Source organism: Rana temporaria, chromosome 5 (assembly GCF_905171775.1).
Source record: "Rana temporaria chromosome 5, aRanTem1.1, whole genome shotgun sequence".
Lineage (NCBI taxonomy): Eukaryota > Metazoa > Chordata > Amphibia > Anura > Ranidae > Rana > Rana temporaria.
Window position 1 is genome coordinate 228104415 of NC_053493.1, and position 144179 is coordinate 228248593.

Sequence of the window (144179 nt, forward strand, 5' to 3'; positions counted from 1 at the left end):
CCAAAAAACGAACCCTACAAGACAAAGGCCTAATGAGCTAGTATGCAGAGCATACTAGCTCATTAAGAATTACTTACCCGAGATCGAAGCCCCCACAGTGGTCTTCTTTCCCCTCCTTTATCGCCGCGATCACTCCTTGTGTGACTTGTGGGTATTGCGGCTCCAGGGCTGTGATTGGCCCTAGCCGTGATGAAGTCATGCGTGTGGGAGTCACCAGTCACGACACGATCGCCTTCAAAAATGGCACGAGTCAGGCACCGTTGTCTACGTATTTTCTGCAAATATCTCCTAAACCGTGTAGGTTTAGGAGATATTTCTTGCACCTACAGATAAGCCTTTTAATCTAGGCGTAATTGTAGGTAAAAGTAGTCTGTAGGGTTTACCACAACAGTAATCATACATATAGATCTATGTATTGTAATAACTATTATGTATTGATCTTTTATCCATCTATCAACAAATATTTTACAGTGAGTGAGTGAGTGACTTATATAGCGCAAACAAATGCGAACTTAATCACCTCAAGGCGCTTGACATCCAGAGTCGTACCGGTCCTTCAGAAGAGGTGGGTCTTTAGTTTTTTCCTAAAGGCCCGATGGTTTTCCTCCAAGCGGATGGTAGTGGGTAGAGCATTCCAGAGCCGAGGTCCTTGGACCGAAAATCTGCGTTCTCCCTTCGATTTGTAGCGGGATTTAGGAATTTGGAGAAGGTTTTGGTTGGTTGACCGGAGCATGCGCTTGGTGACGTAGGGTTTTATTTTCTCGCTTAAGTATTGGGGAGCGTTCCCCTGTATACATTTGTGGGTGAGGCAGAGTGTCTTGAATGTCACCCTGTCCTGTACGGGCAGCCAGTGGAGGGACCTCAAGACCGGGGAGACTGATTCCCACGGCTTTTTCCCCGTTACCAGTCTGGCTGCCGTGTTCTGGACGACTTGTAGACGTGACATCTGGTATTTCGGTAGTCCTAAATAGAGGGAATTTGCGTAGTCGAGTCGTGAGTTGATGATAGTTCCAACCACTACAGCTCTGTCCTCTTCCGGGATGAAGGGGACGAGTCTACGTAGCATGCGGAGCAGATGATGAGAACCGCTGACAACTGATCCTATTTGTGCATCCATCGTCATGTCTGAGTCAAAGATGACTCCGAGACTTTTGACTTTGTTGCTTGGCGCGATGGTTTGTCCGAGGATGGTGGGTGGTGTCCATGTGGTCCTAGAAATGGATTTCCTATTTGCGTGAAGGGTGCGTAGTTCTGTTTTGGATCCGTTGAGTTTGAGGGAGCTTTCAGTCATCCAATTGTCGATCAGTGTGAGGCATTTTTCAAGTTCATGAAATTGTTCTTTTTTGTTGGTGATTCGAAGGTAAAGCTGCGTGTCGTCAGCATAGGAGTGGTAGCGCAGGTCCTGTTTGCTGATGATTTTGAGGAGCGGACGCATGTAGATGTTGAAGAGTACGGGTGAGAGGGGCGATCCTTGCGGGACTCCGCATGTAACGGTCCGTGTTTCTGATGTAAAACCTCCAAGTTTCACGGTCTGAGTGCGATTTCCTAGGAAAGATGCAAACCACGGTAGGGCCGCGTCAGAGACTCCTGCTACTTCTTTGAGTCGTGTGAGCAATATGTTGTGGTCTACCGTGTCGAAGGCTGCGCTAAGGTCCAGCAGCACTAGGAGACAGGATTCTCCATCATCTGCTGCTTCGAGGGCATCATCCCATATCTTGAGAAGAGTCATTTCTGTGCCGTGGCCTGGGCGAAAACCTGATTGTAGAGGATCTAGGAGTTTGTGATCATCCAGGTGTGGCTGAAGCTGTTGTATTACTGCTTTCTCCATGATCTTGGAGATCGTGTTGAGGCTTGTTACTGGTCTGCGCTGGTTTGGGTCTTTCGGGTCGAGGTTGGGTTTCTTTATGCCTTGCTTGAGGTTGTTCGGGACTATCCCTTCCCTAAATGATTGGTTTATGATGTGCGTTATGGTGGGTGCCAAGATGTCCGTGCATTCTTTCAAAAGTTTTGTAGGAATGATGTCATTCGGTGATGTGTTGTCTCTGAGGCTTATGTTTTTTGTGGTGTCGATTGTAATTGGGACCAGCTCAAAAATCGTCGATCGTGGATTATTTATGTTGATTTCTTCTTCTTGCTGTATCTGAATGTGGTTGGTGTGTTTTTTCTGTTGAACTGTTGCCCGAATCGTTTCGATTTTGTCGATGAAAAAGTCAGATAGCTCATTGCAGAATTCCTGTGTTTCACTTGCAGGGGGCTCCAAGCAGGAGGGGTTCATAGTCTTAGCGACTAGTTTAAAAAGTTCCCGTGGACGGTTCAGGGCTTTGGAGATGGTGTGTGCGAAATGGTCTTTTTTAGCTTTAAAAATCGCTTTGTGGTAGTTCTTGGTGAGGGTTTTGTACTTTGTGAGGTTTTCTTTTGATGGGTTCCTCCTCCAGGCTCCTTCAGCTCTTCTGCGATCCTGTTTCAGTAGAGTGAGAGTGTCATTGAACCAGCCCGAGTTATTTTTCCGGCTGAGAGCTCTGCGTTTCGGAGCGACTGTGTCTGCTGTTTGTAGTAACGCTTTGTTTAAAGCGTTGAGTGTTTGTTCCGTTGAGTGGTTCAGATTTGGTACTTCTATTTTTGTCGCTAAGGTGGTTTTGAAGAGCTCAGAGTGTAGTTTCTTCTGCGATCTTGCCCAGTGTATAGTTGTAGGGGGTTTGGGTTTTTGAAAGATGGTATCGGTGGTTAATATGAATTTAATGGCGTGGTGGTCCGTCCAAGGTAAAGGTCTGTTGTCCAATTTTCTGATAATCACGTTTTGTTTGAAGATGAGGTCCAAAGTGTGACCTGACGTATGTGTTGAAGTCTTTATCAGTTGCTGCAGACCGCGTTCTTCGAGTTGGTCGATGCAGGCGGTAGCGATGGGATCCTGAGTTGAGTTAGCCCAGAGGTTGAAGTCCCCAAGTAGCAGCAGGTTTTTGGTTTTCAAGGTGTATGTCAAGAAGAATTCGGTGAAGGGAGTGAGGAGATGCGTCTTTGGTCCAGGCGGTCTGTAGCATAGTAGTATGTGGACGGTTTCCTCGGGTGTTGTTTGAAGTTGCAGGGTGAGTGCTTCCATAAAGGGCAGTGAGTTCTGTAGAGTAGCTTTGGTGAGAGCGAGGTGGGATTTGTAGATCACTGCAAGGCCTCCTCCTCTTTGTCCTGTTCTATGCTCGGTTAGGATGCGATAATTTTCGGGTACCAATTCTGCCAGCAACATCTCAGGTACTGAAGAAGAGGAGACGGATGCAGAGGATGAACATCAGGAGCCTGAGGGGGATATGGGAGTAGCAGAGACCCAGGCAAGCCCTGATGCTAACCGTTCTACAGCCACACAAAACACACCACGTGTGCCCGTAAGTATCCTATATCCAATGACTCCTGTTGAAATCTTGACTAAATAAAATGTACTAATAAATGTTCCACCCCTCAGATACGTTCTGTGCCTGCATCCAAAGGCAAACGGCACAGCAAGAAGAAAACAGATATGGATGGAGCCATGATTGCATTCATGGAGGAGATGAAGGGAATGCGTAGGGCTGAGACTGACAGAAAGGATCCTTTTTTAGATCCTAACAACGAGGATGCAACTTTTCTGCGCAGTAACTACTACTACCTCCAAAAAATACCCGATTCAAGAAAAATGGAGGTGCATCTTGCAATTGGGAGCTTTACTGGGGAGTGTGTTATTGCTGCTCTGGCTGGTGAACCCATGCCAGTATTTAGTAGCCCTCTCCAACGCCCATACCAACCGGAGCAAGCTCCCCAACCACCACATGTTCATCCACAGTACCACCAAGCCTTTATCCCCCATCACCACCGTGCCCCAGCCACCACTACCCAAAATTTAGTACCCCCACTGCAAGAACCCACCCATGACTCCTCCACTTCCCAGGCCACTTCATCCCAATCTTATAATCCCTATCCCTATTCCACTTCCCCAGACCTTTTCATCAGCAACTTCAGTAATCACACTTTTAAGTTGTCCCTTTTGAATCCCCAGTTTCAGTTGCCCTTTTTTAAAATTTTATAAATTTCCCATTTCTCCTCTGGTTTTTTGATGTTTATCCTCCATTTTTTACTCTATTTTGTGTTCTGTATGTTGCGGTCACCTTAATGACATACAAATAAAGGATATTGACTGCCTGAAAAAGTATTTTTTATAGTGTCTATATAAACCAAATGCAACTGATACAAAAGAATGTGATTGTCATAGGGTCAGTGATGATGACACTAGGAGAATGAAAACTCTCAGCTTTAAACATACACTGATATAAGTCACCAGACTGCTATACTGACGAGATAATGTAGTATTTTTTTAAAGTGTTACATTATCATTTTCAGTGGGACAACAAAGATCATGCAGGTTAGCATCAAGGGGTCAAACATGGTTTATAGCAAGGTGCACATAATAAAGTGCCTCGTGAGTGTTTTTATACATGCTGATACTGCCACGGAACCTCTCCACCTGGGGACATAAAAAAATTGGCAAAATGATCACGCATGGTAATGGCAGAATTTTTGGGTCGCAGTCCGGAAAAGCGTACAGAAGGTAAGTCGATCTCGTCCTCTTCCTCAACAGTAATTCCTTCTTTCTCACGGATTATATTATGGAGGACACAGCATGCTTGTATTGCTAGTTGGGCATTCTCCAGGCTCAGTTGTATTGTTGTGTGAAATATGCGCCACTTGCTGGTCAAAATGCCAAAGGTGCATTCAATAAGGTGCCTTGCACTACTCAACCTATAATTACATTTTTTTGGGGGGGTAGTTAGATTGTGCCTGGCATAAGGCCTTAAAAGATGCTGGGAAAGTGCAAATGCCTCATCAGCTACAAGCACATGTGGCATATCTGGCCCTACAGTTCCTGGAAGAGGTTTGTCTGATGGCAAATGAAAGTGGCCCTCAAGTAGTCTTCTCCCCATTTGGGATGCTGAAAAGCCTCTTGCGTCTGCATTTGATTCATACGCCCCAATATCTACAGCTACAAACTTGTAATTACTGTCACAGATTGCCATTAGCACAAGGGAGAAGTATTTTTTGTAATTGTAAAATTGAGAGCCAGATCCAGGTGGCATCTGAATTTGGATGTGTTTCCCATCCAGGCCTCCAACACAATTAGGAAATTGAGTTTTCTTCCAGAAAGCTTTTGCAATTTCCTGCCACATGCATGTATCAGGAACAGGCATTGCAGTAGACCAAAGCTCCTCCCATATAGCTTGACAGGTGTCATGCACAATTCCTGAAATTGTTGAGGTTCCCAACAAAAAATAATGGCTTAGGGACTTATAGGATACTCCAGATACCAGAAACCTAGAAAGAGTAAAAGAAATTATGAAAGGAATCCAACATTACACTGGACATAATCAAGCAGAAAGGCTGGCTGGCTGGCTTACCTGAGGGTAAGGAGAAGTCGCTCCTCTGGAGGCACAGAACGTCTCATATCTGTGTTCATCCTGTCTAAACGGGGATGCAACTTTTCCAACAAAAATTGAAAAGAAACGTTGCAGATCTGCGTAGTGTAGAGCAAAAAACCCGTCAGTTGGCCTCTTGAGCAGCATGGGATGTGTCCAGTACCTGCGTCTCCTCGCAGACATCTTCCTGGTCCTGCTTTTTTGTCTCCTCAAATAGTATAGCATGACAAATGATGTCACATGCTCAAAATATCTCCCCAAATCCATTATAATAAGCACTACACTGCAGCAAGGTATCAGGAAACACAAAGCATGCTGTAACCACAAAGCAAGATAGGAAGCTCAATGCACGCTGGGGAAAACAAAGAATCATGGGAAATTTCTTGAAAAGCTGATTAAATAAAGTTCTAACAAAAAAAAGAAAAAAAAAACGGATGAAAAACGGACGAAAAACGGATGTAAACGGACGAAAAACTGATAAAAAACTGATGAAAAAAGGATGGAAAAAGGATGAACTGACGATAAAAAACTGATCTAAAAAACGGTCCGCATGTGTGAAAGGATCCTTAAGTATTTTTGAAATTCCCTTTAAGAACTAAAACATTCATGTCTTCAATTTTGTGGACTGGTTGTGAGAAGTAATGTCCCATAGGTGTACAGAAATCATCTTCCTTAAATTCCTTAATGGTGTGTCTGTGTATATTTATTCTTCTTCTTTGTAATTTCTAATTTTACCAATCCAACTAAATATGGACTATTCAAACACACATGTCAATTTTCTAGACACCACAGTAAACATCAGGGCCCGGATTCAGATAGAATGGCGTAACTATATGCGGGCGTAGTGTATCTCATATACGCTATGCCACCGTAAATTTGAGAGGCGAGTACTGTATTCAGAAAGAACTTGCGCCAGAAATTACGGTGGCGTAGCGTATATGGGCCGGCGTAAGCCCACCTAATTCAAAGTAGGCTGGTAGGGGGCGTGTTGTATGGTAATGAATCGTGACCCCGCGTAAATGACGGACCTAACGAACGGCGCATGCGTGTGCATGCTCAGTATCACGTCAAATTTTCTCCCTAACTTACGCCAGCTTAATGTTTAGTCGACGGGAATGTAACCTACACCCATCCCCATTCACGGACGACTTACGCAAACGACGTAAAATACGACGCTGTTCCGACGTTTCCGACGTCCATACCTAACATGACTTACCCATGCTTTATGAGGGGTAAAGTTATGCCGGTCGGACGCCTTGCGTAAACAGTGTATTTTAATACGCCGGGCGCAAGTACATTCGTGAATCGGCGTATCTAGCCCATTTGCATATTCAATGCGGAAATCAACGGAAGCGCCACCTAGCGGCCAGCGTAAATATGCACCTAAGATACGACAGCGTAAGAGACTTACGTCAGTCGTATCTTAGACAAATCCGTATCTTAGACGCCTCACATTCAGACTTACGACGGCGTATCTGGAGATACGCCTTTTGTAAGTTCTTTGTGAATCTGGGCCCAGAAATGACAAGCTACACACCTCTATTTACAAGAAACACACTGATAGATGCAACTCTCCACAGTTCCAGGTTCCACCCTCAACACACCAAACAGGCCATCATAAACAGCCAGGCCATCAGATACCTCCAAATATGCTCAAACCCAGAAGACAGAGATTAACATCTAAGAATACTAGCAGACTCCTATAAGAAAGCTTACATGATCAAAACCATCGACACAAGCATAAACATGGCTCTGAAAACCCTAAGAGAAAATCTCCTCTAATAAAAAGAGAAAAAACAAATAAGGGATAAGAAAGAAAATCAAAGATTTGCAACCCAACATAACAGAGGGTGAAATGCTGAAAGATACAGCCTATTCCAACAACTTCCAGTGCCAATGCTGGCTTTTAGGCAGCCATCCAGTTTCAGGCATAAAATAATTGTATTCTGATTATGAAGTCACATATGAAGGAACCAACCAATGCAACAAAAAACACTGCAAACTGTGCAGCCAAATCAATCCATTAAAACGTGCCATATACACAAAATGGGCAGTCAAAGTATTACAGGATCCTGTAACTCCAGTAAAAGTGTGTACCTCATGCAATGCAAACAATGTAACAAAGTATCTTATGCTGAAGTAACAGGACATAAATGACATAAAAATAATGAATTTGCAGAGACATACCATTAAGGAACATAAGGAAAATTGTTTCTGCACACCTGTAGAACATAATTTCTTAATAACAGACCACACTATGCAAGACATTAATGTTTTGGATCTTAACGGGAATGTCACAACTACTCAGCAAAGGAAAACTTTTGAGCTAAGAGGGGTAGATTCAGAGAGAAGATACAACGGCGTATCTCCAGATACACCGTCGTATCTCTGAGTCCGGCCGGTCCTATCTATGCGCCTGATTCATAGAATCAATTACGCATATATTTCCCTAAGATCCGAGCGGCGTAATTGTTTTACACCATCGTATCTTAGGCTGCATATTTACGCTGGCCGCTAGGTGGCGCTTCCATAGATTTACGCGAGGAATATGCAAATGAGCTAGATACGCCGATTCAGAAACGTACGTCCGGCCGGCGCATTTTTTTACGTCGTTTACGTTAGGCTTTTTTCAGCGTATAGTTACCCCTGCTATATGAGGCGTATCCTATGTTAAGTATGGCCGTTGTTCCCGCGTCGAGTTTTGAAAATTTTACGTTGTTTGCGTAAGTCGTTCGCGAATAGGGCTGGACGTAATTTACGTTCACGTCAAAAGCAATGACGTATTGCGGCGGAATTTCGAGCATGCGCACTGGGATTTTTTCACGAACGGCGCATGCGCCGTTTGTAAAAAACGTCATACGCGGGGTCACAGTTAATATACATAAAACACGCCCCCATCATCCACATTTGAATTAGGCGGGCTTACGCCGACACAGATACGTTACGCTGTACACTTTCTGCACTGTATATAAATATATATATATATATATATACATACATACACACTACTAGAATGCCTGCACTGTATATATATTTTATAACACAGCCCCTTTACATTACAGTGCCTGCTTTACAACACAGTCCCCCTTTGCATCCAAGTTTACATCACATCCCTCTTTTACATCATAGTGCTTCCTTTACTCAAATGTCCTATGTCCCCCTTCACATCACAGCACCCCACCTTTACATTAGAGACCCCCACCCTTTACATAAGCCCCCCTTTCTTGCATCCCAGACCAGTCCCCTTCACAACCCCCTTTCCTAGGATCCTAGTCCTCTTTACGTCCCCCTTTACATGCACCTCAGGCCCCCACCCCTTACTTGCACTACAGTCTCCTTCCCAACCCACCTTCCTTTCACCACAGTCCACTTCACAGCCCCCCTTCCTTGGACCCTAGTACCCTTTACTATTATCTCAGTCCCCTTCACAGCCTCCCCCTTCCTTGTATCCAAGTCCCCTTCACAGCGTTCCTTCCTTTTTTTAAGGATGCCGCACCCTCTGCCTTCCACCTGCTATGGATGAATGCTGTGGCAGTGGGAGAAGGAAGCTGCAGATGTGAGAGGATACCCAGCCTACTAAGTTGCGGAGCTGCGGTCTGGGTAAGATTGCCCTGCGGGCCATTTTCAGACCGCAGTCTGCCATTTAGTGATGCCTTTTATACAGGATGAACATTTTTCCCCTTAATTTCTTCATCACAAGGGAGAATACATTCAGTTCTGTTTCCTCATACCTCAGGTCCTCCATGTTTCCTATCTGTATGCACTTTTAATATCAAATGTTGTGCAAGAAAAAAATATTGCTTGAAAATCATTAGATGATTGCAGTGGCTATAATCAATCAGTAAAAGAGCTTTAAAAAACATCGTAGATCTCCGTAGATGCAGACCCAGTGGACCAATTTATCCTAAACATTCAGAACACACACACATACCAATGTAAAAATTGTTTTATTTATTTATTACAGGCACTGTATATATTTCTGTCAATTTAAAGTAGTTGTAAACCCTCATGTTTTTTCACCTTAATGCATCCTCCACCCCGGAGACACACTCTTCCCCTCTGTCCTTTGTTTCAGCTCTTGATTGGATAGATTGATAGCTGCGCAGCCATTGGCCCCCGCTGCTGTCAATCAAATCCATTGATGTAGGCACCGGGGGGCGGGACCAAGTCCATGGATGCAAATGCTGACTCGGGAGCGCACCCGCAGGAGCGATTCTCCTACGGGGTTATCCAATGCGGGGAGGAGCTACCAGCGCTACAGGGGGACCCCAGAAGTCAAGGATCAGGGCCACTCTGTGCAAAACAATCTGTACAGTAGAGGTAAGTATGATATGTTTGTTATTTTAAAAAAAAAACACAAAAAAAACAAAGCCTTAGGCCCCGTACACACGGACGGACAATCCGCTGAAAACGGTCTGCCGGACCGTTTTCAGCGGACATGTCTGCCCGGAGATTTCTGTCTGATGGTTGTACACACCATCAGACAGAAATCCGCGCATAAACAATACGCGGGGCGTGGCCGCGCCGTCGCCGCGACGATGACGCGGCGACATGGGCGGCCTTGAAGTTCAAAGCTTCCACGCATGCGTCGAATCAGTACGAGGCATGCGAGGGATGGCGGTCGGTCGGACGTGTCCGTTGAGTCTGTACAGATGACCGAACACGTCTGACGGACAGGTTTCCAGCGGATCGATTTCTTAGCATGCTAAGAAATTTTGATCCGCTGGAAACTGTCCGATCCGCCGGACAATTGTCCGCTCGGGCCTACACACGACCGGATCTGTCCGCTGAAACTGGTCAGTCGGACCAGTTTCAGCGGATAGATCCGGTCGTGTGTACGGGGCCTAACTAATCACTTTAAGCAGCATCTTACATATTGTACATTCACATTAGTCTTTGTCCTCAAGTAGTTTACCATCTAAGGTCCCTAACTCACACTCATACATACACATACTAGGGCCATTTAAGACAGGAGCCATTTAGCCTAACAGCATGTCTTTGGAGTATGGAAGGAAACCAAATATTTAATGTTTACATAATTTTATGCACTTCCACACAGTTTAAATACAGCATATCTAGCACACAAAGATTTGCCACTCTAAAAAAGTTGTACTTAAACTGTACAATAATTAACCAAATTGAAATGAATATTGCATTGGGAGAAACCAGTCAGGCATGGGAAGAATACTTTGTTTGGCTGTTCATCTAACTCTAACACAACCAAAGAAACACGAGAACGTTGATACCTGATATATATATTATATTTTATCTGGAATATTGCAGTTTAAGTGGGAATCAGTATCTGCAGTGGCTTTCCTTGGAGCATTATACTTGTGTCCCTGAATGGCGAATAAGCACTCATTGATGAATCAATACACTTTAATAACATTGTGTCCCTATTACTACAGTATGGACAAGAGACACAAACATTAAGCATTAAATAATTGTTCTTCACATCACTAACAGCATTTTTGTTGGATGGATACTGAGCAACTATATTGTTTTGCTTTGAAAAACCTGAGTGATACCATGTCATACTGTTTGTAACAGTATATATATATATATATATATATATATATATATATATATATATATATATATATATATATATATATATATATATATATATATATATATATTTATGAACTGCTGTATTATACACAGTAACTATTATGCTTTTATATTATGCACAATTGTATAGAAATGCAGCCCAATAGAGATTGTAATGTATTTGCTAATGCAGATATGTGAAAAGAGCATGGAGAGGGAATTGGACTACCTTCCTACTCTAGAACTTTGTAAGAAAAACAAATGGTGAAAAGATTATCCCCATTGGAGGTCACTACTTGCATCATACCAGGCCAAACAAATACAGTATAAGACATTTCTAGCATAGTAAAGCTCAATTGTTCCACTTTAGGGAAGGCTCAGCCTTTAGTTACAGCATAGGTGCATACAATCTAAGGGACAGAAGAACAGGAATATACATTTATGTGTTATTTGTATTGACACACTACACTTACCCTCAGTTGTTTCTGGTTATATTGCCTAAAGTTCTTCCTTAACCACTTATGGACTTGGGCTTTGTATATAACAGCCACTTGTCTCCCCTTTTGTTTTGTGAAGATGTACCAATATGTCCTCCATGAACTGCACTCCTATTCATGTGTGTCTGCAAACAGTGTGATGATCACACTGTGATTTTACAAAGCAGATCACAGGCAAAAATAATAGAGCCAATCAGAAAGGCTCTGTGTTAGATGATCTGTGTGACCAATAGCAGTGCATCACACATGTAAACAATGGCTGCAGTTTGCAGCCATTTCCCCTTGCTCTCACACACTGTGGGAGGAAAGACAGAATTTTACACAGTGATTGCCAGCCTCACTAGTACAGTGTTATACTACCAGTGAGAGCAAATAACAGTGCCTGTATCACCAGTCAGCACTAGTACAATGTAATCTAATACAAAAGAGAGCTTGGATCATCAGCAAACGCCAGTACAATGTCCTACACAAGTGTAAACCAGTGCTAATGTCCTGATCACCAACCAGCATCAGTATAGCGTACAATACCAGTGTCAGCAGAAACAGTGTCCTGATTGCAAGCACACACTATTAAAAGCCAGTGTAAGGAGGTGTTAAACTTATGATCACCAGCCAGCACAAGTGCAGTTATCTAATACCAGTGTTGGAAAAACGAGTGTTGTGATCACCAACCAGCACCAGTACAATGTTCTAATAACCAGTACAATGTTTGAATACTAGTGTGAGGCACAACCAGTGTCCTAATCTGAAGTACAGTATTCTAATACCAGTGATGTTCAAAACCAGTTTCCGTAAGCCACAATGTCCTGATTACCAGCCAGCTCACGTATTGTGTTCTAATACTAGTGTCATCCACAACCAGTGTGCTAACAACCAGCCAGGACTAGGGATGAGCTTCGTATTCGAGTCAAACTCATGTTTGACTCGAACATTGTATGCTCGATCATTCGTCGAATTACGAATGTTTTGGGCCGTTCGCGCCAAGTTCGAGTTACGTTTCTCAGCCCATAATTCACTGTGGCATCGCAGTGCATTGCTGGCTGATGATTGGCCAAGCATGCACTATGACCCGCATGCTTTACCAATCACAGCTTGAAAAACATGGAGAGCCATAATTAGCTCTTCCTAATTTACTGGCAGGCAGGTGATTGTGCTAGCTGCAGTATTCTCATGTGGTGTATTGCCTGTGTCCTCTGCAGTGTGCACCATAAAGCTAGGTGGTGTGTGTACTGCCTTTGTCCTCTGTAGTTTGCACCTAAAGCTGCTTGGTGTGTACTGCCCGTGTCCTCTGCAGTTTGCACCTAAAGCTACGTAGTGTGTGTACTGCCTTTGTCCTCTGTAGTTTGCACCTAAAGCTACGTAGTGTGTGTACTGCCCGTGTCCTCTGCAGTTTGCACCTAAAGCTACGTAGTGTGTGTACTGCCTTTGTCCTCTGCAGTTTGCACCTAAAGCTACGTAGTGTGTGTACTGCCTTTGTCCTCTGCAGTTTGCACCTAAAGCTTCTTGGTGTGTACTGCCCATGTCCTCTGCAGATTGCACCTACAGCTACATAGTGTGTACTGCCCGTGTCCTCTGCAGTGTGCACCTAAATCTACATGGTGTGTGTACTGTCTGTGTCTGTGCTATTTTTCTCAATGATTTTCATCTATATTGCAGGGACCAGACATTACTTTAAAGCCGCAAGCAGTTTTAAATTACTTTTTTCTTATAGTAATCTAATTTTGTGCGGGGACAGTTCTAAACACGTACCACTACTATAGACACCCAGCAGGTACGATATTTAACCACTTCCCGCCCGGCCTATGGCCGATTTACGTCCGGGAAGTGGTTATGAAATCCTGACAGGACGTTCTAGAACGTCCTGCAGGATTTCATGCCGCGCGCGCCCGTGGGGGCGCGCATCGCGGCGATCGGTGATGCGGGGTGTCAGTCTGACACCCTGCATCTCCGATCTCGGTAAAGAGCCTCCGGCGGAGACTCTTTACCACGTGATCAGCCGTGTCCAACCACGGCTGATCACGATGTAAACAGGAAGAGCCGTCGATGGCTCTTCCTCACTCGCGTCTGACAGACGCGAGTAGAGGATAGCCGATCGGCGGCTCTCCTGACAGGGGGGGTTAGCGCTGATTGTTTATCAGCGCAGCCCCCCCTCGGATCGCCACACTGGACCACCAGGGATGCCCACCCTGGAGCACCAGGGTGGGCAAAAAAAAAAAAAATGACAAAAAAAAAAAAAAAAGTCAAAAAAAAAAAAAAAAAAAAAAGCATAAAAAAAAAAGATGCCAGTCAGTGCCCACAAATGGGCACTGACTGGCAACCTGGCAAAAATCAGTGCTGCCACCCCAGTGTCCATCAGCGCCACCTCAGTGTCCATCAGCGCCACCCCAGTGTCCATCAGTGCCACCCCAGTGTCCATCAGTGCCACCCCACAGTGCCCATCCATGCCCAGTGCCCACCTATCAGTGCCCATCTGTGCCACCCATAAGTATCCATCAGTGCCGCCCATGAGTGCCCATCTGTGCCGCCTATGAGTGCCCAGTGCCGCCCATGAGTGCCCATCAGTGCCGCCTATGTGTGCCCATCAGTGCCGCCTATGTGTGCCCATCAGTGCCGCCTATGTGTGCCCATCAGTGCCGCCTATGTGTGCCCATCAGTGTCGCATACCAGCGCCGCCAATCAGTGCCACCTCATCTGTGCCCGTCAGTACTACCTCATCGATGTCCATCAGTGCCATCTCATCGGTGCCCATTAGTGCCGCCATATCAGTGCCCGTAATTGAAAGAGAAAACTTATTTACAAAAAAATTAACAGAAAAAAATAAAAACGTAATTTTTTTTCAAAATTTTCAGCCTTTTTTTAGTTGTTGCGCAAAAAAAAAAAATCGCAGAGGTGATCGAATACCACCAAAAGAAAGCTCTATTTGTGGGGAAAAAAGGACGCCAATTTTGTTTGGGTACAGTGTAGCATGACCGCGCAATTGCCATTCAAAGTGCGACAGTGCTGAAAGCTGAAAATTGGCTTGGGCAGGAAGCTGCGTAAGTACCTGGTATGGAAGTGGTTAAAAGGATTTTTTTTTTTTTTTTTTAATAAGCATCATTAAAATCACTGCTCCAGAAAAAACAATCGTTTTAAAAACTTTTTTTTCCATTGATACATGTTCCCTGGGGCAAGACCCGGGTTCTCAAAGACGTTTTACGACAATAACTTGCATATTAGGCTTTAAAATTAGCACTTTTGAATTCGAGCGTTCGAGTTCCATAGACGTCAATGAGGTTCTAAATGTTTGCGCGAACGATTGGTCCGGGGGGTGTTCGGCTTATCCCTAGCCAGGACCTTCACAGTGCTCTAAATACACTTTTTGCTTCTTGTTCCATTGGTGTCTTTAAATCCTTTTTTTTTCATAGTCAAAATAATGAATTTGTACATGGACAAGTATTGAAGGTTTTTGCGGGGGATTTATGTGCTTGTTCTATTTCAGGTATTTCTTTTAATACAGTTCTTTCACTATTTGTCTGCCCTTTACATTTCTGTGTCCCTTTAGCCACCAAATGACCTCCCAGATAGCAGTCTGTAAAATCTTCAGGGAGTCATTGTGAGAGAAAAGGGTATGCAATTCTGAATCCCTTCTCTCGACTACCTTAGGATCATGATGTAAAATAGGGTAATTGAGTCTCCAAGAAAGATTTATAGGTGGCTGTGCAGAGATATTTACTTTTACTACTACCAGTGCATGATCTGATAATATGATAGATTTAATTGATGCTGTTATAAAATAATCAAAAAATGGGTGTTCTAACAGTACATAGTCTATTCTCAAGTAAGACTTGTGGACTGATGAAACATACTGTAAGTACTGTATAATCCTTACTCCTCAGGTGTTCAATCCTCAATAAAAAAAAATGCAGGTGCCTCTGAGTTAGACTGTAAAGTGTGTAGTAATAAAAACACATACTGTAGTAGCGTACATCTAGGTAAACAAGGAAGGGTACATCTGTGGGTAAACGCTCTGTGGCAAAAAGAAAAGAAAGGAGGGCGCACCAACCTTGTGCATTACCACTTAAAATTTATTAAAAACAGAATAAAAAGCAATAGTCCTACTCACAAGACAATCAAGAGTAAGCGCTTTTCAGACAGCTGGACTGGACCTCGCGGCACCTGCCAGTGGAACATCTGACATCTGAACGGCTGACGCGTTTCTGGGGCGTACCCCTTCTTCAAAGCCTAGATAGTCAGTGATACCTCTCTCCTACTGTGTGTCCTCCTTTTATTTAGGTGCATGTGTGTATGTATGGGCGTCCCCCAACGCTACTGGCCAATGGCTGCAAGCCCCACCCCTATCACGGGGCACCACCTAGCACGGTTGCCACCCCAGACTAGCAGCCACAAGTAGGAAAGACAGATAATGCCAGGGCAATCTACGCACCTCTGTAAAATCCCCAGTCTCCCTGTCAGTGCATGGCAAGTGGCAGGAGTCACTGAACCAGCCAATACATTAAAGGGTGATCACAGTCCCAAAAGACAAGCGCCACCCAGGTGGCCAAGGAAAATTGATAGGGTCCCTACCTGCTCCCCTCCTGTGTTGAGGGACAGGAATCGTCTTAGGATCACTCCACTAAACGCTCTGTGGGGCATCCATCACACAGTGGTCAGTAGAAGGTACGCATGTATATTTGTTTAATCCTCAATGCATCTACTAGTTGATAGTGATGAAGGACATTTATAATTGAAAACAGATGTTTGTGTGGAGTTCATGATGCATATGATTATGTATCTAATTGCGATTTAAAATACCAATTAAAATCCCCTGCAATAATAATTTTGTTTAATATTCTCTTTAGATATCCAATTGGGCATTTAAAAGGACAACGGATATTGGCAAGCATGCATTTATCTTTGAACATTGACCCTTTCAAAAATGTAAAGCCCAGCAGCCAGAAGAAGAAAGCTGCCAATAGCCAATGCCTTCCCACCCATCCACTTTGTTCCTAAGAAGTTTATTAGGAAAAAGCTGAGAGGCATAACTGTGTGTAAACCTGTACTAGGCATCTGCCTAATGCTCTGCATACCCCCCTCAGCAGCATCCTTACATATCACAACTTCCTCCTGATCCAGACTCTGTGTTGATAGGAGAGAGCAGGACGAGGGAAACCCCCAGGCAGGGTACAATGGGAATGCAATTGGAGTCCCTTATGCCGCGTACACACGATCGGTCAAACCAATGAGAACGGTCTGATGGACCGTTTTCATCGGACCAAACCGATCGTGTGTGGGCCCCATTGGTTATTTATCCATAGGTTAAAAAAAAAGCAATCTTGTTTGTAGGCACTTCCATCGGTTAAAAATCCATGCATGCTCAGAATCAAGTCGAAGCATGCTTGGAAGCATTGAACTTTGATTTTTTTAAGCACGTCGTTGCGTTTTACATCACCGCGTTCTGACACGATCGTTTTTTTAACCGATGGTGTGTAGGCACGACTGACCATCAGTCAGCTTCATCGGTTAACCGATGAAAACGGACCATCAGATGGACCGTTTGTGTGTACAGGGCTTTAATGGTCACTGATCAGGCTGCATTGGTGGGCACTAGTGAGGCTACAATAATGGGCATAGATTGGGCTGCATCAGTGGGCACTGGTGAGGCTGTGCTGATGGGCACTGGTGAGGCTGCGCTGATGGGCACTGGTGAGACTGCATTAATGAGCACTGATGAAGCTGCATTGATGGGCACTGATGAGGCTGCACTTGGTACCCACTTTTAATATAGAGAAATGAAGGGGTGTGGTTTACAGATGACATGACGGGTCTTAAACAGGAAGTGGTGGGTCATATATAAACTAGGGGGTGCATGAGTTTAGTTATGCCCAGGGCAGCACAAAAATGAAATACACCACTCATGAGGCCATAGGGAAAGCCCCAGCAATACTGCATATTTGAAAATCACATCAGCTCTAACAGAGGCTTAAACACCATTCTCCTTGCCAATGTCTCTGTAGGAAGATCTGTTTAATGCTGAAGTGTACTTTCTTCAAATCAGTTGTGGGAGCATTTCTCAGCTTATCAGTTATCAGGGCCTTCTCTTCAAAGTAGTAAAACTGCACTATCCTATGGCTTTTCGAAGATGAATTACAAGACCTTGATACTCTATGGTCTATTCTTAAAGGCTCTGTAACAGGTCTCCATCATATGGGGTTAAATATGCCTCTTAAAGTGCTGGGAGTTCTTCCTTACAGATTTCCTTTGAGATCCCAACGTCTCATTGCATTGATTACTGTTCTCCTGACCTTCCACCTTGTACAATATTGTTCTATGTGTTTGATGCAAAGTTCTTACCTGCTCCTGCACACCAGCTGGTGACAGCTCTGCTTCCTGGATTCCACTATAAGACCCAGCCAATCCAGACCTTTATCCTAGGCTTCACCCATTGAATCCCTGGATCATTCCAGGGCTGTCACTGACGTTTCTCCTGGTGAATCCCTTGAGTAACCCGAGGCCACTGGGACTGATGGAGCTGCTGGGGAGCTTGTGTACCAGAGACAATGTTTGCTCACAGCACTCCTGCCCAAAGTATTCTGCCAGGAGGTTTTCATACACACCTCCTCTGGAGCTGCATCTGGGGCCAGAAACATTTTACTTGGTTTGGTGCTCATGGCTTTTGCCCCACATGGTTTACCCACCCAGTTATTCATCACCAACAAGGTGGAGTGTGAGTGGGGAGCAAGCAGGGTCTTAACCAGAATGCACTCAGGAAAGGAAAAAATCCAGAATCCACTGCACTTCTTCAACCTTTATTGAATATTCTACTAAAATATCACAGACAGTTTGGGCTACAGGTGAAAGATAATGTGTTTTACGCTACAGTTAACACTCAGGCCTTGTACAGACAAGCGAACATGTCCGATGAAAACGGTCCGCGGACCGTTTTCATCGGACATGTCCGCTTAGAGATTTTGGTCTGATGGTTGTACACACCATCAAACCAAAATCCCTGCGGACAGACAGCGCGGTGACGTGGCGGTGATGTTGACTCCGCCACGTCCGCAAACCCGGAAGTTCAATGCTTTCACGCATGCGTCAAATCACTTCGACGCCATGTGCGGGTTCTCGAGCCAGTGGACATGTCCGATGATTCGTACTGACCATCGGACATGTCAGACGGACAGGCTTCCAGCGGACAAGTTTCTTAGCATGCTAAGAAACTTTTGTCCGCTGGAAACCTGTCCGCTAGGCCGGAAAATTGTCCAGGCGGCCCGACACATGACAGAACATGTCCGCGGAAACTGGTCAGCGGACCAGTTTCAGCTGACATGTTCGGTCGTGTGTAAGAGGCCTCACTCTTAACCTCCTATACCCAGGTCAAATACAAACCATATATACTCTGTTTAACAATTAAACTTATTTCACCTGATGCGAGGGCTCCTCCCATCCCTCACAGGAGAGGGGTGTATAAAGATCTTAATTAAAAGGACCAAACAGTTTTGCAACCACATACACTTTACAATTGCATCTTCCTGTGTCGATTTAAAAACCTCCTATGCATCTACCCCATAAATCCACATAAAAACTACAATTATGTGTGCATGCATGGTGTAACCCATAAGTTGCACCTGCTATTTTTTGGGGTAGATAAATGGAGGTTAGTACACACCTTATTTAAGCAGTCACCAGAGATCCACACTCAGCAGCCTACTTATTTATATACAACTCAAAAAATAGAATAAACACCAAAATATATAAAAACATAATGTTTTAAAAACAGATACTCATCCTTCCTGCCATCTGTTCATAATCAATCATGGACCTTGGGATCTCCTGTACAGTCCACTAGGATGATGTCACTGTCTGCCCTTATAAGAACCTAATTTATTATATCTCCAATACAAAAAAGTGTTAAGATATGCTATTGGAAAAAGTTGCTGACATCTGGCCCAATACTCGCTCCGTCTGTCAGAGCTGGCCAGCTCCAACACACAGAGCGACCAACAGGGCCAATTCCCCAGCAGCAACAAGCTATACTTGCATCAATACAAAAATACTGGCCAGATATACATGCATAAGGATAAACAGCTAATCCTCAGCACAATGTCTGCTGCCAGCCAGGACCCACCACACAAACCTTACAGAAATATCATCATGAATAAAAAAAGAGCAACTGGACAGCTTCTGAAGGGGAAGCCGATGGCAAAGAGTGCAATTTTCAATCCTCCCAGCAGAGCCACCTGGCTACAACACACGGACAGATGCATATGCACGATCACACATCAGCCAATAGCATAAACATGATAAAACATTTCAGCATACACTTCTTCTAATGTGCTACTGCCAGGCGATTAACACTACAGACCAGATATAGTGTAGGAAGGTCAACGGGCAAAGAGTGATTCAATAGGAGACAGAACTCCGGAGATAGGGGAGGGTGGGAGGGCGGGTTCAAGGGTTGGGGGTGGCTTGAGGGTTTGTTCGGCTAGGGGACACTAATGTATTTATTTATGTACTTAAGAATTTTTTTTCCTTTATCCCCTTTTGTATATTTATTGACATATATTCGGGGGGAAAAGAGAAGAGAAAAAAAAAAAGAAAAAAAAGAAAAGAAGAAAGGGGGAAAAAGAAAAAGAAAAAAGAAAGAAATTTCCAACCATGATGCGAACAAAGGAGACTGCAAATTGAACGCTAAAGTGATTGAGTATCCTGATAGTTCTCTGAGGCGAAAAAAAAAAAAAAAAAAAGAAAAAAAAAAAAAAAAAAAAAAAAAACACTACAGACCACATTAGCTCCCTAATATCTATAGTATTTGTACCCAAAATATCACTGTCACCAGTGGAATGCCACCCACTCACACAACAAACCACATTAAAGGAAGACCACCACAATATAAATAACCAGAAACAAAGATGACAAAACAAAAAACAAAACAAACAAAACCAAAACAAATTAAACCACGCACATACCAGACAAAAGAGGACAAATTAACAAAAACAAAACCAAACAAAGCCTGCACACAAAACAACACAAAACCAATAACAAGGGGAGTGAGAGAGGAAGAGGAGGGGAGAGGAAAAAAGGGGGGGGATAAACCAACACCTCATCTCAACAAATGACAATCAGTCAAACTAATCCCGGGGGGGGGGGGGGTTGCATAATATTTTTTTAAAAACTGTGTTGTTGTGAGAAACAGTTATACAGTATGCCTAGTTACTTGAGGGGGGACTTTTTGTGTTGAGAATGAATAGGAAATTCTCTCGATCTCTGCCTAGCTCTATGGATGCTCTTTTAAAACATTTATGACTGTAACCGCTTCTAAGCAATCTTTCCCATAATTCATTGGACCACACACAGAAGTCCTTTCTCCTTAGCCGTAGGTATTGGCTGTATGGAATGCTGTTAATTTTTGGTCTCGGATGCGTGCTAGAAGCGCGCAGAATGGTGTTAGTTGATGATGGTTTCTTATAAAGATCTGAGACCAGATGCCCATTTCCATCTACCATAATCTGGACATCTAAAAAGGTAACCTTTGTCTGACTAATATTCATAGTGAACTACCTTCAAACTTTCAAGGTGCGAACCTTTATCCATCTGATTTTCTAACTAGCTATAACATGTTTGGAAGCGTTAAAATGCTAGTACAGTACAAACACCCCCACATGCCCCTTTTGTGTAAGGTAGGTAGATGGTAAGAGGTATGGTGAGTCTTTTGAAGATTTACATTTTTGCCACAAGTTTTTGGAAAGAAAAAATAAAACTTAAATGTACTTTTTTGTGTTTGAGTTGTCATTTTAATGAAATATGTTTCACACAAAACATGATGGGCAATTACATCACAAAATATATTCTGCTACTCCTTCCGCATATATGGGTAACATATGCGTGAGACTTTTTTGCAAAATAGCCACATAGGCAGACCCAAAATCCAAGGATCACCTTTATGCCGCGTACACACGGTCGTTTTTCGGCATGAAAAAAAAACAACGTTTTTCAGCATGTCCAAAAAACAACGTTTTTCCATCATTAAAATCGATATTGCCCACACACCATTGTTTTTGAAAAATGATGAACAAAGCGTGGTGACATACAACACGTACGACGGCACTCTGAAGGGGAAGTTCTATTCGCCTTTGGGGTGCTTTTAGCTGATTCCTTGTTAGTAAAAGACGATTCGTGCTTTTTTTGTCTGTTACAGCGTGATGAATGTGCTTACTCCAATATGAATGGTAGTTTTACCAGAACGAGTGCTCACTGCTCCCATCTCATAACTCGCTTCTGGGCATGCGTGGGTTTAAAACATGGGTCTTCAAACTATGGCCCTCCAGTTGTTCAGGAACTACAATTCCCATCATGCCTAGTCATGTCTGTGAATGTCAGGGTTTTACAAAGCCTCATGGGATGTGTAGTTCAGCAACAGCTGGAGGGCCATAGTTTGAGGATCCCTGGTTTAAAACGTTGTTTTAGCCCACACACGATCCTTTTAAAAAACAACGTTAAAAAACGTTAAAAAATGCAGCATGCTCGAATTTTTTTTTTGTCGTTTTTCAGAAGCCGAAAAATGATGTGAAGCCCACACACGATCATTTTAAATGACGTTTTTAAAAACGTTGTTTTTTTCATGCCGAAAAACGACCGTGTGTACGCGGCATTAGGCTTTCAAGTGGCATAAATTACACATATGATTTACTGCATGCCTATCACATTTTCAGAGGCCCTAAAGGGCATTGGCAGTAAAAAAAAAAAGGAATTTTAAAAAGCAGCCTAAAATATTCTTTGTTCATATTCCCAGAACTTTTGACACCACCAAATAAATTTCTTGTTACGTTTTAAAGTTATAAAAAAAATATGTTTGGTGCCATCACCAGGGAGATTCACTCTATATTTTTTGTCCAGGGAACCATTGTTACCATGACATAAAGTGAAAGGGAATGCAAAGCTTTAGAGCTGTTACAAGAACAAGAGGTGAGAGTAAATATTCCAGTAAGGATACATGCACCAATGATACATGTCTCAAGGGGGATTTTGAGATTTTTGTGTGTTTCTGGAAAATAAAGTAAAATGGAATTTCCCCAATGGGACACAGACAGAAATCAACTGATGGATTGCTTTGTTTGTTGGAACATGCCTTGCATACACATGGTCACACAAACTGCCTAGAATGTGGTGACGTAAAAGACTATGACGAGCTGAGAAAATGAAGTTTTATGCTTCTGAGCATGTGTCGATTTGTTTCCAAGCATGCATCGGGAATTTTCTGCGTCAGAATTTGTACACACAATAGGAAATTCCAATTGGATTTTTTTCCTGATGGGAAAATAGAGAACCTGCTCTCTATCTTTTTCCAGCAGTTTTTCCCTTGGAAAAAGTCTGGTGGAGCATACACATGGTCGGGATCGCCGTCCAAAAGTTCTCATCTGACTTTTTCCAACAGGAAAACCGATCGTGTGTATGGGGCATAAGAATACATATAAGATTGCACATATGCTTCAAATATCTAAACACAATAACCAAGGGTATTGTAATTAATTTCATAATCTAGAGAGAAAAACATGGTTTATTTGTAACTAGAGTTTTTGGCCCAGAATCACATACCTCGGCGCATCTTTATGCGGGCGTAACGTATCGAATATACGCTACGCCGACGCTGCGCAGAGCCGCGAGCACAGTATTCACAAAGGAAATGCTCCCAACTAAGGATGAGCCGAACACCCCCCTGTTCGGCTCGCATCAGAACTTGTGAACTTTAGAACCCCGTTAAAGTCTATGGGACTCGAACATTTGAAATATAAAGTGTTAATTTTAAAGGCTAATATGCAAGTTATTGTCCTAAAAAGTGTTTGGGGACCTGGGTCCTGTCCCAGGGGACATGTATCAATGCAAAAAAAGTTTTAAAAAACGGGCGTTTTTTCAGGAGCAGTGAATTTAATAATGCTAAAAGTGAAACAATAAAAGTGTAATATTACTTTAAATTTCGTACCTACTGTAGTGGGGTTGTAAAGTCAGCATGTGAAAAAGCGCATGTTTCCCGTACATAGAACTGTCCCTGCACAAAGTGTTATTTCTGAAAGAAAAAAAGGCATTTAAAACCAGCTTTGTGGCTCTAATGAATTGTCGGCTCTGGCAATTTAGAGATGATTCATTCATAAAAAATATTCAAAAAAAGCGTGGGGTCCCCCCAAATTCCATTAAGAGGCCCTTCAGGTCTGATATGGATATTAAGGGGAACCCTGCCATCAATTAAAAAAAAAATGACGTGGGGTTCCCTTCAGGTCTGGTGTGCATTTTAGGGGGAACTCCACCCCAAATTTAAAAAAAAAATGGCGTGGAGTTTCCCCAAAAATCCACACCAGACCCTTATCTGAGCATGTTAACCTGGTTGTCCGCAGAAAACAGGGGGGGACAGAGTGCGCCCCCCCCTCTCCTGAACCGCACCAGGCCACATGCCCTCAACATGGGGAGGATGTCCCCATGTTGATGGGGACAATGGCCTCATCCCCACAACCCTTGCCTGGTGGTTGTGGGGGTCTGCGGGCGGGGGGCTTATCAGAATCTGGAAGACCCCTTGAACAAAGGGGACCCCCAGATCCTGCCCCCCCCCAAGTGAATTGGTAATGGGGTACACTGTACCTCTACCATTTCACAAAGGAAGTGTAAATAGTTAAAAAAAACACACAGACACTGTAGAAAAAATCCTTTATTAATAAAAAAAAAAGTAAAAATCCAGCAGTGATAATTCACTCTCGATGCGGCTCCTGCTCCAACGTTGTCTTCTATCCAGTGACGGATGATCTCTCCAGCGACGGGTGATCAGCAGTCTGGTCCAGCGATGAGAAGATCCATCCGTCCAGAGCGCAGCAGGCGAGCTCCTCTCTCCGCTGGACACAGCCCAGCGGAATGACGTGCTGGAGCTTTGACATTTCTTATATAGGAGAAGCGGCCACCCATCACGTGACCCCGCCCCCTCTGACGCACCCTCGTACGTCATTGGGAAAGCCCGGTATTTCCTGGTCTTTCCCAGTGACGTACCAGATGTTCGAGTCGAACGTGAGTTCGACTCGAACACGAAGCTCATCCCTACTCCCAACGTTGCACCGGCATAACGTAAATTCGTAGACATAAGCCGGCCTAATTCAAAGTAGGTGGAAGTGGGCGTGATCCATTTAAATGAACCGTGACCCCATGCAAATGATGGGCCGAGCGAACGGCGCATGCGCCATCCCGTGGACGCTTCCCAATGCGCATGCTCAGAATCACGTCGGAACGAACGCCTAAGATACATCGAATCACTGCCTACGACGTGAACGTAACCTACGCCCAGCCCTATTCACGTACTAAAAAATGGAAAGGATGAAGACTGGACAGCCGCACTCAAAAATCACTTAAAAAAGAGATGTCTTTTATTTTTCAACTGTACATACAGTCGCTGCAAACCAACAACATACAGTATGGCCGACGCGTTTCGCACTGGCAGTCAGTGCTTATTCACGTACTACTACTACATAAACAACGTAAAATATGACAGCTGTTCCCTGGTCCATACCTTAACCTCCTTGACGGTATCCCCGAGCGTGACTCGGGGTGGTTTTTCCATGCTATTATCGGTATCCCCGAGTCACGCTCGGGGTAGATGTGCAGAGCGTGCAGTGGCGCTGCTTACCTTCTCTCTGAATCCACAGGCTTGGTTTACTTACCTTGTCCCTGGATCCAGCGATGCATCCCCGCTGTGTGAGCGAGCGGGTTCTCGCTCGATTCACAGTTACGACGCACGGGGGCGGAGAACGGCGCCAAATTCAAAAACGTAAACAAACACATTACATACAGTATACTGTAATCTTATAGATTACAGTACTGTATGTAAAAAAATACACACCCCCCTTGTCCCTAGTGGTCTGCCCAGTGCCCTACATGTTGTTTTATATAATAAAAACTGTTCTTTCTGCCTGCAAACTGTAGATTGTCCATAGCAACCAAAAGTGGCCCTTTATGTCAAGAAATGGTTTTAGAGCAGCTAGAAAACAGTGATAATAAATTATAATCACTTGCAGAATTGAGCGATAGCGATTTGTGGGGAAATTCGTCATAAAAAAATAAAAGTAATGACAGCGACAATTCTGCAACTGAGCAAATTTCAGTGATTTTGAGTTGATTACATTATTGAATAATTTTTATTATAATTACCGTATTTATCGGCGTATAACACACGCAGGCGTATAACACGCACCCTAACTTTAAGAGGGAAGTTTCAGGAAAAAAACTTTTCACAGCCCCCTGCGTATAACACGCAGGCACAGTTTACCCTCTATTTTCAGGGTAAAAAAGTGAGTGTTATACACCAATAAATACAGTATATTATTATTTGTTATAATTATTTATAATTATTTATTATATTATAATTTATATATATTTTTTTTAATTCATACCCGGGATGCCTACTAGACTCTTGTTTGGTCAGATTTAAATGAGTTATTCCTAAGAATTTCAGGCCTACAGTATAAAACGCTAAATTTCCTTGCAAATAATTGTACCACTTTTGGTACGTAATTCCAGACAGAATCATACCGCCAGGGAGGTTAACATGACTTTCACCTGCTTTTTGAGGCTTAACTTTACGCCGGACGTACGACTTACGTAAACCGTGTATATTAATGCACCGGGCGCAAGTACGTTCGTAAATTGGTATATGTTACTCATTTGCATATTCAAAACGTAAATCAATGGGAGCGCCCCTTGCGGCCAGCGTAAATATGCACCCACTATACAACGGCGTAGAAAACTTACGTCGGTCGGATGAAGCCTATTTACAGGTGTAGCTTGATTTCAAAGTCAGGCGCATAGATACGATGGCGCACATTGACACTTACGCGGCATATCTTGAGATACGCCAGCGTAAGTGCTTCGTGAATCCGGGCATTTGTGTTTTTTCTTGCTTTCCTTGCTTTATGTCCAGCAAGATATTTGTTTAACACTGATTTAAATAAATATAAGAATATCTTGAAGTATATTTTACTAGGTAGGATTAGGATATAATCAACAACTAACAACACTGTATTAATATTATTATGAAACTAGATCAAATTTGTAGAGAAAAGAATGATTCCCCTGATAATTTTTCTTTTAGAGATTACATTGTCCTTATTTTTGTATATCACATTTACTACAGATCCCCTGCTGTTTAAATTTCAGTAGTTTCTAATATTTGCTCCCAAGGCATGGTGACTTTGATCTAATCATATAGTATCAGTAGTTCATTATGCACTGTGGGACATCAAGTAAATACTATGCATGTTTGTGCCTCAAGCTAATGGGAAATAAAATCTAAGCAGGATAGTGGGTGGACTGTTTCATGCATAATGGAAAATATTTTAACCTGGTTGTGCTAAGATTTTAATACTGTTGGCTGTGATGATCCCTTTCTGTTCTAAAAACATTTATTCTGGTATTTAAACCAACAATTTTTTGTAATTTTGATTAGTATTTTAAAATATCATTTTTTTGACAATTCTTTTTCATTTAGAAAGTAGTATTCATGGTAATAATGTTAATATTAATCTTTCTTGTTATGTATTTTGTTAGTTCAGTTTGATTTTTCTATTGAAACAGGGCTTTCTAGGAAAATAAGTTTGTATGTCAGCAAAAACAACACATAACATTTTTGCCTTGTGTGGTTTTATCTTATTTGCTTACCTTCCTTTTAAATATCGAATTAGTTGCCTCGTGTTGCCTCGAGTCAACTCTATTACTTCATATTATACTATAAAAGATTAAACTTTTGAGGCTCTGTTGGTGATAAAAGTCCCCTATAGTATAAATTCCTGCAGTAGACCAGTGCTGGATAGGTAGATCAGAGGAGAGTATCTGTAAAGAGAGGAGTGGGAGAAGCCGCAGGGCAACATTGTGTATCCCTTGAGAGGTTTGTAGTAAGGCTTTCCAGACAGAGGTCGTGGCATTGATAGTGGGTAAGGATAGAATGCGGTGGATGATAGTTCATCTATATAGCAGCCAATAACAAGTGTGGTACACAGGAGATTGTTGTTGACTCAATTTCGAGTCATAAGTCAGTGGGGTGTTGAGACCACCACTGTTTTGCTTGGACTAGTAGTACTGCTTTGTAATACCTCTTAATATTGGGTTTTCCCAATCCAGTGAAAGCCGTAGGTGTGCTTAAAAGTGAAGCTTTTAGCCGAGGCCTGTGGGCTGCCCAGATGAAGGAATTGAGAATTTGTTGAATTTTGCCAAGGTCAGCTGGTAGTAGAGGTAGTGGAAGAGTCCTGAAGAAGTAGAGGACATGCGGGAGGAAAAACATCTTAGCCAAGGCTATACATCCGGCCCAGGATGTTTTAATTGACATCATAGATGAGTTTATGGTTCAAGGTTTCTGGAGCAAAGAGGAACGGTTCATACGGAGAATCATGGTAGAGGGAGACACAAGTTGATTGCCCAAGTATGTCATGGTAGATGCGGGAGCCCAGGAGAAAGGGAAGATCTTGGAAATGTCCAGTTTGATTGAGGATTAGAGTTGAGCGGACACCTGGATGTTCGGGTTCGGACCCGAACCCGGACTTTGAAAAAAAAGTTTGGGTTCGTTACCGAACCCGAACCCGGACTTTAACCCGAACCCGAACCCCATTGAAGTCAATGGGGACCCAGACTTTTGACTACAAAAATGTCTCTAAAAAACTAAGGGAAAGGGCTGGAGGGCTGCAAATGGCAGCAAAATGTCGGGAATAGCATGGCAAGTACTCTGGAAATAAATGTGGATAGGGAAATAACTTAAAATAACATAAAAAAAATATATATATAATGATTTTTGACCTTTGAGGACGAGGTCCATACAGTTTTGTTCAAAATTATTGAACCCCCAATGCTGTAAAGGGTTTTAGGGAATTTAGTGTACATTTGTAATTGTATTCAGAATGAAATCCTACAAGGACTTCATAAAGAACCATATGCAACTAATATGACATCAATTGGTTTTGTAATACAGTAAATATTTCAGGAAACTCTCCCTGACTATGTACTTGACAGAAACACAGTATATCACAGGTGCACAGGTGGTGTGGCAGGTATACTGCTGTTGAAATATTCAGAGTCACCTATAGATTACAAACTGCCACTATAGGAAAAATATTTCAGGAAACTCTCCCTGACTATGTACTTGACAGAAACACAGTATATCACAGGTTCACAGGTGGTGTGGCAGGTGTACTGCTGTTGAAATACCTATAGATTACAAACTGCCACTATAGCTGAACAAAATTCCTAAACTATATGAAGCACAGCAGATGTCACAGGAATAGAGTGCTTGTTGATATTTCTGGAGCAACATACACCTAAAACTCTCCCTAAGCAGATTCAGCAGCCTTTCCCTCACATAAGTAAAGCAGTGACAACGAGCCAGATGCCATAAGTTGATTCAGATTTCAAAGAAAAAAAGTGTGCTTCTTGATATTTCTGGAGCAGTATAACAGCATAGACCTAACACTTTCCCTGAGCAGATTCAGCAACCTTTCCCTCACATAAGTGAAATACAGTGAAAACGAGCCAGATACACCTCAGGCCCCATACTCACGAGCAAACATGTCTGCTGAAACTGGCCCGCAGGCCAGTTTCAGCAGACATGTTTGGTCGTGTGTGGGCGCGAGCGGGCCGAATTCCAGCAAACATTTGCCCGCCGGGCCTTTTCCCAGCAGACAAATATTCCTGGACTTGTTTTAAAACAGCCCGCTGGAATTCAGCCCGCTCGGACATGTACGGTCGTCAGTACAGACCTACCGTACATGTCCAGGCGCCCGCCGTCCCTCGCATGCGTCGAATGACTTCGACGCATGCGTGGAAGCATTTTAAAGGCGGGCCGCGCACGTCGCCGCGTCATTGTCGCGGCGACACCGCGTCATCGACGCGGCGACACCGCGGACACGCCCCGCGTATTGTTTACGCGCGGACTTCTGTACGATGGTGTGTACAACCATCGTACAGAAGCCCTCTGGCAGACATGTATGGTGAAAACGGTCCGACGGACCGCTTTCACCATACATGTTTGTCCGTGTGTACCCGGCCTAAGACTTTCCCTAAGCAGCAGATTCCAGCAGCCCTTCCCTATCTAGAGTGAAGCAGAGTGACGATCTGTGCTGTGTGCCTCTATCTAATATAGAGGCACGTCACATGATGGGTCACATGCTGCACTGGCCAATCACAGCCATGCCATAAGTAGGCATGGCTGTGATCAGTTCCCAGTCACAGTAGTAACACGAATGGCGATTGGCTGCCGTGCAGCGCGCCAAAACATACCCGAACTCCGAACCCAAACTTTTTCCAACTATTCAGGTTCAGGTCCGGGTTCGGGAAAAACCCAAAGTCCGTACCGAACCCGAACTTTACAGTTCGGGTTCGCTCAACCCTATTGAGGATGAGAGTGAGATGCCAATTATGGAAGATTTTGAGTGATTCAGTTTATACATAGAGACCGTGTTGAAGTCAGCAAGTATATGGCATAAAGAGTGTAGTGAGTGAAGCGAATCAGTAATTGCGATGATGATGTCATCTGCGTAGAGACCTATTTTATGGGTGGTGTCCCCAACTAATATCCCAGAAATTAGAGGGTGAGATCTAATTGCTTGGGCTAGGGGTTCAATTACTAAAGCAAAAATTAGTGGTGAGAGGAGGCATCCCTGTCGGGTACCACTGGTGATCGGGAAGGTGTTGGAGAAGATGCCTGATGTCCATACTTTAGCACTTGGGGTAGAATATAGACCAAGTATAGCCTGTAGAAATGTACCTTCTATGCCAAACTTCCTCAGGACAACCTCTAAGTATCCCAATGGACCCTATCAAACACCTTCTCTGCGTCAAGGGAGATCAGCAGAGAAGGCGTTTGGTGGTGCTCTGCCCAGTGGATCAGGTCCACAAAGCGGTGAGTTCCATCTGAGGCCTAGCACTTGGGGATGATTCCCACCTGATCTGGGTGAATGAAGTGGGGCATGTGTTGGGCAATGCGGGTGGCTAGTTTGGCGTACAGCTTAAGGTCCATGTTAAGGAGGGAGATGGGTCTGTAATTGGCCGGATCATGAGGGGATTTACTGGGTTTGTGAATAGTGGTTATGACAGCTTCTAGGGATTCAGATGGAATGTCTCCAGTGGCTAACAATCTAGCTCCTAGTAGGTTTTGTAGCAATCATTATTAAAGTCCTCTGGTCCTGGGGCCTTATGTAAAGGAAGGTCTTTAATAGCAGTGCGGACTTCTTGTGTTGAGAAGGGCTGTGCAAGTGCCACTACTTGTGCAGGGGTCAAAGAGTGGAGATTTATGGGGGAAAGAACATTTTGGATCGAAGTGTGGTCCAGTTTGGGTTCAGTAGGGGACATGCAGAGATTATACAGTTTAGCGTAGAAGGAGCGGAAGCAGTTCAATCGCCACAATTCATGTGATGTGTTGGAGGGAGATAAGCTGAGGATGATAGAGGTAGAGGAGTGGTCAGACCACAAGATAACCCCAATGGAGGAAACAGATATGGACTGTAGTAATGTTTTGGAGGTCAGGATTCTGGAGTAGGTCCTCTGGGAATTCAAATAGAAAGTGAAATTCTTCTCTGTGCCATGTTGACATCTCCAAGGATCATAGAAATCCTCTAAAAGCATGAGAGAACAAAGGGCAGTGGATTTTCTCCTTTTTGGGGTGGAAGAGTCTAGTGAGTAGTCAATTGCTTCAATAAAATCACTGCAGATAATGAGTTGGTCTCTGGGATAGTATTGAATTTTTTGCATGACGGTTTTGTAGTAATATTGTTGATGTGTATTAGGGGCGTAAATATTAACAATTGTATATATTAAATTAATTAACAACCTTCCATCAGATTATTGTTCTACATGTGAAACGGTTAAGGATACAGTAAAGCAGACATCGATCATAACCCCTCTCACTTTTTTATCAGTTTGAGAGTGGAAGATGTGTGGAAATAGCTTGTGGGAGCCCCGTGGTGGGCGGACCAAGGAAAAATTCATTTCCTGGATACATAGGGCTAGATTCAGCATTGATTTACGCCTGTGTATCTATAGATACGCTGCGTAAATTCAAAGCTGCGCCAGCGTATCTTCTTTCTGTATTCAGAAAGCAAGATACGCCGACATTAGCCTAAGATCCGACTGGCGTAAGTCTCTTACACCATCGTATCTTAGGGTGCATATTTACGCTGGCCCCTAGGTGGCGTTTCCTTAGTTTTCCGCGTAGAATATGCAAATGACCTAGATACGCCGACTCACAAATTTACGTACGCCCGGCGCTATTTTTTTACGTCGTTTACGTTAGGCTTTTTTGGCGTAAGGTTGCTCCTGCTATTATGAGGCGTACGCAATGTTAAGTATGGACGTCGTTCCCGCGTTGAATTTTGATTTTTTTACGTCGTTTGCGTAAGTCGTTCGCGAATAGGGCTGGGCGTAATTTACGTTCACGTCGAAACCAATGACGTCCTTGCGGCGTACTTTGGAGCAATGCACACTGGGAAATTCCACGGACGGTGCATGCGCCGTTCTGGAAAAACGTCAATCACGTCGGGTCACCATCCATTTACATAAAACACGCCCCCCTCATACTCATTTGAATTAGGCGCGCTTACGCCGGCCCCATTTACGCTACGCCGCCTCAACTTACGGAGCAAGTGCTTTGTGAATACTGCACTTGCCCATGTAAGTTGCGGCGGCGTAGCGTAAATAACATACGCTACGCCCGCACAAACTTACGGCGGGCTACTTGAATCTAGCCCATAGTATATTGGTGCATTGTGTAATCGTTACCCTCCATAGTATGGAGCATTTGAATGGTCTATTCAAGCCTTTGACATTAAGAGAGGTGATTTTGAGCTACATGAGTACATCTATGGGTAATGCCAAAGTGGCACAGAAAAGTGGGAGGTCCGATTAGTCGCTAAGGTTGTAACATATGAGTCTTAAGGACCAAAATTGTCACGGTCCCTACCGTGCCAAGCAGATGGCTAGGCGTGGTCGCGCCCCAAGTGGCTCTAGGTGGTATTGAACCCGAGACCTCTCTGTTGCTGCTTCAGTTCTTTGCCTCTGAGCCACTCCTCAGTTTGGTATTCTGCCTGCTTTCCATCTAAGCCTGGTTCTGAATGATGTGCTGATCACCCTTATCTGGATATCCTTGTAATCTGCACCTGTCTCTCCTGGTTCAGCTGAGGCAGGTTACCCAATCAACTAGGGTATAAAACACTGCCTCACTCTGAGGGATTTGTCAGTTCATTGTTCTGTCCTGTCCTTGCCAAAGGTTCCTGTGTGCCTGTATTCCTGTGTTTTGTTTCAGCTACAAGACTGACTCCGGCTTCTGACCCTGGCTATGTTTATCGTTTATTCTGAATTCTGGAATCCATGACCACGGCTTAACTTTGACTATCCTTTGGAAAATCCCTGTCAAGCCCCCGTGCACAGACTCACAGCCCAGGTAGCTTTTTACTTTGTTACCGTGGGCTGTGTGTATTTGCAAGGGTGAGCATACAACTCTGCATTATGGACTCCAACCAAGGTAAGCCCTTACAAAAATACAGAATAGATAAAGCAAATTACGTCTACAAGGTATCTTTGTGCGTTGTAGAGGCTATGTAGGCTTAATTAACAGTACAGTTTCAAATCAATAACAGTTTACTAACAGTCACCTGAGAACAGTATACTAACAGTAACCTGAGAAATGCTGTGTGCTTTGTACACAAAAGCAGAGGGAAACCAACATGGAAGCAGCTCCTCCACGAGTTTATGCGTATAGCTTCCAGCTAGGTGTAGAGATGGCAATGGACATTATCTCAGAGCAGAAACAAGTCCATGGATTAGGACTTATTACATGAATTCCACATGTTTGAAAGCCTGGCAGACAACTTGTTTGTAGGAATCTTTGGTGGAGGGTCAGGCAGTATGCCCCAGTTATGCAGTTGTTTGATCCCATCTTTAGGGGTTAAGATAGAAATTTGGTGACGTTGTGATCCCATGCTCCAGAAGGATCGCAGTACCTTTGCGGGCATGTGATGTGGCTCCAGAAATATAATTATAAAGTGAGATTTTGGAGAACGGTTCCGGAACAGCATGCATAGGTCATGTGGTTCTTATGATATTCTCTTTAGTGTGGAAAAATGGATTCTAGCCAGGATATCTCTGGGCAGGGATTCAGGCAGATGCAGTGGTTTATGAATCCTGTGGGCCCGATCAATCAGTAGGTCTTGTGCAGTGAGTGTCGGTACAATTTTGCGGAATAGCTAGTGCAGATAAGGTACAATCTCCACAGAAGTTATTGCCTCAGGGACCCCCTAATTTTGATGTTGTTCTGCCTGGAGCAGTCCTCCAGGTCGGCCACCTTTAGGCACAGTTGTTGTATGGCCTCAGAGCGTTCATCCTGAATGCCCACAATAGTATTATGAGCTGTGGTGGCAGCTGATTAATGTTGCTTAATGTTAACAGTATGCTCCTCTAGATAATCAACCCTGTCATGCAAGTGGTTAATGGAGGCTTTGAATTCTTTCTGCATATCAACCTGAAGTGAGAGTAACATTGCTTTTAAGGAATGCTCAGATTCAGGGTTGTCTGTGGTTGTAAATGTTGCCAGAGGCTGGGTAGAAGCAGCTTCAGCTATGGGACTACAAGGCTCAGCACCATGCTGTCTCTTTACAGGGGGGGCTTTGTGGAAGAGTGTGCAGGTGTCATGACAGACCTCTTACCTCTATCAGAGTGATGGACTCCATGCTGCAATGGAGTCCATCAGGAAAGGAAATGTATGGTAAGTATATGATAGGAAATTATCCATTTTCCTGACAGACCCAATAGCAGAATACATATGTGAAATAACTAGCCATACACACCATGGGTGGGAAATGCTGAACAATGCTTTAAATTGTATGATCAACAGACAGGACTTTAAAACCAAAATTGACAGAGGATAAAGAAGCAGGCGCTACATAATAATGAGCCATTGAGGACCAAAAGAGATCGGGAACCACAAATGCCGCAAAGCCGCCCAACATGTAGAGGCCTCCAGAGGAGCCAAGCTTTTAGCTCTCTCCTATTGGATGGCCTAGACAATTCATGCCATTATCATCCTAGATGAGGCAAATTTCCCTTTGTCTTGTCTGGCAAAAAGTATGAACAGGTGATCTGAATGGAAGCCTAAAGGAAGCTGTAACTTGTAGATACAGTATAACTTCAGTCTCTGAGAAATTCCTAGAACCTTTGCCTTCTTAAAATTGAACCAAAGAAAGGCATGTCTGAGAGCCAATCTCAGGATCCCCACAATTCTACTAGACAGGCACTTTAACCAATGAAGCCACAGTGTGACCTCTCTCACTTCTAAAGGATGCATGTTAGTACTCTCAGGCACGGCTATGTAAGACTGATGCTACCTTGGGATTTGAGTTTTTGCATAAGTAACAGCACCACTCAATCTGGGAATAGTGTTAAGAAAGGTTCTTTATGACTGATGGCTTTGATTTCAAGGGCTCTTTATGCTGACGCGATGGCCACAAGAAAGGCAAACTTGATAGAGAGGTCTTTAATGGAGACAGACATAAGACACTCCGCTTCAGTTCCTGAGAGGGAATCAAGGACAACAGGCATATCCCATTTAAAAAAAAAAACGTAGCTTTCTCTGAGGTCCTAGCCTAGTTGCTTCATTAATGAATTATCGGACAAGGGGATGCCTAGCCCAGGATACACCTCTGAAGGCCGATAAGGCTGACACGTACTCTGAGGGAACTAACTATTTGAGCCAGATCTAAATTTGATTGGAGGAAGCCCAGAATATCTTAAACTTATGGATCTTTACATGACCGTCAGCAGCAGAAAATAAACTTTGATCAGATTCTCCCATAAACTTTGTGCTCACTTTCCTAGTGTTTATGAGAGCTGAGATGACCCTGGAGGAGCAGCCGTGGGCCTCCTACCTCCCCTTCTCAAAAACAAGACCGCCAAATGTAACGGTGCTGGACATGAATGTAGAATTGCACCCTGGGACAGAAGGTCCCGGTAGCTGAGCTGTACTAGCAATGAGAACCATGGACTATTTGGCCAATATAGCATCACTGCCACTACCCCCACATCTTCTTTTGATGAGTCTTTGCAGAAACCTGAGGATGACTGTAACTGGAGGAAATGCACAGGCCACACTGAATTTCCAATGATCTGTCAGGGCATCTGTCCCAAAGGCCTGGAGATACCAGTTCCAGGAATAATACTTCTCAAACTTGTTTTTGCACAAGGAGGCAAACAGATCAACTTCTGAACTGACTTACAGGGACAGAATCTACCCGGAAACCTCCACCTACAGAGAAAATTCATTGTTGTGCAATTGGACTCTGCAAAGAAAACCCACTAGAATATTTTGGACTCGGACAAAAGCTGCTGAGATGTAAGCTAGATTCATCTGTGTCCAAGACATATTTGGCCTCATTACCTGTAATAGAGAAATGATGTGAGTCCCCCTTGTCTCTTTATGTAGGAGATTGCCGGAGTGTTGTCAAGCCTAATGCCGCGTACACACGATCATTTTTCGGGTTGTAAATAGCAACATTTTTGAAAAATGTCATTTAAAACGATCGTGTATGGGCTTCAGAGCATTTTTCGGGTTCTGAAAAACGGGCAATTTTTTTTTCGAACATGCTCTATTTTTTAACGACATTTTAAACAATGTTGTTTTTCGGGTTGTAAAAATGATCGTGTGTGGGTTCTAACGACGTGAAAAATCCGCGCATGCTCAGAAGCAAGTTATGAGACGGCAGCGCTCGTTCTGGTAAAACTAACGCTCGTAATGGAGTAAGCACATTCATCACGCTGTAACAGACAGAAAAGCACGAATCGTCTTTTACTAACACGGAATCAGCTAAAGCAGCCCAAAGGGTGGCGCCATCCGCATGGAAATTCCCCTTTATAGTGCCGTTGTACGTCACCGCGCTTTACTAGAGCATTTTTTTTAATAATCGTGTGTAGGCAACGCCATTTTAATGATGAAGTTGAAAAAAACTTTGTTTTTTCTAGAGGCTGAAAAAACATTGTTTTTTACAACCCAAAAAAATGATCGTGTGTACGCGCCATGAGAGCACTGATGCTCTTTTCGTCAAATAATGACAGGCCTGTAGGGTGCAGAAGGCTCCAGAAAGTGAAGCTCCATTTGTGAAAGTGAAAGCCCCACCTGCCTTGAGCTTTCTTTGACAGTCAGTAAGCCCCCAGCCCATATTGCTGGCATCAGACGTGTTTGTGATCCAGGAAATGGGGGCAATGGAATGACAATTGAGTATGTTTTTACATTGTAGCAACCAGCCGCTTTCTCATGAGATTAATGACCTAAATTATGCTTTCTGGGCCTTTCCGCTCGGGTCCTAGAGGAAGATGGCCAAACGCACCAAGAAGGTCAGGATTATTGGTAAATATGGGACCTGTTATGGTGCTTCCCTAAGGAAGATGGTCAAGAAAATTGAAATCAGCCAAGTACACCTGCCCCTTCTGTGGCAAGACCAAAATGAAGAGGAAGGCTGTAGGAATCTGGCGCTGCGGTTCTTGCATGTAAATTGTAGCCGGAGGAGCCTGGACCTACAACACCACCTCGGTCATCACAGTGAAATCCGCCATCAGAAAACTGAAGGAATTGATAGACCAATAGATCATCCATCCTACTGAAGTTATGCTCCTTGTCTGTTTTTCTGGACTGTTCTTTAATAAAGGATGTCTTGTAAAATGGAAAAAAAATTATGCTTCCTGGATCCCACTGCTGGATAAACCCCTTCTGGAAGAGCCACTTCCACCAGAGCAACTACTTGGCTATCGAAGCTGTAGACACCATAGTGCTTATCATTTTAGACACCAAGAGGCTCGTAGGTAGAAAAAAGACAGACAGTCTAGGTATAAACACATACTCCACAATGGATAATATCTAAAGAGTAGCTGCTAGCACACAATTGCTAGACAACAACATAACATTATACATACACTCTAAGTGCAATTCTAAAACATAACCAGAAAAAAAGGGGCAGAAACTGTCCCAAGGTGGGACTTTAGAGGTACCTATGGACAAGAGTTAAACTATGATTTCTTTGTATTAATAATTCATGAGGCAATAGAACAAAAAAGAGAAAAGAGAAAAATGCATATCATATAATGGACAAGAGTACATGGTGCAGAAAAGTGAATTTCTGCACCATGTGAACAACAGTGAGCCACTGTGTGTCAAAGCGGTTCGCTGTTTTGCTTCATCAGGACCCATTCAGGGGTTGTTGGAAAGAATGGGTCTCACTATCTAGAATAAAACACATAAATAAAACTTTGTATAATGATCACACATATAAAAACATATAAAGCATAAACAATGAAACAGCAACATGTCCAGATAACATGCATAGCATAAATGTAACTACCTTGTCAGTAAACTTCACCAAGGAGTCCACCAAGCTTCAAACGACACCATATATAGTGTTCAAATCTATGAACCAAAGGTAAGCTGGAATAATTTACATACCAACATTGCCATCATGTATTTAGTCTAATGATATTGTAAATGGCAGATTGAAAACCACAGAGGTATACTCACCAGCCAAGAGCATCACTTCAAACATATATTAGTACTCTAGCATTACTCCAAAGTGGATAAGGAGAAGGCCAAAAACATACAGAAAGACAAGAAGAAGGAGGGGGGAGGTGATATGACACAAACCTAGCAGGCTACAATTCAACAATAGCGTTGGTGTAAATATAATGTATATATTTATTGGGTCAGAGGACCATATTTTTATAAGCAATAAGACAACCCGACCTGCAATTAATAGGTATTTACAGAGAAACAAACTCATTAAGACCATCATTACAGGCAGTAGCTGTACTACTCCTGAAAGGGATTAGTCACAGGATTTCTGGTAAGCCTTCATTCTTACTGGTGTTGGGTCACTGATGTCTGAATCTCCCTCCTTTCTCACCTGTGGATCTCCTAATTGGACTTTTAGTGCTTGCATTTTTCATCATCTGAATTGGAAGGGGTTAATTACTCCCTGCTCTTTTCTGTGGACTCTATTTGTTTTGCACCTCATATGCTGAATTGGTCACTTCAACTTACACTGTTTTATTATCATATTATCTGTTGAGATATATACAGGTATTTTGACACATATCGCTCAGTACTACATTGTTGGCACAGTGTTACAATAACCTATGCATTTATAGATTTTGCGCACTCATATATTGAATTAAGTTTCAAATGATTTTTTTGGAAGTCTCGTGGAGGGAGGAGTCTAGCAATGGCGCTGGACGGGAGTATGCTGTGAGTTCTTGGCCCCCAACCTCCTAGACCTAGACCATGACCATGACCGAGCTCCCGTGAACCCGTCCCCGTGAACCCCAGCCCCCGCCTGTATGAGTTCGTTTTTACCTTCTTTTTTTTTCGTCCCGTCCCGTTGTTCTGTGTTGGCGCATCCCTGTGCACGTCCCTGTGCTCACACATGGAGGCAGCGGTGTAGCAGCGGCGTAGCTCCGGAGGAGAGAGAGACCCGTGGCCGGCTTCTGCAGCTTCTGCGACTGGAGTAGAGTGATCGGCAGGGGAAAGCTGGTGGCGGAGAGCCGCGGTCGTGACGGAGGATCGCCGGGGGTCGCCGAGGACAGCCGAGACCTGTACCTAGGAGCCCGAGGTCTCTGACGGAGAGCCATCGAAAGTGGCCGGAGACAGCCGAAAACAGCCGAAGTCAGCCGAACAGCAATACAAGGGGGGTAAGAGGAGAGAGAGAGTGGAGGACGGAGGAGCGGGCTGGAATCGTGCCTGTCAGCTTTAAAAAAAAAAAAAAAAAAAGGATTGTAATGTTATTATTGTAATATTAAAGCACCTCCAGTCCGTGCCTTTATCCCCCTGAAATTGAGGAGCCTATTTAAAAGCCTATTTAAAAGCCTATTTGAAAAAAACTTAAATCTAAACTGGCTGAGTATACCCAAGAGCAGCTACTGGAAAGCTGTGTCTGCTGTGAAGCCACCGGAGATAGCCGAATCTAAAGCTCCCTGAAAAGTTTTACATATAAAAGCAGCCCCTATCATTACTCCCCTCGGGCCTGGGGAGTATATATATGTTATCTATGTTATACGCTACAGTGTATCACAGTTTAGTACAGTCTAAATACATAGTACTATATGGTATCCTGGAAGATCCTTGAAGATAACATTATAGTGTTTTTTTTCCTCCCCCTTTTTTTTTTTTTCTTTTCTCCTGCCTTGGTCAGGTTTTTTTTTTTTTTTGCTACAGAATGAATTGACCTAATCGAATTGAGTTGAATGACTGCAACTACTGATTCAATCATATTCTATAAATGACCATAGATGCTGCTAGAGGAGATCGGGGGTAAATAAATACAGAGACTGGAGATGGATGTGCAAATAAGTAGTTTATAAGCAACTTGTTTCTTTCCCCCTGTGTCGCAGGTGGGGGTTCCCCTTTTTTTTTTTTGTGTGTGTTTCTCTCCTTCCTTCTCTCATTACTGCCGAACGAAAATTTATGAAAATCGGAGGTGAGCCACGAAACGGTAAACGGCATATTTCCATTACACTCTGAAGCAGAATATCAGCGAACCAGGTAAGGGGTGAAGGGAAAAGGGAGAAAGTGGTGAGTCCCTCCCCCAGTAACCTGGCCCAGAATCCTTTTTTTTGAATCTTCAGAGCGGTATTAGTGCTGTGAGTAATTTAAGATATAGAGACTGTGTGAATATTGCGATTTGAAACCTGAAGCGTTCTGAAACTCAAGTGAGTGAGTGCTGAGTATTTGAGCGGTACTGTGCGGCACTGAGAATCTATTGTGGCCCTTAAAAAAATCAGAGCAAAGGAGAACTGTTCTATAATAAGGAAGATCAGCAGTAAAGAGGACCAGGGATATATAGCTCCCTTCCTTTTTCCTCCCTTTTTTTTTTTTTTGGGGGGGATGATAGGCAGTATTCGGGGACATACTGGGAGAGGAGGAGCGGTAGCAAAGTCACCCTGTTCAAGTCTGAGTCCTGGACCTATGACCAAATATGTAACATTAGGAGTAAGTGGAAATAACCAGGCCATAGGAAAGCAGAACACTAAGGGGTGGCAAATCGAAGTAAAAGAGAAGAAAGCCCAAAATAAAAAAGTCTTGGAAATAAGCACACATACAGATCCGCACGATGAAATAGAGGTCAAAATGGAAGAGGAGACAGGGAAAGAAGGGGAGGAGGAACGGCATAGAAAAGAACAGCTTCTGACAAAATGTCATATGGAAAACATGTTTGCAACTTTGGAGAGGTTCCTAAAGAGCCTAGAATCTTCCTTGAAAAAAGAAATAGCCATAATCCATAATGATGTGGGACATCTACTTACTAGAGTGGAAAAGGTGGAAAATAAAGTGGACTCTCATACAACTATAATAAAAAAGCTAAAAGGAGAAATAAGATCTTTAAGAACAGATCAGCGGGAACAGGCTTATAAGATGGAAGAACAGGAAAATAAAAACAAGAGAAGGAACCTGCGAAAAAGAGGACTCCCAGAAAATCCCCAGAAGGAAGATTTGATAGAAATAATGGGGGAAATATTTAATCCATTACTGGGAAGCCAAGAAGTAAATACTGTAAAGATTGAAGGAGTCTATAGAATAAGGAGACCTACTGGCATCCCAGCAGAAAGTCCAAGAGATATAATTGTAAGATTCGAGAAATTGGAGGAAAAAAATCAAGTATGGACAAATATGAGGGGAAAGCCCCCGATAAAATATGGGGAAAAACCACTACAAATTTTTCCGGACCTATCACAAGATACATTAAGAAGAAGATGGATGTTAAAACCCCTATTAAAAACGTTACAAGAGCATGAGATTCAATATAATTGGGGGTTTCCTGCATGCCTGATTGGCAAGAAAAATGGACATACAGTAAGACTCAGGTTCGTGGAGGAAACACAAGTCTTTTGTGAAAAACTGGGAATCCCAGTCCCAGAGGTTTTTAAAGGAAGAATTATTAGACAAGAAGAGCAAACACAAGAAGAGGAAGAATGGCACCTGATACCCAGTAGAACGACATGAGGAAGAAACAGAGATAGAAGAGATGGGGGAGGAGAGAGAAGGAAAGGGAGAGAAAAGAGAAAGGGAAAAGGGAGGGAAGAAAAAGAAGAAAAAGGAAAGAACTAGTGCAAATGATAGCAAATGGTGGGTCTATGGGGTTTTTTTTTTTTTTTTTTGCTTGAGCGGATTATTGAGGTGAGACGGGAGGCCGAGGGAGGAGTAAGAAAGTCAACGTAAAGAAAAGAAAAAGGAGGAGGGGGGGCCCGTGCTCTCAGAAGAGCTCCTGAGCTAGCTCCCCATCTATAAAGGGGGCAGGCAACAGTGCCAGACAGTACACCACCTCGGAGTAAGATAGCAGGAGGGCCAGGAATGGCCATAGACACCTGCTTACAGACCAGGGGTCTAAAACATCTGGAACATCTGAAGGGGGAGAGGGAGGGGGGGATAGATGGGAAGGGGGAGATTGGGGGAGGGAATGAATGGTTTGTCCAGGGAAGAAGAAAGGGAAAATATTTTTTACTTAAATGGCTGTCTACAGAGATGAGGGGAGGGAGAGACCCCTGGTGCATAACGGGGCCCGGGATCTCTCCATCCCTGTTTAAAGAAAGGAAAGGAAGAAGGAAAGAAAAAAAAGAGAAACGTAATGAAACTGACACAAATTTATAACGTATAATGTTAGAGGGTTAAACTCGCCACAGAAGCGACATATGGTGCTACGGGAAATAGAAAGAATGGACGCAGAAATAATATTTCTACAAGAAACCCATCTGGCATTGGATGCGAATATTAAACTATACTTCAAGAAGATTCCCATATGGTACTATGGAGATTCCCCTACAAAAAGGGCGAAAGGGGTGGCGATTGGGAAACATATATTCCCACCGAGAGGTAAGTAAGGGTGTGCTCTTACCAGATCCACGATCATAAAAAGCGTGTCGATCCACTCAGGTCATGGAGGTCCACTCCATGACCTGAGTGGATCGACACGCTTTTTATGATCGTGGATCTGGTAAGAGCACACCCTTACTTACCTCTCGGTGGGAATATATGTTTCTTCTGACCAGAGACCAGAGGCTGTTCAATATTTGGATAATTTTATTACTCTGCAACTGTTTTTTGCCCATCTATTTGGACATTCATATGTTTTGGGGTTCTGCTGTTGATTTCCCCTCTCATTTTGGACTGCCTAACAATTGATTAGTATGCAATTCTAATGGACTAACAAAGTTTTCTAAGCGTTTGGTCCCAAATAGCAGATTGTTGTATTTACTCCGAAAAGTTTTTTCCATAACTGTTTGGGCATCATCCTTTTTTTTTGCTATTTTTTGCACTAGCACTTTATTTATTTATTCATTTATGCATTTATTTATTTATATTATTTTCGCATTAAGTTGCGACTCCTAGCGCAACTCATCTTTTTTCTCTTTCCTAATCCAAGAGTGACCTTGCCAAATGTAGCTAAAGAAATAAAATACGGAGAACGTTCGAACTTTAAAATAAATCCTATAAAAACAGAAATTTTAAATATAGGGGTGGAGAAGAAAGAAGAACTTTTGGCTACAAAAGCAGTTCCCATTTACATGGGTAAGAGAAGAGTTGACCTACTTGGGGATAAAATTGACATCTACGGTAGCGGGCCTATATATGGCTAACTATGTTCCCCTCCTAAATGAAATAAAAAAACAGATCTAAAAAAGAATATAACAAGACCACTTTCATTGTTAGGAAGGATTAATGCTTTTAAGATGGTCACCCTCCCGAAAATAACATACAAATTCCAGATGCTACCAATAGAAATTCCGCTGAGTTTTTTTGAGATCCTTAAATCAATGGCCCAGATTCAAGAAGCACTTGCGCCCGCGCAACCATAGGTTGCGCGGCGCAAGTGCTTACTTGCTCCGGTGTAACGAGTGCTCCTGATTCAGGAACCTCGTTACACCGACTGCAGCCTAGGATCTGACAGACATAAGCCTCCTTATGCCTTCACATCCCAGGCTGCATTCTTGCGTTGGCCGGTAGGGGGCGCGGCCATTGTGATCGGCGTATAGTATGCAAATTGCATACTACCACCGATTCACAAAAGTTGCGCGGGCCCTGCGCACGCAAGGTACGGAGTTTCCGTACGGCGACTTTAGCGCAAGGTTGCTCCTGCTATAGCAGGGGCAACCTATGCTAAAGTATAGCTGCGCTTCCCGCTCGTGAAATTTAAATTTCACGTCGTTTACGTAAGTGATTTGTGAATGGTGCTGGACGCATTCACGTTCACTTAGAAGCAAATGACATCCTTGCGACGTCATTTGCCGCAATGCACGTCGGGAAAGTTTCCCGACGGAGCATGCGCTGTTCGCTCGGCGCGGGAGTGCGCCTAATTTAAATGATTCCCGCCCCCGGCGGGATCATTTACATTAGGCAGCCTTACGCCCGGCTGTTTAGCATATCGCCCGCGCAATTTACGGAGCTACTGCTCCGTGAATCGCTGGGCAAATCGAAATATTTGCGTGGGCGCAGAGAAAAATCTTTGCTCTTTGCCCACGCAAATATTGCTCCAATCTACCTGAATCTGGGCCAATGTTGATAAAATATATATGGAAAAACAAAAAGCCGAGAGTAAATTTTGCCACAATAACAAGAGAAAAAAAACACGGAGGATTAGCAGCACCGGACATAAATAGATATTATAAAGCCACGATCATCGCACGTATGGTAGAATGGGGGAATAAAGATAAAGAAAAAGAAAAAAAATGGATTTGAATGGAAAATAGTATAAGTAAAACAACACTGCACAAAAATCTATGGATATCACGAAAATATAGAGTGTTGGATGAAGATACACATGGAATAACAAAAAATGTTTTTAAAGTCTGGGACTTAATTTATAGACAGAATAAATGGATTTATAATTCACCTTTAATTTCACTTACGGAAACTAATTTTTTTATCCCTGGGAAAGGGACTCGGCTGGGAACTAAAATGGGAGCAGCACAAATAAAGGACATCATGGAGCAAGGGAAAATAAAAACATCCCGAGAGATAAAGGAAAAGAATTTATGGGACATTAGCGAATGGGAATAAATACAATTAAAGCATCTGGTAAAGTCAATACCCTCGCCCATAAGAGAAGAAAAAAAATTAACAGCCTTGGAAAAACTATGCTGTATAAAAACCCCATTAAGGCATGTTATATCAAAAGTCTATCAAATCTTGACAGAACTAGATTCACAAGGAAATCCATATTTTATAGGAAAATTAGAAAAATAAATAAACAGGAAGTTTGAAGACCAACAAGTAGAAAGAATAATAGCATCCGTACATAAAACCGCAACTGACATAACTACAATCAAAATGAATTATAAATGTATCGCGAGATGGCACAGGACACCTGAAGTTATGCATAAATTCAGTAAAGATAAAACGCCATTGTGTTGGAGAGAATGTGGACAGATAGGAACAACTACACACATATGGTGGGACTGTCCAATGATAAAGGAATATTGGCAGGAAATTCTGGTGTATATTGAAGCCATAACTGGGGAAAAAGGTACCTAATACCATACAAGCTTGCCTGTTCCATGAATCAAATTGTAGTTATAAGAAAACGTTAATTCCAGCACCGATAAATGCCGCAAAGGGACTGATACCAAGAAACTGGTTAAGTATTAGAAAACCTCACATAAAAGAATGGTTCGAAAGGGTGGAAAATTATAATAATTTGGAACATCTATGTAGCTGTGATGAGGGCCAATTTAATACATATAGAAAGAGATGGAAGCCGTGGAGAGACTTTAAATCAACGGAGCAATATCTGGAGAAAATTATGATAGACAGCAGCTAAAGAAGTAGATAAAAAAAAAAAAAAGACAAACCATTTGGGGTGGGGGTGGAAGAGGGTGGGTAAGGTTTATACTAACTGAATGAAAAGAGATTAGGAAAAATAATTAATAATAACGAAAAAGTAAAAATATATAAAATAACGTTTGAAATACCACAAATGATGCAAAACCAAAAGTGGAGACGGAATTATGAATAAAATCATGAGCAAAGTCTCTTGCTGTGGTTAAGTCTGAGGTGAAAAAAAAAGTTTCAAATGATTTTTTATCACTTATAGTTTAACACTGTTTATACTTGTTGCTTTATACATTGATTTATAAGGTATATGTTGTTGTCCAGTGCTACACTGTTTTTGCACATAGAAGATCTCGACAACCATGGCAGATGCCATAATATACATATAAGAGGGGTCCCAGAACCTATGGATCTGAATCCTCTAGAAAACACCGCCTCAGCCATATTTAATGATTTACGTGACAGACCACCAGCTTCTCCCATAAAATATGAGAGAATCCACAGAGCTCTCAGGCCAAGAGGACAAGATAATGAACCTCCCAGGGATATCATATGTAGTTTGGTCAACTTCCCTCTGAAAGAAGCCATACTGAAAAAAGCCAGGGAAAAAAAAAGATGTGATTTTCAACGGTAATGAAATTAAACTGTTCCAGGACCTTTCTAATATAACTTTGCAGCAAAGCAGGGCCATTCATCCATTACTTGATGTATTGCATGCCAGAGGAATTCCATATGGATGGAAGTTCAGATTTTGTCTATCAGCAACATGGAGAGGCCACACTGCACTCCTTCGCATGCCAGATGACCTTCATGCGTTCTGCGAGTCACTACACATTCCTATCATTGAGGTCCCTGAGTGGTACAATAACTTTTTACTTAACCACTTAAGGACCATTGCATGTACACATACATCAGCCGAATGGCACGTACAGGTATATTCACGTACCTGTACATGCCTGCCTTCCCGCAGATGGGGGGTCCGATCAGACCCCCCATGGCACAAGCGGCAGTCCGTTTAGCTGGGGGAGAGATCCGGGATGAGGGGGCAGCCATTGGTTTCTGGTCACCCCTTTGCGATCACTCCCAGCGAATCCGATGCTTCCCCTGCCTGTGTAATGTAAACACAGGCAGGAGGAAGTGATGTCACTCTCCACGAAGCAGTCTTTTTGACGGGAGCTCGTGGAGAGAAGACGTATGAAAGTGAGTTGCACAACACTACACTGACACCAGGACACATAGGCACACTTTCATCCCCCAGTCACCCCCAGTCACAGTGTCACCGTTTGCAGTGGTCATTTTTTTTTACTGATCACTGCAATTGGTGTCATTTGTGTCAGTGATATTAGTGTTGATCGCCCCCCTGGTAACCCTTTCATCCCCTATCGCCAATGTCACTAAGCAATTGTTTTTCTGATTGCTGTAGTGGTGCCGCAAGGTAGCCAGTTATTTTTTTAGGTTCGCCATCAGGTTTTTATAGCGTTGGGTACCGCCATATATTTTCTAATAAAGGTTTTAACCCCCTGATTGCCCCTAGAGTTTACCCTTTCACCAGTGATCACCGTATAAGTGTCACTGGTGACACTGGTTAGCCAGTTAGTTATTTAGGTTCCCCGTCAGGTTTTTATATAGCGCCAGGTACCCCCATATATTACCTAATAAAGGTTTTAACCCCCTGATTGCCCCTAGTTAACCCTTTCACCAGTGATCACAGTATAAGTATTACGGGTGATGCTGGTTAGTTACTTTGCTGTTTATAGCATCAGGGCACCCTCCGTATATAACCCAATAAAGGTTTAAACCCCTGATCGCCCGGCGGGTGATATCAATTAGGTTTTAGCATCAGATAGGGTCTGTGTCGCCCCAGGCAGCGTCAGGTTAGTTCCAGTAACTCTAACACCCACACGCAAAGCATACACCTCCCTTAGTGGTATAGTATCTGAACAGATCAATATCTGATCTGATCAGATCTATACTAGTGTACCCAGCAGTTTAGGGTTCCCAAAAACGCAGTGTTAGTGGGATCAGCCCAGATACCTGCTAGCGCCTGCGTTTTGCCCCTCAGCCCAGCCCACCCAAGTGCAGTATCGATCGATCACTGTCACTTACAAAACACAACACACATAACTGCTGTGTTCGCAGAGACAGGCCTGATCCCTGCGATCACTAACAGGTTTTTTGGTAGTGTTTTATACATTTTCTGACCGCCAGGTGTTGTTTTTTACCTTTAAATTCTTACTAGAGTACTACTAAATTTAGAGCCTCAAAATGGCAAATCAAAGGTACAGTACCTGTCTGCGAGAATGTGTTTCCAGCACGACGGCATCGCGCTGATTCTCGGCGACAGGGTGCCGACATCTCGCACTCGCTCGAATAGGAAAAGCACATTCCAGCTAGCGTGACATAGAAGCGATGGGGATCCGACTTGGATTCCTGCCAATTCTAGATGTGGCATTTGGTATGAATCATGAGTGGGAACTCCACACCAAATTTTAAATAAAAAAACGGCATGGGTTCCCCCCAGTAGCATACCAGGCCCTTAGGTCTGGTATGGATTGTAAGGAGAACCCCTACGCTGAAAAAACGGCAGACCCGTATCTGAGCACGCCGCCCGACCGGTCAGGAAAAAGAGTGGAGACAAGCAAGCGCCCTCCCCCTCCTGAGCCATACCAGGCCAGCATGCCCTCAACATGGGGGGGTGGGTGCTTTGGGGCAGGGGGGCACCCTGCGACCCCCCACCCCAAAGCACCCTGTACCCATGTTTGATAAGGACAGGGCCTCTTCCCGCCAACCCTGTTGGGGTCTGCAGGCGGGGGGCTTATCGAAATCTGGGAGCCCCCTTTAATAAGGGGGCCCCCAGGTACCGGTCCCCCACCCTAGGTGAATGAGTATGGGGGTACCCCTACCCATTCACCTGGAGGAAAAGTGTCAATAAAATAAACACACAACACAGTTTTTTTAAAATCATTTATTAGTCAGCTCCGGGGGTCTTCTCCTCTCTCCAGGGGTCTTCTTTCATGTTATCCGCTCTCCGGTGTAGTCTCGGCGCACCCCGGTTCTTCTCCCGCTCGCTCTGCAGTGACTTCTTTGGGTCTGGCCGCTGTTATCTTCTTTGAAGCTTTTTTACTAGCGGCAGCCAGCCTGGTCTTCTTTGTCACCTTCTTCTTTTCTTCCGATGTTGACTCGACGCTCCCTCCGGCTGTAATACCAGGTGTGCGGTGCGCAACAATTTATATAGGCCTCTTATGACGTCACAGTCCCAGCATGCTCCAGGACCTACGGACAGATTTTTAGACAAAGCCAAACTCCCTTTAGCCACTCCTTCTCAACTTCAGACACTAAATGGTCCGCCATCAACCATACTGTCCTTGGCAAGGCCCCAGGCCCCGACGGCATCTTGGGAGAATTCTATAGGACCCTTCATAAGACCCTCAAACCCGTCCTCCTTGACGTTTATAACCAAGCCATTGTAAAACTGATTTTGAAGAAAGGGAAGAACCCACTAGACCCTGGTTCTTATAGACCCATTTCTCTCTTGAACTTGGATGTTAAAATTCTATCAAAAATAATTGCCACCATACTTGCCAATATCATTGCCTCCTTAAAACACCCAGCGCAGTCAGGTTTCTTATCTTAGACATGACCACCATTAAACATCTCTTTGACTTCAGATTATGCTCCGGTCTGCGTATAAACTATAATAAAAGCAAAATTCTTCTACTAGGTTCCACCCCAAACCCTTCCTGGGCTGCAATCTCACCATTTACCATAGCTAAATCTCATATTACCTACCTAGGTGTCAAGATTGGTAAACTTCCTTCCTCTTTATACACTTTAAACTACCCTCCTCTGATAAACAAAATCATACAGGAACTCCAGAACTGAATGGATCTGCCTCTCTCGTTACTGGGAAGATGCCACCTCTTCAAAATGGTAAGCTTTGCATGGCTTCTCTATCCGCTCCAAACAATCCCTTTACTCCTAAAACACAGAGACATTCAGTTACTGAACAAAGTCACGTCCAAATTTATCTGGAGGCAAAAGAAGCTTTGCATAGCCATAACTAAACTGCATCTTCCCAGGGGCGAGGGTGGCACTGGCTTACCTAATATTAGGATATATAATCTAGCTTGTTTGTTGAGGATAGGTCTTGACTGGATACAACAATCTTCTAGATATTCAAATTTTCTTCTTGAATCGGCAATGGCTCATCCCTATTCTTTAATGGCACTATTGCATGCTCCATGGAAATCCATACGCCCAGACTTACAACATAATCAACTCCTTCGGGACACCGTTATAGCATGGAGAGAAACAAGGAAATGCAAGAAACTCTCTCCCTTCCTATCCAGACACACACCAAGGCAATCCCAGTTTTTATTTGGTATAAATAAAGGTTTACAAAATTAAATAAAATACAAAAAACAGAGTATACTCTATGAAAAAATAAAAAAAACATAGTTAGTATCCATACAGTACTTTATAGGTGTGGCAAGTAATAATAACATATAACCAATAGAAGCCTGCAAGTGTAATTGATATCCTTGGTTAAGGTAGCTTTTGAACATAATTGCCCTATTTACCCCTATGGGGTCTAACTGTGAATAGGGCGTATATGGAAGAGATAACTTACCAGAGGTCTTGATCTTTGTGAGACCACTTGATGAAAAGTCATTACACTTCTTCTCAAAAACTTACCACAAAAGTACAGGAACCCTTTTCTAGGGTAAGTGTCATTTTTGCTCCTTCATTTTACAAGGTCCATATCTAATTATTTTCAAAAGACCTTTCTTTAACCACTTAAGGACTGGAAGGATTTGCCCCCTTAACCAAGCTATGTTTTGCAATACGACACTGAGTGCGGAGATGTACCAAAACAAAATTTACGGCCAATACGTATTTTTCTACATATTTTTGGCAAAAAAAAAGATGAGACCAACATGTAACTTGTTTTTAATAATCTTAATTTTATAAATTTTTCATTTTAAATCACATACATTAAATAAATTCAACAGAGAGAAATGGATATTTAATACAATTAACACACTATAGTAAATAAAAAAAAATCTTATCCCCATCTCCATGTTAAATTATCCTATTAAAGTCCAATAATTTGACAATTTCTATCATTTAATACATTTTTAAGATTATGCTTTAATTTCAGGGGAGTGCACTTTAAAGGGATTCATTCTCTCAGTCTTCATATACAACCACAAAACATATAACTATAACCCCCTATGTATCAATAGCTGTATCTATATTTTTCAGTGGTGTAGTTATCACACATTATTATTTAAATCCTAAAATGAATATCAATAACTATGTGGAAGAAGGTGCTCTGGTCAGATGAGACAAACATTTAACTTATTGGCCTAAAATCAAAACGCTATATATGGTGGAAAACTAACACTGCACATCACCCTGTACACACCATCTCCACTGTGAAACATGGTGGTGGCAGCATTATGTTGTGGGGATGCTTGTCATCAGCAGGGACAGAGAATCTGGTCAGAGTGGATGGGAAGATGGATGGAGCCAAATATAGGGCAATCTTAGAAGAAAATCTGTTAGAGTCTGCAAAAGATTTGAGACTGGGGCAGAGGTTCACTTTCCAGCAGGACAACTACCCTAAACATACAACCAGAGCTACAGTGGAATGGTTTGGTTCAAAGCATATTCATGTGTTATAATTGCCCATTCAATGTCCAGACCTAAATCCACTTGAGGATCTGTGGCAAGACTTGAAAGTTGCTATTCACAGATGCTCTCCATCCAATCTGACAGAGCTTGAGCTGTCTTGCAAAGAAAAATGGGCAAAAATGTCACTCTCTAGACGTGCAAAAATTGCAGCAAAGGGTGATTCTACCAAGTATTGACTGAATACAAATGCAAAACGCTACACTTTTCACATATTTTTTTGTAAAAAAAAATATGAAAAACATCTATCATTGTCCTTCTACTATTACAATTATGTACCACTTTGTGTTGGTCTATGACAAAAAATCTCAAAAATAAATTTACCTTTTTAGTTGCAACATGACAAAATGTGGAAAATGTTAAGGGAGATATATACACGTTTTCAAGGCACTGAAATTAGAGTTTGAACATGAGCATGACCCATACCCAGCCTTTTCACAATTCAGTGAATAGTCAAACAAACTAGCACAATTTAGCCAGTTCTTCCTTCTGAACACCCAGCTGTCAGTGGCAGTATCCCTACCATCTCTAAATGGCAGATTCCCACCAGTTTCTGTTTCAAATTGTAATCAAGTCAGCAGGGTGCCTGGGTAGAAAAGGGAAAGCCTGGAATTTAAAAAAAAAATCTTAACAAAAGATTTTGTGTTTTTTTTTTTTCAAATCCGTTTATCATGTTTTTTTTCTGGAAAAATTGAAAAAAAATGGTATTCTATATAACTAATATAACACATGGACCTTAAAGTGGAGTTCCACCCACTTTTTTAACTCCTCGGCATCCCAAGCTGCTCTGGGGGGCTTAAAATGAATTGGCATATATTTTTTTTTATTTAGAAATGTCCATATCCTCCTTTCGGCTGCAGCCGAGCACCTTATCTCCTGTCTGAAATGTCTCCTGGGAGATGTTTGTCATCAATTCCAGGAGACAATAGGCGTCCCTGAACGCAGAGAGAGGAGCTGAGAGATTTCAGCATAATGTCAGGGGTGGGTGGGACCTGGGGTGGGCGGGACCCAGAAGCTATCAAACGCCAGCCAATGGGATGGGATCTGGGCAGACCACTATGTGTATGTGGCCCCGCCCACTTTCTTATCAGTACAATTATTGGCTGGTGTTTTATAGCTGCAGGGTCCCGCCCATCACATCTGACAGCTGGTCTCTGCGTTCAGTTACATATAGTGCAACTAAAACTGACAAATCGTCTCAGTGTGAAACTGCTAGTGCCATCTGCCAGTGCCAACCAGTGCCACCTGCCAGTGCCAACCAGTGCCACCTGCCATTCATTGCAATGTGCTGGGGGCAATGTAATGTGCTGTGCTTGGGCCAAAGCGGTGTGCTGTGCTGGGGGCGATTTAATGCAATGCGCTGGGGTGATGCGATGGGGGTAATGTGATGTGCTGGGGATGATGTGATTCGATGCAATGTGCTGGGGGGGATGCGCTGTGTTGGGGTGATGCTATGTGCTGGGGGCGATGCGATGCGCTGTGCTGGGAGGATGTGAATCAATGAGATGTGCCGGGGACGATGCGATTCAATATGCTGGGGGTTATGCGATGTGCTGGGGGTGATGCGATGTGCTGGGGGTGATGCAATGTGCTAGGGGTGATGCGATGCAATGTGCTTGGGGACGATACAATTCGATGTGCTGGGGGTGATGCAATGTGCTGGAGGCAATGCGATTCGATGTGCTGGGGGCAATGCAATGTGCTTGGCCGATGCGATTCAATGTGCTGGGGATGATGCCATGTGATGTGCTGGGAGAGATGTGATACTGTGTGCTGGGGGTGATGAGATTTGATGTGCTGGGGGTGATTCAATGTGCTTGAGGCCATTTGATTGCTGGGGATGATGTGATGCAATGTGCTGGGGGTGATGCGATGCAATGTGCTGGGGGCGACGCATTTCGATGTGCTCGGGTGGATGCGATGTGCTGTGCTGGGGGCATATTTTCAATTAAAAAGTATAATTTTGTCCGGAACACCGCTATAATGAAAGATTTCTGAGACTTTTGTAAAGTCTTAAATTGCTGCAAGGATTCCAGTAGATGATGATTTCTGTCCTCTCAGACTTTAATTGACAAGTAAGAGGGTAAATTTGGCTGACAAGTTAGTTTATCTTTAAACCCTTTAAATTATTCCTATTAATGTTTTCCACCATCACAGCATTATGTTTACCTATAATCTGCTCATTGTTTTTTCCTTTCCTCCTCTTAGTAAAACATTACTAAAAGATTCTGCCTCCCTCACTGACACAAGAAACATGCATTTACTGTAAGTAGAGCAGACCTAATGGTGCCAACATTGACTTGTTAACCATTTGCAAATGTATTTTTTTTAACACACTTAATTTTAGGGTAGTAATAAACAAGTTTCTACAAAAGGAAACCAGCAAACTTTATGATGCTTTTTTTTTTTTTTTTAAATTTACTTTTATTGAAGTTTTGACAATATGACAAAGCATGAATGAGAGACTAACAATACAGGTGTACAGTGCTAATATATGGTGATCAGTTTTCTATGTTAAGCCAATAATCATCTACAGTATCAGTCAGAAAAAAAAGCAATAAATCCACAAGAGTAATACCGTGTACACACGATCATTTTTCAGATGAAAAAAGTCTGGACTTTTTTCATCTGAAAAACTGATCGTGTATCGGCCCCATCAGACTTTTTTCCATTGGTGTAAAAAAATAGAACTGTTTTAATTTTTTCCGATGGGGGGAAAAAAAAACTGATAGGAAATTCCGATCGTCTGTGTGGAACTCTGTGTGGAGAAAAATTCACGCATGCTCAGAATCAAGTCGACGCATGCTCGGAAGTATTGAATTTTTTTTTCGGTTCGTCGTAGTGTTTTACGTCACTGCGTTTTGGATGGTCAGAATTTAGTCTGATAGGGCCAGATTCACAGGGCAAGTACGCCGGTGTATCTACTGATACACCGGCGTACTTTCAAACTTGCCGCGTCGTATCTTTAGTTTGAATCCTCAAACCAAGATAAAACGGCTTCTGGCTTTGATCCGACAGGCGTACGGCTTCGTACGCCTTCGGATCGTAGGTGCAATACTTTGGCGCCCGATTGGGTGGAGTTTGCGTAGTTTTCCGCATCGGGTATGCTAATTAGCTTTTTCCGTCGATCCACGAAGGTACGCGCGGCCGTCGCATTCTCTTACGTCGTCGCTAGTCGGCTTTTCCCGGCGTATAGTTAAAGCTACTATTTTGTGGCGTATAGATAGACTTGCCATGTTAAAGTATGACCATCGTTCCCGCGTCAAATTTATTTATTTATTTATTTTTTGCGTAAGTCGTCCGTGAATAGGAAAGGACGGAACTCACGTCTAAGTTCAAAAAATGACGTTGGTGCAACGTCATTCCGTGCAAAGCACGGCGGGAAACTTCAAAACGAAGCATGCGCAGTTCATTCGGCGTGGGGACGCGCTTCATTTAAATGAATCACGCCCCCTACCCGCCCAATTTGAAATACGTGCCGAGAGATACACTACGCCGCCGTAACTTACGGTGCAAAATCTTCCTGGATTCGACTTAGAGCCAGGTAAGATACGGCGGCGTATCGTATCTCTGATACGCTGCACCTGGGCAATTCTATGTGAATCTGGCCCATAGTGTGTAGGCAAGACTGATGAAAGTCAGCTTCATCGGAATTCCGATGGAAAATTCCATCGTATTTTTCCCATCGGAAATCCGATAGTGTGTACACGGCATGAGAGGTTAGTTAGCTAGTTTGATTGTATGTAGAGTTGTGGCATAAGTGCAGAAAAAATTGTCATAGCATGGGGAATATTGTAAGAAATAAACATATTTTAACCCCAGTGAACAACTGGAGTATAGCCAAAAATTATATCATAAGTATGGGAATACATTAATGAGTATAAAACTAGGAACTGAAGATGAATATTAAAGAAAAAACAGCGTGGGGTCCCTTTGGATCTGGTATGGATTTTGATTTGAACCCCACAACTATTTTTTTTTTAAACGGTGTGCGGTCCCCTCCAAAATCCATACCAGACCCTTATCCAAGCATGCAACCTGGCAGGTCAGGAAAAGGGTGATAAGTGAGGGCCCCTCTACTCCTGAACCATATCAAGCCACATAACCTCATCCTGGGGGGGATGCTTTGAGGGAGGGGGTCAACCATGGCCGGTGGGTGGAAGGGTCTGCAGACAGGGGACTTATCAGAATCTGGAAACCCCCTTTAACAAGGGGGCCCCCAGATCCCGGCCCATTGTACCCCTACTCATTCACCAAAAAAACAGAAACAGCTTTTAACAATCCCTTTAAAAAAATAAAAAAAAAATAAAACAAAATGCCCTGAAGTAAATCCATCATCCATCATGAGGCCCAGTGACCTGAACAAATCTCCATCGTCTGACAGTTCTTTGGAAACTGAAGGACGGGCCACTCTGTGATGTCAATGACCCCTTGTGACCTCCTACCACTTTGTGACATCATTGACCCAGCATGCCCTGGCCAATGATGTCACAAGGGGAGAGGTCACCGGATGATGTCATGGGTGACCACCACCCCTCAGATAGCGAGAGCTTTCACAAGAGTGGACCTTCTTTTTTTTTTTTTTTTCAGGTGAGCAGGGGCGAATTGAAAATGGATCTACACTGGGGGACTTTTTTCATTTTTGTTTTTTAACCCCTTCGTGACTAAGGGTAAAAAAAATTAAATGCCTAAGCACAATTTTACAACTTTGACATAGTTACATAGTAGGTGAGGTTGAAAAAATGACACAAGTCCATCAAGTCCAATCTGTGTGTGTGTGTGATTATATGTCAGTATTACATGGTATATCCCTGTATGCTGTGGTCGCTCAGGTGCTTATCTGATGCTCCCAGAGGAAACCACCACCTGTGAAAGGGAAATCCACATCCTTGCTGCTCTTATAGTAGTTTAAGGTTAAACCTCTGTTCTTCTAATTTTAGTGAATGGCCACGTGTCTTATTAAACTCCCTTCCACAGAAATGTTTTAACTCTATTGTGGGGTCACCAGTATGGTATTTGTAAAGATAAATCATATTCCCTCTCAAGCGTCTCTTCTCCAGAGAGAATAAGTTCAGTAATTGCAACCTTTCTTCATAGCTAATATCCTCCAGTCCCGTTATTAGCTTTGTTGCCCTTTTCTGTAATCGCTCCATTTCCAGTACATCTTTCCTGAGGACTGGTGCCCAGAACTGGACAGCATACTCCAGGTGAGGCCTGACCAGAGTCTTGTAGAGTGGGAGAATTATCGCTTTATCTCTTGAGTTAATCCCCTTATTAATGCATGCCAATATTCTGTTTGCTTGCTTGGCATTGCATGCCATTGCTGAGACTATCATCTACAAGGACCCCATGTCCTATTCCATCCTTTATTCCCCCAGAGGTTCTCCCCCCAGCAAATAGATTGCATTCATATTTTTTCCACCCAAATGCATTATTTAAAATTTTTCCACATTAAACCTCATTTATCATGTAGTTGCCCACCCCATTACATTGTTCAGATTTTTTTGCAAGAAGTAATTGCCCTGCTTAGCTTAGTATCGTCCACAAATACAGAATTTGTAGCCAGTTTTCAATCCATGTACTTACTCTATGGTCCATGCCAATGGACCTTACTTTGTACAGTAAATGTGTATGGGGAACTGTGTCGAATGCTTTTGCAAAATCCAGATACACCACATCCATGGGCCTTCCTTTATCTAGATGGCAGCTCACCTCCTCATAGAAGGTTAATAGATTGGTTTGGCAATAATGATTCTTCATGAATCCATGCTGATTGATGATAATTATACAGTTTTCACTACTAACATCTTGTATATGTTCCTTATCATCCCCTCCAAGAGCTTGCATACTATTGATGTTAAGCTAACTGGTCTGTAATTCCATAGGTATGTTTTTTTGCCCTTTTTTAAACATTGGTGTCACATTGGCTTTTCTCCGATAAGCTTGTACCATTCTAGTCAGTAGACTGTCAGTAAAAATTAGGAACAATGGGCCAGATACACATATACTTGCGGCGGAGTAACGTATCGTCTATACGTTACACCGCCGCAAGTTTTCAGTGCAAGTGCCTTATTCGCCAAGCACTTGCGTGTAAACTTACGGCGGTGTAACGTAAAGGCGTCTGGCGCAAGCCCGCCTAATTCAAATGGGGCGTGTACCATTTAAATTAGGCGCGCTCCCGCGCCGGACATACTGTGCATGCTCCGTTTTGAAATTCCCGCCGTGCTTTGCGCGAAGTTTTTTTGAACGGCGACGTGCGTTACGGCGTTTTGTATTCCCGGACGTCTTACGCCAAAAAATAAAAAATCGAAATTCGATGCGGGAACGACGGCCATACTTTAACATGGCTCATCTAAAGTTAAGCCATGTTAAAGCAGGCTTAAGTTTGCGACGGGAAAAAATTACTAGCAACGACGTAACGAACGCGAAAACCGTCGTGGATAGCCGTAAAAGCTCATTTGCATACCCGACGGTGGAAAACGACGCAAACTCCACCCAGCGGCTGCCGAAGTATTGCATCCTAAGATCCGATGGTGTAAGTCAATTACACCTGTCGGATCCTAGGGCTATCTATGCGTAACTGATTCTATGAATCAGTCGCATAGATACTCCCAGAGATACGACGGCGTATCAGGAGATACGCCGTTGTATCTCTTCTGTGAATCTGGCCCAATGGTCTTGCAATTACTTGACTAAGTTCCCTAAGTTCGGGTGCAAGCCATCCGGTCCTGGTGACTTATTAATGTGAAGTTTTCCAAGTCTATTTATAATTCTGTCCTCTGTTAGCCATGGGGATGCTTCCTGTGATGTGTCATGAGGATAAACACTGCAATTTTGGTTACTGAAGGCCCCTGATTCCCTTGTGAAGACTGAGGAGAAGAATACATTCAATACCTTCGCCATTTCCCCATCCTTTGTAACCAGACTTCATTCCTCATTCTTTATGGGGCAAATATGGTCTGTTCTCCCTTTTTTACTGTTTATATACTTAAATAATTTCTTGGGATTTGTTTTGCTCTCCTCCACTATGTGTTTTTCATGTTTTATCTTAGCCACCCTAATTGCACCCTTACATTTATTGCTGCATCTTTTATAAAGTCTGAATGCTGATGATGATCCCTAAGCCATGTATTTTTTGAAGGCCTTCTCCTTTGCTTTTATATCCATTTTTACATTGGAGTAAAAATATTGATCGCTGTGTAAATGTGAATGGTCCCAAAATAGCATCAAAAGTGTCCGATATGTCCGCCAAAATGTTAATGTCATGATAAAAATCGCTGATCGCCGCCATTACTAGTAAAAAAAAATATTAATAAAAATGCCATAAAACTATCCCCTATTTTGTAGATGCTATAACTTTTGCGCAAACCAATCAATAGTAGCTTATTGCAATTTTGTTTACCAAAAATATGTAGAAGAATACATATCGGCCTAAACTGAGGGAAAAAAATTGTTTTTATATATTTTTGGGGGATATTTATTATAGCAAAAAGTAAAAATGCTGCATTTTTTTCAAAATTGTCGCTCTGTTTATAGCGCAAAAAAACACAGAGGTGATGAAATACCACCAAAAGAAAGCTCTATTTGTGGGAAAAAAGGATGTATTTTTTTTGGGGAGCCACGATGCGCAATTGTCAGTTAAAGCGACTCAGTGCTGAATCGCAAAAAGTAGCCCGGTCAAATAGTCCGGGGCTGAAGTGGTTGAATGTAGATGTATATTTATTGGTACTACCATATCTTTCCACTAAATAACAACCCAAATTAAATTCTCCTGCTCCTGACAGTCACAGAAATACCACATATGTGTATGTTAGCTGCTGTACAGTATGTATCCATAGTACAGCCCAATAACAATAGTGGGCATTTTGCTTTTTTTTATCCTACCCAAAAGACCCTGATTAACTGACACTGATACTAATTTAAAAAAAATCTGTCCAAAAAAAATGCTGACCCTGACCTTAATCTTTGACCCTGATCTTGACCCAAACACTAACCCTGGCACTGACCTAGATCAAGCCTTGATCTAGCCATTTTTTTTTTTGTATTTTTTTTTATTTATTTATTTTTACACACATTTTTTTTCTCTGCAAGGTGAAAAAAAATATATACAATTTATCTCTCTCCTCCATTTACAGCTTGTTTCTTTTGTTCCCTACAAGGACTTATACAGCAGGGGAAGTAGAGAGTGTGTAGTGCAGGGATTTGCAATTAGAGGACCAGCTGTTGCAAAAATACAAGTCTCATCATGCCTCTGCCTCTAGGTATCATGCTTGTGGCTGTCAGAGTCTTGCTTCATAGGACTTGTAGTTCTGCAACAGCTAGAGGTCCGCTAATTGCATATCCCTGGTGTAGTGGAATGTTGGCTAGTGAGGTGTCTCAATGGCAGGGTTTATAGAAATTAGTCTGTAAGCCATGTATGGGGTGTTGTGCTAGAGGTCCTTTTTGCCAATGCATGTTCGGTTCTCTGTATTTCTTTATTTTTCTCCTTCTCTCACTTCACGAAAAGGATGAAATGTTAAAGGAAATAACCTACAAAATGCATAACAATTTAACACTCATAAAAAAAAACATATCAACATACAGTACATCAATGTGAGTTAAAATGCGCATAAAAATTAAAGGCAATGCACATCCATTTCCAAATGCATCTATATGCATTTTAATGCATGCTTATGTGTACACATGCCCTAAAGAAAGATCCTGTGACTTTTATTTCAAGTATTTCATGTATTACTTAATTTTGTAGCAAATGTCTACTTAAACAATCTCTTCTTTTTTAATAACACTTTTTTACACACCAAAAAAATACACCCCATGTAACATAGTTAATCTACTGTATATATCTTATTTGATTGACATAGTGGATTAATTAATTTTAAAAAATCATAAAAATAAAATACTGTAGGAAAAAATGATATATCCATAGATATCAATTAGAATTTTTCCTTCATTGTTCTAAAAAAGTGAAACAATTGGTTGCCTATGACAATAACGTTTGCTCTCATGGTCTTTTCCTCAATTTTAAAGCAACAGTCCTATATCGCATTACTGCTTTCGTTTTCCTTATAATTTTATTTGAGAATGACCCTTAACATTTTGTGGTAAAGTATTCTACTAGAACTAATTGCATCATTGGGCTCACAAATTGGAAGATTTGAATGAGTTAAGAATCATTGATCTACTAAATAGTTCTGGGAAATCTTATAAAACTGTATAAGAAATTTGCTAGTCTCCAAGGAGTTGAAACAGACTGCGTGTGGGAAACAATAGCTATAAATAAACAATTACTAGTGGATTAGACAGCAACAGGAATAATGTTCCCTTAACATTGTATCCAATTACCTACAATGAAACAGTTGTATTCCTAGAACTCAGTCTGTATTTTGCCCTTACTAACATTCTGAACAAAATCATTTATTATATACCATTATCACCCATTGCAAAAGGCATGTCAAATTCAAAATTTCACTATAAATATACTGTAGCTACTATAATTCAAGAAAATGTCAAATAGCTCACTAACTAGCATCTTAATTGTTTTTCCACATTTATAGCTATTGAGAGGTGGAGTTTAATTATTGTCAATGTGACCTGAGGGGTTTGAATCAAAAGAAAAAGCTTGTAAACAACAATCTTTAATTGTTGTGATAATCAATATATTTAAATGGGTTAAATGGCACACCACAGAAAATAACATACAATTCAGATATGTTGATTTACTGTACCTAGCTGTACTTACTAAACTTTACTGTTTTATTTTAGCACACAATTATGTGTAGAGGAAACAAATTAATTTCCTTTGCACATTACTAAATAATTAAAGTGAATATGGCTTGTGATCAGAGGTCATAGATGCCTAGATGCCTAGATGTCTAAGCCAAATTTAGCAGCACCTATTTTTTAAATGACATATACTGTATGGCTTTAACTCTACTTTAGTGCAAAACTGTAATAAAAAAAATGCTCATATATGTTATTACCAGATTGCAAAATGGACAATAAGCCGAGTAATTATAACTGACATTGTGGTCACATGATCAGAAACCACAGTGACTGGCTCTAGATCATTAGTGGGGGCCAGAACTGCCAGTAGTAATAGTGCCAGCAGTTTGCTGTCAAAGTTGAAACGGTTTCATTTATAAGAACTAGAGAGTGAAAAAACTGTTGCAGCTCTGCATGGAAACCAGCTTCCAGGTTATATTGTCAAAGCTTATTTGTTTTAATATTTTTATTAAAGCGGGAGTTCACCCATTTATTAAAAAAACTTTTTTTTTCCCTTTTTTCCCCCTTAGATTCCTGCTCGTTTGGTCTAGGGGAATCGGCTATTTGTTTTAAAATATGAGCAGTACTTACCGTTTTCGAGATGCATCTTCTTCCGTCGCTTCCGGGTATGGGTCTTCGGGAGCGGGCGTTCCTTCTTGATTGACAGTCTTCCGAGAGGCTTCCGACGGTCGCATCCATCGCGTCACTCGTAGCCGAAAGAAGCCGAACGTCGGTGCGGCTCTATACTGCGCCTGCGCACCGACGTTCGGCTTCTTTCGGAAAATCGTGACGCGATGGATGCGACCTTCGGAAGCCTCTCGGAAGACTGTCAATCAAGAAGGAACGCCCATTCCCGCAGCCCATACCCGGAAGCGACGGAGAGGATGCATCTCGTAAATGGGTAAGTACTGCTCATATTTTAAAACAAGTAGCCGATTCCCCTAGACAAAACGAGCAAGAATCTAAGGCTAAAAAGTGCCCTCTAAGGGTGAACCCCCGCTTTAAGTTTTTGCAAGCAAACATACATAGGCACATCGTTGAATCGTATAGTAAGATATACTAAAATAATTCACTATCCTCGTATATGTCACAAACATGTTGTGAACCGCCAACAACAATTATAACAGTTTTAAACATTAAACATGTTGTTCGTAGAATTGGGATGTTGTCTGACAGCCCCAGACACCCCTTATGGGATCAATCTGAGTCCGGGGGAGTGAGACAGCACCATCTGTCTCTTACATAATGGTGGAGGGGGGAAAAAAGAAGGGTGGGGTAGGCAGGAAGGGGAAGAACACAAAGTAGAGTACATCAGGTAAATCAAACATTCACAAAGGTGTCATACCAATTGTTCCAGGAAAGCCAACGAGCAAGAATTTTGGAACGTGTGATTGGCTCATTCACCATTAAGGTCTCGTAAGAGTAATGTGTCTGTACTAAGACGGTTATGTCACTAATAGTTGGGATGGTGTCGGATTTCCATAGTCTGGCAATCAGTAGTCTAGTTTCCAATAGCACATGAGTAGTTGTTATTCTAAAGAGTTTATTCAGGTGTGGACAGGTCCATAAAATGTGGAGTAGTGTGCCATTGTGCCCACAGTGTCTCCAACAAGAAGGGGTGGATATGAGTTGGAAAGCAGCTAGTTTCTGAGGTGTTAAATACCACCTCAGGGTTAATTTTTGTGTCAATTCCCAGAGTGACGCACATTTTGTGGACTTATATATAGCATTAAAGGCACTCTGCCATTGTTGAACTGTAAAATGTTTTTGCAAATCTTCCTCCCATTTCTCGAAGGGTAGGGACTTGGTAAATACTCTTTTCGTGAAAGGTTGCATATATTAGGGAAACACCCTTGTACTTTCGGGTAATTTTTTGGCCCCTGTTCAACAGGGGCATGTAATTACAATTATTTGATTTATTATTTCACAGCAGGGCCCATTCCTGTGCCCACCAAGAGTAACTGTGAGGACTTACAGTGTTGTGGCACCAGCGCTAGCACCAAAGGCCCAATTTTTCTACCACTGTTCAACAATGGCATGCAATTACAATTATTGATATAATAGTTCACACAGCAGGGCGTTCCAGCGCCCACCAAGACTAACTGTGAGGGCTTACAGTGTTGTGGCAACACCTAGGGCCCAATTTTCTGCAGAGTATATACGGCAGGCCCCTACTTTCAAACATCCAACTTACAAACAAATCCTACTTGCAAACGGAAGGAGACAACAGGAATTGAGAGGAAATCTACCCCTAGGAAGGGAAATTCTCTTCTGTAAGAGGTGTCTCCTGTCCACTGATGCTTTATCACCAATCCTTGTTTCACTAAAAAAAACTAATTTTCAAATTGCAATCTTCTGAACAGATGCACACAGACAGCAAAACAAATGTTACAGGGGTGATAACCCTTCTCTATGCCTGGAGCTACACTTTAAAAAAGTACCAGTTCAAAATTACAAACAGATTCTTCTTAACAACAAACCTACAGTCCCTGTCTTGTTTGCACCGCCTGTATACTGCTGTTCAAAGTATATAGGGCCAAAGGGGCTGGTAATGACCCATGCTATTTTTCTCAATGATTTTCATCCATATTGCAGGGACCAGACATTACATTAAAGCCGCAGGCAGTTTTTTTTTCTTACTGTAATCTCATTTTGTGCAGGGACAGTTCTAAACACGTGCCACTTCACAAGCATACTATAGATACCCAGCAGGTACGATATTTAAAGGCATTTTTCATTTTTTTTTCACTTTAAGCATCATTAAAATCCCTGCTCCAGAAAAAACGACAGTTTTTAAAACTTTTTTCCAATGATACATGTTCCCTGGTGCAAGACCCGGGTTCTTAAACCCGTTTTACGACAATAACTTGCATAGGCTTTAAAATGAGCACTTTTGAATTCAAACGTTCGAGTCCCATAGACTTCAATGGGGTTCTAAAAGTTTGCGCGAACGTTCAGTCCGCTCGAAGGTTCTGGAGCAAAACGAACGGGGGGGGGTGTTTGGCATATCCCTACTCTTTAATAAGGACGTTTTTCAGGCAGAGCACAATGTCTCGAGGCGGTTTATTAGGAGGGTGCTTTGGGCGCAAACCATGGTGAATGTGGTCACAGGTAAATGCATCCACATCATGATCTGGCAGCAGGGATTGGAACAGCTTGCAGATGGCAGGAATCAGATCCGTGTTGGATTCAGGGATCCCCCTCACCCTGCGGTTGTTCCTATGATTACGGTTGTCGAGGTCCTCGAGTTGTGATTGGATCTGTGTGACAGTGGCAGCCAGAGTGGCATATTCTCTGGAGAGATCATTGTGGGCAATGCTGAGTTCGTCATGTTTGGTTTCCAAATGATCTGTGCGTGCCCCCAAAGCTGCGATCTCCTCAGAGTCAGAGTGTTAGTGCTCTTATGTAGCTCTGTTTGAAATTTGGCAGCTATCTTGCTATAGATTGATACTAAGCTTTTATCCAAGTCCTCCTTTGTCAGAGGGGTAGAGTACTCACTGTTCTGAGGAGGATCGGGATCAGCCTGTGTGCACTGTGAGGAGGGAGAGGCAAGGCTGCCGGCGCCATTTTGAGACATGCAAAATTTCTCCTGTAAATACAGCAGGTAGTTAGTTAACGACCTCTGTGCAGTCCCCTTTGTTTTCCTTTTCTTTGGCCGCATGCACAGCTTGGTCCTGGGGGTGTTAGGGATGAGCAGGGTTAGTTTGGCCGTGATCCGGCCCCAGGAAGCAGGCTAAACGGATGGAGTAGTACAGAGTAGTGTTGCGCACGAATATTCGCATTGCGAATATTCGACTCGAATATAGCATATTCGAGAAATCGCGCTATATTTCGAATTTCGCAGTGAATATTCGCAATTCCGAATATTCGCATTTTTTCAATTTGATTTTTAAAACAGATCACATCCTATCGACGTCTAAAAGCATTGCTGGTATGATTAGAGACCCTGGGCCGAGTAGCTAAGCTGAGGCGATCCTTTTATGTTGCCAAATTGAAAAAAAAAAAATTGCGATTTTTCGCTATTGCGAATGCGAAAATGATTGCGAATTTTCGATAACTGTGGTACTGTAGGAGAACTCTGATTGTCTCTGATGCAAAAGGGGGGGGCTTTGTGTATGTGTATGTTATGAATATTTGTATGTTTGATATTATTATTTTTTGTAAGAAGGAAAAAATTGCGCATACCTTAAAAAAGGGGAGAATACAGCAGCAACTCAAAAATGTTATACAACATAAATTAATACAAGACAGAAAATGGAGTCGCTCTACAAGAATAAAAAATATGTCTAGTGACAAGACATGTGGGCAAATTATAAAATAAGCAAGCGCAAATAACTTGTGAAATACACAGTGAAACAAATATATAAAGAAATATAGTCCCAATAATAGAAAAATAATCTTTCATAAAAATGTCTTTGATATGTGAAGTGAAAAAAAGTCCAAAGCATGCAGCATGAACGTGTTCAATCTTCAAGGTGTTTGATTGACAAACGGCTGTGACAGATGGATAGAGTAAAGAATCACCACCAATGCAAAACACTTTTTATTTTCTATTGTAAAATATCACGAATATTCTGAGCCAATCAGAGTGCTCCTTCCGCATTTGCCGAATATTCGCAATTATTTTGTATTGTAAAATATCAAGAATATTCTGAGCCAATCAGAGTGCTCCTTCTGCATTTGCCGAATATTCGCAATTATTTTGTATTGTAAAATATCAAGAATATTCTGAACCAATCAGAGTGCTCCTTCCGCATTTGCCGAATATTCGCAATTATTTTGTATTGTAAAATATCACGAATATTCTGAGCCAATCAGAGTGCTCCTACAGCATTTGTCGAAATTGCGCAATAAATATCGCATTCGCATGTTGCGATATTTCGATAAAATATCACGAATATTCTGAGCCAATCAGAGCGCTCCTCCAGCATTTCTCGAAATTGCGCAATAAATATCGCATTCGCATGTTGCGATATTTCGATAAAATATCACAAATATTCTGAGCCAATCAGAGCGCTCCTCCAGCATTTCTCGAAATTGCGCAATAAATATCGCATTCGCATGTTGCGATATTTCGATAAAATATCACGAATATTCTGAGCCAATCAGAGTGCTCCTACCGCAGTTATCAAAAAATCGCAATTATTTTCGCATTCGCAATAGCGAAAAATCGCAATCATTTACTTTCGATAAAATATCACGAATATTCGAATTTAGCGAATATATCTCGAATATTCGAATATATATTCGAGATATATCGCGAAATCGAATATGGCATATTCTGCTCAACACTAGTACAGAGCTACTCAGACATGCAGCCGATCCCGTGGAAGCCGCGCATGCGCCCCCCCCCCCCAAACACTTTTTGTTTAAATCATTTTTATTGAAAAGTTTTCCAAATACAAAATAAAGATATAAAGCGCAAATAGCACCATAACTATAAAAGATATAGAAGGGGACACAGCCCAATATAACAATTACAAATAACACAGAGATACAATACATGCATCAATAAAACCAGTCATCTCACTACTAAAGGGTGGAGTAGTGCATCCCAGTAAAAAGAAAATGTTAACTATGGGAAAAGAGAAAGGAGGGAAAGGGAGTGGGAAGGGAAGGATAAGGGATGGATAATAGTGAGAAGTCAGATTATCACTTCAAAATAGATAAAATGCATTCATAACATTACCTCTATCAAAAACTAAACAAATACGTGAAGACGTTCTGATATCAAGTTGAGGAAAACCACTCTGACCAGGGACTCCATTGTCTATCAAACTGAGCTCTCCTGCCCTCCCTGCTTGCCAGAAAAGCTTCCAAGGCGTGATTAGTGTGTGTTATCTCAAGCACTTCTGAGACGCTTGGGACCTTGTTAGATTTCCACCCTCTAGCGATTAGCAATCTGGCAGCCAGCAAAATATGGGTAACTATGATACGTAGGCCAGGGGGAAATCCTTCAATCCCTAGGTTTAACCACTTCCCGACCGCCTCATGTAGATATATACGTCTGCAGAATGGCACGGACAGGCACATCAACGTACCTGTACGTGCCTGCCTAGACGTGGGTCGGGGGTCCGATCGGGACCCCCCCCGCTACACGCGGCGGTCGGGTTCCCTCGGGGAGCGATCCGGGAAGATGGCGCGGCTATTTGTTTCTAGCCGCTCCGTCGCGATCGCTCCCCGGAGCTGAAGAACGGGGAGAGCCGTATGTAAACACGGCTTCCCCGTGCTTCACTATGGCGCTGCATCGATCGAGTGATCCCCTTTATAGGGGAGACTCGATCGATGACGTCATTCCTACAGCCACACCCCCCTACAGTTGTAAACACACACTAAGTGTACACTAAATCCTACAGCACCACCTGTGGTTAACTCCCAAACTGCAACTGTCATTTTCACAATAAAGAATGCAATTTAAATGCATTTTTTGCTGTGAAAATGACAATGGTCCCAACAATTTGTCAAAATTGTCCGAAGTGTCCGCCATAATGTCGCAGTCACGAAAAAAATCGCTGATCGCCGCCATTAGTAGTAAAAAAAATAAAAATAAAAAAAATGCAATAAAACTATCCCCTATTTTGTAAACGCTATAAATTTTGCGCAAACCAATCGATAAACGCTTATTGCGATTTTTTTTACCAAAAATAGGTAGAAGAATACGTATCGGCCTAAACTGAGGAAAAAAAAAATTATATATGTTTTTGGGGGATATTTATTATAGCAAAAAGTAAAAAATATTGCATTTTTTTCAAAATTGTTGCTCTATTTTTGTTTATAGCGCAAAAAATAAAAACCGCAGAGGTGATCAAATACCACCAAAAGAAAGCTCTATTTGTGGGGAAAAAAGGATGCCAATTTTGTTTGGGAGCCACGTTGCACGACCGTGCAATTGTCTGTTAAAGCGACGCAGTCCCGAACTGTAAAAACACCTTGGGTCTTTAGGCTGCATATTGGTCCGGGGCTTAAGTGGTTAATAACGCTAGTTCAGGGGTGAGTGGCGTCAGAATTCCCATAATACGTGATATGCAGGTAAACACACTTCTCCAGAAGCTTGTAAGGTGTTTACACAGCCAGAAGATATGGTAAATATTACCCACAGAACCACATTCTCTTTGACATAGCGGTGAAACGGAGGGGGAGAATTGTCGACACTCACACTCAGATGTAGAGTCTCAGAGTGTGGTTTAAAGCTTTGAGGTGGCTACTTTTCAGAGGGATAGGTAATGTTCGAAAAATATACAAAATCTGGGGAAGTAAGAGCATTTTGAAAGAGGCCAAGCAAACCGACAGGTCAATTTGACTCTAGACTAATTCTGTCTGTCTATCAAGGGAATATAGTTAGCATTCGCAAGTTTCGAGGGATCTGCCATTATTTGAAGTCCTAAATATGGAATACTAGATATAGCCCAAGAATAAGGGAAGGAAGTTTGTAAGTGGGATTGTAGGCGAGGGGGGACATTCAAACCCAATATAAGAGATTTTGTGAAATTAATTTTATAATAGGAAATTCTACTGAATTCCGTAAGGATATTATGGGCCTGGAGAAGAGAGTTTTGTGGGGAGGTCAGGAAAAGGATGATGTCATCCGCAAATAGGCTAATGTTGTGTGATCTGCCCAACAGGGTGAAACCAGGCGTACCTGTGTGAGCTCTAATCTTTTCCGCCAGGGGTTCTATAAGCAAATTGAAAATAGAGGGTGATAAAGGACACCCCTGTCTAGTGCCATTGGATATGTTAAAAGACCGGGAGAGCATGTTGGAGGAGTAAACCTGGGCACAGGGGGAGGAGTACAATGCTAATATGGCCGACACAATACTACCAGTAAACCCAAATTTCACAAGGACCCGAGACATATAGCCCCAATGTACCCTGTCAAACGCCTTCTCTGCATCCAAAGAGAGGAGCAGAGAAGGCGTCCGACAGGATCTAGCACAATGCAAGACATCAACAACCCTCCTAGTAGCATCGGACGACTGCCTACCTGAAGTGAAGCCTGTTTGGTCTGGGTTGTTAAAATTAGGCAAAATAGGGAGTAACCTATGAGCTAAAATCTTGGCATACAGTTTAACGTCTGAATTCAATAATGAAATGGGCCTAAGGTTGGCTGGGGTGGTAGGTTCCTTACCCGGTTTTGGGAATAGTAGCGATAAAAGCTTTCAACATTTCATCGGGGAAAGAGACAGAGTATTGCTTCAGAGAAAACTTTGCCTAATTCGGGGGAGAGAATAGAGTGGAACGTTTTATAACTATTCGGGAGTCCATCTGGACCGGGTGACTTCCCAATTGGAAGAGTTTTGATCGCTCTCAGGATCTGAGGCTCCGTAATGGGGGAGTTGAGGGATTCCAGCTGTGACTGGGACAAAGCAGGGAGTGTGAGATCTGCTAAAATAGACTGGATAGCAACATCATCTGGTTGGGGGGTAGAAGAATCCTCCCGTAAATTATATAGGGAGGTATAATAATCAGCAAAGGAATTAGCAATATATTGGGGGTTAAAGATCTTTCCACTACCCGAAGCGTGAAGAAGAAAGGGGATGGAGGTCTTAACTCTGCGGTCCCTTAGTCTTTGAGCTAAGAATTTGCCCGCACAATTTCCAGAGGAATAGTGCGTCAGTTTGAGAGATTGGACATGCTTATCGTATTGTTCCAGTAGCAATAGCCTGAGATCCGAGTGCAACTTTGAAAGTTTGTTAGCTATTGGAAGCGTTTTTGTTCTGCGTTTTCTAATGATTTAATCTCAGCAAGAATAGAGTCAAGTTTCTGTGTTCTCTGCCTCTTTGTCCGTGCAGACAGTTGAAGTAAAATACCCCTTACATAGGCCTTATGAGCGCACCAGACAGTGAATGGGTTAGAAACAGAGTCTATGGGGCTGATTTACCAAGCCTTTGCTCCATGACTCATGGAGTAAAAGCAGCAGTAGCAGCCGTTTTGACATTTACTAAAGAAATACGCTGCTAGTGCAGTGTATTTCCTTAGTTACTAAAGTGCTCAGTGCGCCCCCACCCCAAAGCACTCTTGTTGTCCCCATGTGGATAGGGACAAGAGCCTCTTCCCGACAACCCTTGCCATTGTTTGTCGGGGTATGCGGGTGGGGGCTAATCGAAATCTGCTAGCCCCCTTTAATAAGGGGGCCCCCAGATGCCGGCCCCCCACCCTATGTGAATGAGTATGGGGTACATTGTACCCCTACCCATTCACCTGGGGGAAAAGTGTAAAGTAAAAAAACACACCACACAGAATAAAATAATTTATTAGTCAGCTCCGGGGCCCCCCTTTCTTCTTTAGCTCTTTCAGAAGGGGGGTTTCTTCTCTCCCGATTTTCCGCCGGGACCCTGGGCTTCAGCGATTTCTGCCGGGGGAGGGCGCCATCCCACCCCGGTCTTATCCGGTGCCTTCCGCCGGGGCCCCCCCAACCCATTTGAGCTCTTTTTCATTAGGGGGGTGGCATCCGGACTTTGGCGACTTCTGCCGGGGGATGGCGCCTATCCCCCGGTCTTTCCGGTGCCTTCCGCCAGGGCTCTGGTCTTGTTTGTCTTCTGCCGGGGGTGCGCCAACTCCCCGGTCTTTTCTCTGCTGTCTTGGCGTTCCCTCTTCTGCCTGTCTCCTCCGGGGGACAGGGCTTTCTTTCCGCTGTCTTCTCTGTTCCCTCTTCTGCCTGGCTCCCCCGCGGAGCCCAGGGCTTTCTTTCCGCTTCCTTCTTTTCTGTTCCCTCTTCTGCCTGTCTCCTCCGGGAGCTCAGGGCTTGTCTCTGCTGTCTTCTCCCTTCTCTTCCATTCGATGTTGACACAACGAGGTCCCGCGCTGACATGCCGTGTGAGCGGTGGGCATTGACTTATATAGGGCAATGCCACCATGTGACCTCAACCAATGTGACATCACATTCCCTGGGCATGATGGGAATGTGATGTCACATGGGTTGAGGTCACATGGTGGCATTGCCCTATATAAGTCAATGCCCACTGCTCAGACGGCATTCCAGCGCGAGACCTCGTTGTGTCAACATCGAATGGAAGAGAAGGGAGAAGACAGCAGAGACAAGCCCTGAGCTCCTGGAGGAGCCAGGCAGAAGCGGAAGGCACCGCAGAAGCCTGGAGGGTGGCGCCCTCCGGCGGAAGACAGCAGAGACAAGCCCTGGGCTCCCGGAGGAGCCAGGCAGAAGCGGAAGGCACCGCAGAAGCCCGGAGGGTGGCGCCCTCCGGCGGAACACAGCGGAGACAACCCCTGGCCCCCGCGGAGGAGCCAGGCAGAAAATACCATCGAGAGGCACCCCCCGGCAGAAACCGACGAAGCCCGGGACCCTCCCCCATAAGCAAGGAGCTTCATGGTGAAGGGGGTCCCGGCAGAAGACCGGGGGGGGTAGGTGCACCCCCCCCCGGCAGAAACCGACGAAGCCCGGGACCCTCCCCCATAAGCAAGGAGCTTCATGGTGAAGGGGGTCCCGGCTGAAGATGGCGCAGAAGACCGGGGGGGTAGGTGCTCCCCCCGGCAGAAGGCCGGGGCCCAATGGGGTGGTGGTGGGGGGCCCCGGCAGAAGACCCCCCCAGCTGACTAATAAATTAATTTATAAATGTGTGTGGTGTCTTATTTGTTTTAAATTTTTTCCCCCAGGTGAATGGGTAGGGGTACAATGTACCCCATACTCATTCACATAGGGTGGGTGGGCCGGAAGCTGGGGGCCACCCTATTAAAGGGGGCTCTCAGATTCTGATAAGCCCCCCGCCCGCATACCCCGACAACCAACGGCCAGGGTTGTCGGGAAGAGGCTCTTGTCCCTATCGACATGGGGACAGGGTGCTTTGGGGTGGGGGGGCAGTGCCCCCCTCCCCCAAAGCAAACACTCCCCCATGTCGAGGGCATGCGGTCTGGTATGGCTCAGGAGGGGGGGGGGGGCGCTCACTCGTCTCCACCCCCATTCCTGTCCGGCCAGACTGCGTGCTTGGGATAAGGGCTTGGTCTGGATCTGGGGGGAACCCCGCGCTGGTTTTCGGCGCAGGTTTAACCCCTCATGTTACAGACCAAGCCTAAGAGCCTGGTATGCACCTGGAGGGGAACCCACGTTATTTGTTTTTCTGGTCTGGAGGTTTTTTATTTTAGAGACTACGACATTATATACAGAAAGACAATACATAGGTTATACTTTACCAAACAATAAACAGTACTTACAACTTAAACTTAATACATCAAAACAGGCTTACAACAAAATTATTACTTTAGTATATTAAATTTATTCAGCATTTACCTCCATGTTGGGGTCTTCATCTGAAGGACCCACAACCGCTGTGTCCAGCACTAAAAATTTATTGTGCAAGGACACAGGGTTAGAAGGAGGGGGACCAGGTCCCAGACCAGCACAGGCATCAGGAACCTGCTTGGTCTTACTGCCTTTGCCCCTCCCTTTAACAGCCTCCCATTCATTGTCTCTACTTTTTTTATCTGGTTTTATGACAGACTTTTCTCTCACCCTCTTTTCCCCACGAGGACCAAGGGCATCAGAGAGGTCAGAAGACTCAGAATCTGCATAGAGATCCGAGTCTGAATCTGAAATGGGACAAGCACCCAGAGATACCCCTTCATCCATACCATCCATACAGAATTCCTCATCCAGATAGAACTCTTCATCCCCACATTGTGAGGAGGCAAGGGATGGGGCAGAGGATGGGGCAGGGGATGGGGTCCAGGTAGGAATGGGCCGCGAACCACCATCTAATGGGTGGAGCACCACCACAGGTACACGTACCATTTTTGGTTTCTTTACTTGCCCACTTAGGTCCATACCACCCTGAATTTGTTTAACAGGCTCAACAGAACTTATAACTTGGGGTGCAGGTACCTTGAATACCTCCTGAGGTACCTCTGTGACAGGCTGTTTCTCCCTTGGCACCCCAGGACCTAGTGCCTCTAACCCCAAGGGAGGATTTTTGTTTATTTCTCTACTCAACCTAGAAGCAGAACTCCTGGGGTCCCTGGTTCCTGAAGCCAGCCCACAACTTGTGGATGGTCCCGGGACCCCAGAACCAACCACAAACCCCTGGTGTTGAGCACTTTGGCCAGCAGCCGGCAGCAGTGGGACTGTCACCCCCACCGAGGGCACTGGGCCCACAGGAGAAGTGACCCCCTCCTCAGGTGCCCTAAAAGCTGCAGGGCAACGGCTGAAGGGGTGCCCCATGACCCCGCACAGATTACATTGAATCCGGGTGCACCCCTCCGCCCTATGCCCAACCTCATTACATTTAGAGCAACGTGTGGCAGTACACTCCGCACTAAAGTGCAAAGGGCTACCACATTTGAAGCACAGCTTTGGTTGCCCCAAATAAAAAGCCACCAGTCTATCCCGCCCAATGTATCCGGAGGCTGGAACATGGGTAACAGTTGAACCTACCTTCCTGAGTTTGACAGGGACAAACCATGCCCCCGTCCAGATCCCCTTGGAATCCAACTCCTTTTTTGGGGGGGCCATGACCTGCCCATACCTCCCCAACCATGTTGTTATATCCTCCGCTGGCACAGACTCATTGCGGACCATAACCGTTATTTTCTTAACGTCATCCTGACGGGACAAGGGGGTTGCCTTAAAAGGCTTCCAGGCCGGACGATTTTTCACTACCTCCAACTTAGAGAGGAAGCTCTCCATCAGGGTGGCAGTTGAAAAACTTATGTCATACTCCGGGGAGCCCGCGGGGTGAATAATGGCAAAAATGTCTGCCACCCCGAAACCCAGGGCCAGCACCATATCCACCACCGCACCCCTCCCCGGAGCACGATCCTGGACACATAGACCACCCTGCCAGCGCAGCTGCACCACATTGCGGCGTTTTCTCTCTACAGCCGCAGCGCGAGTGGCAGCTGGCACCGTGCCCGTAAAGGCCATGGTACCATGCTGGGCATAAAACCGCCTAAGCTGCACTCTGTCACCAGCGACATCTGCAAAAGACATGCCTGTTTTCAAGGCAGACACAACTTGGGCCTCTTGAGACCCACTAATCTGGGGGGGAGGGGAGGTAGGGGAAGCAAAGGGGACAGGGGGGGCAGGGAGGGCAGCAGGAACGGGAGAGACAACTGGGGGCACAACAGGGAGTATAACAGGTGGGGTACCTTCATTCATCAAAACATTATTTACACTATTTACATCACCACCTGATACATTATTGTCCATACCCTGGTCACCCCCGGGAGCAGCAGGCATATCAGGTGCACCAGAGCCAGGAGTACCCCCGGCCACCAAAGGCGCCCCCGCACTGCCCACTGAACCCCCCTGGGATTGATCCAGTCCATTTTGTTGGTTAACCCCGGAGGGGACCGCTGCAACATGAGATGTCAAACTGTCCATGGAAACACCACCAACACCCTGGTCCACTTTAGGCGGCTCACCCTCCAGCTGTCTGATGTAATTGACGGCAAGACTTGAGCCTGGTGATACACCCTGCTCATACTCACCCCACTCACCAAGCTGGGGGTTAATCGCCACAGCTGAACATGTCAAAGCTGGGGACTCATGGGGTGGGGACACACAGGGGGACACACAGGGGGGGGACACAGGGGGCAACTTCACTGGGGGGACAGCACCTGGCTGTGTAAGTTCCATTTCTGGGGATCTTGCTGTCACCGCAGCCACTACACCAGACAGTTCATGTGGAACCTCCACAACTGCAACCACCGCCGGATCGGGTCTCTCACCTCCCGCTGTGACCTCCATCGCGGCTCCCTCATCCTCCATCACGGCACCTCCGTCCATCACACACGCTGCAGACACTTCCTGGTTGGGAATACTCGCGGCACTCGTGGGACTCCCGCGAACGGGAACAGCGCCACCTAGTGGCTGAGACATGACGGAGGTCCCGGCCTGGGAGCCCCGTCTGACGGTCTGGCTGCCGTTGTCATGGGCAACCATGATCCGCCTGTTAAACTCAACCATCTCAGGAGTTGCAACACCAGCAGACTTGCCAAGTCCATTCAGTAAGGTGGTGTACTCAACAGTAATACCCCTTAGGATTTGGATACTTGACCGAAATCCTTTCCTCCGGTTTTTGTTGACTGAGTCTCTGGTGCTCCTCAGCCGGGCCAGGTCAGCATGCACTGCCTCCAGATAAATCACCACCTTCTCCATTAAGCCATACACAGCCTGGATCCTAAGATCCCTTTCATTTGCATCTTCCCCCGACATGTTTGCAAGCCAACAAAATTTCTCTTGGGTCTGCAGGTACATTACTTCAATCTTGCTCGGCTTTAGGTCATCCAACAACACTGAAATCTTGTGCGGGCCTCCAGGCCCACTCTCCACCGGCAAAGACTTAACCACGGCCTGGGGATAAGAGCCATCCCCTGGGCTTGAAGCCTCCATTGCTTCCTGGATCTCGTGGGTAGGTATCACATGGGTAGGTACAGAGCATGATGGGACTGTGAGGCCTATATAGGTCCGATGCAAGCCGCGCACCCGTCATTTCAGCGAGAAGAGCCGGCGTGTCAACATCGGGAGAAGAGAAGAAGATGACGTCACAGCCCGGAAGAAGAAGAATACGTCACAGCACGGAAGAAGAAGATAGACGTTCAGCGCTGAAGGAGAAGGCACCGGACAGCTGTAGGAAGAACCGGGGTGCGCCGAGTCAACAGCGGAGAGCAGCGAACATAGCAGAAGACCCCCGGAGAGTGAAGAAGACCCCCCGGATAGCTGAAGAAGACCCCCCCGTATAGCGGAAGAAGAAGCACACCACCCCCCGCCGAAGACGTCGGAGGAAACCCGCCGAGGAGTGGGCGCTTTTATAAAAGCGACCCCCCCGGCGGTGGAAGAGAACCGGACGGCGGCGAAGAGTGGCCCCCACCCGAAGACATCAAAGAAGAAGCCCCCCCCTGGTAAAAAGAGCTAAAGAAGACAGGGGGCGGCCTCCGGAGCAGACTAATAAATTATTTTAAAAACTCTTGTGTTGTGTTTATTGGCTTTAACATTTTTCCTCCAGGTGAATGAGTAGGGGTACGATGTACCCCATGTCCATTCACTTAGGGTGGGGGGCCGGTATCTGGGGGCCCCCTTATTAAAGGGGGCTCCCAGATTCCGATAAGCCTCCCGCCCGCATACCCCGACAACCAACGGCCAGGGTTGTCGGGAAGGGGCCCTGTCCTCATCAACATGGGGACAGGGTGCTCTGGGGTGGGGGGGGCCCCGCAGTGCGCCCCCCTGCCCCAGAGCACCCAACCCCCCCATGTTGAGGGCATGCAGCCTGGTACGGCTCAGGAGGGGGGGGGCGCTCACTCGTCCCCACTCCTTTCCTGGCCGGCCGGGTAGCGTGCTTTGGATACGGGTCTGGTATGGATTGTAGGGGGACCCCCTACGCCGTTTTTTCGGCGTAGGGGGGCTCTCCTTACAACCCATAACAGGCCTAAGGGCCCGGTATGCTCCTGAGGGGGAAACCATGCCGAATTTTTATTTAAAATCCGGCGGGGACTTCCCCCTCAGGATTCATAACAAACGCCGCACACGTGTAGAATTGGCGGGAATCCAAGCCGGATCTCCCGTCGCTTCTATGACGGCTGGCTCCCGCGATGGGGCTCGTAGGTGGTCAATCTCGCCGAGAAAGGGAGCGAGATTGACATAATATTGTGTGCACCTACTGTATGTTTGATTCATATAACCAAAATACACTAATCCAAAGTAAAGACATTTGTTTTTACTCTGTCAGTATCAACAGCAAAGCAGCTTTTAGTATTATCACATTATAAAGAAGAAGAGAATGTGCGCTGCTTTTCTTGATTTCAGAACTTGCCGCATCACAAATGTGCTCTTTCAAATACGAACTCTAGTAGAACGCTTCCGGCTGGTCTTTGCTTCTGAGCATGCGCATTTGTACTTTGTACAAAAGTCAGATTGCTTGCTGTGCACACGGTCGGACTAGGCACCATCGGACTCTTGTTGACGTAAAGTTTGTCCGTTTGCAGACCAAACTTTTTGTCCGATGAAACCCGAAAAAGTTTGTCAGATGGAGTGTACACACGATCGGACTAATTTGAAAACTTGCTGTTTTTGAAGTTTGTTGGCAAAAAGTCTGATCGTGTGTATGGGCATTAAGAAATAAGGGATAAATTGGATCCATAAATAGTGTACCAATTAGAATTGTTTTGGGCCTCGTGATGAATTCAAAAGATGCAAGAAAGCTATGAACCTAGGTCCAATGTCAAATCTCTGGAGAACAGTTCAGAGCTAGTCCCACTCAACAGAATTCAAAGCTTTGGCTATATCTAATGATGCCAGGAACCTTGTGCTCACATAGTCATGTTTCATCTGAAGTTGTAAATAAGTCTAGTATTAAACATAATACTTTTTCCTGGGACAAAGCTTGTTTTCATGGGTATGAATAACCTTGGAGATTACACTATTTAAGTGAAGGAAAACAATTTAAGTACTACATACCATTACTGCCATTGGAACAAAACAAAATACAAACAAGTAAAAAGAAAATACCTTCTTATCATAACAAAGATTGAACATTCTTATATTTAATAAAAAGTATGCAGTATTCCATTGCAATAGAACTCATTTAATCTCTTCCATGAGTGAGGAACAGTGCTCAATTAAATTATATGTATTGTCAAACCAAGTGCATCAGGCTGTCCCTTCCTTTGGCTGTGTTTGTGATGCATGTCCATTTTTACCAATAAAGACAACTTTTGAAGTTCCTTTGGAGTGTGGCTGTCCATCCCTTTTGAAATTCTACATTTGCCTTGTGCATTGCCAGCACCTTGGTTTTCTGAGAAGTTCCTAAATTGCTTACAAGACCCACCTGCAGCAGTGATTCCTTTCCTCTGCATGGCCTATGAAGGTTTTTTTTTTGTTTGCCAATACACACTGTATAACAATCTGTATACTTTCTCAGCAAATGTCCAAAAACAAAACAACCGATTCAAATGTCTAACTTAGTAACTGGCAATAACAGTTCATGAGGATAAACAAGTAGAAATTGTGCCTTTATACTCCACACCTAATAAGTATTTTTGAAAAAAAGGATCTTCTATTTCTTGGTTTATTGTGATGCTTCAGTGTTGTGCCGCTTGGGCATAGAAAATTACCTTCTATCTTTCTATACCTTTTGGGAAACAAACATATCTACAAATAGTCTCTCATTTTAAATAACATAAAAATATCTTTCACTGATAAAGTGAACAGCTGTATTAGTTGGGGGAAGTGCAGTATGAATGATGTCATTCCCCCTTCTTATATCATAAAAAGCTCTGACAACATTAACCTCTTAAGGACCCCTTCACGCCGATATAAGTCGGCAGAAGGGCGCAGCTGGGCACAGGCACATACCTGTACGTCGCCTTTAAGAGCCATGGGTCGCGAGCGCGCCGACGGCGGCAGGCTCGCGACCTGGTCCTGTGCTCTGTGAATGCACCTGCAGGACCCGTGGACCCGATCGCCGCCGGTGTCCCGCGAGAGGGACACAGAGCTGAAGAACGGGGAGAGGTAAGTGTAAACAAACCTTTCCCCGTTCGTCCTAGTGTGACTGCCACTGATGGTCTACTCCCTGTCTTAGGGAACGACGATCAGTGACATTACATTCAAAGCCACGCCCACACACAGTAGTAAACACTCCCTAGGAAACACTTAACCCCTTTAGCGCCCCCTAGAGGTTAACCCCTTTATTGCCAGTATCATTTTAACAGTAATCAGTGCATTTTTATAGCACTTTTCGCTGTAAAAATGACAATGGCCCCAAAATAGTGTCAAAAGTGTCCTATGTGTCTGCCATAATGTCGTAGTCACGAAAAAAAGATCACCGCCATTAGTAATAAAAAAAAATATTAATAAAATGCCCAAAAAATATCCCCTATTTTGTAAACGCTATAACTTTTGTGCAAATTAATTAATAACCGTGTATTGCGATTTTTTTTACCAAAAATATGTAGAAGAATACGTATCGGCCTAAACTGAGGAAAAAAAAAATTATATATATTTTTGGGGGATATTTATTATAGCAAAAAGTAAAAAATATTGCATTTTTTTTAACCACTTCCTTACTGGGCACTTCCTGCCCAGAGGACTTTTTGCGATTCGGCACTGCGTCGCTTTAACTGACAATTATGCGGTCGTGCGACATGGCTCCCAAACAAAATTGGCGTCCTTTTTTTCCCATAAATAGAGCTTTCTTTTGGTGGTATTTGATCACCTCTGCGGTTTCTATTTTTTGCGCTATAAACAAAAATAGAGCGACAATTTTGAAAAAAAAAAAAAAGTTTTACTTGTTGCTATAATAAATAGCTCAATTTTTTTTTTTTTATCCTTAGTCTAGGCCGATACGTATTCTACATATTTTTATAAAAAAAAAAAAAAAATCGCAATAAGCGACTAGCTTGCGCAAAAGTTATAGCGCCTACAAAATAAGGGACAGAATTGTTTTTTTTTTTTTTACTAGTAATGGCGGCGATCTGCGATTTTTATTGCGACTGCGACATTATGGCGGACACATCGGACACTTTTGACACATTTTTGGCACCATTCACATTTATACTGCAATCAGTGCTATAAAAATGCACTAATTACTGTATAAATGTGACTGGCAGGGAAGGGGTTAACACTAGGGGGTGAGGAAGGGGTTAAATGTGTGTCCTATATAGTGTTCTAACTGTGTGGGGGGAGGGGGGTTGACTGGGGGGGTGACCGATCTGTGTCTCTATGTAAAAGAGACACAGATCGGTCTCCTCACTCCCTGACAGCACCGCTGTCTGTGAGAGCCGGCAATGAGAAATGATCTCATATGTAAACATATGAGATCATCTCTCATTGGCCGCACAGATCGCCTAGCAAACGGCCACTCCGATTGGCCGTTCACGGCGAAAAGGGGCGGACGTCAATTGACGGCGCCCCGGAGAAGTAGAACCACCCTGCGGCCGTCAATAGTCATACGGCCATCGGGAAGTGGTTAAATTGACGCTCTATTTTTGTTTATAGCGCAAAAAATAAAAACCGCAGAGGTGATCAAATACCACCAAAAGAAAGCTCTATTTGTGGGAAAAAAAGAACAACAATTTTGTTTGGGAGCCACGTCGCATGACTGCGCAATTGTCAGTTAAAGCGACAAAGTGCTGAATCGCAAAAAGGGGCCAGGTCCTTTAGCTGCATATTGGCTTAAGTGGTTAATACAGCACAGAGCTGCAGAAGATAATTCTCTAGAGTTTTTTATTTGTCAGATTTAACAGGTAACAAAATCAACATATGCTCGGTCTCTGTTTAGAAAAAAAAGTCTCAGATGTCTTTGACAAGTTTGCTTAGGTTTTAAAAAGTGTGTTCTGCTTGTTATATGACAAGGTATTTAAATATATATTTATGAATATTTATGGAAGGCAATTTTTTTGTATTGTGGGTTGGCACTCTGTAAAATGACATGCAGAAAAGAGTCAGACAGAAACTAATGAAAACCACAGCAGTACAATTACAAGCATTTACAATAGCCAGGTCAAGAGTGATTTAACAGCATACTGTTTTGAGATGTTAAATAGAATGATGCTTCATTATTGTCTTGGTTATCATTTGCTTGCCTAAACAATTTTCCTTGGAAATTTAAATTGAAAGTTCTGCTCAAAATACACATGTAGAGAGAGAATGACATTACTGACCTCTTTTTTAATTTGAAGTTACCTTTCAATCTCAGGCTTCAATATTATATTTAACTAGCTTTGAGCAAGTAGAATATGATATCAGAGCTCCTGATTTGCATACTTGTTTTAGGTCAACAATGCAAAAAGTATTGAAATCATTAGAGATACCATATACTGTAGAAAGTTGTCTTCTAGTTCATATAACAGCAATATAGTTGTGTATACCATTGACAGCCAAAGGTTAGGTCAGTCTATCACTGTTGTAGCATTTTGAGGTCACTAAATAGAATCTTCAATAATAAAGAGGTTGGATCAACAACATACAATTATGTTTCCTAAATACACTGACATATATGCAACCTAAGATTAGAGTTCACACACCACACCACACACAACACAGCCAGATCAATATATTTGCATGCATACAAGTCTCAGATCAAAACACCCAATACAATACAAAATTGATCGACCATGTATAGGTAGAAAAGACAATCATCAGTTTATCTCAATAACTTCAAACCATAATGAGCTGAATAGTAATGCAAAATGCAATAATGTTATTAGAAGTGCAGTACACAAAGGAACCAAGCAGACCAGAGTTTAAAATGATTGCACAGAGCAGGGAAGTTTAACATGTTTATTATAAAAAGGCCTAGTTAGACTTACCGGTGACGGTATTTCTAAGAGCCTTTCAGGACAACCCTGGAGAGAGCGCAGCTCCGCCTCTTTTTCAGGAAACACATGTGATCCTTTAAGATCCCTCCGCTTCCACCATGGCCTCAGTTATTGTGTGGTCTCCGACAACTGGAAAAAAAAGCACAAAAGAACCACAACAAACCATGATAGACATTTAAGATATACATCTTACTCAAATACCTAGGGAGGGAATATATCGGTTGTCCTGAAAGGCTCTTAGAAATACCGTCACCGTTAAGTCTAACTAGGCCTTTCTCAAATCGCCTTTGTAAGGACAACCCTGGAGAGGATAACAGAGTAACTTACCCTAGGGTGGGACTACTGCCTGCAGTACCTTCCTGCCGAAGGCTTGCTCTGCAGCAGACAGCAGATCCAATCTGTAATGTTTAAGAAAGGTTGAATAGCTGGACCATGTGGCTGCCTTACAAATTTGGTCAGGCGTGGCACCGGCTCTTTCGGCCCAGGAGACTGCTGTCGATCTCGCAGAGTGGGCAACGACCCCTAATGGAGGCACCTTTGCTTTAGCTTGATAGCTTTCCGTAATGGCTTGTCTAAGCCACCTACCTAAAGTACTTTTGGAAGCCTTCTCTCCCTTGCGGGGCCCTGAGAATACTATGAACAGGGCGTTAGACTTCCTAAACTCTTTAGTGACTGAAGGAAGTGGAGTAGACATCTTCTCACGTCCAGAGTATGGAAGACTTCCTCTCCTGCATTAGAAGGTTTAGATGAAAAGGTGGGAAGAATTATTTCCTGAGACCTATGAAAATGCGAAGAAACTTTCGGAAGAAAGGCTGGATCAGTACGGAGGATTATCCTGTCTGGAAATATTCTCAGAAAAGGCTCTGTGATTGCCAGTGCTTGAAGCTCGCTGACTCTTCTTGCCGTGGTGATAGCCACTAAAAAAAATTGTTTTGAGCACTAAACTTTTTAAAGAAATGTCTTGTAAGGGTTCAAACGGAGCTCCCGTAAGACCCTGTAACACAATGGATAAATCCCAACTGGGAAAAACTTTAAGGGCTACTGGCCTACTTCGTACCAGTGCCCTAAAAAATCTTGAAATTAAATCTTCTTTAGATAGAGGTTTTTCAAAATAAACTGAAAGGGCTGCCACCTGAGTCTTCAGGGTGCTGGCTGCCAACCCCTTCTCCATTCCTGCATGGAGAAATTCTAAAACGGAGATTACGTTTTTGACCTGAAGATTTTTGGAAGAGCACCAGGAGTTGTATTTTTTCCAGACCTTTAGGTAAATGGCCCTGGTTACCTCTTTTCTACTGGATAGAAGGGTTTTTACCACCTTATCCAACAGTCCTTTGGCTTTTAAGAGATCCTCTTCAGAAACCAAGCTGTTAAGTGCAGCCTGTCCGCTTCTGGATGGTTCACCGGACCCTGGGAAAGAAGGTCTTTCCTGAACGGTAGTTTCCACGGTGGTTTTGTGGCTAAATTTAAAAGTGTCGCAAACCAAGGTCTTTTTGGCCAGTAGGGAGTCCCTAGAATCATATTGGTTTCTTCCTCCCTGAACTTCCTCAGAACTAATGGGATTAGTGCAAAGGGGGGGAAAGCGTAGCACAGTTGGTAACGCCAGGGGTGTGCCAGGGCATCTATGCCCACCGCCTGATCTTCCCTGTGAATAGAGAAGAACTCCCGAACTTTTGCGTTTTCCTGGTTGGCAAACAGATCTATTTGAGGTCTCCCCCATTTCTGGGAGATCGCTGAGAAGACTCCCTGATTTAAGCTCCACTCTGCCTCCACTATGCTTTTTCTGCTTAGGAGGTATGCCAATAGGTTCTGAGACCCTTTCAGATGAATGGCTGACAGTGATGCTACGTTCAGTTCTGCCCAGGACAACAGGTGAATGGCCAACTCCATAAGGCCCTTGCTCCTGGTTCCCCCTTGTTTTAGAACATACGCCACCGCTGTCGTGTTGTCTGTTAGGACTTGTATGTGGCGACCCCTTACTGCTTCCTGCAAAGCGAGGAGACCCAGGAAGATAGCCTTTAATTCCCTCCAGTTCGATGACTTCCTGGCTTCTGACTTGGACTAGGTGCCCTGCGTGGTCTGCCCATCTAGATGAGCTCCCCAGCCCCAGGAGCTTGCGTCCGTCGTTTGATGTTTGTCTATAGGAAAGACCCAGGGAAGACCTTTTGTTAGGTTGTTTGGGTTCCTCCACCACCAGAGTGCTCTTTTTACATTTGACGTTAGTCTGAAGTGTTTTTCTAGCGACTCTTGGTGCGACCAGGTCTGAAGGATGTTTATCTGAAGGGGACGGGAATGCAACCTTGCCCATTGAACTGCCGGGATCGAGGCCGTGAGTAGACCTAACACTGCCATAGCTGACCTGACAGAAATCCAAAGGTTTGTCTGAACCTGAGCTACAGCGGAGATTACTTTCTCTACTTTTTCCTGAGGAAGAAATACTGACTGAAGCACAGAGTTTATGGTGTAACCCAGAAACTTTGTTTCCTGTGTTGGATCCAGATTCGATTTTTCTAGATTTAGCAACCAACTCAGATTCCGGAGGTGAGCCCGTGATACCTGAAGGTTTTTCGCCACCTGCTCCCTGGACTCTGTGAAAAACAGCAGGTCGTCCAGATAAGGGATGACCGAAATTCCCTTCAGTTTTAGAGGCTCCAATGCCTTCGCCATGATCTTCGTGAAGATCCTGGGGGAGGATGACAGCCCGAAGGGGAGGGCCCTGAATTGGAGATGCCAAGTAGTGGACCCTAGGTTTATGGCCAGTCTCAGAAAACGCTGGGATGTCGGGGCTATCGGTACGTGTAAATATGCATCCCTTAAGTCCAGGGATGCCACGAAACAATTCGGAGTTAACAGTTTCGTTATGGAGTAGATGGTGTCCATACGGAAATGTTTGTAACAAATTGATTTGTTCAAAATCTTCAGGTTCAAAATCAAACGATATTTGCCTGGCGGTTTCTTCACCAAAAAAATGTGAGAGTAAAACCCCCGACCCTCCTGTTGTTTTGGGACCTTGACTATCACTTCCTGTTTTATCAGATCCTGCAATAGGTTCATCATTGCGGAAGATCTCTCTGGATCCCGAGGGAGAGTTGTGACAAAGAATCTGCTCGGGGGACATTCTGAAAACTCTAGATTGTATCCCTTTGCAATGATCCTTTCCACGAAGGGGCTTATGGGCATCTGAGCCCACTGTGGAAGGAAGGCAGACAATCTTCCCCCCACTGGGGTCAGATCGTCACTTAGTTTTGGCTGCTTGGTCTGGGGGGGATTTTAAAAGGATTCCACCTCTACCTCGGCCTCTCTGGGAAACCCAACGCTTTTTATTTTCTTCCTTATTTTTAAAGGACTGCTGAAAAGAACGAAAATTATTTTTTTGGTTCTGACTCTTTTTAACAGGGAAGGCTTTCTTCTTATCAGCTGTTCTGTCTAACACCTTTTCTAGGTCCTGACCAAACAGAAAATCCCCTGAGAATGGTAAGCCACATAACTTGATCTTGGAGGGAGTATCTCCTGACCAGTTTTTTAGCCAGACAGCACGTTTGGCTGAATTCACCAAAGCTGCTGATCTTGCTGCCATCTTAATAGACTCATATACTCAACTGCCTTCAGAATCAAGGGGAAAGACTCCAAGAGATCCTTTCTTGGGGTGCCTGCCTCTACGTGACTCATTAGTTTCTCTACCCAGCATTCTAAATTTCGAGCGACCACTGTTGCAGCCATAGCAGGTTTCAAACTAGCTGACGTGGAATCCCATGCCTTTTTTAAAAGAGAATCTGCTCTTTTGTCCATTGCGTCCTTCAGGATGCCCATATCCTCAAAGGCCAGGTCCGTGCGACGTGACACTTGTGAAAAGGCCGCATCCACTTTGGGTTTTTTGTTCCACAATTCCGTGTCTTTGTCTTCAAATGGAAACCTCCTTTTAAGGGTTTTGGAAAAGAAGGACCCCTTTCAGGGTCTTTCCACTCCTTTTTAATCAAGTCCGTCACGACTCTATGGACAGGGAAGACCCGCCGCTTAGAGTCATCCAGACCCTGGTACATCTTGTCATGTATGGATAGTTCCACTTTCTCCTCCTGGATATCCAGGGTGGTGTAGATTGCTTTTAATAAATCATCCACTTCATCTAAGGATAATTTATATCTGGAGCTTCTGCTGTTATTTTCTTCCTCCTCTTCCTCCTCATCCGAGTCTCTTAAAGAGGGGAAGAGTGCTAGCTCCCTCGTCCCCGGAGTCCCCCTCCATCTGTCTAGAAACTGAGACTCTAGGGCTGGTTGGTGGTTGCTGGGGCTCTGCCTGATTTACGGGACCTTGCGTCAAAACGGTTTTGACTGAGCTTAGGGAGCTTGTGAGTTCCTGCACCGAAGCGAATAAATCTTTGTACTGCTGTGAGGTTTCTTCTTCAACCAGAGCTTTAATACAAGACTTGCACATTGCTTTATGCCAAGAGTCTCGCAAAGGATTTTTGCAGGAAGGACACTTTCTTGGTGGATCTAGGTGCTTAGTTTTGCCTGCAGCTTTTTCCTGTAACGAGACGGATAATAAAAAAAAAATTCTCCTTTTTTTTTTTTTTTTTTTAAACACCCTGTGCTTAGCCACCACCAGAAAAGTGCCCTTTAAACAACCACCAACAAAAGGTTACCAAGACCGAATATAGAAGCTTCTGTCTGGCACCCACAGGCTCCCTCAGGGAGGATCAGACAAAAGTCAAACAATAAGCCCATAAGGTAAAGAATCAAGGCACCGCTGTACCCCTCTTACCTGGGCCTGACCGGTGCTTGCGGCGCCTGTATCCGCCATCGCCGACTGTCTCTCATCCATGTTTGCAGAGCATGCAGCGGAGCTCCAAACAAAACGCTGTTTTTTTTAAATTTTCCCGGCCCCCACGTCATCAGTGAGGGCCGGAAACGGAAGCGCCGGTCGGCAGACCCGCCCCCTAGACGCTGCGTTCCAGGCGCTCGGAACCACTAGCGCCACGCCCCCACAACAAGCCACGTCACCGTGCGTGACGTCGCCCGCCAGCCGGGACCCGGAAACCATGCGGTGTAAGACACTGACCTGCAGCGCCCACCGCCACTCGATAAACCCGCGGCTTCCAGGCTCTTAGAAGCAGCCTGCTGAGGGTCCATAGCTCCACTGAGCAGGAGCGCCAGGGGACTCCGGGGCATTCCCTCCACGCCTGAGAGATGCTGGGATGGTCACCGCACTCCAAGCGGAAACGAAGAAGGTAAGCCTCTGACCCTCCACCCTGGAGAGAGCACAGCTCCTTGGTTCCTCATCTGCTTCCACCATGGCGGAGGAAACACAATAACTGAGGCCATGGTGGAAGAGGAGGGATCTTAAAGGATCACATGTGTTTCCAGAAAAAGAGGCGGAGCTGCGCTCTCTCCAGGGTTGTCCTGAAAGGCGATTTGAGAAAAATAAATAAATACCCTCTACAATCAACAAAAGAAAAAAGGAGAGGAAAACAAAAAATAAAAATGGGGGTGGGGGAAAGAGGGAAGAAGGTAGAAAAAGAGGCTTGTCACAGGGGTCCCCTTACATCACAGGGGTGCAAGTGAAAGCAAAGGGGTCAAATGTCACAAAAAAAGGTTGAGATAACGCTAGGTGACCCAAGGGTCCCAGATCTCACAACATTTTTGTGGTTGTTGGTAAGGGTACTAGTCAATAGCACATTTATGTAAACACCATATAGCCTGTTTTTGACTTCAGAAAAGCATAATGGCTTCTTCCAAGCTTTAGCAATTGTTAAAGAGGTTGTAAAGTTAAAAACAAAAAAAAAATCCCTAAATAGCTTCCTTCACTTACCTCATCCTTCGATTTTGCTTTTAAATGTCCTTATTTCTTCTGAGAAATCCTCACTTCCTGTTCTTCTGTCTGTAACTCCACACAGTAATGTGAGGCTTTATCCCTGGTGTGGAGAAAGCCTCTTGAGGGGGCTAGCAGGATGGTCAGGACGCTCTCTACTTTGCAGAGAAAGGAGCTGTGTGTTGGTGAGCGTACTGACACTCCTGCTCGCTCCCTCCCCCTCAAGAGGCTTTCTCCACACCAGGGAGAAAGCCTTGCATTACTGTGTGGAGTTACAGACAGAAGAACAGGAAGTGAGGATTTCTCAGAAGAAATAAGGACATTTAAAAGCAAAATCGAAGAATGAGGTAAGTGAAGGAGGACTGCACTAAGGTAAAGGAAGCTATTTAGGGAATTTTGTTTTTTACCTTTGCAACCACTTTAATTTGAAAACTATGGCCCAGATTCTCGTAGGGCGGCGTAAATGTAAGCGGGCGTAGCGTATCGTAGTTACGCTACGGCGCCGCAACTTAGAGAGGCAAGTGCTGTATTCACAAAGCACTTCCGTCCAAAGTTACGTCGGCGTAGCGTAAATGTGCCGGCGTAAGCGCGCCTAAATCAAATGAGGAACAGGGGGGCATGACCCCACGTAAATGACGCTTTTTTCAAACCGAGCATGCGCGTCAATGCTCAGTATCACGTTGAATTTTCAAATTAAATTACGCCCGCTCAATGCCTAGTCGACGTGAACGTAACTTACGTCCAGCCCCATTCACGGACGACTTACGCAAACAACGTAAAATACGACGCTGTTCATACGTTTCAGACGTCCATACCTAACATGACTTACCCCTGCTTTATGAGGGGTAACTTTACGCCGGCGTATGTCTTACGTAAACGACGTATCTTGATACGCCGGGCGCACGTACGTTTGTGAATCGGCGTATCTATCTAATTAGCATATTCGATGCGGAAATATACAGAAGCGCCACCTAGCGGCCAGCGTAAATATGCACCCTAAGATACGATGGCGTAGGAGACTTATGCCGCTCGTATCTAGGCAACTGTGAGGCGTATCTGATTATATGAATCAGGCGCTGAGTTGCGACGGGCCGCACTCAGAGTTACGACGGCGTATCTGGAGATACGCCGGCGTAACTCCTTTGAGAATCCGGGCCTTTGAGTACATAATGTGCCAGTTTAAATTGAGTTTTAGTGACATTGGGAGATTTGAAACCTAAACGGGCGAACCATGGATCTCTAGATTAATTAATTCCAAATAATTTATAGAGGAATGCAAACACTTTGGAACAAAACTGGCCTTACATTGGTAGGCCCATCACATATGGAGAACATTGCCTGCCATTTGACAAACCCTAATGCCTCGTACACATGATCAGTTTTTCCCGACGGGAAAACTGAGGAGAGCTTTTGGCCGTGTGTATGCTCCTCGCAGTTTTTTGATAAAAACGTTTTCGGGAAACTGCCAAAAAACCACCTGACCAAAAAAAGAGAACCAGTTTGCCCGACGTTTTTTGTCAGTTTTCCTATGGCACGACAATGTGCGTCGGCACAATGCAAATAGGCATACCTGTACGTCTCATTTAAATTGCGGGCTAGTGGGCGTGTGCCCACCGCGTGCCACGTGAGCGTGCCCATGGGTCCCCCCTCAATGTCTGCCGGTGGCCTGCTATCATGACATGGAGAGGCAGAACAGGGCGATGCCTATGTAAAAAAGGCATTTCCCTGTTCTGCCTAGCAACATGTCAGGAATCTACTGCTCCCAGTAATTGGGAGCAGTGATCTCTGTCATGTCCTAGTGAGCCCACCCCCCTACAGTTAGAAAACAGTGAGGGAACACAGTTAACCCCTTGATCGCACCCTAGTGTTTAACCTCTTCCTTGCCAGTGTCATTTACACAGTAATCAGTGTATTTTTATAGCACTGATTGCTGTATAAATGTCAATGGTCCGAAAATAGTGTCAAAAGTGTTCGCTGTAATGTCGCAGTCATGATTAAAATTGGATGACCCCACCTTCCTCTGATGTCACATGGCATCAGAGGGGGCGGGGTTTCACATTTACGTAACTCAACTATATAAAAGCTGTCATGAGAAGAAGCGTCACAAGGTGGGAGTCTCCTATGGAGGCAGAGCTGTTGCGTTTTATTTTTTTTTGTTCGTCGGGTAGCATGATTTTTTAATAAAGGACTTGTCCCAAAGTGTCTTCTGTCTTTTTTACTATTTTTGATACTTTTTGGTGAATTGGTAAGGGTACAATGCATCCCTTACCAATTCACATGGGAGGCGGGATCTGGAGGTCCCCTTTGTTAAAGGGGGCTTCCAGATTCCGATAAGCCCCATGCCTGCAGACCCCCACAACCAGGAAAAGATTGTGGGGATGAGGCCTTTGTCCCCATCAACATGGGGATAAGGTGTTTTGGGGGCAACTCCAAAGCACCCTCCCCATGTTGAAGGCATGTGGCCTGGTACGGTTCAGGAGGGGGTGCTCTCTCATTCCTGTTCTCAGAAAAGAGTCTGGTATGGATTTTGGGGGGTCCCATATGCCATTTTTTTATTTTGGTGCAGGATTCCATGGATTTTGGGGGACCCCTACACCATTTTTTTATTTGGCACAGGGTTCCCCTTAATATCTATACCAGACCTGAAGGGCCTGGTGTGGATTTTGGGGGGACCTCCACGCAATTTTTTTTTTCATTTTGGTTTGGGGTTTCCCTTAATATTCATACCAGACCCAAAGGGCCTGGTGATGGACTGGGGGGGGGGGCGACCCATGCTGTTTTTTTCAATGAGTTTTATCTATATCACTGAGACAGGACAATTCATTACAGCCGCAATCAGTTTTAAATCACTTTTTTTCCTTTAGGCTGCTTTCACATTGGGCGGTGGAGCCACGGTGACGGTAAAGCCGTGCTATTTGTAGCGCCGCTATACCGTCGTATTTACCGCAATATTTGGGCGCTAGGGGTGAGGTTTTAACCCCCGCTAGCGGCCGAAAAAGGGTTAATACCGCGATATTACCACGGTTTCCCATTGATTTCAATGGGAAGGCGCGGTATAGGAGCGGTAAACACACCGCTCCTATACCGCTCCAAATATGCGGCTAGCAGGACTTTTGGAGCGGTCCTGCTACCGCACCGCTTCAGTGTGAAAGCCTTCGGGCTTTCACATTGAAGCCTGCAGGGCATGATTTTTTCCATATCCGCGGATAAATCCTCTCGAGGATTTCCACGGATTTGGATCCGATGGAGTGTACTCACCATCGGATCGAAATCCGCGCCGAAATCCCCTCGCGATGATGTGTCGCGCCGTCGCCGCGATGATGACGCGGCGACGTGCGCGACGCTGTCATAAAAGGAATTCCACGCATGCGTCGAATCATTACGACGCATGCGGGGGATCCCTTCGGACGGATCGATCCGGTGAGTCTGTACAGACCACCGGATCGATCCGCGGGAGCCAATTCCAGCGGATAGATTTGTAGACATGTCTACAAATTTTTATCTGCTGGAATTGGGAAATTTCCACGGATAAATATCCGCAGGAATGTACACACCATAGAATCTATCCGCTGAAACCGATCCGCTGAGATTTTTCAGCGGATGGATTCTATGGTGTGTACGGGACCTTAATGTGAAAGGGGCCTTAGAAATGTAATTTTGCTGTGGGACTGTTCTAAACATTGGAAAAATGTGCCACTTTACAGGCACACTATAGACACCCCCCAGGCATGATATTTAAAGGAATATTTAATTGTTATTGTTTCACTTTAAGCATTATTAAAATCACTGCTCCCAAAAAAAACATCAGTTTGTAAAACTTTTTTTGCATTGATACATGTCCCCTGGGGCAGGACCCATGCATATAAGCCTTTAAAATGAGCACTTTTGATTTTTAATATTTGTGTCCCATAGCCTTTAACTGTTTGCAAACACATTTTTTGCCTGTTCGCAAGTTCTGGTGCGAACCGAACCCGGGGGGGGGGGGGGGTGTTCAGCTCATCCTTACTCACAAACCCAGAAGGGTAAATAGCATATCTCAAAAGTGTGGATCTCCACTGCCACATGCCATTCTACCGAAGGTTAAAGTGGATGTAAACCCAAAAAAATAATTGATGTCACAGAGTTAATCCAGCTCGGAGCAATCCTCTTTTATTGTTCAGTGACATAAACCTTGACAAACGGAGAAAACCTTTGTCAAATCCTCCCCCTTGGTGTGAGTTACAGGTTATTTACATATCTCATGCACTAGCCTGAGACAGGCACATCCTGTGTAAAATGTTCACAATTAACATCCCCCTCCCCTCCCCCTGCTCTCCCCTTCAGCAGGATTGGCTGCCTTTACTGTGTTTTGACTGGATTCTCATCATGGATTGTGATCTACAGTTCAGTGTGATGAGGAAATGTATAGTGCAGTGAACAGCCAGCAGAATATACACAGACAAGTGATTAGGGGAGATGTATCTAGTCAGAGCTGGGCAGAGAAGAATCTCCAGTGATCTGATTATTATTATAGTGCAGTGTGTGTGTCTGAGGTCACCTGATCACAGTTGCAACATTCCTTTCCATCACCAGGATGTGTTATGTGGGGGAGGGGTGGATTTCTCACTTTTTATACTTACACCTAGTAAGGCTGAATGAGCTTAGGACCAGTTCACACTACACCGCAGTGCAAATCACATGCAATGTCCGTGCAGTGCGGTTTCAGCCATACAGATAGTATGGCTGATATCGCACAGCATTCTGACCAAACATGCACAGGACCCTTTTTTGGTCCGCACCAGAATCAGATCGCATGGGTGTTCACACCTATGCAATCCGATTCATGTCCCAACTGTCAGTTCGCAGTGCAATATGCGAGCTGAAATGGGGGTGTCGTTAACATTGTATGACACTCCCCAGCAGTTTGCATATGGCAGTGTGAACTGCTGTGCGAGTTGGGTGCGATGTGGAAACCCACAGTGTATTCGCAGGGTTCCCACATCACACCAGTGTGAACCAAGCCTTGGTGGGAGCAGTCAGGTGACATTTGAAGTCTGTATGCTTTGAGGCTCAGTTCACACTGGTGTGATTCAGGAACCCTGCGAATCCACTGCGGAATTCCACATCACACCCAACTCAGGCTAGTGCATGAGATATGTAAATAAAGGGGCAGGATTTGACAAATGTTTTCTCTGTTTGTCAAGGTTTATCTCACTGAACAATAAAAGAGGATTGCTCAGAGCTGGATTAACTCTGTGTGGTAAGACTGGGCACAGATGATAGGAAATCTTATACACTATATTGTGACATCAATAAATAAATAGGGCTTACATCTACTTTAAAGCAGAGTTCCACCCTAAAAATTATATTTATATTAACCGCTTGCCTTTAGTGTAAAAAAAAATGTTTATCTGGCTGTTACTAGGCAGATTTTGTAATCTGCCTAGTTCCTGGTCCTAGATGGTTCTACTTCCTGTCCTAAGACCCCATTGTCTCCTGGGAAATGATGACACTCATTTTGCAGGAGTCTCTGGGCATTACTGTGCCTAAAAATCACCCAGCATGCACCTCTTCCTGAAAACCAGGATGAAAAAGGAACTGGGCTTCACATGCCCACACATATGATGGATACGGACACAACATGACCTGGAGGATATAAGGCAAGTGTTTGCAATGATTTCTGGAAAGATTGGGGAGCTATTAATATGTTTTAGGGACTATTTAATGTGATTCATTTTAGCTTGTAAAAAAAAAAAAATATGCCCGGAACCCTGCTTTAAGCTAATAACAGAAATTATGCTCCATTGCAGATTTGTTAAAGTGGAGCGTTTATTTTTTACATTTTTTTCACATTCTGCCAGACAAATTAATTTGCCATTCCTGAATCTAAAAATTAAATTTCTTCAGCAGGTAGACATCTTTTTCAGTTCCTCAGCTGATCTTGGGAAATGTATTTTTTTACTTTATTCAGTCAACAGGGAAGATTTAAATCAATATCTGATTTGAAGGAACTCTCTCATTATCAGTGATAGTGTCATGTGATGAATTTGAATTTAACCAGTATCTTAAAGGAGTGTATGTCAAAGCAGTAAGACATCTCATTAAGGCCCCTTTAACACTGGGGTGGGGGCGGTTTTGGCGATAAAGCTCTGCTGTTTTTAGCGGCAATTTACTGTCTATTTTGCTGCGCTATTCGGCCTCTAGTGGGGGCGGTTTTACCCTTGCTAGCGGCTGAAAAAGGGTTAAAAACCACCGCAAAGCGCCTCTGCAGAGGCCCTTTGCCGGCGGTATAGTTCATTCATTTCAATGGTAGGAGCCGTGGAGGAGCGATATTCACACCGCTCCAAAGATGCTGGGCTTTCCAGTGTGAAAGCCCTCTGGCCCCTCTGGGCTTTCACACTGGAGAGACAGCAACGGCTGTTTCAGGTCGCTTTGCAGGTGCTATGTTTAGCGTTATAGCGCCTGTAAAATGATTTAGTTTGAAAGGGGTCTAAGGAAAGAAGTTTTAATGTAAGCATGTCTCATTCATATTATGAGTCAGAAGAGAGTAGGACTTGTTTACCTTTTCATAAAATAAAATTTTCTTGACAACATTTTCAGTTCTATGTAGGTGTTTTTTTTTACCTTTATTTATATTGCAGGATGTGCTGGGTAAAATGAAAGTAAGAACACTTACCTTTATTGTGCGCTTATACAGTATATTAAGGATATTAATAAGCATTGTAGCTCTGGGTAATGTTTTACCCATATATCATACAATAATTTTGCACAATTATTTGTTTTGTGGGCTTTCCGAAGAGGGGTTTCCTTCAATATTAGTTCTATCCCCATGAAGGATTCCTGTTTTCAAGTTTCTGTAAAAGGATGGAGTCCCCATATTATCACTTTAATTGGTTTACAGGTGACTGTGGGTAAATTTAGCTTGGAACTAGAAGCATACTGTTTACAGGCATTGGAGAAAGGGAAACAAATACACCTAGGGGCTTTAAATGGAGGTCTTCTTCAGGGATGAAAAGGTTCGCAAGCATAAATTCTATAATGAAATATATACATAAATTAAACTTGTTAAAGAAAAAACAAACAACAAAAAGGCATACTGTATATGTATGATTTTCATGTATATACATCCATTGTTAGCGACGGTGGTAAAATACATACCAAGGTGGATGTCGAGAGCTGGGACTAGTGGTCGGCCACTGACCCCCCCCACCAGGAGTAGGCCCTCCTAAAGGACTATACATGAAAGAGGGAAGGTCAGTTTGAGAGGTGGACCAGACTGTGGAGCAAGCGGACCACCCCCAGGCCTACGAGAGGTCGCAACCAGCGACCCCACGCTGGACAGAGAAAGGGGTAGGGAGTCAGCGAAAGGTGGGCAGGGTGAGGAGGAACGGAAGGTAGCCGGACCAGCCGAGACGGTAGCCCACCACTGAATGGGGGACAAGTAGCCTTAAAGAAAAATATCAATAATAAAAAGTTGCAACCTAAATGCTAATCAAGAGGTAGTCTACAGGGGGACAAAGAGCACAAGTAGAGTGAGGTTAAAATGAGGGAAAGTGGAAAGGTTAATGGAAGGATAGAATGTGGTGTGAATGTATGTGTGAAAATAAACAAATGGAAGCCTAATTAGTAAGAATAACAATGAAGTGATGTGCAGACTGTCATGGACATGCAATAATGTCTGGCAGCTTACCTTGTCCTCGTGTGTCCATTAGAGGCCTGACTCTCTTCTGGCTGCCTTTTTATCATCTCTCCTCCCTGTATGGCCCCACCCCATGCCATCCCAGGAAGTCTATATTAACTGTTGCACTGCAGGTCTGCTTTGCTGTTTAACTTTGTTTGTTTGCTTATGTTCCAGTCTGCCGTGTGCTACGTTTACCTTTCTGTGTACCGAATTTGGCTCGTCTCTGACTATTCCTGTTTGCCTGTGACCCTGACCTCTGGCCTTTCCCTTGGTTACCCTAGTCTGCCTGTTGCCCCGACCTCGGGTTGCCCATCACTATCCTTTGTGTCCTCAGTGGCTGCTTCCCCTCTCTCCCTATGGAGCGTGACCTGGGGGACCCCAGGGGCCCACGACCTGGGTTCAGTTTCAGCAAAGGCCATCCTCACCACTAGAGGCACTGGTGAACACCTGCTGGACCTTTATACTCTGCGCCCTGGGGAATCTTGGGCTCACGTTTCCTGTCCATCTGCAGCAGTTGGCTATTAGGTTCACTACCTTGCGGTGCACCCCTGTCTCCAACGGGGTGCATTTGTCACCTGGCCACAGGTGACCTGACACAGACTAGATGCAAAAAATAGGAACACACAAAAACCGATTGAAATGTAAGCTGTAGAAGGGAGAGGAAGGAAGTGTATGTGTAGTGACATGGAAGGGCCCAAAATGAATGATCGAGTGTGTGAGGAATTAAGGGCATTGTGATAAGGGCCTATGTGAAAAAGCAAAAGAATAGGAAATAAATCAGCGATGTGCTTGTTTGGGCCTGTATGTGTGGCACAGCAGACAACGTCCGGAAATGATCGCGGGACGCCACCGGCAGGCTGGGAGCTCCCTTGAGCAGCCAAAATTTATATGGTCATTGTGAAGCATAGGGGAAAAAATACAGAGAATAGGCTCGGAAAAAAAAAACCTGCCTGCCGTGAGGCATGGGCATGGGGGTGGAACCAAAGCCCCACGGTACTCTCTAACATGATTGGACCCAGGGTGCCCGACATCCGGATACATTGTCAATAAACCCAGCATTCTTTGAAAAGAATAACCTCATAGCATTACTCGGGTATGCATAAGGGAAATGACAATAGAGTGTAAAACAAAAGGAAGGTTCTTTAGTCTACACGGTCACTTTTTCAACCTTTACTTTGGCTAAACTTTCCTTTACACGTGAATGTAAATCCCCGGGATCGGAGGAATTACATTTTTAATTATGCTGTTTACTTCATCTATACTAATAGTCCAGGTAATCCTTTTCTTTACCTCACCTTCTCATTTCCATTAGTATTTTAATTTCACTCTTTCACTTCTTCATCTATATGTATTTAAAAATGTTCACTTGTCTTCATAGCTTACATTTCAATAGTTTTTTGTGTGTTTCAATTTTTTGCATCTAGTCTGCACATCACTTCATTGATATTCTTACTCATTAGGTTTCCATTTGTTTATTTTCACAAATACATTCACACCACATTCTATCCTTCTATTAACCTTTCCACTTTCCCTCATTTTATCCTCACTCAACTTGTGCTCTTTGTCCCCCTGTAGACTACCTCTCGATTACCATTTAGGTTGCAACTTTTTTATTGATATTTTTCTTTAGGGCTACTCATCCCCATTCGGTGGTGCGCTTACGTCTCGGCTGGCCCGGCTTCCATCCATTCCTTCTCGCCCCTCCCTGGTTGCGACCTCTCATAGGCCTGGGGGTGGTCCGCTTGCGCCACAGTCTGTTCCACCTGTCAATCTGACCTCCCCTCTTTCATGTATGGTCCTTTGGGAGGGCATGCTCCTGGCGGCGGGGTCAGTGGCCGACCTCTAGTCCCAGCTCTCGATATCCACCTTGGTATGTATTTTACCACCGTCACTAACAATGACTGTATATACATGAAAATCATACATATATGCCTTTTTGTCATTTTTTTTTTTTTTTAAATTTCATTTATGTATATATATTTCATTATAGAATCTATGCTTGCAAACCTTTTACCCCTAAAGAAGACCTCCATTGCTACAAAGGTCGAAACACGTCGGGATTTTGCGCATAAGTCAATCATCATAATGTCGTATGAATTCATATTGGCTGTATTCGTGTATAAGCTTTTATCAATGTTTTTGGAGCTCATGTCCTGATTCTTATCAGATGGGTCTTTTCTACTCTATGGGCCAGATCCACGTACATTGGCGCATATATGCGTCGGGCGTATCGTATCTCTGATACACTACGCCGCCGTAACTTAATTTTTTTTTTTAATCCTCAAAGAATGCGCGCCTTAAGTTACGGCGGCGTAGTGTATCTTTGTCGGCGTAAGGGCGCGCCATTCAAATGGATGTGATGGGGGCGTGTTTTATGTAAATACGTCTTGACCCGACGTAAATGACGTTTTTTTCAACTGCGCATGCGCCGTCCGTGGGGGTATCCCAGTGCGCATGCTCAAAATTAAACCGGAACAAGCCAATGTTTACGACGGTGACGTCATTCTACGCAAAGCCCTATTCGCGAACGACTTACGCAAACAAAGTAACATTTTTAAAATTTGACACGGGAACGACGGCCATACTTAACATAGGATATGCCTCATATAGCAGGGGTAACTATACGCCGGAAAAGGGCGAACGCAAACGACGTAAAAAAAAAAATGCGCCGGCCGGACGTACGTTCGTGGATCGCCGTATCTAGCTAATTTGCATACTCGACATGGAATTTGAAACGACACCTATCGGCCAGCGTAAATATACACCTACGATCCGACGGCATACTAAGACGTACGCCTGTTCGATCTATCCCTCATTCCGTTGTATCTTGTTTTGTGGATACGACGCGGGAACTTTGAAATTACGCGGCGTATCAATAGATATGCCGGCGTCATTTCTTTGTGGGTCTGGCCCTATATCTGTTTTCATCCAATAAACGTTATACTTTTAAAAAAATTGTATTTATTTTGTTTCTACTCATTGCTGCAATTCAAAGCCCCAATGGGTATTTATTCCTTTCTCCAAAGTCTAATCAGGGGTGTGCATCACTTTAATTCACAGTTGGTATTGCTTTCCCTTTGCAAACTGTATACAGTATATTTGCATGGGGAATATATTGCAGTTTAGAGCAAGACTTGGGCTTCATCCACAGCACTAAACATTTGAGGAGATGTTGGGTACATTTTTAGTTAGCTTTTTGTTTATAAATATTCCTATACCTTCCAGTGTTGATAATTTATTAGACACGTGGGGTTATTTACTAAAGGCAAATCCACTTTGCACTACAAGTGCAAATTACAAGTGCAAAGTGCACTTTAAATTGCACTACTGAAAGTGCACTTGGAAGTGCAGTCGCTGTAGATCCAAGGGGGACATGAAAGGGAAATAAAAACAAGGAATTTTAGCTTGCACATGATTGGATAATAAAATCAGCAGAGCTTCCCCTTATTTCAGATCTACCCCTCAGATTTACAGTGACTGCACTTTCAGTGCAATTTCAACTTGAACTTGAACTACGGGGCCAAGCCTAACCTCTGAAAAACAACCCCACACCATAATCCCCCTTCCACCAAATGATTTGGACCAGTGCAAAATCAGCTGTTATTGCTACAAAGGGTGGGCCAACTCAATATTGAACCCTATGGACTAAGACTGGGATTCCATTAAAGTTCATGTGCGTGTAAAAGCAGGTGTCTCAATACTTTTGATAATATAGTGTATATGTTTTTAAATAAACATTGGATGCTGGATTAAGTTTTGTCTCCTTTAAAAGTTTGCAGAGCTCATCGTTTGCACATTTTGTGTGGTTTATTCATTTGCAGTGAACTTCCCCCTCCATGTTTAGCATTCTCAGTATTAACACATTTTTAAGCTGCTTGTAATTTTTCTTTTTTCGTTCTTCACTTAGGATATCAGGCATACAAAGAAGTATAAAATCCATGTTACATGCAGGCAACAATTACCTTGATAAATAGGCTAAAGAAGATAGTTCTCCGCACCACAGCAAGTCTTCTGCAAGTAAGATATTTTTTGTCTGATGATTGCATTCACAGACTTGCAGGGATGCTGGAAAAACTGATGTTTCACTCTTGCAAATAGCTTAGTCATAGCAATTTTTGTAAGGATGCAAAGACATTCTTTTGAATAAAAGTTGCTTTAAATATAGCTGTTGTAAAAGAGTGAATGTATGAAGAGGATGCACAAAGGAAGTGAGAATATATTCCTAAGAAGTACACATAAATTGAAACAGAGTGGCAACAACAGTTGTTATATTAGGAAAAGCAGAATGTGATAGGGGGATACAACTATCTCAGATTGGCTATGATATGGTTTATTGGTCTTGGACTCATGCTCTCACCGTCTCATGCAACCTGACTGCTTATAGAAGCAAAGGAGGACTTTGATCGTCTGGACTGGCCAGGGGGATTCTGACTGGTCGTTGGCTGCATTTATCTCCAACCATTGCTTTGGAGAACAGCAGAAACCCATGTGAGATGCAAAGAGAACCAGTGGTAGGATTGGAAGTACCTGTGTGGGTAGGTGTGTGAGCCTAGACTGCTGCCTTGAGTCTAGAGAGGAAGAATAGGGCCCAGGGCTGTTGCTGTTAGATTATGTTGACAGCCAGTGTACTGTCTGCTGCTGCCAAGAGGGACTATATTACAAAGATATTTAGCAGATAGAAAGCTACAAAGACTTTGCTGCTGAGAACACATGGTGGCTGTGTTGAATTACTGAGTGTACTAGAGAATCCTACAAAACCATGGGTTATTGTTTTTGAGTTCTTGCTGTGACATGCTGCGAGCGATCACATCCAATAGTGACTGTGAGCTGCGCAGCTAGTCTGGCGCCCCTCAAGCAACTGCATATCTGCTGTAGACTGTCTACTGAGTTAAGGACTTACCATTTACGGTATTGGTTTCTCTGGTCTTCATGGGTTGTCAGAACACATTGAGGTTAAATAGTAGGTGAGGTTGTTTTTTACTATTGCAGCCACTGTCTTCTTCTGCTTAAAGTGGAGATCCACCCTAAAAAAAATACATAAAAATGCTAAAAAATAAACAAAAAAGAATGTACTTACCAGAAATTGTGGTTGCTTGGCAGATCTTCCTAATCTGCCTCTTCCTAGTCCGTGGCAGGTCTACTTCCTCCTTGCGTTGTCTGCTGGGGAATGGAGCGCAGGGTCTTCTGGGAACTGTGTGTATCCCATAGAACAGCCGCCCATTCAAAAAAGGTAGCACGATTTGCGCATCCGCAGTAGGAAACAGGCAGTGAAGCCACAAGACTTCGCTGCTTGTTTCCCTTAGTGAGGATGGCAGCACCGGGACCCACCACGATCGAGGGATCGACCTTGAGGGCTGACATCGTGGGCGCCTAGAACAGGTAAGTGTCCTTATTAAAAGTCAGCAGCTACAGTGTTTGTAGCTGCTGACTTTAAAAAAAAAATGTGTCTGGAACCCCGCTTTAAAGACTAAGGGGCAGATCCACATACAATTAGATGGGCGCAGCGTATGTGAGATACGCTACGCCGCTGTAACTTACTTTTGGCAGCTTTGAATCCACAAAGAATTTGCGCCGTAAGTTACGGCGGCGTAGTGTATCTCTCGCGGTGTAACGGCGCCTAATTCAAATCGGCGAGTAGGGGGGCGTGTTTCATTTAAATGAAGCACGTCCCCACGCCAAACGAACTGCGCATGCGCCGTCCCTAAATTTCCTGCCGTGCATTGCGCTAAATGACGTCGCAAGGACGTCATTTTTTGTGACGTGGACGTAAATTACGTCCAGCCCGATTCACGGACGACTTACGCAAACAATTTTATTTTTTTTAAATTATACGCGGGAACGACGTCACGAAATAGCAGCTTTAACTATACGCCGAAAAAAGCCGACTAGAGACGACGTAAAAAAATGTGACGGCCACTCGTACGTTCGTGGATCGTCGGAAATAGCTCATTTGCATACTCGACGCGGAAAACGACAGGAATGCCACCCAGCAGACGCCGAAGAATTTCATCTTAGATTCAAAGGCGTACGAAGACGTACGCCTGTCGGATCTAACCCAGATGCCGTCGTATCTTGTTTTGAGGATTCAAAACAACGATATGACGTGGGAAATTTGAAAGTACGCCGGTGTATCAGTAGATGTGGATCTGCCCCTAAATTTATTTTTGCTCTTACTTTAAATAGTTAATTTAGACCAAGTTGGCCTACACAAACAATATACTTTACTAATGTGTGTGGCTAACGTCAGACAGGGCATCTCTGCAGTAGGTAGGCTGTACAATTATTGTCAAAATTATTTAGATTTTTGTTCTTGCATTATGTGCCTGTGTTGCTGTCTCTCATTTCAACCTAGTGTGCATTCTCACACTGGTTGCTTTTCATACAGCTGTGGGGTATGATCAGTGACAACTTGTGTATTATTTTTGTGAGACTGTATTGCCATTGAAACTATTTTCTGCTAGCCCCGTTTCAAAAACAAGGTTTTACTCCTTAAAAAAAAACGAAATCATTTAAGGTGTGTTTGTGTTCTTGGGTCCAGGAAAGGGTAGGTCATCATAGGTGTGGGGCAGAAGGGACCAAATACATTCATCAGCTCATTTGAGGGTAGCGTTACACAAACATATAAACACATACTACATAATGCTTTGTGTTTTCTAACCTTTTAGTAATATCCACATCTATTAAATTTCTGATCTTTTTGTTCTCCATTTCTTAACTATAACCAAGACATGCATGTGCAGTCAATTTATGAACCCGGCTTTGGTTATTCTTCCTGCAATTTTACAATAGAGAGAACAATAAATGACGAAAACACAAGGGTGACCAAATTATATTAACAACAATAAATCACCATAAATATTTTAAAGACATACATTTCACTACTAGCTTTTTTATTTGTAGTAAAAGTAAAAATACATGTGTGATGACATCAAATATGTGAATCATATGTCATTAATGATATAAAGCAGCGCTTACATGTGTGAATAAATACATCAACATATGGTTAAATGAATAACGGAATGAATAAGTGAATTAAACACCCTATATGTGAAAAATGCAATTGAATCACACAAAAATTAAATCAATGACAAAAAATAAACTAAATCCGTAAACTGAATAAATGGACAAAAAAAATAAAGTTCATAAGTGAAGAAATTTCTTCCAGGGTCTTTAAGATGTACTTCCACCACACCACAGTGTCTATGTGAATCTACCACCCTTCAGAAATGCGCACTCACCGCAGCAAATGGCCTGACACTCTCGTGTTAAGGCAAATAAGCTTATACTGGAACACTCAGCTCCATAGATGAAAATTTGTATCAAAGTATAAACTCTAAGATGGTTGCCACATGAGTGATAAAAAGAAAGAGCACAATAGTGTAATATTGCAAAACAACTTTAATAAAACACTAAAAATTCTTCCAAAGATGCACTCCCAAAATACTCTCTTGAATCAAGCAGTGAATAAATCCAAAAAAAACACAGTGTTGCACGACAGCAAAACAAACTTCTCCAGGTGAACTAGTGGTCACGGCGGACCAGCGATCAGCCAAACTGTACTCACAGCCCCTTGATGGTATGCTAGAGCAGCTGCTAGAATGGATGCTAGTTGTCCGATCAGACCATCCCTCTGTCCAGCTAGTTCAGGTTAGGATTTAGATTGCGGAAGTGACCTGACCACGCCCCGACATGTTTCGTCATGTGGACTTAGTCATGGGGTTGATCACCAGGTGCCAGGTCCTGCCTTAAATAGATTGTCCCAAGTAGCAATCGCAAACACGCTGGAGCGTGCCAATAGATGTTTACTACCAACAGCTGGGTAGCCATGCGTCTCCCTCAGCCGTGCTGACGTGAGCGTCGGCAATCCCCAGTCATAGTCGCGTCAGCTCACGTGTCACGTAACGAATCAGCTGGTTTCTCCCCTACATGTCTATGCGGCGCATGTCCCCAGTGGTTACGCTGGTGAACTGCACCTAAGTTAACTGCTTGTCTTAGAAATTTGACGTAAGTTCTAATTGATTACACTTGTGACTAACATCTATATCAACAGATAATATCGAATGCTCGAGGAAAACACTACCGGAAGCTCTATCTATCGGCCTCTCGGGTGTCCCCGTGACCAGGAGTCACCTCTAACACATAGATAAAATGGGCGCACGTCTATAAATAAAACGTGGTTGACTGGGAAGTACTTCAGCAAAGTGTCTATCTTTGCCCAAGATGTGCCAATGGGGCATTACAGTTTCTAGAAGAATTGAATAATAATACCAACAATATTAAGCTGGAACATACGATCAGTGAGTGCAGTAATAGTATTTTCATTTATATTATTTATTTATCTCCAGTTGAGCACAGTGGGGGTGGTTTAGTTAGACGGCCTTTATTTCCACCTTTTTTTGCTCATTTATATATTTATATGTTCATTTATATGTTTGAATACATGTTTTTTAATATTTTTTTTTTGCAATTAGACCTTGGGAAAAATGAGCTCTGATGAATAAAAGAAGAATCCTTGGCTGCTGAACTATGAAGAATATATTGAAAAAGCATTATAAGCTATTCTGTAACATAAAAAAAAATGTAAAGAAAAAAATAAACCTGTTCAAGATATAGACATTTAATTAGTGGTATATTTGTGAAGTAAATGCAAGCCTAAATGCTGAAATGTCATATAAAATTTTACATGTTGTCATTTAAAAAGTAATTTTTAATACTTTTAGGAGCCCATTTAGAGCTACACTGTACTGTATCTATTTTCATGCAGTTTGTTTTTAATGAGCTGCCAACACATAAGAATGGGTCAAATAATGGGTATGCGGCATTTTTTCAGCTGAAGTACACCACAATGCATGGTAATAAATTATCCAGCCTTGTGGTACACGGCAAGGCATGCATGTCAAAGCTATGTTGCCTTAATGCAGTGTTTCTCAATTCCGGTCCTCAGGCCCCCCCAACAGGTCAGGTTTTCAGGATTTCCCTCAGATGAAAAGGCTGTGGTGATTACTAAGGCAGTGAAACTGATCAAATCACCTGTACAAAATAATGGAAATCCTGAAAACCTGACCTGTTGGGGGGGCCTGAGGACTGGAATTGAGAAACACTGCCTTAATGTGATGTGATTGTAAGGGTAGGTGAGGTGCCGTTGGTCATCATGTCCTCCATGTTGCCCTCCTCGGGTGCCAAGAAAGTGTCAAATGAAAGGCCTACCCTGGGGTGGGTTCTCCTGGGCTATGCTATGCACTTTGGATAGGGTAACTGACTTACACAATGGGTACCTTTACTTGAGCCACGCTCACAACCTGGTAGATGACAAACATGAACAAATGCTAGTAAACTTTCTTGATGTCATATACACCAACATGGTCACTTGTGCATTTTGAAGGGACACGCAGAGCCACTGGTTTAACTGTTCCTACTGATGTCTTCATACCATCATACCCCATTATGTATAATGACCTGAGCTGTAGACTATGTGTGCCAGTTACTTACATTGCACTCATTTAGTTACTTCAGACCAGTCAAGGCAAGCTTCCAAAATGCTTTACTGAAGAATAAATTAACATAATGATAATTACAGGTAACAGTTCAGAATAAGGTGCAGACATTCCCTGACATACCTAGGCCCTAACTCAGGCGTGTAGCTTCTTCAGCATGCCTGCATTGGAAAGAGTTCATCTTTGGCAGAGTCCATACTTGGCAGAATCCAGGAATTAGCATCTTCAGGTAGGACTGCAAGTTCCAGCAATCCTCCTACATCTTGATGGCTGTCTGTACCTTTTCTCCCATGCAGACTGTGTGTGTGACTTCTCCCCCACCACCATCACTTGATCTTGGCCCCCTTTCTCTTTTATAGCACAAAGGACTGGAGGGACAGAGTCAAGAAAAGAACAGATAATCTGGGAGTGCAATTAACCCCTAACTTCCTACTGGGGCAGAAGTAACCTCTATCTGCCTATTAGGGATGAGTCCAATGTACCGAATACCAAACAATTTGCGGTGTTGGCGGCAAATTCGAAAGCTGCGGAACACCCTTTAAAAGTCTATGGGAAAAATCAAAAGTGCTCATTTGAAAGGCTTATATGCATGGTATTGTCATAAAAAGTGTTTGGGGACCTGGTTCCTGCCCCAGGGGACATGTATCAATGCAAAATAAAAATGTTTTTTTTTTTTTTCGGGAGGAGTGATTTTAATAATGCTTAAAGTGAAACAATAAAAGTGAAATAATCCTTTAAATTATGTACCTGGGGATTTCTATAGTATGCCTGTAAAGTGACACATTTTTCCCATATTTAGAACAGTCCCACAGCAAAATTACATTTTTTTTAATCAAATAATTGTTTTATTTATTTTATATACAAACAACAAAAGCAGAGAAAAACATAACAGGAACAGCATAAAACCCTAGCCTGTAAAAGGAAAAAAAATCCACTTCCTTGATCCCCATACTCCCCCCTCCCCACCCCTCACTCGATCCTCTCAACTCTCGCCATACCTCCAGAGTAACAAACCATATTTTTCCAAATTTCTCTAATCCTCTATGTAAGAAAATATACTTTTCCCTAATTAAAGTTTGCCTTACTTGTATTTTCCATTCCGCTACAGTGGGAGAAAATGGTGATACCCATTTTTGTGCTATAAGTTTTCGAGCCTGGAATAGACTTCTATTTATTGAAACAGTATATTTCCCTGGAATTCTTGATTCACCCAGTATGCCCAGAAGACATCCCCCAAGTTCAATAGGCATCCCAATCTCAAATACACTATTAATTGTAGATACCACCCCTGCCCAATACCGATAAAGTTTAGGGCATCTCCACAGCAAGTGTAGTTTTCCTGACAGATTCCATGGCAGCCTATATATGGGAAATAATTATCCATACACAACTGGGTGGGCAATTGCTGGTCAAAGAAAAAAATAATAATTGGCACGTCATGAATGTATTAATTGACGACCATGAGGCTGCTTTGCAAATTACTTCCGGGGAGACATGTTGGAAAGCTGCCTAAGTTGCAGATACACTCTTGGTAGAATGAGCGGTCACTGCCTCCGGAGGAGCCAGACCCTTAGCCTTATAGGCCCACTGAATGGCCTGAACAATCCATGCTGAGATGGTTCTGGAAGAAGCATGCAATCCTTTGTTTTTTCCATAGAAGGAAACAAACAGATGCTCATATTGACAAAAAGAAGCTGTGGCTTTTAAATATTGCTTCAAAAGTTATTCGACATCTAGGAGGGTGAATGCTAGAGTTATCAGCCGACCTGAACATTGGGATAACAATCTCCTGATTCTCATGAAATACAGATGTTACTTTGGGATTTGATCCTAACATAGGAATCAAGACCACTCGATCAGGAAAGAAAGTAAGGAATCGCTATTTGGATCCTAGAGAACCAATTTTGGAGACCCTCTTAGACGATGTTATGGCCACCAGGAAAGCAACTTTGAGAGAAAGTTCTTTAATAGATAACTGATCCAGGTGTTGCGTCTCTCTGCTCGAGAAAAAATCTAGGACAATGGGAAGGTCCCACTTGGAAAATCTCGGTTTTCCTTGAGGTCTGAGCCTTATTGCTCCTCAGAAGAACTGTCTAGTAAGAGGGTGTCTTGCCCAGGTTATATCTGTGAAGGCAGAAATTGCAGAAACCTGAACCCGTGAGGAATTAACTGATAAGGACAAATCCAGGCCTGTTTGAACAAAACCTACAATATCATGTATCTTTAGATCATTACATGAACTACCAGTGGTGGAAACATAGTCTGCAAATTTCGACCAAATCCATGGTAGACTCTGTTGGTACTAGTTCTTCTGGTGTTCAGCAATGTAGAGATATCCCTGCTTGGACAACCTAGGGCCTCCAGCCTTCCCCTCTCAAAAACCAAGCCATCAGGTGGAGATGGGTTGGGCATGGGTGAAGAGTCGTTCCCTGCAACAGGAGATCTGGTCTGGATGGGAGAGGAACTGGATCCTGGAAGCTGAGCTGCATCAGTAAAGGAAACCAAGGCCTGTTGTGCCAGTACGGGACTATCGCCACTATTTCAGCTTCTTCCCACCTGAGTCTTGACAGTAATCGGAGAATGACAGGAACCGGGGGCAAGGCATAGGCTCTGTTTGTCACCGGTCCATCAGGGCATTTACTCCGAAGGCCTGGGCACAACGACATCTCGTATAGTACTTCTTCAGTTTGAAGTTGCACAGGGAGGCAAACAGGTCTACCTCCGGTACGATTCCCAGAGACAGGATCCAATTGAAGACCTCGATGTGGAGAGACCACTCATTGTTGTCCAGGGATACCCTTGAAAGAAAGTCTGCTTGAATGTTCTGAATTCCAGGAAAATAAACAGCTGTCAGATTTGCCAAGGTCATCTGGGCCCTGGACATGAATGACTCTACTTCCTTCAACAGGGAGAGACTGCGAGTACCTCCCTGCCTCTTGATATATGAGACTGCTGTTGTGTACCCTTTGTCAGGTGGAGAAAAGCTTGAAGAGCACAGAAGGCTGCTCAGAGCTCTTGAATATTTGACACTAATCTTCGGGATAGGAAATCTCATTTGCCTTGAGCCACCTCCATCAGACAGAGAGCGCCCCAGCCTCTGTTGCTGACATTCGTTGTAATCATGATCCAGGAGACGGGTGCCATGGAAAGGCGGTTGAGGAGATTCTTCCTCTGCAGCTACCAGAGGTCGGTTAGAGTGGAGATGAACTGAGATTGATGTATCAACAGCTGCTCCATGTTTTGAGAAAGTAAGGCCCCGTACACACGTCCGAGAAACTCGACGAGCAAAACACATCGTTTTGCTCGTCAAGTTCCTTGTGAAGTCGCCGAGGATATCGGCGAGCCAAGTTTCCCCATTGACTAACGAGGAAATAGAGAACATGTTCTCTATTTGGCTCGACGAGTTCCTCGTCGGTTTCCTCGGCCAAAAGTGTACACATGACCGGTTTCCTCGGCAGAATACGGCTCCCATCGAGTTTCTGGCTGAATTCTGCCGAGAAACTCGGTCGTGTGTACGGGGCCTAAGAGTAGATCATCCAGATAGTGATGCAACCAGATACCTCTGATCCTGATTATTGCCACGACAGCCAGTAAGAGGTTCGAAAATACCAGGGGTGATGTTGTAAGCCCGAACGGGAGACATGTAAATTGAAGGTGGACTTGATCCACTGCAAAACAAAGATACTTCTTAAATTCCTCTGCTATTAGAACTTGGAAATATGCATCCTTCAGATCTATGGACACAAGCCAGTTGCCTGGTTGAATTGCCTGACATATTGTGAACAGTGTCTCCATCTTGAATTTTTCCTTTTTCATGAAAGAATTCAAGTGGGTCAGGTCTATGACTGGCCTCCAGGATCCGTTCTTTTTGAGGACCCTGAAAAGGGGGGAGTAAACCCCTAGAAATCTTTCATTTGCAACCTGAATGGCTGCACCTTGAGCAACTAGAGAATCTGCGTATAATAAATAGAAGAACCTGCTTCTTCTTCTCCGAGTAAGGTAAGTTTGTTGGAACAAACCGGTGTATAGGACTGCTGAATGTCCAAGAATGACCTGATGAGATCAATTTGACAGTCCAGTAGTCCTTGATCAAGGCTGCCCAGACGTGTTTAAAACAGAGTAACTTGCTCTGCCTGGACAGGCCTATATCAAAAGGACTTAGAAGCATCACATCCCCCAGAAGATGCTGTTTTTGAGGATTTCTGTCCAGAAGACTGGTTTCTCTTCCAGTTCTTCCTGAATTCACGGCCAGGTCTGTAGTGTCAAGTGTCTCTAGCACGCTACAAATCTTGCCTGGATTGAACTTTCCTCTGACCCAGCAGGCGACGATCCTGGGGTAAGAACCCTGACTTTGCCCCCCTGGCACAGGTGATGGCACTGTCTAGCTTATTCCCAAAGAGGGAGGAGCCTTCAAAGGGAATTCTGCACCATGCCTGCTTAGAGGCAGGATCAGCAACCCACGGGCGCAGATACAAGGCACGTTTAGCCGTGACTGAAGAGAGCATGACACGTGCCACTAAGCGAATAATGTCAAGGGATGCTTCCCCACCTTCAGTTCATGCACCGGTGTGTCTCTGGCTATCTCTTTAGAGGTGCTTCCTAAAGATGTCTCCCCCTCATCTGTACAGGTCTCCATTGCCTTTGACAAAGTTGCAAGAGACAAGGCTGGTTTGCAGGCCATACCTGCCATAATATAAATATGTTTGCGATCAGTATTAATCTTCCTCTCCAAGCCATCTTTGAAAGAAACAGTGTCCTCAAGAATGAGTGTGACATGTCTCACCAACCTCATTAAGGCTGCATCAATAAGAGGCACGACTCCCGGTGCTTTACAGCCTCACTTTTGGATTGATACATTTTCGCTACTCTCAACGCCACCCCATTCATCTGAAATAATTGAGCCAAGTTCACCCAGGAAGGGGAAATGTGGGCGCTCTTTCTTGAGGTGCTTGAAATACTTCCTCTGTTTAGAGGGTGCTTCTACTAGTTCTTCCAATCTCAATGCATCTTTAACTGCCTTGACCAATTGTGGTACCAAGGAAAAGTTAAAACCCACGATAGGGTCATCCACTTACAATTACAGAGTCATCCCTCACAGGGACTGAAGCTGGAACAAGAGGAGGGTTGGTAATGTGGTCGCAATACATTTTGTTCAGGGATTCTTGGACCACTTTTTTGACCAGCGCTTTGATTTGCTGGTCTCCGCCTCCTCTTTCCTTCACATTTTTCCCGGACTGCGCATGCGAGATTCGCAGTTGCAAAGACAGCCCGGGAAGAGGCAAACTGGAACGCAAATGCGTCCCAGCTGCCATGACCAGGAAACTGGAGCCGGACAGACAAAAAAAGCACATAAACATACACAGCTGCCATGTGAGAAGAAAACATACGTTACCACCACAGCATGATCTCGATCCATCCTGGGACTGGGAGCTGTTGATGCGCTCACTGCACGATGGGGGGCGACTCATAAAGGGGGCTCCTGCTAATAGCTGGGACGTTTGGCCATTGTTGCCGCTTGCCCGCCAATGGCTGGGCTAGAAAGCTTTTCAAGGCATCGTATTAACCGCCCGTGTCCACCCTGCTAATAGCTGGGATAGCTGGACTCAGAAAGAATACCACCTGAATCATCATTCCACATGCAAACCACCAGGACTGGACCGTAGAAAAACTCCAGAGGGAGGACAAAAAACTAACACAGTCTCTGACCAAGAGCAAAGATTTATGGGAGTGGGGTCCTATGGAGTATGAGAGGTGGGATTAACCCATACGTAGGCTGCCATGGAGTCTGTCAGGAAATGAACTTTAAAACAAATCCTCACTGACTTCTTTAGCAGCAAATACTCTACAGCAAAAGCACTTTAACTTTTACTTTCTGCAGCTCGGTCATTATTTTTCCCTCTCTCAGTAGTGTCTTGGTAGCTTTCCACCCCTCTACACAAAACAGTTGACTTCAGAGGTGGAGAGCATCATGCTAAAACCCTGGATGATTTTAGGGCTTCTCTTGGTAAAATTCTGAATGAATTGTTCTGCGGAGTCTGCAGCTACAGCTGTTGGTGAGGGTTTTTTGTAAAGCTTATTTTTTGCTGCTAGTAAAGAATACATTCATGCATGAATGTCTTTAGCTTGGCCACAGGTTAATGGTTCACTGATCCAGGTATCTTTATCTGGATATGGTTGAAATCTGCCATTTATGGTTCTTTTCAGATGTCATTGGCTGACCACTGTCAGGGGCTGTCAAACTGACAGACTAAATATACTGTCCTTATTGCAACTGTTTGAGATAAAAAGTACCAACAGTATATACCTCCAATACTATTACTCCTGAATATGCTAGGTCAGCCCACGTTAGTAATTAGTGTTTTTAAAAAAAGATGTGTGGGTTTAAAAACAAAAAAAATACATACTAACCTAGATAGCTGTAGCATTGACCCAAAGTGCTAGATCTACACTGAGAACTGAACAAACAAAGATCACTGATTGCTCAGTTTTTGGGTCTGCTCTGAGCACAAAGGCCCAGATTCACAAAAGAGATACGATGGCGTATCTCCTGATACACCGTCGTATCTCTGTTTTAGGGTCTTCCTAACTATGCGACTGATTCATAGAATCAGTTACGCATAGTTAGCCCTAAGATCCGACAGGTGTAATTGAATTACACTGTCGGATCTTAGGATGCAATACCTTGGCCGCCGCTGGGGGGAGTTTGCGTCGTAAACCAGCGTCGGGTATGCAAATTAGTAGTTACGGCGATCCACGACGGTTTTTCGCGTTCGCTACATCGCTGCTAGTCTAGTTTCCTGTTGCAAAGTCAGTCGTCGTTTTAGCTGCTCTAACTTTACACAGCACACGTATGTGCTGTATAAAGTATGGCCGTCGTTCCCGCGTCGAAATGAAAAAATGTTTTGTTCTTGCGTAAGACGTCCGGGAATACGAAAGTACGCTACGCACGTCGCCGTTCAAAAAAATTACGTCACTTCGCGCAAAGCACGGCGGGAATTTCAAAACGGAGCATGCGTAGTAGGTCCGGCGCGGGAGCGTGCCTAATTTAAATGGCACACGCCCCTTTGAATTATGCGGGAGGCCGCCGGCGTAAGTTTTCATGCAAGTGCTTTGTGAATCAAGCACTTGCGATGAAAACTTGCGGCGGTGTAACGTATCTACGATACGTTACGCTGCCGCGATTCTACGTTAATCTGGCCCAAAGTGTTGACTGTCTATCACCGGTCTGTGCTCATTGGAGCACCGGACTGTGGAGGGGACAGGAGCAGTTGGTTCAGGCTCCCAGTGGTGCGCTGATGGCTGAGCCAGGTTCCAGTTAATAATATGGGCAAATTAGTCTGTAGGGTAGTAGGATAGCAGTTCACACTATGGTAGCATAGGTTCTAAAGTATTAGCTATTCCAGTTGCTTTCATTTATTTATTTATTTTGTCAACTGATGGCACATGGCAGATGCTAAGTTTATGCATTTTTTTGTAATGCTATTAGGTGCAACACTGAAACTTCTCTCAGAAAGGACACTGGGCCAAGGGTACAGACACACATGAATTGCAAATAGGCATAGGTAAAGGGTTTGTTCACCTTTACAGAATGTTTTTTTTAAGCTATATTACCACCAAACACTAGTGATAGGCCGAACACCCACGTGATTGGTTCACCACCAGAACGCCCAAACAGGGAAAAAGTTCGGACCAGAATCCCAAACAACATTGAAGTCTATGAGACCCAAACTCAAAAATCAAAAGTCCCCATTTTGAAGGCTTATATGCAAGTTATTTGCCATATATGTATGGGGGCCCGTGTACTGCCTTGAGGGACATGTATCAATGCAAAAATGTTCCCAAAAATATCCCGCCAGCGATATAAGTGCTTGTGTTTCAAATCTGCCACAGAGACCACTTTTATCGGAAAGCCGACCACCCACTCTTGAAGAGGATACCAGGGTACCTGCTGCCATAACAACGATATTCCTCTTCAAACAGCCGACGTATAACGACGGCGGGCGGTCGGCTAGTGGTTACAAACCCCCCAAAGCATATATTTTCTGAAAGCATAGGACCTGTAGAATAAAAAGAAGGTGCTACTGATTTTTAAGGCCCTGCATTATTTGTGCAAATGTTTACCAAAACAATATATTTAATAAAAATACTCTAAAATCATCATTAGCAAATATAAACATAGCACATTTTACAAAATCCCTGCTAAATTTCTACTAGATATAAAAGATTAACCTGTATTGAGTTAATAAATAACAAAAATTGGTAAATTTTAAATTACGCCTTTTTGCAAAATGGTGAAAATTGAACGTAAGCAAAAATGTAAATAACCAAATTTCTCTAAAAACCTGAAGGTTTTCATTTTTCCATTACAGCTTTCAGAGTTTGTAAAATACTCCCCAAACCATAGGACCAGTAAAAAAAAAGGAAGGTGTTACTGATTTTTAAAAACAAAATGCAATATTTTTGCTAAAAATACACTAAAATCATTATTATCAGATACAAACACAGCACATTTTACAAAAATTCCTGCTAAATTCCTTCTAAATATAAAAGCTAAACCTGTATTGAGCTAATAAATAACAAATATTTGTAAATTGCACCTTTTTGAGAAATTGAGAAAATCAGACGTATGCAAACATTTCTCTAATGCATACACACGGTCGTTTTTCGGCATAAAAAAATGACATTTTTAAAAGCGTAATTTAAAATCATTGTGTGTGGGCTTCACATCGTTTTTCGGCTTTTTGGGTTGTAAAAAATTATTGTGTGTGGGCTAAAATGACATTTTAAATCCGCGCATTCCCAGAAGTGAGTTATGAGACGGGAGCGCTCGTTCTGGTAAAACTACCATTCATAATGGATTAAGCACATTCATCACGCTGTAACAGACAAAAAAGCGCAAATCGTCTTTTACTAACACGGAATCAGCTAAAAGCAGCCCAAAGACGAATAGAACTTCCCCTTCAGAGTGCCATCGTACGTGTTGTACGTCACTGTGCTTTGTTCATAATTTTTCAAAAATGATGGTGTGTGGGCAACATCGTTTTTAATGATGAAGTTGGAAAAATTTTGTTTTTTGGACATGCTGAACGACCGTGTGTACGCGGCATAAGAATCTGCAGGTTTTAATTTTTCACTTACAGCTTTCAGATTTCTTAAAAGACCCCCCCCCCCCCTAAACCATATATTTTTTGAAAGCACATGGCCAGTAGAATAAAAAAGTGCTACTGATTTTTAAGGTCCTGCAATATTTGTTTATCAAAACAAAAGTTTTGCTGAAAATGCATCTTATTATCAGTGGATTCATACATTGCAAAATTTACAAAATCCATGCTAAATTCCTATTAAATATAAAAGTTTAAAATGTATTTAGTTAAAAAATAACAAATATTGCATCTTTTTGTGAAATGGTGAAAACCGAAGGTGAGAAAAACAGTGAATAAAAACGATTTCATCTAAAAAGCTAGAGGTTACCATTTTTCCCTTACAGCTTTCAGAGTTTGTAAAGTCCCCTCAAACTATAGATTTTCTGAAAGCACGTGCCCCAAAGAATAAAAAAAAAATGCTACAGATTTTTTAACCCCCACAATAATTGCACAAATGTTCATAAAATCGGTATTTCCCCAAAAATACACTACAATCCTTATTAGTGCACACACACACAACGTAACTTACAAAATTCCTGCTAAATTGCTAATAAAGCATCATTCACATGGGGCATACTAAAGTGTTTGCCCTTGGAGGGTCATAAAGTGTATGCCCTCCTTGAGAATGCATGGGTGTTTCCGTGCATCTCTGTACAAGCAGTCCCATTTATGTTAATTGGGATACAACAGCTGCACAGGCATAGCCTGCTGCTCCCAATCTTACATCCAAGTGGTTGTGGGTGCATGACTCCAAACGCAGACGGTGTGAGCTCAGGGAGATGCACCCGAACCTACATGGATGTTAAATTGGTAACAATGGCACCGTTCGCACAGTTGCTACATACCAAATTACATCAATGGGACTGTCTGCACAGATATGCTTGGAGCACCTGTGCATCCCTATTCAGGTAAACACAGCCTTGTAGGGCCATATACATGCTGTGTATGCCATGTGTGAAAAAGGCCTTAGGCCCCTTTTACACGTGCAGACTGTTCGTGTCCACCTCTCTGTTTTTCAGGCGGACCTGATCAGACCACCCATTGTTCTCCGTGGAGAGGTAGATGTAATGGGCACGTGTCCATTTACACGCGCCTGCATTTGATCCAGTCTGCAAAAACAGACAAATGGAGATCCATTGCACATCCATAAAGCAGTCTAGTCTATTGAAAAAAATATGGTATTCCTGGTAGATTTCTCTCACTGACAATCTCTCTTTTCTTTCTCTTTTTTTTTTTCAGGGTCACCTGGGTGACCACTTTCCTTTTTGCTTTTTTCTGGGGGAAAGTTCTGAACTTCTATGATTAAAATTATTATGCAATAAGCAGAGAGATATTCTCTACAATCAAGACAAAGTCTTGATCAATATGCACATTTTCTTAACCACTTAAGGACTGCCTCCTGCACATTTACGTTGGCAGAATGGCACGGCTGGGCACAGGCACGTACCCAGCCGTGGGTCGCACGTGCGTGACCCGTTCCAAATGTCCATATTAATAAAAATGCCATAAAACTATCCCCTATTTTGTAAAAACGCTATAAATTTTGCGCAAACCAATCGATAAACACTTATTGCGATTTTTTTTTACCAAGAATAGGTAGAAGAATACATATCGACCTAAACTGAGGACATTTTTTTTATTATAGCAAAAAGTAAAAAAATATAGATTTTTTTCAAAATTGTCGCTCTATTTTTGTTTATAGCGCAAAAATAAAAAACGCAGGGGTGATCAAATACCACCAAAAGAAAGCTCTATTTATGGGAAAAAAAGGATGCCAATTTTGTTTGGGAGCCATGTCGCACGACCGTGCAATTGTCAGTTAAAGCAACGCAGTGCCGAATCGCAAAAAAAGGGGCAAGGTCCTTAACCTGCATAATAGTCCGGGTCTTAAGTGGTTAATGTTGGTCTGTCCTCCCTAGGTATTGTTTCTTTATTTTTTATTTTTTTAACAAACACTTTTTTTTCTCTCTACAAGAAGAGAGAGATAGTCAATGGTATAGAAACTGTGCTTAGTGTTCAAAATATATAACAAAAGCAGCCAGCACTACAAGAGACAACTTGTGAAAAAACTATGGGCCAGATTCTCAGAGGAGATACGACGGCTCCAGATGCGCCCGTCGTATCTATGTGCCTGATTCATAGAATCAGTTACGCATAGATTTCCCTTAGATCCGACAGGCGTAAGTCTTACGCCGTCGGATCGTAACTGCATATTTACGCTGGCCGCTAGGGCCGTGTACGCTGATTTACGCGTCAAAATATGTAAATCAGCTAGATACTTGAATTCACGAACGTACGCCCGGCCGACGCAGTACAGTTACGCCGTTTACGTTAGGCTTTTCCCGGCATAAAGTTACCCCTGCTATATGGTGGCGTAAGTGCGGCGTACCAATGTTAAGTATTGCCGTCATTCCCGTGACGAAATTTGAAAATTTTACGTCGTTTGCGTAACTCGTCCGTGAATGGGGCTGGACGGAATTTACGTTCACGTCAAAACCAATACGTCCTTGCGGCGTATTAGGTGCAATGCACACTAGGAGATTTCCACGGACGACCCATGCGCCGTTCGTGAAAAACGTCAATCACGTCGGGTCACAGAACATTAACATAAAACACGCCCCCCTGTCCCACATTTGAATTAGGCGGGCTTACGCCGGCCGATTTACGCTACGCCGCCGCAACTTACGGAGCAAGTGCTTTGAGAATACAGCACTTGCCCGTCTAAGTTGCGGAGGCGTAACGTAAATCGGATACGTTATGCCGCCGCAAAGATACGCCACTGTACGAGAATCTGGCCCTATGAATATAAAAAAAGTGCAGCACTAAACATGAAAAAACACAATCATTAATAATAGTGAATATAAAAAATTAAATAGAAAGAAATGTGAAAAGGTAAATAACACAATAAGATAACTTATATATATAGTTCATATAAGTAAGCCTGTAAACTTTGTGGTTCCAAATAATGATGATCTATCACCCAAAGGATCACCGCTGTGAAAAACTCCTGCCACCAAATGAGATATAAGGAGGCTTACCGGAACGTATGGACCCTATTCAGTTTATACGAAATGAGTTAAAGAGGTAATAGTGTATCAACACATAAGTATAGATGGCTTGCTGCAATCTTCTTCAATTGATCTTATGGTAATTGGGAGGGCTACTCAACAGCCACCAAAACCAGTATAGTAAGGCACTTCAGAGTCGAAATCCTTTCATCAGTGCTCCATTAAGACATAGGTCCAAGGAGAAAGGATAGAAAACTTGGTATAAAACCGTATATAACATTTTATTTTTGAAAAAATAGATGAACATTTTTTGAGAAGTTTGCATATTTTACATTAGAGAAGCATACAACAACCAAATTAATAAACCATGGCATTAATTAATTATAGTATGCAAACTTCTCAAAAAATATTCATCAATTGAATTTCTTCAGTATATCATTAGTATATCATGATGTATATATTACTTTGTTTGTTATTCATTATATTTTGTTTCTGTATTTCTTTATAGCCATTATATGACCTGCTTGTCCAGAAGAAGCATTTTGCAAAACGTGTTGAGCCAACAGCCATTTATATAGCTTTATGCATCTATATGCATTTACTATTCACTAACATGTTATTTTTATAACATTGCTTGTTCATGTGAGTAAACATTTGTTAATTTTTTTTAAAAATACTTTTCTATATCAATAAAATGTTGTCTTTTTTATAATAATTATTGTTATACTTATTGCACCATTAAAATCCCATTTTACAGTTTACTATATATATATCTCATGCGGGATGAGGGCACCTTTGATCTTTTGAATTAGTGTGACTCTTTCTAAAGCAGAGAGAGAGCCCGTTGAGCCTCAGTCAGTTCACATATACAGTTAAGAGGCCTGTGCATAGCAATACACTGCATACATGTTAGGCCATTTGGAATTAGGGCCTGGAATTTTTTTTTATCAATGCAGTCATTCCTTTTACAGTATAGAATGACTTATGAAGGATGCCCCCCAAAAAATATTAAAGTTTAGATGGGTAGAATCAGTAGAATCATTGGATCTCCTAAAGCAGGGGTAGACAACCTTAAAGAGGTGCTTTAGGAACAACATGGGAGAAGGCAAAGATCACCAGGCACAGTGTTGCCTCCTCACACATGATTTAAACCTCTACTTGCCATACTACCGTGAATCAATCACGTGCATTGCACAGCAATCATGGGTTTAAATCAGGTGGTGAAGAGGCAAAATATCCCTCCTCACAATCAAAAACAAAATTTGCTGCAACACTTTACCTTTATTGATCCTTCATGCAAAATACATCACAGATGTGGGGTACAGTAAAAACTGACGCACTCTGCGCTGTGGCTAGCACTTACCCATAACCTAATACACAAAAATACAAAAAATACCCCTTATAAAGCTCTATACCACCAATCCATGAACCCAATTACACCCCTGGCCACTGCAGCTAAAGGGGATGTGGGGGTGGTAGAAACACATCTTAACAATAGGGGTTTACCACCCCCAAACTGCAAATTAAAATGAACCCTTACTGTTCTGACAGCCTATAAGGCTGATTTCACAATTATGTGCTGCGGTTTACCTATACTGTTGGTGCAACACGGTGCATCTGCAACTTTCCTGGGTTTGCTGCACTTAGCCATAGACTTCTATTATATCCTGCTGGTGTGGATCACTTTCTGAAAGTCCACTAAAAATCCTGCATTTAGAAAGTGCACCAAACCTGCAAGATATAATTGAAGTCTATGGCTAAGCAAGGCAAACCCACAGGAAAGCCGCAGGTACACTGCACTGCACTCACAGTGTGGGTAAACCATGGCACATCAGTGTGAAAGCAGCCCTAAACTATTATGCCCAGTGTATTGCTTCAAACTGACCTGAAGATCTCTTCTTTCCTGCTGCTGGCAGCACTCTGGAGACCGCTAGCTGGAATAAGAGGTGGAGTGCAGTTGATATCACTCTGCATGGGACAGGAGCCAGCACTACGGAGGAGGCATCAGCTTTTGCGGCTCTTGTTCTCTACTACAGCTCCAACTTTACAAGCAGTCCCTCTACATTGCACTCTGTATGTTCTGGAATGGCGGGTCAGCAAGCCCAGACCGTGATCTACCAGTCACCCATACACAATCTACTGGTAGATCATGATCTACAGGTTGCTGGCCCTTGCCCTAAAGAATAAGTTGAATGTGGATGAGATTATTAAATAATATTTTAATTCTACTACATTAATAGTTTGGTGTAGAGTGAATTGGCCCCATGTCTGTCAGACTTAGTTAACTGACCGAGGGCATAACATAGAAATTGTCTTTGAGATTAAGTAAATAACACTTTAAGATATTTATTTTGTTTTTACAGTTAATTTCTTTAGTTAGTTCCATAAAACTAAAAACACTGTGAGATAATATGGCAGGGATATTATAACAATATACAGTATACATTGTTCATAGATACTACTGTATGTAATTGTAATATTCTATTACTGTATATTCTTGGTCATATTTCCTTGTAAGAAGATGTTACAGATTTCATGTGCTATACATTGCTGTGTTATATGTTATCTTTACAGAAAAAAATCTTTGACAAAAAAAGGCCTATGTACAGGCCTGTCACTGCTGCGGTGCCGTGGCTTAAACCCGCCCGTCCGCTGTCTTCACTTCAGCCGTGGAGGAGGGGGTGCTGGGCCTGACACCCCCCCCCAGTGTGTGTCACCCGTGGCAGCCGCCCTCCCCGCCCCCCACTTAGTACGCCTCCGTGTACAGCTGAGATGCATTCATTTATGAGGTCTGGCTAATAGGTAAAATGTGGACCTAGAAATTTAGGTTTTATCTAAGGATCTTGGAATGTCTAGCCAAGACCGAAACCTAAGATCTTGAAAAACAAAAAAAGTTAGTTTTCTTCATAACAGACCCAAATCCTGGAGCACCTTCCATAAGTAGGTGGGAAAACTAGGAGGCACATATGCATCATTCTGTGTGTTTAAAATTAGGGCTGACAACACCAACAATCATGCATTGTTGACGTGGTACTATTTTTTATTATGTTATTTGTTTGTTCCTTTTTTTTTTTTTTACATAGTTCCATGCCCACATGTGCATCCTGTGGCTTTCATATACAACAGACAATCACAATGTTCACATGGTTCACACGGGCAGGATAAACAAAGGAGCAATGTGGAAAAGCCACTTGGTGTGGATAGCTGTGAAGTGTACATAAAGTTCACAGCTTCCTGATATTGCATGCACAGACAGAATGGTGTGCAAGCCAACAGGGATCATCGACAATAGCATTACCATACTGGATAGGAGACTTTGTTGAGCTGGCAGGATCACCAGGTAATTGCAAACTAATAATAAGCTTTGAAAGTAAAAGAACAACAGCAAAAAAAAAAAAAAACATAATCAGGGCCAGCCCCAGTTTTGTGTGCAGGGGCACCAATACCAGCACACATCAGTCAGGGGTGCTAGAGGTGCCCCATTGTCATTGGCCAATTTCGAAGCTGCTCATTCAGCTCGCGAAATGGCCAGAGGCGGAGACAAGAAGTTAGCTAACTCGTGAGGCTTGAAGTGGGAGGGGCTGGAGGTGTCACTGCTGCCGCAGACACTACAGAACCATAGACAAAGTGAGTACCAGTACCTGTGATACTATCCTCCCTGCACTGCCACTGACCCCCCAGCACTGCCACTGAATCCCTCCCCAGCAATTTCACAGATCCCCATCCCTCCCGAGAACTGCCACTGATCCCCATCCATCCCCAGCACTGCCACTGATCCCCATCCCTTCCCAGCACTGCCACTGATCCCCATCCCTTTCCAGCACTGCCACTGATCCCCATCCCTCCCCAGTACTGCGGCTGATCCCCATCCCTTCCCAGCACTGCCACTGATCCCATCCCTCCCTAGCACTGCCACTGATCCCCATCACGCCCGAGCACTTCCACTGATCCCTATCCCTCCCTACCACTGCCACTGATCCCCATCCCCCCTAAAACTGCCACTGACCCCCATCCCTCCCTACCATTGACTCTGATCCCCATCCATCCCTGACATTGATCCCCACCCCTTCCCAGCATTACCACTGACCCCCATCCCTCCCCAGAACTGCCACTGATCCCCATCACTCCCTACCACTGCCACTGACCCCCACCCTTCCGTACCACTGCTACTGATCCCTATCCTTCCCCAGCAGTGCCACTGATCTCCATCCCTCCCCAGCACTGCCACTAATCCTCATCCCTTTCCAGCACTGCCACTAATCCCCATCCCTCCCTAGCACTGTCACTGATCCCCAACCGTCCCTAGCACTGCCACTGATCCCCATCTCTCCTCAGCACTGCCACTGATGCCCATCCCTCCCTACCACTGCCACTGATCACCATCCTTACCCAGCACTGTGACTGATCCCCATCCCTTCCCAGCACTGCCACTAATCCCCATACCTCCCTAGCACTGCCACTGATCCCCATTCCTCCCTAGCAGTGCCACTGATCCTCATCCCTCCCTACCACTGCCACTGATCCCATACCCCACCAGCACTGCCACTATTACCATACCTCTCCAGCCCTGCCACTGATACCACTGTCATATACTACCCTAGCGTGCCCCTATACTACCCTAGTTCGTCCATGTACTACCCTAGACCGTCCCTATACTTCCCTAGTCCGTCCATGTACTACCCTAGTCTGTCCCTATACTACCCTAGCCTATCCCTGTACTTCCCTAGCCTGCCCCTATACTACCATATCCCACCCCTTGGAATTGAACATAATAGTATGTCATATTATTTTTTATATTGACAAAATGCTGTTTCCTGTAAATTTGACTTCCTGATAAATTTAATTTTAGTTGTAATTATCATGATTCAAAATGATGTATGTGGAGGCCTTTTGGTGGGCATGATTTGTTATTCTTTTTGGGTTGGGGCAGCATTTCATTCTTGGACCAAGGCAGCAACATGTCTTGGGCCAGCCCTGCTTAAATTGTAAGTCCAGGCTAAACCTAACTAAACCTAAAAATCCCCCTCCCTCCCCCAACACCTATTCTGACTAGCCTGTGTAAGAAAGATGTATATACTTACAGTAATGGTGCATGCTAAGAGCACTGGAACATCGGGAGACACCATCCACCAGGAAAGATGCCTGTGTTATCTGAATATACAATGTGTATTTATGCAAGTTTTATTTTATGTTTTGTATATATTTTTTTATAAAGCCTTCTGTACTTCTAAAATACTACACAAGTAGAAGAGTATTTTTGTTTCTTTCTCAGTTATTCTCTATAGCCAAGAAACTGTCACTCTGCAAAACAAGCTGCAGATAACTGCAGAAGAAACATTGTATTTGTGTTCCAACTATGCTCTGCTGACCCAAGGTGAATGCTTACAGAAGCTGCTAGAGTACAGAATATGGGGGAGGACTCCATTCACCACAGGCAGCTGGTATTGTATTACCTAAGATGTGAAGATGTAATGAATGACTATGATAGTGTTTAACTCATTACTATGGAAAGACTTTGAACAGTACAATTATACTCTAGGGCAGATACTGTCCGTCCTGATAACAATACTGTGGTTGTATATTGGACTATATACCAGTGATTGCTTAGTGGTGGTTATAAATCATCTGTTTGCTGCCTACAATAATCATAGAAACACTGACATTAATATATATATATCAACCAGAGGAAACATTTGCAGCTATGTTAATAACACCTAATACAAGTGTGAATTAGAGGAAATACTGTCGTCTTTGATAACACTAATAGCAGAAACTGAATTTTATTCCATAGACTGATTATTTATTGGAGGATACATAATATAATTTGTGTTTCAATATTTGTAGAGATATTTGTTACATGTATTGCATCACTTACTAAGGAAGTGTAATGTAATTCATTCACTCTGTGATGGCAAGGCAATCTTTGGGCTTGTTACATTTGAATAGGCAATCTGAAGTATTACAGTGTATGAATAGCAGTGGGGAAAGTGGAATTACCTAGTAGTTTATTATATGCAAACCTCCTAAAAAGCACCATTTTGTTTTTGTTTGTAATGCTATTGAGGAAACATATTCCTTCTCCCTTTGTGAAGCACATAAGTTCACCATTATATAGTTGATACTATAGTTGTTGACCTTTTCCTAAAGATAGAATACCTAGATGGTAAAACTACTATAAACGTGACAACAAAAGTGAGTCATTTCTGACAAGAGCTTCAAGAGACCAAAACTGAATCCATGAGGCGAATGCCATAGCAGACCAGTTCCATAATTACTATTCTGCACTATACAACCTGCTCCCACAACAAAACACAAGCTCCCTAATAGGCAACAGGGAAGAGATCATACAAACATACTTGAATAAATAAATTAATGTACCCATTAAATCACTTGAACATAATTAATTTGTTAAATGATTTGTTGGATAAAACCAGGCAGATGTCTGACTTGACACATTTACAACTCTTTACTATAAAACCTTATCAATCACCTAGCCTAAACCTGACATGCTGGCTGCTGGTCTGGCACAAAATGCAATGCAGATGACATCCTCCATTAAAGCAGACTTACAGAGCCTGGGGGCCAGAATGGATGCAATTGAACAGGCTGTAGATTACTCTGCAGCACGCACAAATTAGAACACCACATGCATCCAGACACTACAAGAACAACTAGAAACTGCTCTCTCCAAACTAGATGATTTAGAGAACAGGAGCAGACATTACAATTTTCACATCAGAGGAATACCTGAATCTATCAGTGGCATACAAGGCACCGTCAAATCATTTATAAAGGATATCATCCCAGATATTCAGGATCACAGGTTCAAATTGGATAGGGCCCACAGAGTATTGCTACCCCCCCCACCAAGATGGTCTCCTACGGGACATTGTGGTAAAACCCCATTTCTACGGGGTGAAGGAAATCATGAAGAAATCTCACAATTGGGACAATCTCAACATACAGTACATGGCAATAAAATCCAAATCTCCCCTGCCACAATTCATAAGAGGAGATCCCTCAAACCTCTCCTTGACATTTTCTCCCAGAAAATGATAAAGTACAGATGGGCCTTCCCCTTCCACCTGCAGTTCCAGTTCAAATAAAAATCCTAAAGCACTAACTTCCAAAATGGTGAAAGACTTCTCCTTCAACTAGGGTTCATCACGCAGGAACTACCTCCTCACCAGAACCGCCCAAGCTCCTCCAAAAGGCCTGCACCGAACAGCCCCCTCACTCCGCTGTGCGTGAAACAGCCAGCGAAGAGACACTGTGACTCTATTCACCAAAAATGAGCGCCTAGGCTGACTGGCCCCTAGGAGTCTTATTCCAATCCTTCTGATTTAGCCAGAACCCCCAATGGTGTAGTGGCTACTCCTACACTCACTTGGTCTCTTTCTAAATCTGCTGGATTTGTCCTCCCTATGCAGCTATCCCCTTATCTCCACCCCCCACCCCTATTTTTTTTTTCTTTTTCATTTTATCCCAAGATCCACTATTCTATACTACACACCTTTCCACGAAAGCTGCAGTTATTCATTTAAGACATGGAATACGAAAAACTGGCACAGTTTTCATCCCACAAATATATTTTCCCTCTCCCCTAACCCTTATCCATTCCTCCTTCTCTCCTCCCCCCCAGCCCACCCCCTCCTCTTCCTTACCCCTTACCCTCCTTACCATCCTTGTTACTGTTGCCTTAAGGCTGATTTAAATGTTTGTTAATGTATATTCAGATTAGGAGATATATGTCTTTGTGTTTCATAGGTTTGCAACTCCTACATGATACTTGTTTATCCCTACACAGGGGTCCTCCCTTAACTTTTTTTTTCAAGTGGCCCTGTGGCCGAGGCAGGGCTGCTTGCCACTCCACCTGCTGTGACTTTGAGGAGTTATCCTCTCCTGGTGACACCAGGAATGCAACCCCATTTAGGGTTGCCCTTAAACTGATCGCTACAATTTATAGGACTTTGGAGCAGGTCTTGGCTGGCCAACCCTGCTTACAGGGAGTTCAGGATATTTAATACATTGGACTTGTCTTCTCTCACTCTCTTCATCTCTTTTCTCCCTTTCTGGTCTTTCCTTACTTCCTCTGCCCTCCCCCCCACCAGGTGCCCTTAGGGAGATCTCTCTGATTCAAGTCTACTTGGATCCTAGCCTCGCTCCAATTTCCCCAGACGGGTGCACCTACTCGAATGGACTGGGTAAGAAATACAGTATATGCATACACTCACCCTCTCATATCTATGGCTGACACTACAATACCCCCAAACAGGCGTCCCTTAAGATAGAATCCCATAACACACAAGGTTTAAATTCCCAGATTAAAAGACGTAAGACCTTCCATAACTACCACTCTAGGAGATTAGACATCATTCTAATCCAGGAAACCCACTTTCCTAAGAGCTTTAACCCCACCTTTCTGCACCGAAACTACCCTACCTTTTTCCTAGCCAATGCAGACAATACAAAAAGAGGGGTTGCTGTCCTCATCTCCAAACGCACCCTGTTCACTCTCTCTCAAACCATCAGGGACAGTGAAGGACAGTACATACTGGTCAAAGGCCATATAAATGGCACCTTATTCTCCCTAATTTCTTATTATGCCCAAAACAAATGCCAAGCATCCTTTTTATCTTGAACAAAAAATATTAATTACTGCGCTAAAACCTAAATATATCTAACAATAAACACAAAAAATGAGCTGCAACAAATATGTGATATACATACAAAATACAAAGCAATAGAGGAATAAGTTGCGCTGATAAAGTGACAAAATTGAAAATTGAAATTCAATGTGAATAAGTCCAAACAATAAAGGTCCTCCAAAGTCCTCAAACTTGTAGGATAAATAACGTGAAAATAATTATAAGTGCAAAATGAAGCCAAACGTGATCAACACTGAGAGGGTATATAAGATGTATGCTTACCAAAAGGCAAGCAATAAAGAGCTTGCGGCTGAACCCCAACCAGGGCCTTTAACCGGAGCTGTGGTCCAAATCAGAGATTGGAATCCTTCCAGTAGGTGAAGTGGCATAGAAATTAAAAAAAAAGAACTCACATAGTGATGTACCAAACAGATATTTATGGATTATTATGATAGCACACTAGAGGGAAGAACCACCACCGACAGGGAACACCGTTAAGATATGCGCTTACCAGACTGATATTAAGAGTAAGCTTGTGGCTGCACCCCAGCCAGGGCATTTAAGGAACTATCCCCAGTTTTGATGATAGAGGGCTCCCCCAGTTTCCACGGCACAATGAACCACCAAAAAAATGAATAGATCTGACAATAGTGAAGTACCGTAGGATGTGGGTTTAATGAATAAAAAATATACACTTACAAAAGGTAAACGATTAAAAAATAGAGGTAAGCTGGCCGGCTTGTACAATCACCCGTCCTCGTGGACTGGAACGCTGTGCGTCAGAGCGTCTCCTACCCAACGTATGTTTCGTCATATGTGACGTCGTCTGGGGAACGACGTCACATCTGATGAAACATACGTCGGGTAGGAGACGCTCTGACGCACAGCGTTCCAGTCCACGAGGACAGGTGATTGTACAAGCTGGCCTACCTCTATCTTTTAATCGTTTACCTTTTGTAAGTGTATATTTTTTATTCATTAAACCCACATCCTACGGTACTTCACTATTGTCGGATCTATTCATTTTTTTCGGTGGTTCATTGTGCCGTGGAAACTGGGGGAGCCCTCTATCATCAAAACTGGGGATAGTTCCTTAAAGGCCCTGGCTGGGGTGCAGCCGCAAGCTTACTCTTAATATCAGTCTGGTAAGCGCATTTCTTAACGGTGTTCCCTGTCGGTGGTGGTTCTTCCCTCTAGTGTGCTATCATAATAATCCATAAATATCTGTTTGGTACATCACTATGTGAGTTCTTTTTTTTGGAATTTCTATGCCACTTCACCTACTGGAAGGATTCCAACCTCTGATTTGGACCACAGCTCCGGTTAAAGGCCCTGGCTGGGGTTCAGCCGCAAGCTCTTTATTGCTTGCCTTTTGGTAAGCATACATCTTATATACCCTCTCTGTGTTGATCACGTTTGGCTTCATTTTGCACTTATAATTATTTTCATGTTATTTATCCTACAAGTTTGAGGACTTTGGAGGACCTTTATTGTTTGGACTTATTCACATTGAATTTCAATTTTCAATTTTTTCACTTTATCAGCGCAACTTATTCCTCTAATCCTTTTTATCTTCCATGCTAACCTTCCTATACCCCCACCTTGAAGGTAAAGTGATCATGGGCAGTGATTCAAACGTCATCTTTGATTAACTTCTAGATAAGTCAACACAAGGCAGAACCCACCTAAAACGGCCCCCCAAACAGAGCCTCTGTATAACCTGGCTCTTTTACTCCCTAGGCCTGATAGACGCTTGGAGGGAATTACATCCTACCACTAAGGATTATACACATTTCTCTGCACCTCATAGGACATATGCACGCATAGATCATATTTTTCTACACTCTTCAGATATCCACTTAGTGTTTCAGGCCTCGATAAGTGAAGTCCCCTGGTCGGATCACTCCTTAGTCTCCCTTAAAATCATTGTTTTTTTTTTAACCAGGCAAGTCTCCCTCAGTGGCACCTTAATGAGACTTTCCTCTCCAACCCAGTACATTGTACTATGCTCGAAAGAGATCTACAGGAATACTTCCGCATTAACGATACTCTGGACATATCTCCAAACTTGTTTAGGGTAGCCCATAAAGCGGTCATGAGGGGTAAATTTATCCAGCTAGCATCACGTCTTAAACGAGAAAAACAAATAGATATAATCAACTTAGAGAAAAACTTTCAATCCATGAGTAAGACACACAAAAACAACCCCACACCCACATCTCTAGCTCAAATGAATGCAGCTAGAATTTCCCTGAATACGGCCCTTACCTCAAGCACTGAAAACACCTAAGATGGGTGAACTGCAGATTCTATCTCCACTCAGACAAATTAGGCCCCCAACTTGCAGTGAAGCTCTCACCTAGGCACAGAGCTCACGCCCTGCCCAAAATTAAATCTCTAGCCAGTACCCTGACCCAAAACGGATCCTAGAAGAATTCCACTTGTTCTACTCAAATCTATACTCAGGATGTAACCCCAGCAGTACACATGCACTCAACACTTTCTTAGACAACATCCCACTCTCCAAAATTTCCGAACCACATCGATCTATAATAGAAGTCCCCATTTTTGAAAAGGAACACAGAGAGGTCATAAAAGAGCTGAAAAGAGGTTCAGCTCCATGCCCAGATGGCTTCACGACACACTATTTTAAGACCTTAACAAGGATCTGCCCTTAGACTCTGCAGCTAATTTAGCATATATCTCTGTCATCCCCAAACCTGGCAAGGACCAGAGCAATTATAGAACTATATCAATAATTAACACCAACCTGAAATTAATGACAAAAATTCTATTCAACAGATTAAGAACCTTCATAGGGTCCTATGTACATAAAGACCAGGTTGGCTTCATCCTGGGGAGGCAGGGCCCAGACCAGATAAGGAGGGCAATAGATATCATATCCCTTCTGAAGTCAGGCTGGGATGGCAAGCCACCACAAGAAGGCTTTATCTTATCCATTGTCCTCCAAAAGGCCTTTGTCACAGTCACCTGTCAGCACCTTAGAAAGGTGGGGTTTTGGCTCAAATTTTCTCATCCTTCTTGAAGCCCTCTATTCCCTGCCCAGAGCACAGCTCAGAATCCAAGGACACCTTTCAGACCCTTTCCCTATCACCAATGGGACTAGACAGGGTTGCCCAATATCCCCCCTTCTTTTTGCCATTGCAGTAGAAACTTTAGCTATTTCTATTAGGCCCCGTACACACGACCGGATCTATCCGCTGGGATTTATCCGCGGATCAGTTCCAGCAGATAGATCCGGTCGTGTGTACGTCCGAGCGGACATTTCCCAGCGGATTAAAATCCAGCCGACGGATTCCCAGCGGATAAAAATTTCTTAGCATGCTAAGAATTCTATCCGCTGGAATCCAGTCCAGCGAACTGATCCGGTCGTCTGTACAGACTCACCGGATCAGTCCGTCCGCTCCCATCCCTCGCATGCGTCGTAATGATTCGACGCATGCGTGGAAGTAGTTACCTTCCAGAGTCGCGCACGTCGCCGAGTCATCGCCGCGGCCACGTCACCGCGGATGTATTCCGCGGGGATTTCGATCTGATGGTGTGTACAGCCATCAGATCCAAATCTGCCAGAGGATTTATCCACTGGAAACGGTCCGGCGGACCGTTTCCAGCGGATATCCTCTCGTCTGTCCGAGGCCTTAGAGATCACCCAGACATCCACGGAGTCAAATGTGGCCCTATAATACACAAATGTGCACTCTTCGCGGATGATGTCCTCCTCTTCATCACCTCCCCTCTCATCTAAATCCCTAATGTCTTACAACTCCTTTACAAATTTGGGCAGTTCTCAGGTTTGCAAGTAAATATGTCTAAATCTGTCACCCTCAACGTTTCTACTCCCTCGTCCCTAGTCGATAGACTACGGAACCGTTTCCCCTTCTCTTGGAGTACCACCTCCATCCCATACCTGGGCGTCTATGTGACTACCAACATAGACCAACTTTATAAATACAACTACCTGCTCATGTTCAAGAAGCTTAAGAATGACCTCAATCAATGGTCACTACACAAATTGTCCTGGCTAGGGAGGGTCAACGCTCGTACACATGACTTCCATTAGACTTTTCCATGGATTTTGGTCCGAAGTGCGTTGTCTGTGAACTTGGAAGATTTTCAGCCAACAAACACGAACGTAGTGACATTTCAACGTACTGACGACACTTCAAAAGAGGAAGTTAAATTCTCCAGAGTCACCCTTTGGGCTCCTTCTGCTAATCTCGAGTTGGTAGAAGTTTGGTCAGCGTTGATTCACGCTTTTCAGTTTCATGCTTTTCAGTTTGTTTCTGAACAGTCATTCGTCAACCAGCCATGTTGCGCAATCCTACGAGAGAGCGTGCTATTTATGGGCTTGGAGTTATTGCTTTGACTCTAGCCCGTTCCAGAAACAGGAGGAGGAGGAGTTGTTGGACCAAAAATTGGTTGCTTAATCGTGACCAATTTTGTCATATGCCTTTGCTGTGGGAGCTCCAGGAGAATAATCCTAATGATTTTAGGAATTATCTCTGGATGATAGACTCCTGCTTTCATCAACTCTTTTCCTTGCTGTCCCCCTATATTATGAAGCAGGACACCTGCATGAGGGTTGCTATTCCAGAAGCGCTCATAGCCACCTTGCGGTTCTTGGTGACAGGGAGAAGTCTCCAGGATATCAGGTTTACAACTGGGATCTCTCCCCAGGCTCTGGGAATCATTATTTCAGAGACCTGGTGTGCCATCATACAAGTCCTGCAGAAGGACTATGTTTGGGTAAGTTTAATTCTTTAATATCACATTCTATGTACTTAATGTTTTATAATGTATTTTACTAAGTTTTTGATTACATCATTCCCATTATTGTAATATGCTGTGAATGTCCTATTTGTCCTCATGCATGCTTTAAGCTTTTTCTTGGCTTACATGCATATTTTCCTTCACTAACCTCCCCAGCATTCTACCCTGGGACATACACACCCAGCCTAGAAATTTAACAATGATTTTTGATGCTTAATTTTTATGTTTACCCTAAACACCCTCTAAAATGTGTCACACGATTATTGTTGTCCTCAAATTGATCGCCCCTGATGTTAACCACTTCCCTGCCAGTGTCATTTGTACAATGAAGTGAAGAAGAAATGGCTGCACATCAATGAAAGTCCAATTTGCCATTTATTGAATTACCAAAGTGAGATCAAAGGACACCATTATACAATTTTGTACGGCACAGCTTATTCACCTGGAGCAGTGATTTCTTCAATTCTACTCTAATTAGTACAATGTCAGTGCATATTTTTAGCACTGAGTGATCACTGTAAGAATGTCACTGGTTCCCAAAAAAGTGTCAGAAATGTCAGTTAGATGTCCGATTTGTTACTGCGCTGATCTAATTATCCAGAGGGTTTAATCTCTGGAAATGTGAGCTGTGACTTGATAGAATACACCCTCAACCATAAGTGGAATATGTATATCAGGGCCACAATGTGCCCAATCTTAAATGTGAGTAACCTAAATACAAACAATCTTTGAAAATATATAAATTAAATTTAAATCATGCATATGTGACACAGTTTTTGAATCACAAATATAAATTGGTGTATCGGCATACACATCAATCAATATGCCACAGTGCTCCTGTGAAAGAGTGGCTATCGTTGCTGCTACTAGCCGGCTAAATAATGAAAACAATACAGAAAAAGGTATACTATATAAAACACACAATGTGCAATGTGCCAACTGCACCGTGAATTGTCCAATAACTGGTATTGGAAACAGGTAATCCCCAAAAAATTATATATAGCAAAAAAAGATATATATATAGTTATCAAACAACCAATGAAAAGTGCAATGTGCTAGCTGCACTGAAAATAGTCCAATGACAAGCAATCTTGCTCCTATACAGTAGGTTCCAGCAAACAAAAGGTTCAATGTTGGTGGTGCTGTATAAAGACAAGTGCCGCTATCTCTTCCACCCGATAAAAATGTGCCACCATCACCAATGGTTAAAATCAACACTCACCAGACCCCAGATATTAATAGGCTCCAAGGTGGTGTCTTTTCTTTATCCGTCAGTGGGTGTTACCTCCTTTTTCCTTTTACAAGGTATCCTTAACCACTTAACCCCCGGACCATATTGCTGCCCAAAGACCAGAGTACTTTTTGCGATTCGGGACTGCGTCGCTTTAACAGACAATTGCGCGGTTGTGCGATGTGGCTCCCAAACAAAATTGGCGTCCTTTTTTTCCCACAAATAGAGCTTTCTTTTGGTGGTATTTGATCACCTCTGCGGTTTTTAGTTTTTGCGCTATAAACAAAAATAGAGAGACAATTTTGAAAAAAATTAATATTTTTTACATTTTGCTATAATAAATATCCCCCAAAAATATATAAAAAAACATTTTTTTTCCTCAGTTTAGGCCGATACGTTTTCTTCTACATATTTTTCGTAAAAAAAATCGCAATAAGCGTTTATTGATTGGTTTGCGCAAAAGTTATAGCGTTTACAAAATAGGGGGTATTTTTATGTCATTTTTATTATATTTTTTTTACTAGTAATGGCGGCGATCAGCGATTTTTTTTTCGGTATTGCGACATTATGGCGGACACTTCGGACACTTTTGACACATTTTTGGGACCATTGGCATTTTTATAGCGATCAGTGCTATAAAAATGCATTGGATTACTATAAAAATGCCACTGGCAGTGAAGGGGTTAACACTAGGGGGCGGGGAAGGGGTTAAGTATGCCTGGGTGTGTTCTTACTGTGGTGGGGGGGGTGGCCTCACTAGGGGAAACACTGATCCTCGGTTCATACATTGTATGAACCGAAGATCAGCATTTCCCCTGCTGACAGGACCGGGAGCTGTGTGTTTACACACACAGCTCCCGGTCCCCGCTCTGTAACGAGCGATCACGCGCGCGCCCCTAGTGGCGGCTGGGAGAGAGGACGTCATACTACGTGCTCTCGCCCAGCCGAGCCAACTTGCCGACAAATAACGGTGGTGGGCGGTCGGCTAGTGGTTAAATCCTCAAAGACAAGGGGCTCATCATGGTGTAGTATGTTAAAAATATATTTATTTAAAAAAGGTAAAAAATAACACTTACAATATAAAGTGCCTCTGACCGGCACTGAGTGTCTTTGGCAGTGTCAACCGTTAAAAGCCGCTGACCAGCATTTAAATGGCGTCCTAGGAGGTGTGCATGCCCCGCTTTTCTCCGCATGTGTTGCTACAAGGGGTCCTTGCGTGCTAATGTGCTTCACCCTCTATGTGTGTGTCCAGGCAGCCTCACATTTCCAGAGATTAAACCCTCTGGATAATTAGATCAGTGCAGTAACATTTTTTCCTATGCACTATTAACCCCTACCAAGGGCACACAGTACTGCAGCAGATCACGGTTTATATTCATATTCATTTTATTTTATTTTGCGCCAGTGACACTCACAACCAAATAGATGTCCGATTTGTTCAGTCCCGCTAAAAAATTACTGATCGCCACCTTACTATTAAATAATAATAATAAAAATGCCATAAATCTATCCCCCATTTTGTAGATGCTATAACTTTTGCACAATCCAAACAATATACGCTTATTGAGATTTTTTTTACCAAAAATATGTAGAAGAATGCATATTGGCCTACAATGATAAATACTATGGGCCAGATTCACAAAAGAGATACGACGGCGTATCTCCTGATACGCCGTCGTATCTCTGTTTCTAACTATATGACTGATTCATAGAATCATTTACGCATAGATAGGCAGAAGATCCGACAGGTGTAATGGACTTACACTGTCGGATCTTAGTATGCAGTACTGCGGCCGCCGCTGGGGGGAGTTTGCGTCGTAAACCAGCGTCGGGTATGCAAATTAGGAGTTACGGAGATCCACAAAGATTTTTCCCGTTGTTACATCGTCGCGAGTGTTAGATTTCCGTCGCAAAGATAGGGCACCTTTAATATGGTATAAAAGTACTCCAGTATGTTAAAGTATGCCTGTCTTTCCCGCGTCGCTTTTGAATTTTTTTCAAATCTTTTATTTTTCCCGGCGTAAATATTTTTTGACGTCGCGATTCACAAAACGTTGGCGCGTCGTAATTTCGCGCAAAGCACGTCGGGAAATTTGCAGTATGTCCGGCGCGGGAGCGCGCCTAATTTAAATGGTACTCGCCCCATTCTATTTGGCCCGCCTTGCGCCGGACGCATTTACGATACACCGCCGCAAGTTTCCAGGTAAGTGCTTTGTGGATCGAGCACTAAACCTGAAAACTTACGGCAGTGTAACTTAAATGGCTTACGTGTCCCCGGCGCAATTGTACGTGAATCTGGCCCTTTATCATTTATTATATTATTATAGCAAAAAGTAAAAAATATTGTTATTTTTTTCAAATTTTTTTTAGTTTATAGGGCAAACAATTAAAACCATATAGGTGATAAAATACAATCAAAAGAAAGCTCTGTTTGTGGGAAAAAAAGGACATCAATTTTGTTTGGGTACAGCATTGCACAACCGTGCAATTGTCACGTAAGCGTAAGCCCGCCTAATTCAAATGTGGTAGATGTGGGCGTGTGTTATGTACATTTTATGTGACCCCGCGTAAATGACGCTTTTTACGAACGGCGCATGCACCGACCGTGAAATTATCCCAGTGCGCATGCTCCAAATTAACCCGCAAGAAGCCAATGCTTTAGTCGTGAACGTAAATTACGCCCAGCCCTATTCGCGAATGACTGACGCAAACAACGTAACATTTTTAAAATTTGACGCGGGAACGACGTCCATACTTAATATTGGTACGCCTCATGTACGCCTTATATAGCAGGTGTAACTTTACGCCGGGAAAAGCCTAACGTAAACGGCGTATCTGTACTGCGTCGGCCGGGCGTACGTTCGTGAATTGGCGTATCTAGCTGATTTACATCTACATTTACTAGGCGTAAATCAGCGTACACGCCCCTAGCGGCCAGCGTAAATATGCAGTTAAGATACTCCGGTCTGATCTAATACAAATCTATGCGTAACTGATTCTAAGAATCAGGCGCATAGATACGACGGCTCAGACTCAGAGTTACGCCGGCGTATCTGGAGATACGCCGGCGTAACTCGTACGAGAATCCGGGCCCCAGTTTCTATACTGGTGCTGTTACCCCAGAGTCACTGGCTCAACAAATCAGCGCTGCTTGTACTCATGTTTGAATGATGCCCAGCTTCTTTAACCACTTCAATACCAGGCACTTAGACCCCCTTCCTGTCCAAGCCAACTTTTAGCTTTCAGCGTTAAATCACAATTGCGCAGCTGTGCTAAACTGTACCCATACAAAATTGTTATCATTCATAGGTGGCACTGGTGGTCATTGATAGGCGACACTGATGGGCACTGAAAGGCTGCACTGATGGGTACTTAGAGGTGGCACTAATAGACAGCACTGCTGGGCACTATTGGGCACTGATAGTCAGCAATGATGGGCACTGAAATGCGGCACTGATGGCTGGCACTGATAAATTGCACTGGTGGCACAGGCACTGATTAGCAGCTGCCTGGGCACAGATTGGCATTTCCCTGGAGGTTTGGGTGGCATGGCTGGTGGTCCAGTGTGGTGGCCTTCCCTGGTGGTCCATTGCAGCATCCTGGTGGTCCTGGGCCAGCATCCGAGGGAGGCAGCACTGATAAAGAATCAGCACAATCCCCCCTGTCAGGAGAGCAGCCGATCGGCTCTCCTCTATTCGCCCCCTGATGACGTGTTAATCATGAAACGTGTGTCGGCGGCTAGTCTCTGGTCACATCCATGCCCCAGCTTATCCCGGCATCTGACTTATTGAGCCGAGCGAGAGGACACCACGCCGAAAGCTGTATGCAACTCGAGCAAAGGCTGCCGCACAAGGAACCTGATACGCTTACAGCTCCAGTGCCGGGTAGGCACTTTTTAAAGTAAGAAGCCAATCGGCTTTATGTTTTTTATGCTTCTAAAATAAATGGAATTACGCTATGAGATCCCCTTTGTATTTATTTGTTTGACCACACATCGTCTATGAGGTTAGAGTTCCATGTCCAGTCCATGTCATCCAGTGTGCAGGCACTTATCCTGTTCAGCGTTATATGACTATCTTTTTCATTAAAGTAGTCCATGTGTTGTGGTAAGCGCAATCTAAATCCTGAGCACTTCGGGTGAAGCTGTGTTGTATGGTGAAGGCATTACTATCACGTTGAACTCAGATTGCATGACAAGTTCTGGAAGAATCTCCTACATGTGTTGCTTCTTTTGCTTTGGCTGTTGGACATAAATGTATTTCATATTGGGACATTCACTTATTATTGTTCACATTCTGATTGTTCACATTATTTATTGTTTATCCACTTAAGCCCCGGACCAATATGCAGCTAAATGCCCAGAGGTGTTTTTATAATTTGGCACTGCGTTGCTTTAACTGGTAATTGCGCAGTCATGGAATGTTGTATCGAAACAAAATTTGTGTCCTTTTCTTCCCACAAATAGAGCTTTCTTTTGGTGGTATTTGATCACCTCTGCGGTTTTTATTTTTTGTGCTATAAACAAAAATAGAGCGACAATTTTGAAAAAAAATCTATATTTTTTACTTTTTTCTATAATAAATATCCCCCAAAAATATATAAAAAAAACATTTGTTTTCCTGTGGCTCATTCCAGGTTTAATGTTTTGCAAAGTCCTAATGCAAGCTTCAGTCAGTTAACAAACTTGACTTTGGATATGTGCTTACTATTGCTTATTAGTGTACTGACAAACCATACTCTTTTTATTACCGGAAGGTCTGTGACGTATGCTGGTTTTTGTCCTTTTTGTACATCTTCCTTTATGCTATATCCCATGCTTTTGTATGCTGTGAGCAACTATTTTCAATAAAAAGTTATTTGAGAAAAAAACATTTGTTTTCCTCAGTTTAGGCCGATACGTATTCTTCTACATATTTTTGGTAAAAAATATCGCAATAAGCGTTTATCGGTTGGTTTGCACAAAATGTATAGTGTTTACAAAATAGGGGATAGTTTTATTGCATTTTTATAAAAAAAATGTTTTACTTCTAATGGCGGCGATTAGCGATTTTTTTTCATGACTGCGACATTATGGCGGACACTTCGGCCAATTCTGACACATTTTTGGGACCATTGTCATTTTCACAGCAAAAAATGCATTTAAATTGCATTCTTTATTGTGAAAATGACAGTTGCAGTTTGGGAGTTAACCACAGGGGGCGCTGAAGTTATGTTTCACCTAGTGTGTGTTAAAAACTGTAGGGGGGTGTGGCTGTAGGTCTGACATCATCGATTGTGTCTCCCTATAAAAGGGATGAAACGATCGATGCAGCCGCCACAGTGAAGCACGGGGAAGCCGTGTTTACATACGGCTCTCCCCGTTCTTCAGCTCTGGGGAGCGATCGAGAGGGGCGGCTAGAAACGAATAGCCGCACCCTCATCCTGGATCGCTCCCAGAGGCTTACCGACCGCCGTATGTACCGGGGGGGTCCCGATCGGACCCCCGACCCACGTCTAGGCAGCGACGTGCGGGAACGTTGTTCTGCCTGTCCGTACCATTCTGCCGATGTATATGTACATGCGGCAGTTGTTAAGCGGTTATTGTTCAATCAAATTGAATTGTGGTCACTATCACAGGTAATCCACTTTTCATGGGATTATAATCACTATAATCACCAATTGTTCCTTGCAGGAACCACTAGCGCCCTCCCACTTTCCCTTTTATTCATAATCACAGTTCACCACTGTTTTGAGGAGCAGCTTTATTTAATTACCTATTTTATTATTTATATTATTTTGGCACGGAAATCCACCCCTTTCCATTCTCCTCTATTCGCGTCTGTCAGGTGCGAGTGAAGAAACAACGATCAATGGCTCTTTCTGTTTACATCGTGATCAGCCGTGATTGGACATGGTTGATCACATGGTAAAGAGCCTCTGTCAGAGGCTCTGTACCGAGATTGTTGTAGCGTGTGTGAGACTGACACACTGACTGACTCTCCGCGATGCACACCTCCACGGGCGTGTGGTGGCAGTTATCCTGCTGGACGTCATATGACGCCCAGTCAGGATAACTGAACCACCGCCCAGCTGTCATTCTTCTATAGGCCGGGTGGGAAGTGGTTAAACTCACTTCCATTGAGCCCAGAGGTTATTTGCTCTGCAGAATCATAGGGGAATGCTGCTAAGAGCCATGACTTAGAGTTGTTCTCTGCAAGAATAAAGGGGTGTTCCAGGCTTTTTTTTATGTTTATTAAAAGTCAGCCGCTACAAAAAGTGTAGCTGCTGGCTTTTAATAAACATACACTTACCTGTTTCCCGGTCCAGCGACGTGCCGCTGGGAGCTTCGTTTTGGTCCCCCCCTTCACCGCCGGCACCTCCACTGCAACTGTGGGCACCCGGCCGTGACAGCTTTCGGCTTCACGGCTGGGCACCCACTGCGCATGCGTGAACGGCTCAGCGCTCCCTGATTGGACAGGCGATTGCCTGGGACCTGTCACGTGTCCCAGGTGATCACCTACAGGGAGCGGCCACTAAAAGACGATATGACGTATTGCCTTAGTGGTCCCTGGGCGGAAGGAGGAAGTGGGACAGGAAGTCCCATTCCTCCTGAAGCCCCCACTCCCCCCCCAAGAAAGTTACATGCCAAATGTGGCATGTAAGGGGGCAAGGAGTGGATTAAGCGGAAGTTCCACTTTTGGGTGGAACTCCACTTTAAGGGTATTCCCTCTTGCAAAAGAAAACAATAATGCAGAGAGAAAAATACAGTAATTTCTAGTGGCTAAGGATAACCTAAACGTCCTTAGTAAAAAAGTCAATGATCATAAAAGTTTGTTAAGTCCATATGAAAGTGAAAACCACACTAGTGGCAGCTCCCCATACAGCATGGTGATTCTCTACATGAAACAAAAGGAAAAAGCTAGGGGCACTGGCCTAGGTGTATTTATTTAAAAAGTAAAATGGCTACTCACATCAGTGTGAACAGGAAGGCATGTATAAACTATCGTGTCTGGGTCAGATAGAAGTGTCCCAGAGTTTGCCACTGATAGCACGCTGCTCCTTAGTTTGGTGTATTCATCTCTAACCAAGAGCAGTCAGACACGTGGACGTTGATGGAGAGTGTGGTGAGGCTGAAGCATTATGGGTGGAACTGCATACAGATGTGCGTAGTTCAAAATTAATCATTGGAGTTTGTTATAAACCACCCAATGTTAATGAGGAGGTGGAGACTCAGCTCCTTGCACAGATGGAAAGGGCTGCAAGGGCTGGGATGGTGATAATAATGGGGGATTTTAACTACCCAGAAATTGACTGGATTAATGGCACTTCTGGGACAGTTAAAGGACAAAAATTTAAAAACCTATTGCAGGACAATTTTATGGTGCAGTTTATTGAGGCCCCAACTAGGAATGATGCTCTGTTGGACCTGATAATCTCAAACCATGCAGAGCTTATTACTAATGTTCAGATAAAGGAACACCTGGGTAGCAGTGATCATAACATGATTTCATTTAATATTAACTATAAGCAGGAAATACATACAGGAAATATTAAAACACTAAATTTTAAGAGAGCAAATTTTCCAAGGATGAGGGCTGCTCTCCAGGACTTGGACTGGGAGGGACTATTGACACAGATGAACACAGAACAGAAATGGGAATTTTTCAAAAAGACTGTGTGGAACCTCACTGCAAAGTATGTTCCCATGGGCAATAAGTTTAAAAGGCTAAAAATAAAACCTATGTGGCTCACGGGCAAAGTTAAAAAAGCTATAAACAATAAGAAAGTAGCTTTTAAAAAATATAAAAATGAAGGAACACTAGTGTTGTTTAAATGTTACAAAGAATATAACAGGATATGTAAAAAGGAAATCAAGGATGCAAAAATTCAAAATGAACGACAGATTGCAAAAGATAGTAGGACAAACCCCAAAAAATTCTTTAAATATATTAATAGTAAAAAGGTGAAGTCTGAGCATGTAGGCCCCTTACAAAATAATCTAGAGTGGGTGACTGGGGACAAAGAGAAGGCAAATTTATTAAATGCTTTCTTCAGCTCTGTGTATACAATGGAGCATGGGGGAGCTCATGTCCAAAATGGGGGTGGGAGTGACACAGCCCCAAATCCACAATGGCTCAAAAGTGATATGGTCCAGAAATATTTAGACAGAATAAAGGTGGATAAAGCACCTGGACCAGATGGCATCCACCCACGGATCCTAGGTGAGTTGAGCTCTGTCATTTCAAAGCCACTGTATCTAATATTTAGGGACTCATTAATGACAGGAATAGTACCACTGGATTGGCGTAGAGCCAATGTGGTGCCTATATTTAAAAAGGGAACAAAGTCTTTACCAAGTAACTATAGACCTGTTAGTCTAACTTCTATAGTTGGGAAGATACTGGAACGTTTAATAAAAGACCACATGGATGAGTTCTTGCAGGAAAAAAACTATTTAAGCAGCAGACAACATGGATTCATGAAAGACAGAAGTTGTCAGACAAACCTGATTTCCTTTTATGAAGAGGTAAGTAAAACCCTGGACAGAGGCGTGGCTGTGGACGTGATATATTTGGATTTTGCAAAAGCGTTCGATACAGTTCCGCACACACGGCTCATGTGTAAGGTAAGGTCTACAGGATTGGATATATCAGTTTGTAAATGGATAGAAAATTGGCTGAAAGCCAGAATTCAGAGAGTCGTGGTTAATGATTCTTACTCTGAATGGTCCAATGTTATCAGTGGTGTACCCCAAGGTTCTGTGCTGGGACCCTTACTTTTCAATATATTTATAAATGATATTGGATCTGGGATCAAAAGTAACATTTCTGTCTTTGCAGATGACACCAAGCTATGCAGTGGAATAACGTCCTTGCAGGATGTCTCCAATTTACAAGCCGACCTCAATGCTCTGTCTAATTGGGCGACTGAGTGGCAGATGAGGTTTAATGTTGATAAATGTAAAGTTATGCACTTGGGGGCTAAGAATATGCATGCATCATACATACTAGGGGGAGTACAACTGGGGGGATCTGTAGTGGAGAAGGATCTGGGGGTTTTAGTTGATCATAAGCTCAATAATGGCATGCAATGCCAAGCTGCGGTTTCCAAAGCGAGCAAAGTCCTTTCTTGTATTAAGAGAGGTATGGACTCCAGAGACAGAGATATAATTTTGCCCCTGTACAAATCATTAGTAAGACCTCATCTGGAATATGCAGTTCAGTTTTGGGCACCAGTTCTCAAAAAGGATATCGGAGAACTGGAGAAAGTGCAGAGAAGGGCAACCAAACTGATAAGAGGCATGGAGGAGCTCAGCTATGAGGAAAGATTAGAAGAACTAAATCTATTCACTCTTGAGAAGAGGAGAATTAGGGGGGATATGATCAACGTGTACAAATATATAAGAGGTCCATACAGTGTACTTGGTGTTGAGTTATTCACTTTACGGTCAACACTGAGGACAAGGGGGCACTCTTTACGTCTAGAGGAAAAGAGATTTCACCTCCAAATACGGAAAGGTTTTTTCACAGTAAGAGCTGTGAAAATGTGGAACAGACTCCCTCCAGAGGTGGTTCTGGCCAGCTCAGTAGATTGCTTTAAGAAAGGCCTGGATTCTTTCCTAAATGTACATAAAATAACTGAGTACTAAGATTTGTAGGTAAAGTTGATCCAGGGTAAATCCGATTGCCTCTCGGGGGATCAGGAAGGAATTTTTTCCCCTGCTGTAGCAAATTGGATCATGCTCTGCTGGGGTTTTTTGCCTTCCTCTGGATCAACTGTGGGTATGGAGTTGGGTGTATGGGATTGTATTGTGTTTTTTATTTTGTTTGTTTATTTTTTTGAGGTTGAACTGGATGGACTTGTGTCTTTTTTCAACCTGACTAACTATGTAACTATGTAACTATGTAACTATGTAACGTGGAATTGTAGCCAGCGTGGAATGCACAAGAGGCTCGACTGAAGGTGATGTCAACGGGAGACCACAGACAAGTTAGGTAACACATTTCCAAGCTTCCGCTTCTTCTTTAGACCTGATTGGTTGCTGCAAGTGTCAGTCAAATTATAGGCTGGATCTGGGGTGGAGCACGGGATCAAGATGTAAATGAAGGAGTAATGCCTGCCTTAAAGGGACGCACTGTATATTCATTTACAATAAAAAGCCTTTTAGAACAATTAAACAATACTACAAATGAGGTAAAGTACCAGAAGTAAGAAATGATGATAATAAAAATATTCATAATGAAAATAAACAATACACTCATGGAGTCTAGGGTCAAAACAAGGATTACCTCTTTGGTCACATGGAAGCATAATAATTTTATATATCTACATTGGGAGAGAAGGTAATAGTACTGATACCTAGATGGCAAAAACACCTTCATTATTATTAATTGGAGTATGTGAGGGGGGGAGTGGGGGAGAAAAGTTAGCAAATTATCACCAAAAGATAACATTAAAAAACAATCTAGACAGAAAAAGGAACGTACTGTATGTAGGTGCCTTCTAATTTAAAAGTCTACAGCCTATGTTGAAATGGAAAAGCCACATACTGTACATATAAGGCAAATAATATATCAGTAAGTATTGTACTGTGTATAAAATTATGTTATATGTAGAGTATTTACTTACCACCCTAGAATGAGATAGTAAAATCAACGGAACAAAAAGGAGAGGAAATAATACAGAATATGTGAAAACGTGTAAATGGACCATAAATACATAGTAGAAAAGGCATGGAACATGTTGTCACCAGACTACTGTATCTATGGATAATGTACTTTACATTAAAGCAGAGTTCCACCCATAAATGGAACTTCCACTGATATGGTTCCTCACTCCCCCCACCAGGGGGGGCCTTTGGCACCTTTCAATGGGGACGGGGGAGCAGATACCTCTCTAATCCAGGTATTTGCTCCCACTTCTGACGAAAGAGTGCCAGAGAGTCTGCGGCAAACTATGCCATGTCCAGCCCCTCCCCCCTGCTGTCTTCTGGGAGACACACAGGTCCCAGAAAACATCAGGGAAAAAAGATGGTGGCAACAGTGAAGAATGTGGCTACAATGAAACTCAACCTGCCAGTGCTGGAGAACAAAAAACCCCATTAGGCAAGTGGGCCATGTTGTGCAAGTACAGTATGCTGTGAATTCTTGCACATTATAGGCAGAGTTTACAATCACCCATTAGTTCTGCTTTACAAATATATAACAATATATAACATTGTGCTGTCATTGTCACTTTAGGCTTAAGGGGTCTAGTTACTGTGTGAATCACTTTCAGAAGATTTTCAATATGTATGCGTATTTCACCCATTGGTGAAAGTGTATCTTTTTTGTTTTTTAAATGTTAGGGGCACATCATATTTGCAATTAGATTCCATTTATTGGGTTGTATTCTGATACTTATGGGCTAACCTTGTTTGAATTGAAATATCCACGTACCTAGGCGCATCTTTAAGTCCGGCGTAGCGTAGCTCAGATACAATACGCCGCCGTAACTTACAGCGTATTTTCCGTATCCAGAAAGATTTTGCGCCATAAGTTACGGCAGCGTAGTGTAACTGTGTCGGCGTAAGGGCGCGCAATTCAAATGGATAAGATGTGGGCATGTTGTATGGTAATTCCTATTGACCTCACGTAAATGAAATTTTTTTTAACGGCGCATGCGCCGTCTGTGGGGGTATCCCAGTGCGCATGCTCGAAATCACGCCGCAAATAGTCAATGCTTTCGACGTGAACGTAATTTACGCAAAGCCCTATTCGCGAAACGTTTTACGCAAACGACGTAAACGACGGAAAATTCAACGCTGGCCCGACGTCGATACTTAACATTGCGTACGCCTCATAGACCCAGGGGTAACGTTACGCCGAAAAAAGCCTTACGGAAACAACGTAAAAAAATGCGCCAGCCAGACGTACATTTGTGGATCGCCGTATCTAGCTCATTTGCATACTCTACGCGGAAATCAACGGAAGCGCCAAAGATCCGATGGCGTACTAAGACGTATGCCAGTCGAGCCCACATTCAGTCGTATCTTGTTTTGTGGATACAAAACAAAGATACGACGGGGCATCATAGAAATTATGCGGCGTATCAATAGATACGCCGGCGTAATTTCTTTGTGGATCTGGGCCTTTGTGTGTAATTGGAATCTATATGGCGCATGCAAAAGAGTGAATCTTCTTTGAAAGTAATAGGCAAATAGAATAATTCTTCTTTTTTTTTTTAATCCTCAAAGAATTTGCGCCGTAAGTTACGGCGCCGTAGTGTATCTTTGGCGGCGTAGGGGCGCGCCATTCAAATCTCTGTGATGAGGGGCGTGTTTTATGTAAATACGTTGTGACCCGCCGTAAACTGTGTCTTTTTTTAACTGCGCATGCGCCGTCCGTGGGGGTTTCCCAGTGCGCATGCTCGAAATTAACCCGGAACAAGCCAATGCTCACGACGGCGACGTCATTCTACGCAAATCCCTATTCGCGAACGATTTACGCAAACAACGTAAACATTTCAAATTTCTAGCGGGAACGACGGCCATACTTAACATTGAGTACGCCTCATAACAGTAGCTTTAACTATACGCCGGAAAAAGACAAACGCAAACAACGTAAAAAAATGTGCCGGCCGGACTTACGTTCATGGATCGCGGTAACTAGCTAATTTGCATACTCGACGTGCAATTTGACGGAAACGCCACCTAGCGGCCGCCGAAAAATTGCATCTTAGATCCGACGGCGTACTAAGACGTACGCCTGTCGGATCCATCCGAGATGCCGTCGGATCTTGTTTTGTAGATACAAAACAAAGATACAACGCGCAAAATTTGAAATTACGTGGCGTATCAAGAGATACGCCGGCGTAATTCTTTTGTGGATCTACCCCACTGTGTATATATATATATATCTATGTATATATACATATATACTCTATCTATCTATCTATCTATCTATCTATCTATCTATCTATCTATCTATCTATCTATCTATCTATCTATCTATCTATCTATCTATCTATCTATCCATCCATCCATCTATCTATCTAGCTATCTTTACAAAAAATGAGGAAGAAATGTCTGGTGTTAAAGCAAACCTTTACGTTTCCCTTTTATTAGTATGAGATACAAATTCATGCTGACTATTTTACAAAGCTTGTTTTAACGAGGAATGTTTTAGTCTTTGGTGCCTTACAGAATTATATGTTTTAATCCTCCAGAGTATATTTTCCTTTAATAACTTGTCAAAGATTTTTGGAGGCTCTTTTGGATTTTGACATTTAAAAATCCCACTTCAAAGTGAAATGCTTGCAAAAAAAAGGATATTTAATTCCAATTAATTAAATTGAAGAAGACACAAATCCCTCAGAGAAGATGCAAAGAAAGCTGTGGCATGGGAACCTTTTTA

At 43.3% G+C, this 144179-nt stretch overlaps 1 pseudogene; it reads left to right on the top strand.

The window, feature by feature from the left end:
- The first annotated feature begins 36802 nt into the window (after positions 1 to 36802).
- Positions 36803 to 37180, top strand: LOC120939627 (annotated as a pseudogene).
- The last annotated feature ends 106999 nt before the right edge of the window (positions 37181 to 144179 follow it).